At 46.7% G+C, this 144,179-nt stretch overlaps 1 pseudogene; it reads left to right on the forward strand.

Annotated features, from left to right (window-relative positions):
• The first annotated feature begins 610 nt into the window (after positions 1 to 610).
• Positions 611 to 87,883, forward strand: LOC123130379 (cellulose synthase-like protein E6; annotated as a pseudogene).
• The last annotated feature ends 56,296 nt before the right edge of the window (positions 87,884 to 144,179 follow it).

A 144,179-nucleotide genomic window follows, 5' to 3' on the forward strand; every position in this document is an offset into this window, starting at 1 on the left:
CGAATAAACATTAAATTCAGAATGAATAATAATAAAACTGATTTTTTAGACTTTCGTGTTAGTGTAGCAAGTGTGCTTGATAATTCTCATGCGAAATGGGATATCAATGCTTCATCACTGAAAAAAAAATCAAAACTATGTGCAAATTCAAAACTATGGGATATCAACGGTCAGATTTATACACACTCATCCCTATAAAGACATACATGCACATCCTATCCTTAGAGTATCTCTGAGAGATTAAACTGATAAATCTTAAAATTGACAAAGTCACCACAGGCATAACCTTCTAGTCGATGAGACCGTCGTCTCTCACTAATCAAAGACCACGGAGAAGTCTGAAACAAATTCAAAAAAAATGTGGACATCTATGTCAAGTATAGGACTTTGAACCCGGTGGGCTGACTCCGCCACAAAGAACTCTTGTATTGTTTTTGACATGTACACTAAGATTGAAAGATACGCCATGCTTGGCATTAACACAGTTACAATTGTCATTTGGATTTGGAGAAGGTACGGTGACAGGCTACCTGGTGTGGACATCTTTGTATGCACTGCAGACCCACTTTCAGAGCCACCAAATCTCGTCATCTCCACCATCCTATCGGTCATGGCATACAATTACCCAGCGAAAAAAAAATTAAGTGTGTACCTTTCTAATGACGGAGGCTCAGTCCCCACTTTCTACCTATGTGGGAAGCCTCCTTATTTGCAAAGCATTGGCTACCATTCTGCAAGAGATATAACATTGAGCCAAGGTCATCAGCTGCTTATTTCTCATAGTCAGATGGGCATCAAGATTTGTGCACCCCAAAAGAACGTGCTCCTCACCCCCCTCGTCCCCCTCGTGTCGCCCTCGCGGGCGATCCAGGGGGAACCCTAGCCGCCATCCTCTCGGCCCTCCTCCGCCTCCACCTCTCCATGCCGCCGTCCGCAGCGCCGCCGGGCAAAGCTTGGCCGGCTGGGCGGCGGCGGGGCATCTCTCCCCCTTGGAGCGTCTTGGCAGCACCGGACGACCAAATCACGAAGAGGTGTCGGGCTAGCGCGGGGTCTGGCGGCACGACGGGCGAGCATCTTGGCGGCGGCGTGTTGCGGCGCCGGCGCGCGGCGCGGCAACTGCGGTTTGGATGCGACTCCACGGCGAGGTGGTGGCTGCGTGGTCTTCAGATCAGGTGGTCGCGGGCGCCGCCATGTCCAAGCTGGATCCATCTGGATCTAGCGCTTGGATGTTGTCGGCCGGTGCAGGGTGGTGGTCTACGCCGCTGGCCTCGTCGGACCATTGGATCCGGCGCCTAGAGATCTAAGATGGCTGTCCTTCTTGATCCTCCTTCCTGGTGGGTTGAGCCCCATGGCACTTGCATCTCTGCTCGTCTCGGTTCATCTCGCTGTCAGATCCGGAATAGTCGGAGGTTTGGTGGTATAGGTTGGGGACCGGAGGAAACTTTGGCCGGCTGGTCCGGCCCAGCATCGGCGGCGTCCCTCGACGCCGTTACCCTTCCTGGAGGCGAAGCCGAGGTCCCTCCTATCCACATCCAAATCCCTCCCGGACGAAAGTCCAAAATTAAGTCTGGATTGGGCGGCGGCGGCGCCCTGCGCGTCATAACCTCCATGGAGGCGCCATCTTGGGAGGCTCAGATGGTCGGGCGAGAGATGCTATGGGTGGTGGGCGCCGCGTGGATCCAGCAGCGGCGAGGTGTGAGCTCCGGGGGAAACCCTAGATCTGGGTCTACCGGATCGGACGATGATGGCACCTCGATGCCGTTGTCCCTCCCGGGGCATCGTTTTGGAGCACGCGCTGGCTGGAGGGGACAAGAGGAGGAGCGGTGTTACATTTACCGTGAGGCCGACGGCGGATCCTGGCGGCATGGCACCGCGGAGGTTCGGCGACGGGCGTGTTTGGAGATGGACTCGCGCAGGAGGAAGAATCTGTCTGGCGTCATGGTGGCGTTGATGGTAGAGAGGCCTGGCAAGGTCGGTGCAACAATTTTTGTGACGCCCTCGATTTGACCGTACACTAATCATACACGCAAACGTGTACGATGAAGATCAGGGACCCACGGAAAGATATCACAACACAGCTCTAGACACAAATTAAAATAATACATGCTTTATATTACAAGCCAGGGGCCTCGAGGGCTCGAATACAAGAGCTCGAATACACAAGAGTCAGCGGAAGCAACAATATCTGAGTACAAACATAAGTTAAACAAGTTTGCCTTAAGAAGGCTAGGACAAACTGGGATATAGATCGAAAGAGGCGCGGGCCTCCTACCTGGGATCCTCCTAAACTACTCCTGGTCGTCGTCAACGGCCTACACGTAGTAGTAGGCACCTCCAGAGTAGTAGGAGTCGTCATCGACGGTGGCGTCTGGCTCTTGGACTCCAACGTCTGGTCACAACAACCGGGTATAGAAAGGGGAAAAAGGGGGAGCAAAGCAACCGTGAGTACTCATCCAAAGTACTCGCAAGCAAGGAGCTACAGTACATATGTATGCATTGGTATCAAATGGGAAAGGGGTAGCATATGTGGACTGAACTGCAGAATGCCGGAATAAGAGGGGGATAGCTAGTCCTATCGAAGACTACACTTCTGACAGCCTCCATCTTGAAGCAGTAGAAGAGAGTAGACGGTAAGTTAACCAAGTATCATCGCAGAGCATAATCCTACCCGGCAATCCTCTCCTTGTCTTCCTATTAGAGAGCGATCACCGGGTTGTATCTGGCACATGGAAGGGTGTGTTTTTATTAAGTATCTGGTTCTAGTTGTCATAAGGTCAAGGTACAACTCCGGATCGTCCTTTTACCGAGGGACACGACTATTCGAATAGATCAACTTCCCTGTAGGGGTGCACCACATTTACCAACACGCTCGATCCTCTTTGGTCGGACACACTTTCCTGGGTCATGCCCGACCTCGGAAGATTAACACATCGTAGCCCCATCTAGGCACAACAGAGAGGTCAGCACGCCGATCTAAATCCTATGGCGCAGGGGTCTGAGCCCATCGCCCATTGCACACCTGCACGTTGCGTACGCGGCCGGTGAGCAGACCTAGCAACCTCCATTACAAAGGAAGTTGCGTTACGCGGTCCAACCCGGCGCGCGCCGCTCAGTCGCTGACGCCACGAAGGCTTCGGCTGATACCACGACGTCGAGTGCCCATAACTGTTCCCGCGTAGTTGGTTGGTGCGTATAGGCAGATGGCCAGACTCAGATCAAATACCAAGATCTCGTTAAGCGTGTTATCTTGAAGTAACCGCGAACGCCGACCAGGGCCAGGCTCACCTCTCACTTGGGTGGTCTCAACCTGCCCTGTCGCTCCGCCACAAAGATCCACACAGAGGGCCATCGAGAAAGTATGTCCTTTCAGCCCCCAATTCATGAATCAACCATGGGTACTCAACGAGTCGACCCGACTTTAGTCAGAACATGTATCATGTGCAATATGTATAGTATATACCCATGATCAACACCCGACGTGATCACGGCACGATAGTATAGCATGGCAGACTGACAAGAATGTAGGGCCACTGATGATAAACTAGCATCCTATACTAAGCATTTAGGGTTGCAGGTAAGGTATCAACAGCTGTAGCAACAATGACAGGCTATGCATCAGAATAGGATTAACGGAAAGCAGTAACATGCTACACTACTCTAATGCAAGCAGTAGAGAGAGAAATAGGCAATATCTGGTGATCAAGGGGGGGGGCTTATCTGGTTGCTCTGGCAAGAAAGAGGGGTCGTCAACAACGTAGTCGATCGGGGCACCAGCAGCGGCGTCAGTCTCGTAGTCTACCGGAGAGAAGAGGGGGAAGAAACAATGAATACAATGCAAACAGATGCATAACGATGCATGACATGACAATGAGCGATGCTAGGTGTGCCCTAACGTAGTAGGAGGTGATACCGGCGAAGGGGGGAAATATCCGGAAAAATACCCCCGGTGTTTCGCGTTTTCGGACAGATGAATCGGAGGGGGAAAGTTGCTTGTTCGCTATTCTAGGGATATGTGACGGACGAACGGGCTGCGTATCCGGATTCGTCTCGTTGTTCTGAGTAATTTTCATGTACAAAGTTTTTCCATCCGAGCTATGATTTATTTTGTATGATTTTTCAAAGTTTTAAACATTTTTCTGAAATTTCTGAATTTATTTTAATTCAAAAATAAATAGTGCAATACTTTTTATACCCAGAGGCAGCCAGCCACAGTCCATGACATCTGGGGCCCCTGGGCTGGGTTGACCCAATCAATAATTGACTAGTCAACCAGTGAATAGTGCAAGCGGGCCCAACTGTCATACATAGAACGTGTTTAATTTGTTTTAACATTTATTTAAAAAGGAGGGCCCCACGTGTCACACAGCTAGCTAACTAATTAATTAAAAGGCCTAATCTAATCCTAAGCCTAATACTAATCGGGCCGGCCCCAAAATAAGGGAGCCAGCGAGCCGCGGCTTCGTCCAGGCACGGCAAACGACGCAAGGGGCGGCGAGCGGCCGGGACCAGCAGGTCGCGCGGGCGGCCGGGAGAGCGGGTGGCGCGGCCGATCGGAGGGGCCCTAGGCGGCGGGGAGCCAGTGGGGCAGCGCTCACGGCGACGGCCTACAGCGGCAGCAATAAGCAGGCAACAGCAGTAGCGAAAACAGGGAGCAGCAAAGCGGCAGCGCGCGAGAGGCTGAGCGTCAGTGGGCACGACCAGTGCGGGCTTGGCGCGCGAGCGCACGGCCGGGGCGCGAGGAAGGGAGGCGCGCTGGGGCCGAAAACGTCTGTGAGAGCTTACGCATCGGGGCGCCTCTATCCTAGCCGCTCCTTTCATCTGAATCACGATTGTCGTCATGTGGTCAAAAGCATTTCACAGAGCTGATGGACCATATCCCAACCCGTTTAACAGGCTATGCCTATGATATGACTACGGGAGACACCAGGGGGCTACAGGAACTCGTAGCTCACTGTTCTTCCCGTGAGCTGCATGCCCAAACACAAAGAGACAAGGGCACATGCTATATTATATGGCAATACGAACTGAGGTGCTCTGGGAATAAAACTCACTGCATCCCATATGTGAGAGAGATGTTGCGAGGGAGAGAGACGAGAAAGGTGAGGAGAGAGAGAGCTTTTTTTTTTCTTGAGATAGATAGTTCTATGTGAGAGAGAGGAGAAATGGCAGGGGAGAGATCTTTAAAAAAATAGGGAGTTGTGTGTGAGAGAGAAGAGACATGGCAGGGTAGTGAGAGAGAAGAGACATGGCAGGGTAGAGAGAGAGAGAGAGAGTTATTTTTTTCTTGAGATATAGAGTTGTGTGTGTGAGAGAGATGAGAAATGGCATGGGGAGAGACAGAGAGTCTGTTCGGCATGTTGTGTGCGAGAAGAGAGAGAAACGAACTGCATATTCCATGAGGCGGTGTTGAGAGTTTGGGGAGGAGAGAGAGCCTATCTTCCTCCTGGTGAGACAGTGAGAGAGATTTTGAGATAGAAGACGAACAAAAGAGCTGCTGTGTTCGACAAGAGAGAGAGCGCATGTGAGAGTTGAGAGGGAGAGAGAGAAAAGAAAAGGCAGGGAGAGAGAGCAGATTGGATTCCATCGGCGGAGGAAAGAAACAAAGTATACAGTACCCGAGTCCTATAATAACGCTGCAAAATTGCACAGAGTCATCGCACATCTCAAGAACAAGCCTCTGAACCAACGCCCACGATAACGCGACCGGGATGCCTAAGCTCAAAAAATCTGCGTCCGGGGCGTGGTGAGGGCGAGCTTACGGGGAACTCGGCCATGGCGGTGCGGCGTTGCGCGGCGGCATCTAAGGCGATGAATCAAATCGGGGAAACAGGGGAAACGGGAGAGGAGCTCACCGCGAGCCAGAAGAGGTGCTCGAGGAAGGCTGAGGTGGACCAGAGAGGCGCTGGTGACAGCGAGGTTGCGACGGCCGGACGAAGAAGAAGATGATGACGCCTTGTACGCAGCTCCCCTGCTTGCTCCAATGGCCGGAACGGACGCCGTTGACCGTGACGGACCTCCAGGACGTGCCCCCGCACGTCGGAGGGGCCGATGGACGCGTCAATCGACGGAGAGGCAGCGGTCACCGCGGATCTTCCGAGCTCGAAATCAAGCAGTAGAGGTAGGGGCGAAGGGGGTTGAGGGGGGAAAGGAAGGGGGTGCTCTAGGGTTTCGGTCGACATCTATATAGGTCGTGGAGAGGGCGACGTGGACGCCATCCATGGCCAAGGCGCCATGGATGCACGCCACGACCTCTCTGCCTCCTGTAGCTAGAGGCAGAAGGAGGCCTGCATGGGCTGGACCTGCTATGGTGCTAGATGGGCCAAATCTTCCAGTAGAGTAGGTCCTCCTCTTTTCTATTTTCCTTTAGCTAGTCTTTTCTGTTTTTCTTTATTTTTTTACTACTCTTCATTTTAATTGAGTGACTAAATGAATTTAGTCAAATGTGAAACTTCACACAAAAATCCAGGGCAATATTGTTGAGCTACACACAAGTCTGTAGAATATTTGGAAAAGGATAATTATTTTTAGAATTCGAAATGGCCGGGTTATGTGCTATTGCACCACTTATTAATTTGTTAAGGGAATTTTAATAATTCAAATGAGGTTGATTAATTCACCACAATTTCTTATTGAATATTTTCAACACAACGGACATTTTTGTTTTACCGTTTGAAGAAATAAAATTTTGTCTTGCAATTTAAATTTGAATTTGGGTTAGATTTGGAACAAAGTGATGATTAAAAAAATAATTGTGATGACTTGGCAGTCATTAGCAGGAGGTTACTGTAGCATGATTATCGGGGTGTTACAAATCTCCTCCACTACAAGAAATCTCGTCCCAAGATTTAAGAGGTAGAGTAAGGGGGAAAGGTCTGGTTACGAAATTCTAACGGATCTTCTCAATATTGGCTGCTCTTCTCGAAGAGATCGATCCAATACATTGATGTCTTCACTCCACTACTTCAGGTCATCATGATGAATTCGGCATCCTTTCTTCGGGAACTCCATCATACTTATGAAAGAATAAAGGGTGGTTATTCTGGAAGAACGGACCTTTGCAAGGTTGACTAGCTGGTAGCTAACATCGGGGAAGGTGGCGGAAAGTAACTCTCGAACTGAAACTTAAGAAAATTTCGAGAGCAAAGTAAGAAGGTATCATAAGAAGTTTCAAGCGGATAGACAGTCGTTGTGTGCCTAATCAGAAGGTGAAAGGGCTTCAGGGCAACGAGAATAAGTATTGCGTCTGATACCAGAATAGATCACTAGGAAGGTGGCTCACGAATTACATACAAAACCAAGCGCAAGGGATAACTTTGAAACAGGTATGTACAGGAGAGTCAGGTTTCGATCCTGTGGAACTGTGGGTTATGGGCCCATCATGTGGGTTAAAAGTAGGGAGGGCGCTGTCTTCTTGCACGATCATGATAGCAAGGCATGTCAGAGAAGAGACTGTCAGTTATGTCGGCAACAACATCGGTACCAAGGGCGAGGGACGAAGAGAACCATTTTTCTGCTTGTTGAACGAGGCGGACCAATAGGCAAAGTTCTCGTCCATCGGCGGATACCCAAATTCCATCAACAAAAGCAACAGGGTCTTACTGACACCGTTGTACACTAAGGTTTTTACATAAGCAGAAGCATGTTACTGCTTAGATCATATAGATCACAAGAAAGGTTAAACAAAACAAAGGAAAGGAAAGTGTGATCATCAGATTAAACAAACCAATGGAAAGGAAATTTTGTTTAAACACAAGTAATAGGAGTATATCATTCCCAAGGTTAAGCGGGGCATGATTTATGTGTCAGGAGATCAAAGACATGACCAATTAGATAAAGGGGTAAGAAGAATTATGATATGTAGCCATACAACGGTGTTTGGATAACTGAGCAAGAAACATTTAGCATTGGGCTTCAAATGTTCTTGTTGAAAATCGGAGTACCACAGACATGCTTCAAGATAGCATTGACATGGTCATGGGGTAAAGGTTAGACTTTGGATTCACAAAGGATCCATCAGTAACAACTTATAGAATAAGTCTTACAATTTCCTCATGGAAGAATGGATAACCTTGCTGAAAAGGAATCTATAACAACGGGGCCTCGGGCCAGGTGTGCTAGGCACGACATCACCTTACCGGGTCACATAAAGACCACGTGATAACTCTTGGAAGTATGTTCCAACCATCATATCTAACCGAGATTCAGATACGATTAGTGTCAGGATACCTCAGACTTAGGATGCTTGAGAAGAAAAGGTGCAACACAAATTGACGGGATGACATTGTAAGATCCTCAGGAAATGAATTATGGAAGTGAGTTCCAAAACAAGAGTTCATCACTAACCAAGGAGAAGATGAGGAGGTGGTTGATGGACTCGGCGACATTTCAATGAGATTAACAAAACATGGATTTCCACAATTATCTGAACAAGGAGGTAACACTTGTCAGACCAAATGATATAATGATGTATGCTTGAGGAAAACATACACAATTAAACATTGATTGAAAGGTGCACCCGAAATATGGGCTTAGGTAGCATGATCAATGTTAGAATGGTGATTCGATAACCAATGGTCTAAGATTGAAATATCGACCATTAACTTGAAAGCAATAGGGTTGCTAGAAGTTTTGAAGTCACACCTGATAGTTCAATTGTCGGTTTTTTGGTTAGAAACAACACGGGGACTGTCGGTGTCAAAACCGGCGGATCTCGGGTAGGGGGTCCCGAACTGTGCGTCTAAGGCGGATGGTAACAGGAGGCAGGGGACACGATGTTTTACCCAGGTTCGGGCCCTCTTTATGGAGGTAAAAGCCTATGTCCTGCTTGATTTATTCTTGATGATATGGGCATTACAAGAGTTGATCTACCACGAGACCGGAGAGGCTAAACCCTAGAAGCTAGCCTATGGTATGATCGTATGTTGTCCTACGGACTAAAACCCTCCGGTTTATATAGACACCGGAGAGGGTTAGGGTTACACAAGGTCGGTTACAAAGGAGGAGATATACATATCTGTATTAACTAGCTTGCCTTCCATGCCAAGTGGAGTCCTATCCGGACACAAGACGAAGTCTTCAATCTTGTATCTTCATAGTCCAACAGTCCGGCCAAAGGATATAGTCCGGCTGTCCGGAGACCCCCTAATCCAGGACTCCCTCAGTAGCCCCTGAACCAGGCTTCAATGACGATGAGTCCGGTGCGAAGTGTTGTCTTCGACATTGCAAGGCGGGTTCCTCCTCCGAATACACCACGGAAAAATTTGAATACAAGGATAGTGTCCGACCCTGCAAAATAAGTTCCACATACCACCGTAGAGAGAATAATATTTCCACAAATCTAATATGCTGACACGTTTTGGCAACATGACATTATGCCATGGCCCGGTGATCATTCGAACTGTTTTCCAGCCCCGCACATAACGCGATGCAGTTTCTTGACACGTCTTGTCAAAGCAGAGATCGTGTCCCCCTTATTACGGAATTCTCATCAATACGGGCATGGGTAACCCAACCGCGCCATCAATTATGGCGCTTGGGGGATAAACGAGTTTTACCAGGCTAGTGGGGGCGCATAGTTTCGGCCGCCCTTATAAGGGGATAAGGCTTAACCTTTATCTACCCACGCCTTCTTCCTCCTTGCTCATCCATTCTTGCGCACTGGAGCTCCAATGCCCAAGTCCACATCCTTCCCCTCAACCTTCTCCAAACATGTCCGGAGCGGGAGGCAAATGGATGGCTTCCGCCATTATGGAGGGACACATCAAGAAGCTGCACGGAGCCGGATACTTAGCTGCGAATATCGCGCATCGGCTGCCCATTGCGGGGCAGATCGTTCCTACCCCGAAACCTCACGAGAGGGTAGTTTTCCTCCACCACTTCCTCCGCGGACTGGGGTTTCCCCTCCATCCATTCATCTGCGGTCTCATGTTCTACTACGGGCCGGACTTCCATGATCTAGCCGCGAACTTCATCCTCAACATTTCGGCGTTCATCATCGTGTGTGAGGCTTTCCTCCGCATCCGGCCCCACTTCGGCCTGTGGTTAAAGACCTTCAATATCAAGCCGAAGGTGGTGGGAGGCCAACAAGCGGAATGCGGCGGAGCCATGGTGGGCAAGATGCCCAATGTTACATGGCTTGAAGGCTCCTTTGTGGAGACCATAAAGGGGTGGCAATCGGCGTGGTTCTACATCACCGAGCCGCGCGACACCAACTAGATGGTGGCCCCCGAGTTTCGATCCGGAATCCCCACGCGGCTCACCTCCTGGAAAGAGAAGGGCCTATCCTGGGTTCATCGGTGGAGCTGGACGGACTCCAGAAATGTATCCGGAATATGGCAAGCAAGAAGCTCAAGCTTATCAACATAGTCCAGGTCATGCTCTTCCGCTGGATCCTCCCGTGTCAACAATGTGATTTCAACTTGTGGGAGTTCGACCTGGCCCAACACCAGACTCTGAGCGAGCTCTTCGACATGATGCACAAGGACGTCTGGAGGGTGCTGTCCAAGGGTGCCGAGGTCCCTCCCCCTCTCACCGAGGACCGCGGGCTAAGCGCGAAGCGCCCTGCGAATCCGGTAAGTTTTGTACATCTGGTAGGATTTTTTACTTCCCATAGCTTAACCACGCGTGGGGTCTGAGCTCCCATGCCTTTGACAGGACTGGGCGGGGGCATCGGAGAAGATCGACTGTCCGACCCCTTTGCCTGAAGACACCGCGGACGCTCTCCTGATGGAGATGCTGACTCCGGCTCCATACAAGGTGTCGGAGAAGACCAAGAAGAAGGCCAAGGGAACCCGAAAGAGTTCCTGGCGCCAGGTGATATCGGGCTCATCGTCGAATGACTCCACGACGCACTCCTCCCCCGAAGACGAGGAGGAAGATGAAGATGCTCCCCCTTCAGCCGGGGGAGATAAGAAAAGAGGCTGCCCCAACCGGGGGGCCAAAAGGTCCAAGAAGGGAAGGACTCTCCTTCCGGACTGCTCCACCACCGCCGCCGAAGACGAGGACGAGTGGCTGCTCAGGGCCAAGCCCCTGGCGAAGTCATAAGGATTCGGATACCAGAGTAACTCATAGCATACCTTTGATGCACTGCTTCTCCTAATGTTGAATATGATTATGCAGACCGCCCCAAGCCCGTATCGATGTATCTTCGTCGGGCGGCTCCTTGGACACGTCGGATACGGATAGCGATCCACTTCCAACCGCCACCTCCCCTTGCCCTACGGATAATGACGAGGTGCTATCTTGAGAGGCACCGGGTCGAGGGGAGACAGTTCCGAAGGCGCCTCAAGGCGACCTTCCGGACTCCGGGAGCAGAGGGGGTAAGGCTCCCGAGGGCTCCGAGTTCGGCCTTCAGCCGAATACTGCGCCGGAACCCCAGTGGTTCCGGACTCGGGCAGGTGGCCTCCTTCCAAAAGGGGCAAGATGCCCGTTCCGGTGACCTCTGTCCATCCAGAGGCACCGGACAATCTGCTAGGAGCGCTTCACAACGCTTCCATCGACGAAGAGCACCGCACTATTAGTGCGGTGATCCAGAAGGTTCAGTCCGCCAAGAGCGGACTGACTGAAGCCTGTGCCAGCCTTCTAACAGGCTTTGAGGTAAGTATTTGAAATATAGGAAAAATATTACCGCATAGACAGTAGCCCCTGATGCTCTGTTCGGTGTTCACAAAGAAAAGCCGAATAGAGGATCAAACAATATCGCAGGAGTCTAATATAAATATGTCTATATGCGTATGCAGGCTTCGTTGCTGGCCTTTGCCGCACTGACTGCGGAGGTCGCTGCACTGAAGCAGGACCTCGAAGGGTCCAAGAAAGAGCTTGGCCTTTTCAAGAGGCAGCTCGAGGAGAACAAAGGTAAGTAGTACCTAGTCTATGGCTATATATAAAAAGAATGCGATTGCAAAATGACAGGATCATCGTAAATTTTCTAGGGGCCACGACCGAGGTGGCGACCCTGAAGCAAGCGCTATCCGAGGCCGAAATCAAAGCGGCCAAGAAGCGCACCGAGCGGGAAAGGCAGGAGGCTCGGGTGGGCGAGGTGCAGCAACAGCTCCACGCTCTCGTGACGAAGCACAACGCGTTGGAGCTTGACTTGAAGACGCGAGAGTCCGAGCTTGCCGCAGCCCTCGAGAGTGCAAAGAATGCCAAGGCTGAGGCCCAAAAGGCCCTCCAGGAGATTGATGCAATGAAGAAGATAGTGGCGGGTAAGGCATTCAATATGCAAAGCAGGCATGTGAAAGTAAATTACTTGTTACTTACCCGAGTCCGGCGCTCTCCAGGAGCATTCACAGATTTGCCCCGCAACGTGTCGGATGCCGCACAGTTTTACCAGGCCGAGGAGGGAAGCTCAACGGAGAAGCTATTCTGGTCTCAGTATACTGAGACCGAACACCCGATGCCTCTGAGCGACCAGCTGAAGCAACTGGTCGAGCTGCACAAGGCGGCCGAACAGGCCATGAAGGGCTTTATAGTCCGGATGTGGCCTGGTGACGCCCTTCCCAACAGCTACTTCGGCCTGGTGAGGCGGCTTGTGGATGCCTGCCCACGGCTGGAAGTCATCAAGCGGTCCGTCTGCATCGAAGGTGCGCACCGGGCTTTCGACCGTGCGAAGGTGCACTGGGCCAAGATGGACGCCGTGAAGCTGGTGAAGGAAGGGCCGCCACAGGGCAAGGAGCATCGCCACCCCGAGATGTACTATGAGGGTGTCCTGAAGGGTGCCTGTCTTGTAGCGGACGAGTGTGCGAAAGATGTAATATTTGAGTAAACTAGCTCGTGTAATCCTGTATTATGAAAACTTGTTCATATGCGCTATGCAACACTTGTTTGAATTTAAAATATTGCCTTCTGTTCGGCTGTTTATCAAATCTGAGAGATGGCTAGTCGTCGGCTTCTGCCCCCACGCCACGAGTGCTGGGGTGTTCGGGATAAACCTGAGCACTCTTGTTCCCATTGTTGGATCCTTCGAGGGAGGTGCTCAGCACAACGAACAAGACAATCGGACTATAATGCGATATCACTCTCACTTAGCCATAGAATTCTATAATTTTATATTTCGGTGAAGCCCCTTGTATTCGGAAGGCCAAATTCCGGGCGCGGTACATGCCTTAAGCCGGATAGGGCCGACTCGTCGCTCTAAGCGGCATAAGTCTATAGGGACTTGAAACCTCTCGAACAGCGACCAGTCTCTCTCCTTATCATGACAATCAGTTTTAGCTTTCTCTACTGAGGTGCTTAGCCCAGCAGAACCGAGGCATAATCGCAGTAGTTCTTACAGTGCTACCTTAGCCGATATAGCGGAACGTAAGGTACCAAAACATGGGAGCCGGGCAAACCCAACTATTGACCCAAGACATGATTTGGAGCTGATGCATATAATGCTATAAGTTCGGGGTGCCATACTGTCGAAAGTGTTCGGACTTCTCACGCCGCATTATGGGGTAGGCTTAAGCCCCTGGCGTATTGGCCGTACTAGAGTGTACGGGTGCTAGATGTCATGAATGAACATAATGCTATGCATTGTTTTATTAAAAAAGGTGCGTTAGGGCAGAATGATACAAGTAGTGCGATAAGCTAAAAAGTAGGACTATTTGACATGTCCCTTCCAAGGGCGAGCTGAGGAATAGTATTAAAACAAGTATTTCACTCGGTATCGTAATCCACCTGGGAGTTCTATGGTGTGACATAGCTCTCTGCCTCCTTGGTTGCTGCATCATGTGTCCGGCAATCATGCTGTCGGACAGGGTTTCCAGGGGTTGAAGTCCTGAAAGAGAAAAATAACAAAGCGGGAAGCCCCTAGTGCGGTTTAAGCCACGTCTTGGGGCGTGCCGTAGTCGTGCCCCCCTCCCCACCTGTGCCCATGGTATTTTTAAAGCGTAATTATGTACGCGTGGCACGGATTTTGCCGTTTGGCTGGGACCGGGGTGAGGGCCACATTGCTATGCGTGAAGGAAATATTCCCTAGAGGCAATAATAAAGTTATTATTTATTTCCTTATATATCATGATAAAAGTTTATTATTCATGCTAGAATTGTATTAACCGGAAACATAATACATGTGTGAATACATAGACAAACAGAGTGTCACTAGTATGCCTCTACTAGACTAGCTTGTTAATCAAAGATGGTTATGTTTCCTAACCATGGACAAAGGGTTGTCATTTGATTAACAGGATCACATCATTAGATGAATGATCTGATTGACATGACCCATTCCATTAGCTTAGCACCCGATCGTTTAGTATGTTGCTATTGCTTTCTTCATGACTTATACATGTTCCTATGACTATGAGATTATGCAACTCCCATTTGCCGGAGGAACACTTTGTGTGCTACCAAACGTCACAACGTAACTGGGTGATTATAAAGGAGCTCTACAGGTGTCTCCAAAGGTACATGTTGGGTTGGCGTATTTCGAGATTAGGATTTGTCACTCCGATTGTCGGAGAGGTATCTCTGGGCCCTCTCGGTAATGCACATCACATAAGCCTTGCAAGCATTGCGACTAATGAGTTAGTTGTGGGATGATGGATTACGGAACGAGTAAAGAGACTTGCCGGTAACGAGATTGAACTAGGTATTGGATACCGACGATCGAATCTCGGGCAAGTAACATACCGATGACAAAGGGAACAACGTATGTTGTTATGCGGTCTGACCGATAAAAGATCTTCATAGAATATGTAGGAGCCAATATGAGCATCCAGGTTCCGCTATTGGTTATTGACCGGAGACGTGTCTCGGTCATGTCTACATTGTTCTCGAACCCGTAGGGTCCGCACGCTTAAGGTTTCGATGACAGTTATATTATGAGTTTATGCATTTTGATGTACCGAAGTTTTTTCGGAGTCCCAGATGTGATCACGGATATGACGAGGAGTCTCGAAATGGTCGAGACATAAAGATTGATATATTGGAAGCCTGTATTTGGATATCGGAAGTGTTCCGGGTGAAATCGGGATTTTACCGGATTACCGGGAGGTTACCGGAACCCCCCGGGAGGTATATGGGCCTTAGTGGGCCTTAGTGGAAGAGAGGAGAGGTGGCCAGAGATGGGCCGCGCGCCCCTCCCCCCTTGGTCCGAATAGGACAAGGAGAGGGGGTCGGCCCCCCTTCCTCCTCTCTCTCCTCTTCCCCCCCCCTCCGCGAATCCTATTCCAATTAGGAAAGGGGGGGAGTCCTACTCTCGGAGGGAGTAGGACTCCTCCTGGCGCGCCTCCTCTTGGCCGGCCGCCCCCCCTTTTGAGCCTTTATATACGGAGGCAGGGAGCACCCGTGGAGACACTAGTTGATCCACGTGATCATATTCTTAGCCGTGTGCGGTGCCCCCTTCCACCATAGTCCTCGATAATATTGTAGCGGTGCTTAGGCGAAGCCCTGCGATGGTAGTACATCAAGATCGTCACCACGCCGTCGTGCTGACGGAACTCTTCCCCGACACTTTGCTGGATCATAGTCCGGGGATCGTCATCGAGCTGAACGTGTGCTAGAACTCGGAGGTGCCGTAGTTTCGGTGCTTGATCGGTCGGGCCGTGAAGACGTACGACTACATCAACCAAGTTAACGCTTCCGTTGTCGATCTACAAGGGTACGTAGATCATACTCTCCCCTCTCGTTGCTATGCATCACCATGATCTTGCGTGTGCGTAGGAATTTTTTTGAAATTACTACGTTCCCCAACAATGCGAGCTCGGAACGTGCCAGGCGGTCCAGTTGCCGATTACTTCGGGCACGCTTGAAGGTGTCCGGGTCCTTAATCGCCGAACTAGTGGACATCCTTAAGAGGCTGCTTTGCGCTTCTGCTGCGAGGGCCGCAGTGTGCTCCTCCATGCGGAGAGAGCGCTTTGTGTTTCCATTGATTGTTATGACCCCCCGAGGTCCTGGCATCTTGAGCTTGAGATATGCATAATGCGGTACCGCATTGAATCTCGCAAATGCGGTTCGCCCGAGCAGTGCATGGTAGCCACTGCAGAATGGGACTATGTCGAAGATTAACTCTTCGCTTTGGATGTTATCCAGAGATCCGATGACCACTTCCAGTGTTACTGAGCCTGTGCAATGGGCCTCTACACCTGGTATGACGCCTTTAAAGGTCGTTTTAGTGGGTTTGATCCTTGAGGGGTCTATACCCATTTTGCGCACTGTGTCCTGATAAAGCAGGTTCAGGCTGTTGCCGCCATCCATAAGGACTCGAGTAAGGTGAAATCCGTCAATGATTGGGTCTAAGACAAATGCGGTGAATCCGCAATGACGGATACTAGTGGGGTGGTCTTTGCGGTCGAAGGTGATCGGGCAGGAAGACCATGGGTTGAACTTTGGGGCGACTCGCTCCAACGCATATACGTCCCTGAGCGCACGCTTCCGCTCCCTCTTGGGGATGTGGGTTGCGTATATCATGTTTACCGTCCGCACTTGTGGGGGGAACCTCTTCTGTCCTCCGGTGTTCGGCTGCCGGGGCTCCTCCTCGTCATCTCTATGTGACCCCTTATTTTTGTTTTCGGCATTTATCTTGCCGTCCTGCTTGAACACCCAACAATCCCTGTTGGTGTGGTTGGCTGGCTTGTTGGGGGTGCCATGTATTTGGCACGAGCGATCGAGTATACGGTCCAAACTGGACGGGCCCGGAGTGCTTCTTTTGAATGGCTTTTTTCGCTGACCGGGTTTAGAGCCTTTGAATCCGGCATTAACTGTTGTATCCTCGGTATTGTCACTGTTAATGCGGCGCTTATGTTTGTTGCGACATGACCTGCCATTGCCATCCTTGGTATCCGAAGTACCATGGTTCTTTGATATGTTATTGCTGCGAGCCAGCCAGCTGTCTTCTCCTACACAAAAGCGGGTCATGAGTGTCGTGAGGGCTGCCATAGGTTTTGGCTTTTCCTGGCCAAGGTGTCGGGCGAGCCATTCGTCGCGGATGTTGTGCTTGAAAGCTGCTGGGGCCTCTGCATCCGGACAGTCAACAATTTGATTTTTCTTTGTTAGGAACCGTGTCCAGAATTGCCTGGCTGATTCCTCTGGCTGCTAAATTATGTGGCTCAAGTCATCGGCATCTGGTGGTCGCACATAAGTGCCCTGAAAGTTGTCGAGGAATGCGGCTTCCAGATCTTCCCAACAGCCAATGGACTCTGCTGGCAAGATGTTGAGCCAATGACGAGCTGGTCCTTTGAGTTTGAGTGGGAGGTATTTGATGGCGTGTAGGTCATCACCGCGGTCCATGTGGATATGCAGGAGGAAATCCTCGATCCATACCGCAGGATCTGTTGTGCCGTCGTATGATTCTATATTTACGGGGTTGAAACCCTCTGGGATTTGATGATCCATTACTTTGTCTGTTAAGCATAAGGGGTGTGCGACGCCTCTGTACTGGGCTATATCGCGACGCAGCTCAAATGAGTCCTGCCCGCTGTGTTCGGCCCGGCCGGACTTACTTTTACTGTATCCGGCGTGACGATTATCATCTCGCATAGTGGCGCGCCCTCGTGATCCGTAGATTGATCTTGCGTGTTTTGCTTTGTCCTCCAATACGTCTCGCAGGTCTGGCGTATTTCCCCATGCCTTTTTATTTGAATGGCGTCGGGGTGCGGGCTGAGCTTTTGGCTGGAATGCCTCTCTGTCGCGGCCACGAGGTGGACGATCAGCCACGTCATACACTGGGGATGGTGCTTCCTCCTCCAGTCGGGGTAGCAACCTGCACTTTGGGTAACTCTTGGAGGGGCGTTCGAGTTTATATTCCTCAGCCGCCAGGACTTCGGTCCATCTGTCGGCTAGAAAATCTTGATCAGCTTGAAGCTGTTGTTGCTTTTTCTTAAGGCTATTTGTCGTGGCTATAAGCCGGCGCTTGAAGCGCTCTTGTTCGATGGGATCCTCAGCCACGACGAATTCGTCATCGTCGAGGCTTGCCTCGTCTTCGGAGGGAAGCATGTAATTATCATCCTCCGCCTCTCCATCTGCCGCTCTCTCTGGAGGGCTGGCTTCTCCATCCTACTGCCCTAAATCTTGCTGGAGGGGATTGTTGCCATCTTCGGCACTGTCCGGAGTGCTATTATCTCCTGTGCTGATATCACCGCTTTTGTCTTGGTGGGACTTAGAGCGGCGCCGCTGACGCCGGCGCTTGGGTTGCTTCTTGGAGGGGTCATCCTCCGTTGTCTCGTCGCCATTGCCTTCTTTGGGTGTGTCCACCATGTATATATCGTATGATGAGGTGGTTGTCCAGTGCCCTGTGGGCAGTGGTTCCTCTTCGTCTCCCGCATCATCGTCCATACCGTCGATGTCTTCGGAGTCGAAGTCGAGCATGTCGGTTAAGTCGTCGACAGTGGCTACTAAGTGGGTGGTGGGTGGGCGGCGAATTTCTTCGTCATCCGCATTCCAATCCTGGCGGACATAGTTCGGCCAGGATCCTCCTGACAAGGAGAGAGACCTTAATGAGTTCAGTATGTCGCCAAAGGATGAGTGCTGAAAAATATCCGCGGAGGTAAACTCTATGATCGGCGCCCAATCGGATTCGACAGGAATGGGCGCAGGCGGTTCGGAGTCTGTGGCCGGAGAAGGATCCAGCAGTTTAGCAACACGGCTCTCATGAAGGGTAAGGTCGATATTCGGCTCGATCGCCGCAAAGGATACGGCCTCCGTGGCAGGGTCTATCCACCCGTCCATGGATGGCGCAACTGGCTCCGAATTGAGGGTCGGAGCGGCTGCCGGTGCGATTTCTTGAACACTGTCCGATGGTAGAGCTAGATCGTACTCATCGTGACCGCGTGGCGCACAAGGCAAGGGCTCGAATCCGTCGAAGATCAAGTCTCCGCAGATATTGGCTGTGTAGTTTAAGCTTCCAAACCTGACCTGGTGGCCAGGGACGTAACTTTCGATCTGCTCCAGATGGCCAAGCGAGTTGGCCCCCAGTGCGAAGCCGCCGAACACAAAGATCTGTCCGGGGAAAAAAGTCTCACCCTGGACTGCATCGCTATCGATGATCGTAGGAGCCATCAAGCCTAACGGCGACGGCACAGAGGAACTCTCAATGAAAGCACCAATATCGGTGTCAAAACCGGCGGATCTCGGGTAGGGGGTCACGAACTGTGTGTCTAAGGCGGATGGTAACAGGAGGCAGGGGACACGATGTTTTACCCATGTTCGGGCCCTCTTGATGGAGGTAAAACCCTACGTCCTGCTTGATTTATTCTAGATGATATGGGTATTACAAGAGTTGATCTACCATGAGATCGGAGAGGCTAAACCCTGGAAGCCAGCCTATGGTATGATTGTATGTTGTCCTACGGACTAAAACTCTCCGGTTTATATAGACACCGGAGAGGGCTAGGGTTACACAATGTCAATTACAAAGGAGGAGATATACATATCCGTATTGCCTAGCTTGCCTTCCACGCCAAGTAGAGTCCTATCTGGACACGAGACGAAGTCTTCAATCTTGTATCTTCATAGTCCAACAGTCCGGCCAAAGGATATAGTCCGGCTGTCCGGAGACCCCCTAATCGAGGACTCCCTCAGGGACCAAGGAGTGAACGGATATGGCAAGGAGTATCACCTGTATCAAGAATTCTTAAGAGGTGGTGAAATTCTCACGACATTCTTGACATAAAAGATGGTAATACTCCAAGGTAAAGAACAAATGCTGGGTAGCAAGGATCTCAAGGTATATCAGGAAACACGAACAAGTTTGTGTTGAACGGAAGGCAATAAGGTGGTCGATGATAACACAAATCATCGAGGGCAAGGATGGTACTTCTCATCAAGAATCCAATTGATATCCTGGAAGGAGTCAAAATGTTGACGATGATCACGACATACTTGTCGAGGGGTTTCATGAGGTTATAATCGATCATCGATGACATCAAGCAAAAGGAAGGGTGAAGCGAAAGTTATCAGGACCATGGGTATGAAACAAACTCGAAATCAAGTTTGCTATTCAAGGAGAAATGATATGACAAGGACGATCAACGTAAGATTAGCTCACTGTCAAAATTTGTGCTTCGTGAAGAAGGACCTGGTAGCCAGTTAAAAATTAGCCCAATAATGGTATAGCCGATCAGGCTAGGAATGACGTGATGGAGTATTAAACGTCTCAACAACAAAGTACTAGGAGTGTTGAATCACAGTGTTGATTCGATTCACTAATCCGTGTTCTCGGTTGATGACAACCCAGAACCCGTGGAGGGACTATTACGGGGAAAGCTACTACTTCATCAGAAATGCATAACATGTAGTGCAATGGGGTGAAATCCTCGAGATACCAGGGGTAATACTCGAAGGTAGATCAAAATAGAGGTTGGGCAGGCGTACTGATCTGAGAAGCCAAGTATTTTACTCGTCCGAGAAATGGGATCAAAGAAAGACAATATGGTTGAAACCACGATTGCAAAGGATCAATTCACAGACACCAGATGATATTATATCAAGGAAACAGTTATTGTTACAAGAAGCTTCCATGATAGGATCTACATCATGTCCATGGGCATGAAGATAAGTTCAAGGTCGACTTCCACTTCTTCAATGTATAACATTCCATTCACTTCTCGCTTTTCGAAAATGGCATTAGTTGTTGAAAGTCTTACCTGGTGCAGTACGAGATAAGTATGACCCGTGAAATCTTTCGGGTTTGCACAGATTAGGGAAGGCATTGGTTCAACCCATCGGGTATCTTAGGAACATATACTACAAACTTCAAGAGCAATTAACTCAAGCTCGGAAGTAGAGCATGGCTGACAAAGCAGAAGATACAGATTGTCAAAGACATTATGTATCATGGGAATAACTGTTGGGGAACGTAGTAATATCAAAAAATTTCTACGCACACACATGATCATGGTGATGCATAGCAACGAGAGGGGAGACTGTAGTCCATGTACCCTCGTAGACCAAAAGCGAAAGCGTTAGCACAACGCGGTTGATGTAGTCGTACGTCTTCACGATCCGACCGATCAAGTACCGAACGTACAACACCTTCGAGTTAAGCACATGTTCAGCTCGATGACGTCCCTCGAACTCCGATCTAGCCGAGCTTTGAGGGAGAGTTCCGTCAGCACGATGACGTGGTGACGATGATGATGTTCTATAGACGCAGGGCTTCGCCTAAACACCGCTATGATATTATCGAGGTGGACTATGGTGGAGGGGGCACCACACACGGCTAAGAGATACAAGAGATCAATTGTTGTGTCTAGAGGTGCCCCTGCCCCCGTATATAAAGGAGCAAGGGGGAGAGGCGGCCGGCTAGGAGGAGGCGCGCCACTCCCTCCTTTCCTAGTTGGAGTAGGAGAAGGGAGAAGGAGGAGGGAGAGAAGAAGGAAAGGGGGCGCCGCCCCCTCCTTGTCCAATTCGTACTAGAGGGGGAGGGGGCGTGCGGCCTTCCCTGGCCGCCCCTCCTCTACTCCACTAAGGCCCATCTTGGCCCATTAAACCCCTGGGGGGGGGGGGGTTCCGGTAACCCCCGGTACTCCAGTAAAATCCCGATTTCACCCGGAACACTTTCGATATCCAAATATAGGCTTCCAATATATCAATCTTTATGTCTCGACCATTTTGAGACTCCTCGTCATGTCCGTGATCACATCCGGGACTACGAACTACCTTTGGTACATCAAAACACATAAACTCATAATATAACCGTCGTCGAACTTTAAGCGTGCGAACCCTACATGTTCGAGAACTATGTACACATGACCGAGACACGTCTCCGGTCAATAACCAATAGCGGAACCTGGATGCTCATATTGCGTGACGCCCGGATAATTAAGCTACAGTAACCCTCTGGTGATGATGCCACCTCACCTCGGTTACTATGGTTAAACTCGCGTTAGTTCGGAACCTAGTTCGAATTTCAAATTCAGAATCGAGCAAACAATAAAAGTTTTCAAATATTAAAATTTAAATGTTCGGAGTGAACCAAATAATACATAGGTAATTATGGTGGGGAAACCAAACTTTGATAAAATGTTTAAAGGCCCTAAAACAATTAAAACAATAGTGAAAACAATTAAACAAATGCCTATTGAATTTATAAAATGCTAACACTATTTTATTGTGGGTTACGAATTAATCTCGTAGTAGTTTATTGGTAAATACAAATTAGGCACTAGTGGTAATTTTATAAAACTGAAAATAAAAGAAACTACCAATAAAAAGAGACAAGAAAATATAAAAAAAAGAAGAAAGGGGAAAACAGAAAACAGGACACACCCCCTCCGCTGGGCCAAGTGGCCCAGCTGGCCTCAGCCTCCCGAACGGGCTGGCCCACCCCCCGGCCCAGCCGGCCCCCCCACACACTCACCCATAACCCCCCTGGTCGACCAAACCCTAACCCCCCAACGCACCCACTCCCCCCCACGACGCCACTCCCTCTCCCCCATCCCGATCCAATCTGGATCGAGGCGATCCCCCCCCACTCCACCTCGCTCTCTTCTCCCTCCCGTCGATCTGGATCGGGATTCCGATCCCCTCGCCCCCCACCGCTCGTCACCGCCGAACGCCAGCGCCCCCGCGCCACCACGGCGCCTCACCGGCGCCGCACTTCCCGGCCTCCTCCTTCTCCTTCGTGCACCGGGTCGTCTCCCCCCGAGCTCCGCGCGCGCCCCATCCGTTGCCGCCCTGACCCCGTCACCGGAGGCCGCCTCGCTGGTCCGCCAGCGCCGTCGTCCTCCCCTGCGTCGCCGTCATCGCCACGTCGCCCATGCCGCCGCCCGACTCCGCAAGACACCGCCGCCACCCGAGGACCGCTCCGCCGCCTCAACAACGCCGCCTCGCCGGACCGCCTCCCCAACGTCGCCGCCGACCCCGACCTCCATCGAGCCCATGGCCCCGTCCCCTACACTCCCTCGGTGAGGCCCCGACCTCCTCTTCTCTCTCCCGACACCGTTCCGTCGCGCCGTTTGGATCGCCGAACGGCACCACGGCCACTGCACCGCCTCCCCCCTCCTCCCGCTCGCTCGTGCGCCCACGGTCGCGCGCTCGCGCCGACCGCAGCTGCGGCTGCCCTTCCCCGTGCCCCGGTGTGCCGCGCCCCCCTCGCTGCGGCTCCCCTCACTGCCGACCCGCGCCCACCCAGGCCATCCCAGGCCACCGCCCCCCCCCCCTCTTCTCCGATGCTCTGCCGTGGTCGCCGGCGCCCCGGGTGGGTTGCCCTTGCCGGTCGCGCCCGCAGCGCCCATACGGGCTGCGCCTGTGCCCGACGCCCGCTCGCCCGCCTGCCCGCTATGGCCCCTGTGCCTATGGCACGTGGGGCCCGACCCAGAACGTTTAAAAAAGGAAAAGAAAAAAAAGGAATTAAAAAAATAATTAAAAAAATAAAATAAAAATAAATATATTAAATAAATAAATAACAACTAAAATAATTAAAATATTAATTAATTAATTAATTAAGTAATTAATTAAGTTAATTAATCCTGATTAGATTAACCTAATCACTAATTAAATTAACTAATGTGTAATTAACCTAAACAGAGAATGACAGGTGGGTCCCACTGGACCCACATGTCAGGTTGACCAAGTCAACTCTGTTGACTGCTGACGTCAGCATGACATCATGCTGATGTCATAAATCCATTTTTCGAATTAATTAAATAATTAATTAAATTCCAGAAATTAATAAAATCTTTAGAAAATCATATCTTTTAATCCATAACCCGGATTAAAATATTTTCAACGTGAAAGTTGCTCAGAGCGACGAGACGAATCCGGATACGCGGTCCGCTCGTCCGCCACACACCCCTAACCTATCGAACCCGCAGCTTTCCCCCTCCGGCTCCTCTGCCCGAAAACACGAAACACCGAGAATACTTTCCCGGGGGTTTTCCCCCCTTCACCGGTATCACCTACTACCGCGTTAGGGCACACCGAACACCGCGTATTGCCTTGATATATTTTGTGGTGCTTTGTTTGCTCCGTATTCATTATTTCTTCCCCCTCTTCTCTCCGGTAGACTACGAGACCAACGCTGCTGCTGACCAGTTCGACTACGGAGTTGACGACCCCTCTCTCTTGCCAGAGCAACCAGGCAAGCCTCCCCCCCTTGATCACCAGATATCGCCTACTCTTCTCTATACTGCTTGCATTAGAGTAGCGTAGCATGTTACTGCTTTCCGTTAATCCTATTCTGATGCATAGCCTGTCATTGCTGCTACAGTCATTGATACATTACCCGCAATCCTAAATGCTTAGTATAGGATGCTAGTGTTCCATCAGTGGCCCTACACTCTTGTCTGTCTGCCATGCTATACTACTAGGCCGTGATCACTTCGGGAGGTGATCACGGGCATATACTATATACTTTACACTGTTACATTACCTGTGATACTGTTCGGAGTTGGGGGCTGAAAGGACAGGTGGCTCCATCCCGGTAGAGGTGGGCCTGGGTTCCCGACGGCCCCCGACTGTTACTTTGTGGCGGAGCGGCAGGGCAGGTTGAGACCACCTAGGAGACAGGTGGGCCTGGCCCTGTTCGGCGTTCGCGGATACTTAACACGCTTAACGAGATCTTGGTATTTGATCTGAGTCGGCTACGAGCCTATACGCACTAACCATCTACGCGGGAGTAGTTATGGGTATCCCGGCGTCGTGGTATCAGCCGAAGCCTTCTTGACGTCAGCGACTGAGTGGCGCGCGCCGGGTTGGACTGCGTTAACGTAACTTCCTTTGTAATGGAGGTTGCTAGGTCTGCTCACTGGCCGCGTACGCAACGTGCAGTTGTGCAATGGGCGATGGGCCCAGACCCCTGCGCGCATAGGATTTAGACCGGCGTGCTGACCTCTCTGTTGTGCCTAGGTGGGGCTGCGACGTGTTGATCTTCCGAGGCCGGGCATGACCCAGGAAAGTGTGTCCGGCCAAATGGGATCGAGCGTGTTGGGTTATGTGGTGCACCCCTGCAGGGAAGTTAATCTATTCGAATAGCCGTGATCTTCGGTAACAGGACGACTTGGAGTTGTACCTTGACCTTATGACAACTAGAACCGGATACTTAATAAAACACACCCTTCCAAGTTCCACAGACAACCCGGTGATCGCTTTTCCACAGGGCGACGAGGGGAGGATCGCCGGGTAGGATTATGCTACTGCGATGCTACTGGAGATGCTACTTGGAGATGCTACTTGGAGATGCTACTTGGAGATGCTACTTGGGGGACTTCAATCTACTCTCTTCTACATGCTGCAAGACGGAGGCTGCCAGAAGCGTAGTCTTCGACAGGATTAGCTATCCCCCTCTTATTCTGGCATTCTGCAGTTCAGTCCACCGATATGGCCCTTTACACATATACCCATGCATATGTAGTGTAGTTCCTTGCTTGCGAGTACTTTGGATGAGTACTCACGGTTGCTTTTCTCCCTCTTTTCCCCTTTCCCTTCTACCTGGTTGTCGCAACCAGATGCTGGAGCCCTGGAGCCAGACGCCACCGTCGACGACGACTACTACCCCGGAGGTGCCTACTACTACGTGCAGCCCGCTCACGACGACCAGGAGTAGTTTAGGAGGATCCCAGGCAGGAGGCCTGCGCCTCTTTCGATCTGTATCCCAGTTTGTGCTAGCCTTCTTAAGGCAAACTTGTTTAACTTATGTCTGTACTCAGATATTGTTGCTTCCGCTGACTCGTCTATGATCGAGCACTTGTATTCGAGCCCTCGAGGCCCCTGGCTTGTATTATGATGCTTGTATGACTTATTTATGTTTTAGAGTTGTGTTGTGATATCTTCCCGTGAGTCCCTGATCTTGATCATACACGTTTGTGTGCATGATTAGTGTATGATTGAATCGGGGGCGTCACAAGTTGGTATCAGAGCCGACTGCCTGTAGGAATCCCCATTCCCAACTCCTTGGCCGAAGTCGAGTCTAGACTTTACAAAACTTTTACTGACATGGCTGTGCGGCCCATGGGTCCACGTCGCCATTGGGTGGTATTAGGATCTTTTACTCCTTGTCTATACTCTGAGACTCTGATCTCTCTTCTATTCGGGTTAAATGGATTTTGCTAAATCTAACATTAGGATCTCGTTATCACTTTCACCCGGAGAGCCCCTTATTATTGATGATCGTCTGCTGCACGTGAAGACCCTGAAGATACTCTCCGCTGTAACCCGAGAATTTGTGTCCGTTGCTTTTGCAATTCCCTACCACCAAAATATCCCTATGGATAAATACATACATCTGTCGTTCTTACTTTTGTTCCTAGTTGATCTTATCATTGGAAGATACCCTGAAATTCTCTCTATTGATCCGAGAATACTTTGTGCCTACTGCCTTGCAGTTCCTTTCCACCTGAATACCCCTACGGATAATTTCTCGCCCTTATCGACTATCCACTCATCCCCAGTTGTTCATGTGTTTCACAATGGTCTTTGAAATACTATTCGATCCTCCAAAATTTCTCAGTAGCTTATTGCTCTGCAATACTTGTCTGCTTGCATTATGGATGCTTTCCATATGTCTGGCAATATTCGTTAGTATCCTTAGACACCGTCATTTTAATCCTATTGATTCAACATGTGTGCGAATGCACACAATCATCAATCGACCCTTCTAAATTATCTTTCCGGCTCAGACGTCATTCTGAACATGAGCTGGTTCTGGACCAAACTATTTGTCGTCAATTGTGCCTCTGGTCTATCCAACTTATCCATCCTTGATCAGAGTGTCTGCTTCTGATCCCTTGTTTTGGAAATCATAATTCCTTTGTTATCTAAGCATCGAATTATTCAGATGTACTATAATGTCACATCCCTAGCTTCTGGTAATGCTCTAGGCCAGCTTCATCTGTGCATCATGTTTAAATTTTCGAAACTTGAACTGAGGAATTTTGGAAGCCTCAAAACTTAAATAAAAGAGGGGCAAAAACCCTAGAAATTTCATTCATTGTTCCAAAATGTTCTTCTTAGATGTTTAATATTTTTGGCAAGGGTTTTGATCTAAACCAAAAATAATGAACATTTTAAAAGGAATTATTTTGGGACTTTGAATTTAAATCAATACTATCTTGAATTTGAATTTATATCCAAATATTACTGAATATATGTTCAAATAACTGAAACATTTTTATGTGCTTTGGTATAATTCCATTGTGCTAAATAAAATGTTCAGGGGAATTTTGTCACTGTTTTTGAATTTGTTTTATTTCAAAACAGTGGCAAAAGATTAAATAAAAACAAAACAGAAGAAAAAAATAAAAAGAACAGAGCCTACCCGGCCTCACCCGTGCAGCCCACCAGAGCCGGCCCAGCTCCTGTGCTGGTCCAGCACTGTGTGGCCCAGCCCACCTCCTCCTCCCTGTCGCCTTCCTCCTCGCGCCAGTAGGCAGAGGAGGGACACGGCGCGCGCGCCCGAGCTCGCCACGCCACCACCCTGCTCGTCTGCATCGCCTGGCCACCGCGACGCCGCGCGTCATCTCCTCGGCGCCGCCCCGACCCCCTGGACCCCCTCGCTCTCTCCCTCTCCCTTGTATCTCTCCTCTGCTTCCTCTCTCTCTCACTCGCCGAGCGCAGCCGCAGCCGCGCCACCGTAACGCCGCGGCCACCGTCTCCCCCTCGACCCCTCGCTGTGCTTGCGAGCTCCGCCTCGACCCTCTCTTCCTCCCCACCGATCCACGGCCCTCCGGAAGCCCTGCATCGCCGCCCACGTCGCCGTTCCCCTCCTCGGCCACCGGGGATCGTCGCCGTCGATTCGCTGCACTCCGGCCGCCCCCGAGCCCACTAACCCTCCCTACAGCTCCGCGGTGAGCCTCCGTGCAGAACCCCTCTCTCTCCCCTCGCGTTTGCGAGCTCTAGGCCATAGCTCCGCCGCGGCCGAACTCCGGCCGCCGCTGACCTCGTCACCGCCGTCACTACAGCTGCTTGAGCTCGTCTCGGAGCGTGTCACCGCACTCAGGAAGCCACCAGGAGCCTAACGCATATCCTAACTCGCCCTCCCGTGCACCACAGCGCCAACCCCGCACTCACCGAACTCCGGCGCCGCCGTGAGCTCCGTTCCGGCGAGCCCCGGCGTTCCCGTAGCCTCCCACCTACCCCATCAGATGCGGGAGAGCCCGGGCTACGCCCCGGTGCCCTCAGCCGCCGCCTCCGTCGCCTTTAGCGCAAGTCCGGTGTGCCCCCGCCGTGCTCTGTGGTCGTCGCCGGCTAATCTCCGGCCAGCTGACGTGGCTGGCTTAATTAGCCACTAACCACCGCATCGTGTCACAGACAGCCGGGCCCCACCGCCTAACTAACCGGCTAACTAAAATAGATTAGGTTTAATCTAATTGCAGTGGCCCCACGCGTCAGCTTTGACCGCGCTGACGTGGCCTTTGACCCGGCCCCACCTGTCATTGACACTAACTAGCCCTGTGCCACTGACGTGTGGCCCCCACACGTCAGGTTTGACCTGGACCCGCCCTGTTGACCTAATGACGTCAGGATAAGGTCATGCTGACGCAATAATTCCTTTCTGGAATTTAAATAAATCTTAAATGATTTAATAATTCTAGAATATTTTCTAAACTTCAATAAATCATAGAAAATTAACCGTAACTCCAAATGAAATAAATTATATATGAAAAATTATCAGAAAAATTCAAGGAATCCATCTGTACCATTTTCATGCATGTTTGAACAATGGTTGTCCTCTATTTTGGACAAAACCAATAAAGGGCATTTAAATAATCACATATGGAGTTTGAATTTGAATCTTGTATTCAAACAAACTCCATTTAACTTGTTGCTAGATGCATTAGCTCAAAACACCAGCATGTTGCCATGTCATAGCATGCATCATATTGTGCATTGCATTGATTGTGTTTCCTTCTGTTTGCCGGTGTTGTTCCCCCTCGATAGACGTTGTATCGATGATGTGATCGTTGACACTGATGGAGACTCAATGTTATCTTCAGAAGTGCCAGGCAAGCAAAACCCCCTTGTTCATTCCGATACAATCCTACTCTCTCGCTCCTGCTCTCTTTTACTGCATTAGGACAACATCGATTCATCTGTTACTTGCTGCGGTAGCTGAACCCCTTTATCCTTTGCATGACCTGTCATTGCCACAGTAAATAGATAAAACCCACTAGCATGAGTAGGAGTTGTTTGAGCCCTGTTGTGCCTACTCATTCATGTTTGTTTGTCATGCCTGCTACTGCTTAGAGTTGAGTCAGGTCTGATTCATCGGGGATGAATCAGAGGCGTGTGAACATGTCCTACTGTGTGTGAGCTAAGTGTGTGAATACGATTTGGTAAAGGTAGCGGTGAGAGGCCATGTAGGAGTACATGGTGGGTTGTCTCATTGCAGCCGTCCTCAGGAACTGAGTTCTGTGTTTGTGATCCATGATTCAGCTACTACCACGCATTGGGCCCGAAACCAATGGACCCTCTCGGCTTCTTGATCACCCTTGTCCTCTGTCCAGGAGTTGCAAGTAGTTTCTGGTGTTTGTAGTATGCTGGAGGCCGTGCGCAGCGCTGACCGTAGGGGTGGGCTGTGATGCGGTAGGCACGTGGCCGGTGTAACCGGGCGCCCGTTTGGTGTCACGGGAACCCTGTTCACATCGTTTGGGGCTGTGAGCGAAACTCCGGCCGGATCTCCTCATGGATGGAACCCGAATAGGCGATAAACCTGGACTAGAGACTTGAGTGTTTAGGTAGGCCGTGGCCGACACCCACGTTGGGCTTCCGCTTGAAGGTTGCCGAGTACATGTCGTGTAAACGGCGGTAAGTGGTGAGAGCGTGTGTGAAGAAGTACACCCCTGCAGGGTTAACATCATCTATTCGAATAGCCGTGTCCGCGGAAAAGGACTTCTGGGTTGCTTATATCAGTTCATAGACAAGTGAAAGTGGATACTCTAAAATACGCAAGATAAGCGTGAGTGCTATGGATGGCGTTCTCGTAGGGAGACGGGAGCGGATCCATAGTGGTGTATTGATATGGTGAATATGTGGACTCGTGTGCGCCACCTCAAAAGAGTTACTTGCAGTCGTAGTTTAGGATAGCCACCGAGTCAAAGCTGGCTTGCTGCAGTTAAACCCCACCATCCCCTTTGTTGATAATGATGCATATGTAGTTAGTTCTGATGTAAGTCTTGCTGGGTACATTTGTACTCACGTTTGCCTATTTTATGTTTTTGCAGAGAGACTTCGGTCTCACTAGTAGTTCCGCGTGGACTTCGACGTTTAGCTTGTTACCTCAGCTACGATCTTGTGCCCTCGGCAGGATCTGGTAGATAGTCAGGCTTCTCAGCCTTTTTCATTTATAGATGTCTGTACCCAGACATGATAGCTTCCGCTTGTGCTTTGACTTGTATGCTCTGAGTGTTGGGTCATGAGACCCATGTTTGTAATATCTCGCTCCTCGGAGCCTATTGAATAAATTACTTGAGTCGTAGAGTCATGTTGTGATGCCATGTTGTATTTGCACATATCGAGCATATTGTGTGTATGTTATTGAAATGCTTGGTATGTGTGGGATCTGACCATCTAGTTGTTTATCTTTAGTAGCCTCTCTTACCGGGAAATGTCTCCTAGTGTTTCCACCGAGCCATGGTAGCTTGCTACTGCTCCGGAACACTTAGGCTGGCCGGCATGTGTCCTTCTTCGTTCCTGTGTCTGTCCCTTCGGGGAAATGTCACGCGATGAATACCGGAGTCCTGTTAGCCCGCTACAGCCCGGTTCACCGGAGTCCTGCTAGCCCAGTGCTACAGCCTGGATTCACTCGCTGATGACCGACACGTTCGATGCTGGGTCATGGATGCCTGTCCCTGTAAGTCTGTGCCACTTTGGGTTTACGACTAGCCATGTCAGCCCGGGCTCCTTATCATATGGATGCTAGCGACACTGTCATATACGTGTGCCAAAAGGCGCAAACGGTCCCGGGCAAAGGTAAGGCGACACCCGTGGGAATACCGTGCGTGAGGCCGCAAAGTGATATGAGGTGTTACATGCTAGATCGATGTGGCATTGAGTCGGGGTCCTGACAGCGTTGGTATCAGAGCTTGACTGCCTGTAGGATTACCAAGCCAAACTGGTCGAAGTTGAGTCTAGAAATTCTTTAGTTATATAAGGGAATTGATTGTGGGATGGAACGTAAGGCTCTTTTTACTCCTTATACCTCATGCCCTTCTGATCTGAGTCATCTTATCTTTCCTACGGGGTTAAGAACTAGGCTATCTCTTCTTTCTATCAGGATCACGTGTTACTAATCAGTGGACTTATAAGATTGTTGGATTTAAGTCTCAGTTCAGTTCCTACTACTTCCGTATGTTAATTGTTGATCTCGAACCTTGATATTGTGCTTCTGAGTGGTTATGCCACCATTTTTGTGAATGTCTCAAATCTTTTCTGAGCATTTACAGCCGTTATGCTGTCCGAGTCATCCCAGGTTTCTAAAGAGTCTGATGCATTTGCAAAATCCTTTTCTCCGGTTTCAATGTCTGTTAGGCCAGGTTAATCACACAAATTGTTGAGCTGAGGTACTCTACTGCCTCAACCTTTATGTTGGAGTTATTATTATGACCCTAGGTGTCTCAGGGGATCATCTAGTGGTCTAGCCATGATTTGTGTCCTAGTGTGATGATTCTGGCCATCATTCTCGAAAGCATCCCGTGATGCCACATAGTTAATAGGTATTCTACTCCTGGGTTTTGAACCCGAGATTCACTCTACTTACATCATGTTGATAGTGTTGCTAGTTCCTTTAGGATATTAGTAACCTTTGCGATAGTCCTTAAAGTCCGTGGTATCTTCTTCTTCCAAATACCATGAACTACTTATGGCAGAAGTTCCTCGTTGAACTGAAATATCACAACAGGATTATTCTTGATGAGTTCTCCATTATATATTGTGGCTCTGCCAGTTCTACCTTTCTGCATGGGTTATCCGGAAGAAATATGTTGATCTCGCTCGACATACTAATCTATGCATCCTCAACTCAGAAAATCATATGTTCTTTTGAGTTGTCCCATCTTAGTTGTTTCCGACCCTCGCCTATCAATTGATAGTCAAGAGTATGCGTGCATTCGTTCGTCGATGCCTATTACCCTTGTGGTCCGCCAAGCCATTCTATTTCAGAATGAATAGGAGAAACAAACTCCAGTACCTCTTCCATATCTAGGATTGGGTCAAAGCAATTGTATTCTGCAGATCAAAATGCCAATCCAGCTTCTGGTCTGTTCTACCTTGAAGTATTACCGTCTTTATATCAGGAATATCATGGGAATTGCACACCATCTTATGAATTCTTGACGCAGTAATACTTCTGATCATCATTGATAATTTCTCGATCTCCGTGTTATTGTAACCGGAATGCCGACAAATGAATCCTGATGTGTGAAATCAATACTCCTAGCAACCTTGTTGCTTGGTAGTTAAAGGATAATAATTTTATTCTTAGTATGTTGGTTATTGAATCACCATTCTAAGATTGATCGTGCTACCTAGTCCTTATTTCCTGGTGCACTCTTTGATTGATGAGTTAGGATTTGTCAAGTCCTCGCTCATTTGATCATATCATCTTGCCCTGAAAAGCAAGATTGTTCTCGAGCTTAGTAACATATCGGTGGTTCGTGATTTTCCGAAGATCTTCTCGGAAGTACTACCAGGTTGTCACCTGACCGCTATGTTGAGCTCGTGATCAAGTTGGTTATTGTAAACCACCCTTTCTCCAAGAATCGGTGTTGGATACCCTGAGCTAGTTGGTTAAGCTAAACGACAACTTGGAGAGTTGTAAGATAAAAGCTTGCCTGACTTAGTTCGTTCCAAAGGGATATTCTTGTGTAGTGTGTGTTGAAAGAAGATGATATCTTCCTCGATTGGTCCCTGTGATCAGTTGCTGGACCTATTGCCTTATCAATCCCTTGATTTGAGTGTGGGCTATCGTCAAATCAAATCAGTACCAATGATGCTCGTAATGTTGTCCTACTCGTGGTTGATCCCTCGAGCATACACCATTACATCTTTGGTCTGACCAATGCTATCACCATGTTCACATGATGGTGGAAGTCCAGTGATATGGAAATTCCGATGAGTTGCTGTTGAGCCCATCAGTAGCATTTTGTCTCCCCCCCATGAATCATGTTGAACATCAACCTAGTGTTGGAAACTTGTGTAAGCATTTCTTCGTGTTTCGTTCATGAAGCATATGTTTGAATGAAAGTAGTGACTTTCCCTAATTCATGTGCATATGATGCAAGTTGCCGCCATGATTTTGAGGAAGATTGTTTTGTTTCCTTGGAATCATCCCAAATCAGTCATGCACACGTGCGAGGTATTCTGTGGTCTGGAGACTTGCAACCTTCATTCCATATGTGTCCCGAGCACACCAAGCCACTGATTGATTTGTTCAAGGAGAAGAAGTTCCTTCATAAGAGCTAATCATATGACTTATGCAAGGACTTCGTTATCCACGGTGATGGTTCCCACCTGAACTCGGTAGTGTTTTATTGTAAGACTACCATGTGATAATGTTTGTCTAGGACAGCGTGTTCACATGTTGTAGCAGACCCAGCTCATGTTTTGGAGCTTGCTATCATAGTTCATTTCCCGAGAATCTCACAACGTCATTTCATCGATTTGTGTTGCAAACTTTTATTTTTCTTCCTAGACTCGATGAGTCTGGAATATCCTGACACCAACCAGATCTGAATCGCGGGCAGATGTGATGGTTGGAACATTTCCCAAGAACTATAATATTGGTCCCTCGATAGCTGGTAAAGTGGATGTCGTGGCCAACACCATCCAGCCGAAAGACCTATTATTATAGTATCTTGATCAAAGAAGTTGGCCACCTCCCCATAAGGATTTCGTAGGATTACTCCCTAGTTGCCCCTATGGATTTTTGTGTTCCTGAAGTCCGACATTTTTATTTGATGCTTTAGATATCAAACCATATCTATGAATGGGTTACACTAGCATCAAGGAGAACATTAGAAGCGGAGTGCTAAATGTCTCTCGGTCGATCATCCAGATTTTATTTCCTTGGCCCCGCCAAGGGTGAAATCTGAGAAGGTGTTATCTTCCTTCGCAGCTGCATCGTCCATCGCTATTCATCATGGTAGTATGTTGTGTTGTCAGCACCCTTGACGCGGTTGTTGATAAAACCTTGATGATTGTGGAAATGCTCAAGTTCTTGAGAGCACGCACAAGCGCTACGTGTTATCATCGGCTCTAACTGGGATGCTCTCAGTTCCCTCGGCAATGCTATGACCTTCTCAAACAGTGAATTCACTCCCTATTGTTGGGTTCTTCCCCAGTTACCAGAATCATTCCCAGCATTTGCATTTTGTTCCCAGCTTGCACCGCCAATGTGTCATTCTACCATGGGTCTCCTCCATTTCCGGTGATAAGCAAATTCATCCATTACGTTGTCTTCAACAAGGTAATCCACATCATCCAAGTCCGAGTATGCCATTCTACCGACCCCCGCCAATCGATTGCTGTGATTTGCCTTAGGCTGATATAGAGAGTTTCAATGATCTCTATATCAAAGGTAATTCTTTTTGCCACTTAAGGGGATATTTCTACGAGTCACCTTCCCTAAGGTGCATCGTTATGGTATCATGGCAACTCAACTCCTCACTACATTGATAATCGTTTACCACCTTTTTAGGTGTGGAATCGTTGTCTACCTAGTGAACCTTCGTCATCTGTTCCACTCCATTCCTCTAAAGGTGTGCTTCGTCTCTCAGCTTGAGAGATATTTCCATGTCTCAAACCATGAGTTGATCCTAAGTTGTTCGATCTTCGAGGAGACCGATCCTTCTAGAGTTTTCCTTTCCTCTTCTTGTCATGATTAGCTGAAGTTCTCAGAGCAAGACGACAAGACAAAGATGGTGTTCAAATCAACGTTCATTTGAAGTGCAACCTGGATCGTGAAGATTGTACTAGTTTGTGTTTTCCCTTCATCCTACCCTACGCTTGAATCTCGAGACGAGATTCTTGTTTAGTGGGGGTGAGTTGTCACATCCCTAGCTTCTGGTAATGCTCTAGGCCAGCTTCATCTGTGCATCATGTTTAAATTTTCGAAACTTGAACTGAGGAATTTGGAAGCCTCAAAACTTAAATAAAAGAGGGCAAAAACCCTAAAATCTCATTCATTGTTCCAAAATGTTCTTCTTAGATGTTTATATTTTTGGCAAGGGTTTTGATCCAAACCAAAATAATGAACATTTTAAAGGATTTATTTTGGGACTTTGAATTTAAATCAATACTATTTTGAATTTGAACTTATATCCAAATATTACTGAATATATGTTCAAATAACTGAAACATTTTTATGTGCTTTGGTATAATTCCATTGTGCTAAATAAAATGTTCAGGGGAATTTTGTCACTGTTTTTGAATTTGTTTTATTTCAAAACAGTGGCAAAAGATTAAATAAAAACAAAACAGAAGAAAAAAATAAAAAGAACAGAGCCTACCCGGCCTCACCCGTGCAGCCCACCAGAGCCGGCCCAGCTCCTGTGCTGGTCCAGCACTGTGTGGCCCAGCCCACCTCCTCCTCCCTGTCGCCTTCCTCCTCGCGCCAGTAGGCAGAGGAGGGACACGGCGCGCGCGCCCGAGCTCGCCACGCCACCACCCTGCTCGTCTGCATCGCCTGGCCACCGCGACGCCGCGCGTCATCTCCTCGGCGCCGCCCCGACCCCCTGGACCCCCTCGCTCTCTCCCTCTCCCTTGTATCTCTCCTCTGCTTCCTCTCTCTCTCACTCGCCGAGCGCAGCCGCAGCCGCGCCACCGTAACGCCGCGGCCACCGTCTCCCCCTCGACCCCTCGCTGTGCTTGCGAGCTCCGCCTCGACCCCCTCTTCCTCCCCACCGATCCACGGCCCTCCGGAAGCCCTGCATCGCCGCCCACGTCGCCGTTCCCCTCCTCGGCCACCGGAGATCGTCGCCGTCGATTCGCTGCACTCCGGCCGCCCCCGAGCCCACTAACCCTCCCTACAGCTCCGCGGTGAGCCTCCGTGCAGAACCCCTCTCTCTCCCCTCGCGTTTGCGAGCTCTAGGCCATAGCTCCGCCGCGGCCGAACTCCGGCCGCCGCTGACCTCGTCACCGCCGTCACTACAGCCGCTTGAGCTCGTCTCGGAGCGTGTCACCGCACTCAGGAAGCCACCAGGAGCCTAACGCATATCCTAACTCGCCCTCCCGTGCACCACAGCGCCAACCCCGCACTCACCGAACTCCGGCGCCGCCGCGAGCTCCGTTCCGGCGAGCCCCGGCGTTCCCGTAGCCTCCCACCTACCCCATCAGATGCGGGAGAGCCCGGGCTACGCCCCGGTGCCCTCAGCCGCCGCCTCCGTCGCCTTTAGCGCAAGTCCGGCGTGCCCCCGCCGTGCTCTGTGGTCGTCGCCGGCTAATCTCCGGCCAGCTGACGTGGCTGGCTTAATTAGCCACTAACCACCGCATCGTGTCACAGACAGCCGGGCCCCACCGCCTAACTAACCGGCTAACTAAAATAGATTAGGTTTAATCTAATTGCAGTGGCCCCACGCGTCAGCTTTGACCGCGCTGACGTGGCCTTTGACCCGGCCCCACCTGTCATTGACACTAACTAGCCCTGTGCCACTGACGTGTGGCCCCCACACGTCAGGTTTGACCTGGACCCGCCCTGTTGACCTGATGACGTTAGGATAAGGTCATGCTGACGCAATAATTCCTTTCTGGAATTAAAATAAATTAGGAAATAATTTATAATTCCAGAAATTGTATAAACTTCTAAAATCATAGAAATTCAACCGTAACTCCAAATTAAATAAATTATATATGAAAAATTATCAGAAAAATTCAAGGAATCCATCTGTACCATTTTCATGCATGTTAGAACAACTTATAGCTGCTTTTTAGCACAAATCAATTAAAGGGCATTTAAATAATCACATATGGAGTTTGAATTTGAATCTTGTATTCAAACCAACTTCATTTAATCTGTTGCTAGTTGCATTAGCTCAAAACACATTCATTTTGCCATGTCATGATCATGCATCATATTGTGCATTGCATTGATTGTGTTTCCTTCTGTTTGCCGGTATTGTCCCCTCTCGATAGACGTGTACCGATGATGTGATCGTTGACACTGATGAAGACTCAATGTTATCTTCAGAAGTGCCAGGCAAGCAAAACCCCCTTGTTCATTCCGATAAAATCCCACTCTCTCGCTCCTGCTCTCTTTTACTGCATTAGGACAACATCGATTCATCTGTTACTTGCTGCGGTAGCTGAACCCCTTTATCCTCTGCATGACCTGTCATTGCCACAGTAAATAGATGAAACCCACTAGCATGAGTAGGAGTTGTTTGAGCCCTGTTGTGCCTACTCATTCATGTTTGTTTGTCATGCCTGCTACTGCTTAGAGTTGAGTCAGGTCTGATTCATCGGGGATGAATCAGAGGCGTGTGAACATGTCCTACTGTGTGTGAGCTAAGTGTGTGAACACGATTTGGTAAAGGTAGCGGTGAGAGGCCATGTAGGAGTACATGGTGGGTTGTCTCATTGCAGCCGTCCTCAGGAACTGAGTTCTGTGTTTGTGATCCATGATTCAGCTACTACCACGCATTGGGCCCGAAACCAATGGACCCTCTCGGCTTCTTGATCACCCTTGTCCTCTGTCCAGGAGTTGCAAGTAGTTTCTGGTGTTTGTAGTATGCTGGAGGCCGTGCGCAGCGCTGACCGTAGGGGTGGGCTGTGATGCGGTAGGCACGTGGCCGGGTAACCGGGCGCCCGTTTGGTGTCACGGAACCCTGTTCACATCGTTTGGGGCTGTGAGCGAAACTCCGGCCGGATCTCCTCATGGATGGAACCCGAATAGGCGATAAACCTGGACTAGAGACTTGAGTGTTTAGGCAGGCCGTGGCCGACACCCACGTTGGGCTTCCGCTTGAAGGTTGCCGAGTACATGTCGTGTAAACGGCGGTAAGTGGTGAGAGCGTGTGTGAAGAAGTACACCCCTGCAGGGTTAACATCATCTATTCGAATAGCCGTGTCCGCGGAAAAGGACTTCTGGGTTGCTTATATCAGTTCATAGACAAGTGAAAGTGGATACTCTAAAATACGCAAGATAAGCGTGAGTGCTATGGATGGCGTTCTCGTAGGGAGACGGGAGCGGATCCATAGTGGTGTATTGATATGGTGAATATGTGGACTCGTGTGCGCCACCTCAAAAGAGTTACTTGCAGTCGTAGTTCAGGATAGCCACCGAGTCAAAGCTGGCTTGCTGCAGTTAAACCCCACCATCCCCTTTGTTGATAATGATGCATTTGTAGTTAGTTCTGATGTAAGTCTTGCTGGGTACATTTGTACTCACGTTTGCCTATTTTATGTTTTTGCAGAGAGACTTCGGTCTCACTAGTAGTTCCGCGTGGACTTCGACGTTTAGCTTGTTACCTCAGCTACGATCTTGTGCCCTCGGCAGGATCTGGTAGATAGTCAGGCTTCTCAGCCTTTTTCATTTATAGATGTCTGTACTCAGACATGATAGCTTCCGCTTGTGCTTTGATTTGTATGCTCTGAGTGTTGGGTCATGAGACCCATGTTTGTAATATCTCGCTCCTCGGAGCCTATTGAATAAATTACTTGAGTCGTAGAGTCATGTTGTGATGCCATGTTGTATTTGCACATATCGAGCATATTGTGTGTATGTTATTGAAATGCTTGGTATGTGTGGGATCTGACCATCTAGTTGTTTATCTTTAGTAGCCTCTCTTACCGGGAAATGTCTCCTAGTGTTTCCACCGAGCCATGGTAGCTTGCTACTGCTCCGGAACACTTAGGCTGGCCGGCATGTGTCCTTCTTCGTTCCTGTGTCTGTCCCTTCGGGGAAATGTCACGCGATGAATACCGGAGTCCTGTTAGCCCGCTACAGCCCGGTTCACCGGAGTCCTGCTAGCCCAGTGCTACAGCCTGGATTCACTCGCTGATGACCGACACGTTCGATGCTGGGTCATGGATGCCTGTCCCTGTAAGTCTGTGCCACTTTGGGTTTACGACTAGCCATGTCAGCCCGGGCTCCTTATCATATGGATGCTAGCGACACTGTCATATACGTGTGCCAAAAGGCGCAAACGGTCCCGGGCAAAGGTAAGGCGACACCCGTGGGAATACCGTGCGTGAGGCCGCAAAGTGATATGAGGTGTTACATGCTAGACCTATGTGGCATTGAGTCGGGGTCCTGACATATAATCTGATGCCCGTGCAATCTTTCTTCCTCTGATTGAGTACAGATACTCACATCAGCTCCGTTGTGGATCGCCCGATCCATTGTTGGATTTCATCCGACATCGTCCTTCATATTCAATAACCTTCTGAGCCTTTCCACGAGTGTATATTGCCTTTGGTAAATTGTATCCTCTGCTTGGCCAACCATGCTCTGCTTTCGAGCTTGTGTATGTACTTTTGAAACTTGTGGTATATGTTCTAAGATGCCCCGATGGGTTGAACCTATGCCTTCCTTAATATGTGTGAACTCGAAAGTTTTCACGAGTCATACTCTTCTGGTATTTTGCCAGATAAAATTTCAACACTACAGCTTCATCGAACGTGAGAAGTGAATGAAAGATTATACATTGAAGAAGTGGGAATCGACCTTGAACCTTGTGTTCATGCCCATGGACACGATGTAGATCTTATCATTAAAAGCTTCTCTTAAATTAATTATTCCCTTGGTATAAGTTCAACTTATATCTGGGATCTGGCCTTTTGCAATCGTGGTTCCGGCCATGTTCTCCTTTTAAATACCATTTCTTGGACAAGTTGAAGTACCTGTCTTCTGCAGATCATTGCACCTGTCCAACCTTTACTTTGCTCTACCGTTGAGTATTAAACTCTGGTATCTCAAGATTATCACGGAACTGCATAACTTCTTATGAGTTCTTCATGAAGTGCTACATTCTCACTGATTCCAATTTTTTCATGGACTCTTAGTTATTAAACACTCAAAGACACCGATAATTGACTCGAGTCCGCACCGCGATTAAACAACTCTTGGTAACCTTCATTACTTACGAGTTTGTACTCGATCACGTCATTCCTAGCCTGATTGGCTATATCATTATCGTGCTAAATTTTAATTGTGCTACCGGGTCCTTCCCGGAGCATAAATTTCGACGCTGAGCTAAGCTTACGTTGATTTCCTTGTCTTATCATTCCACCTCAGAGAACAAGCTTGGTTCCGAGTTTGTGTCGTACCCATGGTTCCAATAACCTCTTGCTTGATCATTCTTTTGACTTGATGTGATCGCGGATCGATTACATCTTCAGGTAATCTCTCGACAAATGTGTCGTGATCATTATCAACTTTCTAAGCTATTCCAGAATAACAATCAAATTCATGATAAGAATTACCATCCTTGCCCCTCGATGAATTGTGTGTCATCGACTACTTCCTTGCCTCCTTTCCAACACAAGTTGTTCGTGTTTTGTGTTATACCTTGAGTTCCTTGCTACCCAGCATTGTTCTTCTTACCTTGTAATATTACCACCTTTTATGTCAAGAATGTCGTGGGAATTTCACCACCTCTTGAGAATTCTTGGTATGGTGATATTTCTCACCATCGCCATTCTTCTTGGGTCCTCGTGTTGATTCCAACCGGGGTACCAACAAGTAAACGGTGGTGTTTGAATCCTGCACTTCTAGCAACCCTATTGCTTTGAAGTAATGGTCGAGTTTCATTCAAATTCTTTTGTTCGTCAAGTCACCACTCTAACATTGATCGTGCGACCCAACCCATATTCGGGTGCACCTTTCAACCAATGTTTAATTGAGTATGTTTCCTCGAGCATACATCATTATACCATTTGATCTGACAAATGTTATCTCCTTGTTCACATAATTGTGGAAATCCATCTTGTCGGAAATCTCGATGGATTATCGCCGAGCCCATCAGCCACCTCCTCCTCTCCTTGGTTTAATGATGAACTATTGTTTCAGGAACCCACTCCCATAGTTCATTTCCTGAGAATCCTGAAATGTCATTTCGTCTATTTGTGTTGCACCTTTTATTCTCGGACATCCTGAGTCTGAGGTATCATTACACCAATCGAATCTGAATCTCGGTCAGATATGATGGTTGGGACAACTTTCCACGAGTTATGTTGTTTGTCCTTTGATGACCCGGTAACATGATGTCATGCCTAGCGCCCCCCCCCCCTGGCCGGAGGACCTATCATTATAGATTCCTTTTCAGCAAGGTTATCCGTTCATCCATGGGGAAATTGTAAGACTTATTCTACAAGTTATTCCTGATGGATCCTTCGTGTTTCCAAAGTTTGATCTTCACCTGAAGACCATGTCAATGCTATCTCGAAGCATGTCAATGGTACTCCGATTTGCAACAGGAACATTTGAAGCACGATGCTAGATTTATTTATCATTTATCCTAACACCGTTGTATGGGTAATATCATGAGATTCTTTCCCCCCTTAACTAAGTGGTTTTCTACTTTATATCCTGTCATGGATATCTTGCTCTGCTTGTCCTTGGGAAGGATATACCCTTGAATTATGTGTTTTAACACATTTTCCTTTCCATTGTTCTGTTTAATCTGATATTCATATTTTCCTTTCCATTGTTGTGTTTGTCATTCTTGTGATCTATATAATCTAAGCAGTAAAGATTCACTGCTTATGTAAACACCTCGATGTATAATTGGTCAGTAAGACCCTGTTACGATTGTTGATGATATTCCGGTAACCACCGATGGACGAGAACTTTGCCTATTGGCCCGCCTCGTTCAACGAGCAGGAAAATGGTTCTCTTCGTCCCTTGCCCTTGGTATCGACGTTGTTGCCGACTTAATCGACAGGCTCCCCTCTGACATGCCTTGCTTGCATGATCGCGCAAGATGTCACCGCCCTTCCTATTTTTAACCCACATGGTGGGCCCATAACCCACAGTTCCACAGGATCGAAACCTGACTCTCCTGTACACCCCCTGTTCCCAAAGTTATTCCTCACGCGTGGCCTCGTGTGTAATTCACGAGCCACCTTCCGATGAGATCATCAATCTGGTATCAGACGCAATACTTATTCCCATTGCTCTGAACCCCTTTCACACTTCGCTTCAGGCAACGAACGATTGCCTATGCGCTTGAAACTTCTATTTTGCACCTTCTTGCTTTGCTCTCGATATTGTCTTGAATTTCAATTCGAGAGTTACTTTCCGCCACCTTCCTCGTTGTTGTCTACCAAATAATCTACCCTGCAGAGATCCATTCTTTGGTATACCCCCTTTATCTTTTCGTAAGTACGATGGAGTTCCCGAAGAAATGATGACAAGTTTATCATGATGCATCGGAATAAAGGATTGAAGACATCAACGAAAGGAATTAACTTCCTCGAGAAGATCCGTTAGAATACCGTAACCAGAACTTTCCCCCTTACTCCCCTCTTAAATCTCGGGACGAGATTTCTTGTAGTGGAGGAGAATTGTGACGCCCGGATAATTAAGCTACAGTAACCCTCTGGTGATGATGCCACCTCACCTCGGTTACTATGGTTAAACTCGCGTTAGTTCGGAACCTAGTTCGAATTTCAAATTCAGAATCGAGCAAACAATAAAAGTTTTCAAATATTAAAATTTAAATGTTCGGAGTGAACCAAATAATACATAGGTCATTATGGTGGGGAAACCAAACTTTGATAAAATGTTTAAAGGCCCTAAAACAATTAAAACAATAGTGAAAACAATTAAACAAATGCCTATTGAATTTATAAAATGCTAACACTATTTTATTGTGGGTTACGAATTAATCTCGTAGTAGTTTATTGGTAAATACAAATTAGGCACTAGTGGTAATTTTATAAAACTGAAAATAAAAGAAACTACCAATAAAAAGAGACAAGAAAATATAAAAAAAGAAGAAAGGGGAAAACAGAAAACAGGACACACCCCCTCCGCTGGGCCAAGTGGCCCAGCTGGCCTCAGCCTCCCGAACGGGCTGGCCCATCCCACGGCCCAGCCGGCCCCCCCACACACTCACCCATAACCCCCCTGGTCGACCAAACCCTAACCCCCCAACGCACCCACTCCCCCCCCCACGACGCCACTCCCTCTCCCCCATCCCGATCCAATCTGGATCGAGGCGATCCCCCCCACTCCACCTCGCTCTCTTCTCCCTCCCGTCGATCTGGATCGGGATTCCGATCCCCTCGCCCCCCACCGCTCGTCGCCGCCGAACGCCAGCGCCCCCGCGCCACCACGGCGCCTCACCGGCGCCGCACTTCCCGGCCTCCTCCCTCTCCTTCGTGCACCGGGTCGTCTCCCCCCGAGCTCCGCGCGCGCCCCATCCGTGGCCGCCCCGACCCCGTCACCGGAGGCCGCCTCGCTGGTCCGCCAGCGCCGTCGTCCTCCCCTGCGTCGCCGTCATCGCCACGTCGCCCATGCCGCCGCCCGACGCCGCAAGAGACCGCCGCCACCCGAGGACCGCTCCGCCGCCTCAACAACGCCGCCTCGCCAGACCGCCTCCCCAACGTCGCCGCCGACCCCGACCTCCATCGAGCCCATGGCCCCGTCCCCTACACTCCCTCGGTGAGGCCCCGGCCTCCTCTTCTCTCTCCCGGCACCGTTCCGTCGTGCCGTTTGGATCGCCGAACGGCACCACGGCCACCGCACCGCCTCCCCCCTCCTCCCGCTCGCTCGCGCGCCCACGGTCGCGCGCTCGCGCCGACCGCAGCTGCGGCTGCCCTTCCCCGTGCCCCGGTGTGCCGCGCCCCCCTCGTTGCGGCTCCCCTCACTGCCGACCCGCGCCCACCTAGGCCATCCCAGGCCACCGCCCCCCCCCCTCTTCTCTGGCGCTCTGCCGTGGTCGCCGGCGCCCCGGGTGGGTTGCCCTTGCCGGTCGCGCCCGCAGCGCCCATACGGGCTGCGCCTGTGCCCGACGCCGGCTCGCCCGCCTGCCCGCTATGGCCCCTGTGCCTATGGCACGTGGGGCCCGACCCAGAACGTTTAAAAAAGGAAAAGAAAAAAAAGGAATTAAAAAAAATAATTAAAAAAAATAAAATAAAAATAAATATATTAAATAAATAAATAACCACTAAAATAATTAAAATATTAATTAAATAATTAATTAAGTTAATTAATCCTGATTAGATTAACCTAATCACTAATTAAATTAACTAATCTGTAATTAACCTAAACAGAGAATGACAGGTGGGTCCCACTGGACCCACATGTCAGGTTGACCAAGTCAACTCTGTTGACTGCTGACGTCAGCATGACATCATGCTGACGTCATAAATCCATTTTTCGAATTAATTAAATAATTAATTAAATTCCAGAAATTAATAAAATCTTTAGAAAATCATATCTTTTAATCCGTAACCCGGATTAAAATATTTTCAACATGAAAGTTGCTCAGAGCGACGAGACGAATCCGGATACGCGGTCCGTTCGTCCGCCACACACCCCTAACCTATCGAACCCGCAACTTTCCCCCTCCGGCTCCTCTGCCCGAAAACACGAAACACCGGGAATACTTTCCCGGGGGTTTTCCCCCCTTCACCGGTATCACCTACTACCGCGTTAGGGCACACCGAACACCGCGTATTGCCTTGATATATTTTGTGGTGCTTTGTTTGCTCCGTATTCATTATTTCTTCCCCCTCTTCTCTCCGGTAGACTACGAGACCGACGCTGCTGCTGACCAGTTCGACTACGGAGTTGACGACCCCTCTCTCTTGCCAGAGCAACCAGGCAAGCCCCCCCTTGATCACCAGATATCGCCTACTCTTCTCTATACTGCTTGCATTAGAGTAGCGTAGCATGTTACTGCTTTCCGTTAATCCTATTCTGATGCATAGCCTGTCATTGCTGCTACAGTCATTGATACCTTACCCGCAATCCTAAATGCTTAGTATAGGATGCTAGTGTTCCATCAGTGGCCCTACACTCTTGTCCGTCTGCCATGCTATACTACTGGGCTGTGATCACTTCGGGAGGTGATCACGGGCATATACTATACACTTTACACTGTTACATTACCTGTGATACTGTTCGGAGTTGGGGGCTGAAAGGACAGGTGGCTCCATCCCGGTAGAGGTGGGCCTGGGTTCCTGACGGCCCCCGACTATTACTTTGTGGCGGAGCGGCAGGGCAGGTTGAGACCACCTAGGAGACAGGTGGGCCTGGCCCTGTTCGGCGTTCGCTGATACTTAACACGCTTAACGAGATCTTGGTATTTGATCTGAGTCGGCTACGAGCCTATACGCACTAACCATCTACGCGGGAGTAGTTATGGGTATCCCGGCGTCGTGGTATCAGCCGAAGCCTTCTTGACGTCAGCGACTGAGTGGCGCGCGCCGGGTTGGACTGCGTTAACGTAACTTCCTTTGTAATGGAGGTTGCTAGGTCTACTCACCGGCCGCGTACGCAACGTGCAGGTTTGCAATGGGCGATGGGCCCAGACCCCTGCGCGCATAGGATTTAGACCGGCGTGCTGACCTCTCTGTTGTGCCTAGGTGGGGCTGCGACGTGTTGATCTTCTGAGGTGGGGCATGACCCAGGAAAGTGTGTCCGGCCAAATGGGATCGAGCGTGTTGGGTTATGTGGTGCACCCCTGCAGGGAAGTTAATCTATTCGAATAGCCGTGATCTTCGGTAACAGGACGACTTGGAGTTGTACCTTGACCTTATGACAACTAGAACCGGATACTTAATAAAACACACCCTTCCAAGTTCCACAGACAACCCGGTGATCGCTTTTCCACAGGGCGACGAGGGGAGGATCGCCGGGTAGGATTATGCTACTGCGATGCTACTGGAGATGCTACTTGGAGATGCTACTTGGAGATGCTACTTGGAGATGCTACTTGGGGGACTTCAATCTACTCTCTTCTACATGCTGCAAGACGGAGGCTGCCAGAAGCGTAGTCTTCGACAGGATTAGCTATCCCCCTCTTATTCTGGCATTCTGCAGTTCAGTCCACCGATATGGCCCTTTACACATATACCCATGCATATGTAGTGTAGCTCCTTGCTTGCGAGTACTTTGGATGAGTACTCACGGTTGCTTTTCTCCCTCTTTTCCCCTTTCCCTTCTACCTGGTTGTCGCAACCAGATGCTGGAGCCCTAGAGCCAGACGCCACCGTCGACGACGACTACTACCCCGGAGGTGCCTACCAGGAGTAGTTTAGGAGGATCCCAGGCAGGAGGCCTGCGCCTCTTTCGATCTGTATCCCAGTTTGTGCTAGCCTTCTTAAGGCAAACTTGTTTAACTTATGTCTGTACTCAGATATTGTTGCTTCCGCTGACTCGTCTATGATCGAGCACTTGTATTCGAGCCCTCGAGGCCCCTGGCTTGTATTATGATGCTTGTATGACTTATTTATGTTTTAGAGTTGTGTTGTGATATCTTCCCGTGAGTCCCTGATCTTGATCGTACACGTTTGCGTGCATGATTAGTGTACGATTGAATCGGGGGCGTCACATATTGGCTCCTACATATTCTACGAAGATCTTTATCGGTCAAACCGCATAACAACATACGTTGTTCCTTTGTCATCGGTATGTTACTTGCCCGAGATTCGATCGTCGGTATCTTCATACCTAGTTCAATCTCGTTACCGGAAAGTCTCTTTACTCGTTCTGTAATACATCATCCCGCAACTAACTCATTAGTTGCAATGCTTGCAAGGCTTATAGTGATGTGCATTACCGAGTGGGCCTAGAGATACCTCTCCGACAATCGGAGTGACGAATCCTAATCTCGAAATACGCCAACCCAACAAGTACCTTCGGAGACACCTGTAGAGCACCTTTATAATCACCCAGTTACGTTGTGACGTTTGGTAGCACACAAAGTGCTCCTCCGGTAAATGGGAGTTGCATAATCTCATAGTCATAGGAACATGTATAAGTCATGAGGAAAGCAATAGCAGAATACTAAACGATCGTGTGCTAAGCAAACGGAATGGGTCAAGTCAATCACATCATTCTCCTAATGATGTGATCCCGTTTAATCAAATGACAACTCATGTCTATGGTTAGGAAAATTAACCATCTTTGATTCAACGAGCTAGTGAAGTAGACGCATACTAGTGGCACTCTGTTTGGCTATGTATTCACACATGTACTAAGTTTCCGGTTAATACAATTCTAGCATGAATAAACATTTATCATGAAATAAGGAAATAAATAATAACTTTATTATTGCCTCTAGGGCATATTTCCTTCAGTCTCCCACTTGCACTAGAGTCAATAATCTAGTTCACATCGCCATGTGATTCAACACCAATAGTTCACATCACCATGTGATTAACACCCATAGTTCACATCGTCATGTGACCAACACCCAAAGGGTTTACTAGAGTCAATAATCTAGTTCACATCTCTATGTGATTAACACCCAAAAGAGTACTAAGGTGTGATCATGTTTTGCTTGTGAGAGAAGTTTAGTCAACGGGTCTGCCACATTCAGATCTGTATGTATTTTGCAAAAATCTAAGTCAACAATGCTCTGCACGGAGCTACTCTAGCTAATTGCTCCCACTTTCAATATGTATCCAGATTGAGACTTAGAGTCATATGGATCAGTGTCAAAACTTGCATCGGCGTAACCTGATAACCCACAAGTATAGGGGATCAATTGTAGCCTCTTTCGACAAGTAAGAGTGTCGAACCCAATGAGGAGCTAAAGGTAGAATAAATATTCCCTCAAGTTCTATCGACCACCGATACAACTCTACGCACACTTAACGTTCACTTTACCTAAAACAAGTATGAAACTAGAAGTACTTTGTAGGTGTTTTTGGATAGGTTTGCAAGAATATAAAGAGCACGTAAATAAAAGGTAGGGGCTGTTTAGGTAAAGACACAACTAAGTTAGTTTTAGTAAAGAGCTTTTTGTTATGACAAAGTTATTTGTCCCTAGGCAATCGATAACTAGACCGGTAATCACTATTGCAATTTTATATGAGGGAGAGGCATAAGCTAACATACTTTCTCTACTTGGATCATATGCACTTATGATTGGAAATCTAGCAAGCATCCGCAACTACTAAAGATCATTAAGGTAAAACCCAACCATAGCATTAAAGCATCAAGTCCTCTTTATCCCATACGCAACAACCCCCTTACTCGGGTTTGTGTTTCATTCACTCACGCAACCCACTATAAGCGAATCATGAACGTATTGCAACACCCTACAGCGGGGATCCCTCACGCTTGCGCGACGCGGAGAGCACCATAGGACAACCTCAAAAATAAAACATGCAACTCAAACCAATCTTGATCATCAAATAACCCATAGGACAAAATGGATCTACTCAAACATCATAGGATAGCCATACATCATTGGGAAATAATATATAGCATTGAGCACCATGTTTAAGTAGAGATTACAACAGGTAAGAGAGAGGTTACACCGCTGCATAGAGGGGGGAAGAGTTGGTGATGATGGCGGTGAAGTTGTTGGTGAAGATTGCGGTGATGATGATGGCCCCCGGTGGCACTTCGGTGCCACCGGAAGTGAGGGGGAGAGAGCCCCTCCTTCTTCTTCTTCCTTAACATCCTCCTTAGATGGGAGAAGGGTTTCCCCTCTTGTTCTTGGTCTCCATGGCATGGAGGGGCGAGAGCCCCTCCGAGATTGGATCTGTCTCTCTGTCTCTCTCTGTTTCCGCGTTCTCAGATTCTTCCCTTTCACCGTTTCTTATATTACCGGAGATCCATAACTCCGATTGGGCTGAAATTTGAACACGGTCTCTATCCGGATATTAGCTTTCTTGCGGTGAAACAAGGGCATCAACCGCCTTACGGGGTGGCCACGAGGGTCAGGGGCACGCCCCCCTGCCTCGTGGCCCCCTCGGGCATCGTCTCGCGTGGATTTTTCTTCCCAAAAATCATAAATATTCCAAAAAAAATCTCCATCAGTTTTTATCCCGTTTGGACTCCGTTTGATATGGATATTCTGTGAAACAAAAAACATGCAACAAACAGGAACTAGCACCGGGCACTAGATCAATATGTTAGTCCCAAAAATAGTATAAAAAGTTGCTAAAAGTATATGAAAGTTGTAGAATATTGGCATGGAACAATCAAAAATTATAGATACGACGGAGACGTATCGTAACCCTTTACGGCGAACCTTTTGTCACCTCCATAATCGAGAAACATATCCTTATTCTACTAAGGATAATTTTGACCATTGTTCAGTGATCTACTCCTAGATCACTATTGTACTCCCTTGCCAAACTCGGTGTAGGGTATACAATATATCTGGTACACAACATGGCATACTTTATAGAACCTATGGCTGAGGCGTAGGGAATGACTTTCATTCTCTTTCTATCTTCTGTCGTGGTCGGGCTTTGAGTCTTACTCAATTTCACACCTTGTAACACACACAAGAACTCTTTCTTTGACCGTTCCATTTTGAACTACTTCAAAATCTTGTTAAGGTATGTATTCATTGAAAAAACTTATCAAGCGTCTTGATCTATCTCTATAGATCTTGATGCTCAATATGTAAGCATCTTCACCGAGGTCTTTCTTTGAAAAACTCCTTTCAAATACTCCTTTATGCTTTCCAGAAAATTCTACATTATTTCCGATCAACAATATGTCATTCACATATATTTATCAGAAATGCTGTAGTGCTCCCACTCACTTTCTTGTAAATACAGACTTCACCGCAAGTCTGTATAAAACTATATGCTTTGATCAACTCATCAAAGCATATATTCCAACTCCGAGATGCTTGCACCAGTCCATAGATGGATCGCTGGAGCTTGTACTTTTTGTTAGCACCTTTAGGATCGACAAAACCTTCTGGTTGTATCATATACAACTCTTCTTTAAGAAATCCATTAAGGAATGTAGTTTTGACATCCATTTGCCAGATTTCAGAAAATGTGACAAATTGTTAACATGATTCGGACAGACTTAAGCATCGCTATGAGTGAGAAAATCTCATCGTAGTCAACACCTTGAACTTTGTCAAAACCTTTTTCGACAAGTCTAGCTTTGTAGATCGTAACACTACTATTAGCGTCCGTCTTCCTCTTGAAGATCCATTTATTTTCTATGGCTTGCCGATCATTGGGCAAGTCAACCAAAGTCCACACTTTGTTCTCATACATGGATCCCATCTCATATTTCATGGCCTCAAGCCATTTTGTGGAATCTGGGCTCATCATCGCTTCCTCATAGTTCGTAGGTTCGTCATGGTCAAGTAACATGACCTCCAGAACAATATTACCGTACCACTCTGGTGTGGATCTTACTCTGCTTGGCTTACAATGTTCGGTAGTAACTTGATCTGAAGTTACATGATCATCATCATTAGCTTCCTCACTAATTAGTGTAGGAGTCAGAGGAACAGATTTCTGTGATGAACTACTTTCCAATAAGGGAGCATGTACTGTTACCTCATCAAGCTCTACTTTCCTCCCACTCACTTCTTTCGAGAGAAACTCCTTCTCTAGAAAGGGTCCATTCTTAGCAATGAATGTCTTGCCTTCGGATCTGTGATAGAAGGTGTAACCAACTGTCTCCTTTGGGTATCCTATGAAGACACATTTCTCCGATTTGGGTTTGAGCTTATCAGGATGAAACTTTTTCACATAAGCATCGCAACCCCAAACTTTAAGAAACGACAACTTTGGTTTCTTGCCAAACCATAGTTCATATGGTGTCGTCTCAACGGATTTAGATAGTGCCCTATTTAACATGAATGCAGCTGTCTCTAATGCATAACCCCAAAACGATAGTGGTAAATCGGTAAGAGACATCATAGATTGCACCATATCTAATAAAGTACGGTTACGATGTTCAGACACACCATTATGCGGTGGTGTTCCAGGTGGCGTGAGTTGCGAAACTATTCCACATTGTTTCAAATGAAGACCAAACTCATAACTCAAATATTCTTCTCCACGATCAGATTGTAGAAACTTTATTTTCTTGTTACGATGATTTTCCACTTCACTCTGAAATTATATGAACTTTTCAAATGTTTCAGACTTATGTTTCATCAAGTAGATATACCCATATCTCCTCAAATCATCTGTGAAGGTCAGAAAATAACGATACCCGCCGTGAGCCTCAACACTCATCGGATCGGATACATCAGTATGTATTATTTCCAATAAGTCAGTTGTTCGCTCCATTGCTCCGGAGAACAGAGTCTTAGTCATCTTGCCCATAAGGCATGGTTAGCAAGCATCAAGTGATTCATAATCAAGTGATTCCAAAATCTCATCAGCATGGAGTTTCTTCATGCGCTTTACACCAATATGACCTAAATGCAGGTGCCACAATTAAGTTGCACTATCATTATTAACTTTGCATCTTTTGGCTTCAATTTTATGAATATGTGTATCACTACAATCGAGATTCAATAAACTATTTATATTGAGTGTATGACCATAGAAGGTTTTATTCATGTAAATAGAACAACAAGTAATAAGCTTGAAGATGATCCAAGTAATAAGCTTCAGGAGTGTGGTAGATTTTGAGTGGTTCTTCAACCATTGGTTCAGTAGGTACAACTAATTTTTTTGGTATTTTGCGTTTCCTACCCATAACTAAAGATAGAAAACAACTAAGAACAGCAAATAAAAATTACTTAGTGATAAAGCAAACAAGCACACACGAGAATATTCACCCCACGCTATTGCTCCCCGACAACGGCGCCAGAAAAAGGTCTTGATAACCCACAAGTATAGGGGATCAATTGTAGCCTCTTTCGATAGGTAAGAGTGTCGAATCCAACGAGGAGCTAAAGGTAGAACAAATATTCCCTCAAGTTCTATCGACCACCGATACAACTCTACGCACGCTTAACGTTCGCTTTACCTAAAACAAGTATGAAACTAGAAGTACTTTGTAGGTGTTTTTGGATAGGTTTGCAAGAATATAAAGAGCACGTAAATAAAAGGTAGGGGCTGTTTAGGTAAAGACACAACTAAGTTAGTTTTAGTAAAGAGCTTTTTCTTACGAGAAAGTTATTTGTCCCTAGGCAATCGATAACTAGACCGGTAATCACTATTGCAATTTTATATGAGGGAGAGGCATAAGCTAACATACTTTCTCTACTTGGATCATATGCACTTATGATTGGAACTCTAGCAAGCATCCGCAACTACTAAAGATCATTAAGGTAAAACCCAACCATACCATTAAAGCATCAAGTCCTCTTTATCCCATACACAACAACCCCCTTACTCGGGTTTGTGTTTCAGTCACTCACGCAACCCACTATAAGCGAATCATGAACATATTGCAACACCCTGCAGCGGGGATCCCTCACGCTTGCGCGACATGGAGAGCACCATAGGACAGCCCCAATAATAAAACATGCAACTAAAACCAATCTTGATCATCAAATAGCCCGTAGGACAAAACGGATCTACTCAAACATCATATGATAGCCATACATCATTGGGAAATAATATATAGCGTTGAGCACTATGTTTAAGTAGAGATTACAGCAGGTAAGAGAGAGGTTACACCGCTGCATAGAGGGGGGAAGACTTGGTGATGATGGCGGTGAAGTTGTTGGTGAAGATTGCGGTGATGATGATGGCCCCCGGTGGCACTCCGGTGCCACCAGAAGCGAGGGGGAGAGAGCCCCCCTCCTTCTTATTCTTCCTTGACCTCCTCCCTAGATGGGAGAAGGGTTTCCCCTCTGGTTCTTGGTCTCCATGGAATGGGAGGGGCGAGAGCCCCTTCGAGATTGGATCCGTCTCTCTGTCTCTCTCTGTTTCTGTGTTCTCAGATTCTTCCCTTTCACCGTTTCTTATATTCCGGGAGATCCGTAACTCCGATTGGGCTGAAATTTTAACACGGTCTCTATCCGGATATTAGCTTTCTTGCGGCAAAAGAAGGGCATCAACCGCCTTACGGGGTGGGAACGAGGGTCAGGGGCGCCCCCCTGCCTCGTGGCCCCTCGGGCATCGTCTCGCGTGGATTTTTCCTCCCAAAAATCATAAATATTCCAAAAAAATCTCCGCCAGTTTTTATCCCGTTTGGACTCCGTTTGATATGGATATTCTGCGAAACAAAAAACATGCAACAAACAGGAACTTGCACTGGGCACTGGATCAATATGTTAGTCCCAAAAATAGTATAAAAAGTTGCCAAAAGTATATGAAAGTTGTAGAATATTGGCATGGAACAATCAAAAATTATAGATACGACAGAGACGTATCAGCATCCCCAAGCTTAATTCCTGCTCGTCCTCGAGTTGGTAAATGATAAAAAAGATAATTTTTGATGTGGAATGCTACCTAGCATAATCTTGATCATATGTCTTATCATGGCATTAATATTAAGATACGAGTTATTCAAAGCAATAGTCTATCATTTGACATAAAAAAATAATACTTCAAGCCTACTAATAAAGCAATCATGTCTTTTCAAAATAACATGGCCAAAGAAAGTTATCCCTACAAAATCGTATAGTCTGGCTATGCTCAATCTTCACCACACAAAATATTCACATCATGCACAACCCCAATGACAAGCCAAGCAATTGTTTCATACTTTTGATGTTCTCAAACCTTTTCAACTTTCACGCAATACATGAGTGTGAGCCATGGACATAGCACTATAGGTGGAATAGAATGGTGGTTGTGGAGAAGACAAAAAGGAGAAGATAGTCTCACATCAACTAGGCGTATCAACGGGCTATGGAGATGCCCATTAATAGATATCAATGTGAGTGAGTAGGGATTGCCATGCAATGGATGCACTAAGAGCTATAAGTGTATGAAAGCTCAGACTGAAAACTAAGTGGGTGTGCATCCAACTTGCTTGCTCATGAAGACCTCGGGCGTTTGAGGAAGTCCATCATCAGAATATACAAGCCAAGTTCTATAATGAAAATTCCCACTAGTATATGAAAGTGATAACTCAAGAGAGTCTCTATATGAAGAACATGGTGCTACTTTGAAGCACAAGTGTGGTAAAAGGATAGTAACATTGCCCCCTCTCTCTTTTTCTCTCATTTTTTTTTATTTTTTTGGGCCTTCTCTTTTTTTGGCCTTTCTCTTTTTTCTCTTTTTTTTCATCCGGAGTCTCATCCCGACTTGTGGGGGAATCATAGTATCCATCATCCTTTCCTCACTGGGGCAATGGTCTAATAATGATGATCATCACACTTTTATTTACTTACAACTCAATATTACAACTCGATATCTAGAACAAAGATATGACTCTATATGAATGCCTCCGGCGGTGTACCGGGATGTGCAATGATCTAGCGTAGCAATGACATCAAAAACGGACAAGCCATGAAAACATCATGCTAGCTATCTTACGATCATGCAAAGCAATATGACAATAAATGCTCAAGTCATGTATATGATGATGATGGAAATTGCATGGCAATAATACTCGGAATGGCTATGGAAATGCCATGATAGGTAGGTATGGTGGCTGTTTTGAGGAAGATATAAGGAGGTTTATGTGTGACAGAGCGTATCATATCACGGGGTTTGGATGCACCGGCGAAGTTTGCACCAACTCTCAAGGTGAGAAAGGGCAATGCACGGTACCGAAGAGGCTAGCAATGATGGAAGCGTGAGAGTGTGTATAATCCATGGACTCAACATTAGTCATAAAGAACTCACATACTTATTGCAAAAATCTATTAGTCATCGAAACAAAGTACTACACGCATGCTCCTAGGGGGATAGATTGGTAGGAAAAGATCATCGCTCGTCCCCGACCGCCACTCATAAGGAAGACAATCAATAAACACCTCATGCTCCAACTTCGTTACATAACGGTTTACCATACGTGCATGCTACGGGAATCACAAACCTCAACACAAGTATTTCTACAATCCACAACTACCCACTAGCATGACTCTAATATCACCATATTTATATCGCAAAACTATTGCAAGGAATCAAACATATCATATTCAGTGATCTACAAGTTTTATGTAGGATTTTATGACTAACCATGTGAATGACCAATTCCTGTCATCTCTCTAAATAGATATAATTGAAGCAAGAGAGTTTAATTCTTTCTACAAAAGATATGACCACGCTCTAACAAATATAAGTGAAGCAAAAGAGCATTCTACAAATGGCAGTTTTCTATGTAAAGAGAAACAGGCAATCCAAACTTCAAATGATATAAGTGAAGCACATGAAGCATTCTATAAAGCCATACTCAAAAGATATAAGTGAAGTGCATAGAGCATTCTATAAATCAACCAAGTACTATCTCAAACTAGCATGGTGCATAAAATAAATATGAAAACTAAATGCAAAAGACGCTCCAAGATTGCACATATCGCATGAATGAAACGAATCCGAAAACATACCGATACTTGTTGAAGAAAGAGGGGATGCCTTCCGGGGGCATCCCCAAGCTTAGACGCTTGAGTCTCCTTGAATATTTACTTGGGGTGCCTCAGGCATCCCCAAGCTTGAGCTCTTGCCTCTCTTCCTTCTTCTCACATCGAGACCTTCTCGATCATCGAACACTTCATCCACACAAAACTTCAACAGAAAACTCGGTAAGATCCATTAGTATAATAAAGCAAATCACTACTCTAAGTACTGTTGCAAACCAATTCATATTTTGTTTTTTCATTGTTTCTACTGTAGGTATAACTTTTTCATTGCTTAATCCACTGATATGAATCTATAGTTTCATCAAAACAAGCAAACTATGCATCAAAAACAGAATCTGTCTAAAACAGAACAGTCTGTAATAATCAGAACATTCACCATACTTCTGATACTTAAAATTCTGCCAAAATTAGTAAAAATATAAAATTTGTATATAAATACAGTACAAAATGAATCAGAACCATTTGACGTTCCAGCTAAAAATGTAAAATCGCGCACTACAGACAAAGTTTCTGTCCTGCACCGTACAAACCAACAAGCAAAGCAAACATCCTAAAGGCAAACCTTGGCACATTATTTTTATAATACAATGGAATTATACAAGGGGATAATTATTTTTGTTGAAAAGTTTCTGTAATCAAGATTTACAAAGTTGTCGTGAGCATGAACAATGTTCAAGGAGCTCTCCCACTTCAACAATGCTTGCCTTTCTCACTTTCACTTTCCTTTTTGAAAAAGTTTTGGGTTCCCCTCTTTATTTTTGTTGTTTCTAAACTATAAGAAAGCACTCAACAGAAATAAATGACTCTCTAAAACTTCCGGGTTGTCTCCCTGGCAGCGCTTTCTTTAAAGCCATTAAGCTAGGCATATAGTGCTCAAGTAATGGATCCACCCGGATCCCAAGGTATATCAAAGCCAATTTTAATTAACAGTGATTTGTAATTTAGTAGTGAGCACAAAGTAACATATATCATGTAACAATGAAGTCTAACTCTCTTCCTATGCATTAGCATGTCATAAAAGAACAATTCATGCACGCATAGTAAAGGCCAATGCATCGTATAAACAATTTCTTGCAATTTTATCATGTGGGAAACATAGAGAGGTGGAGATATAGTTCCTATCTCATAATAATGGCAAGTAGGAGCAGCAAGCACATGCATATTATATTCATCAAAATCATCATGTGTAACGGTAAAACGCAACCCATCAATATAATTCTTAATAAGTGCAAACTTCTCCGATATAGTGTAGTCGGGAGAATTCAAAAAGATAATAGGACTATCATGTGTGGGTGCAATAGCAACAATTTCATGTTTAACATAAGGAACTATAGCAAGTTCATCTCCATAAGAATAATTCATATTGGCATCTTGGCCACAAGCATAGCAAGCATCATCAAAAAGGGATATTTCAAGAGAATCAACGGGATCATAACAATCATCATAGCAATCATCCTTCGGTAAGCACGAAAGGAAATTAAACAATGTATGAGTTGGAGGAGTTACTCTCATTAGAAGGTGGGCACGGGTGGCTAATCCGCTCTTCCTCCTTTTGTTCTTCGCTCTCCTCATCATCTTTTTCATCCAAGGAGCTCACAGTTTCATCAATTTCTTCTTCCATAGATTCCTGCAAAATATTAGTCTCTTCTGGGACAGCGGAGTAGTCCTCAATATATGGTTCAACATAGGCATTGGAAGCATAATTATCATAGCAATATTTAAGTATGGCAAAATTTTCAGATTTGTAAAGAGTAGCATCATACTTTTCAATCAAAGAAGCAATTTCATAAGCACCCTTAAAAGCAACAAATTCTTCAATTTGTTGAACATCATAGTAATTATAAACACCCTTAGCATACGAAGATACAATTTGTTTCTTAGGGTTTTCAGAACAACAAGTAAAATCATATATTTCACATAAATTCCAAGCATAGCATTGCAAATGATGAATTTGACCCAGTAAAAGTTTCCCTTTTTCAGATATACGGTGTCACACATAACAAGAATGCTCATCTAAATATTTTCCCTCAACTAAGCTAGTTAGGGTTTCAGCACGAGCACATAGGGATTGAAGATGATCCAAGTAATAAGCTTCAGGAGTGTGGTATATTTTGAGTGGTTCTTCAACCATTGGTTCAGTAGGTACAACAATTTTTTTTTGGTATTTTGCGTTTCCTACCCATAACTAAAGATAGAAAACAACTAAGAACAGCAAATAAAAATTACTTAGTGATAAAGCAAACAAGCACACACGAGAATATTCACCCCACGCTATTGCTCCCCGGCAACGGCGCCAGAAAAAGGTCTTGATAACCCACAAGTATAGGGGATCAATTGTAGCCTCTTTCTATAAGTAAGAGTGTCAAACCCAATGAGGAGCTAAAGGTAGAACAAATATTCCCTCAAGTTCTATCGACCACCGATACAACTCTACGCATGCTTTGAAGTAAATATGCCGTAGAGGCAATAATAAAGTTATTATTTATTTCCTTATAATCATGATAAATGTTTATTATTCATGCTAGAATTGTATTTACCGGAAACATAATACATGTGTGAATACATAGACAAACAAAGTGTCACTAGTATGCCTCTACTTGACTAGCTCGTTAATCAAAGATGGTTATGTTTCCTAACCATGAACAATGAGTTGTTATTTGATTAACGAGGTCACATCATTAGTAGAATGATCTGATTGACATGACCCATTCCATTAGCTTAGCACCCGATCGTTTAGTATGTTGCTATTGCTTTCTTCATGACTTATACATGTTCCTATGACTATGAGATTATGCAACTCCCGTTTACCGGAGGAACACTTTGGGTACTACCAAACGTCACAACGTAACTGGGTGATTATAAAGGAGTACTACAGGTGTCTCCAATGGTAGATGTTGGGTTGGTGTATTTCGAGATTAGGATTTGTCACTCCGATTGTCGGAGAGGTATCTCTGGGCCCTCTCGGTAATACACATCACATAAGCCTTGCAAGAATTACAACTAATATGTTAGTTGTGATATGATGTATTACGGAACGAGTAAAGAGACTTGCCAGTAACGAGATTGAACTAGGTATTGGATACCGACGATCGAATCTCGGGCAAGTAACATACCGATGACAAAGGGAACAACGTATGTTGTTATGCGGTCTGACCGATAAAGATCTTCGTAGAATATGTAGGAGCCAATATGGGCATCCAGGTCCCGCTATTGGTTATTGACCGGAGACGTGTCTCGGTCATGTCTACATTGTTCTCGAACCCGTAGGGTCCGCACGCTTAAGGTTACGATGACAGTTATATTATGAGTTTATGCATTTTGATGTACCGAAGGTTGTTCGAAGTCCCGGATGTGATCACGGACATGACGAGGAGTCTCGAAATGGTCGAGACGTAAAGATTGATATATTGGAAGCCTATATTTGGATATCGGAAGTGTTCCGGGTGAAATCGGGATTTTACCGGAATACCGGGAGGGTTACCGGAACCCCCCGAGAACCATATGGGCCATCATGGGCCTTAGTGGAAAGGAGAAAGGGGCAGCCCAAGGGGGCTGCGCGCCTCCCCTAGTCCTATTAGGACTAGGAGAGGTGGCCGACCACCCCTCTCCCTCTTTCCCCTTGGGAATCCTAGTTGGAATAGGATTGGGGGGGGGAGTCCTACTCCCGGTAGGAGTAGGACTCCTCCTGCGCCTCTCCCTCTTGGCCGGCGCCCCCTCCCCCCTTGGCTCCTTTATATACGGAGGCAGGGGCACCTCTAAACACACAAGTTGACACAAGTTGATCCACGTGATCGATTCCTTAGCCGTGTGCGGTGCCCCCTGCCACCATATTCCTCGATAATACTGTAGCGGAGTTTAGGCGAAGCCCTGCTGCTGTAGTTCATCAAGATCGTCACCACGCCGTCGTGCTGACGAAACTCTTCCCCGACACTTTGCTGGATCGGAGTCCGGGGATCGTCATCGAGCTGAACGTGTGCTCGAACTCGGAGGTGCCGTAGTTTCGGTGCTTGATCGGTTGGATCGAGAAGACGTACGACTACTTCCTCTACGTTGTGTCATCGCTTCCGCAGTCGGTCTGCGTTGGGTACGTAGACAATACTCTCCCCCTCGTTGCTATGCATCACATGATCTTGTGTGTGCGTAGGAAATTTTTTGAAATTACTACGAAACCCAACAGTGGTATCAGAGCTAGGTTATTGATGTTGATGTTATATGCACGAGTAGAACACAAGTGAGTTGTGGACGATACAAGTCATACTGCCTACCAGCATGTCATATTTTGGTTCGGCGGTATTGTTGGACGAGACGACCCAGACCAACCTTACGCGTACGCTTACGCGAGACCGGTTCCCTCGACGTGCTTTGCACAGAGATGGCTTGCGGGCGACTGTCTCTCCAACTTTAGTTGAACCAAGTATGGCTACGCCCGGTCCTTGCGAAGGTTAAAACGGAGTCTATTTGACAAACTATCGTTGTGGTTTTGATGCGTAGGTGAGATTGGTTCTTACTTAAGCCCGTAGCAGCCACGTAAAACAAGCAACAACAAAGTAGAGGACGTCTAACTTGTTTTTGCAGGGCATGTTGTGATGTGATATGGTCAAAGCATGATGCTGAATTTTATTGTATGAGATGATCATGTTTTGTAACCGAGTTATCGACAACTGGCAGGAGCCATATGGTTGTCGCTTTATTGTATGCAATGCAATCGCGATGTAATGCTTTACTTTATTACTAAATGGTAGTGATAGTCGTGGAAGCATAAGATTGGCGAGACGACAACGATGCTACGATGGAGATCAAGGTGTCGCGCCGGTGACGATGGTGATCATGACGGTGCTTCGGAGATGGAGATCACAAGCACAAGATGATGATGACCATATCATATCACTTATATTGATTGCATGTGATGTTTATCTTTTTATGCATCTTATCTTGCTTTGATTGACGGTAGCATTATAAGATGATCTCTCACTAATTATCAAGAAGTGTTCTCCCTGAGTATGCACCGTTGCCAAAGTTCGTCGTGCCCAGACACCACGTGATGATCGGGTGTGATAAGCTCTACGTCCATCTACAACGGGTGCAAGCCAGTTTTGCACACGCAGAATACTCAGGTTAAACTTGACGAGCCTAGCATATGCAGATATGGCCTCGGAACACGGAGACCGAAAGGTCGAGCGTGAATCATATAGTAGATATGATCAACATAACGATTTTCACCATTGAAAACTACTCCATCTCACGTGATGATCGGTCATGGTTTAGTTGATTTGGATCACGTAATCACTTAGAGGATTAGAGAGATGTCTATCTAAGTGGGAGTTCTTAAATAATATGATTAATTGAACTTAAATTTATCATGAACTTAGTACCTGATAGTATCTTGCTTGTTTATGTTGATTGTAGATAGATGGCTCGTGCTGTTGTTCCGTTGAATTTTAATGCGTTCCTTGAGAAAGCAAAGTTGAAAGATGATGGTAGCAATTACACGGACTGGGTCCGTAACTTGAGGATTATCCTCATTGCTGCACAGAAAAATTACGTCCTGGAAGCACCGCTGGGTGCCAGGCCTGCTGCTGGAGCAACACCAGATGTTATGAACGTCTGGCAGAGCAAAGCTGGTGACTACTCGATAGTTCAGTGTGCCATGCTTTACGGCTTAGAATCGGGACTTCAACGACGTTTTGAACGTCATGGAGCATATGAGATGTTCCAGGAGTTGAAGTTAATATTTCAAGCAAATGCCCGAATTGAGAGATATGAAGTCTCCAATAAGTTCTATAGCTGCAAGATGGAGGAGAACAGTTTTGTCAGTGAGCATATACTCAAAATGTCTGGGTATAATAAATCACTTGATTCAATTGGGACTTAATCTTCCGGATGATTGCGTCATTGACAGAATTCTCCAATCACTGCCACCAAGCTACAAGAGCTTCGTGATGAACTATAATATGCAAGGGATGAACAAGACTATTCCCGAGCTCTTTGCAATGCTGAAAGCTGCGGAGGTAGAAATCAAGAAGGAGCATCAAGTGTTGATGGTTAACAAGACCACTAGTTTCAAGAAAAAGGGCAAAGGGAAGAAAAAAGGGGAACTTCAAGAAGAACGGCAAGCAAGTTGCTGCTCAAGAGAAGAAACCCAAGTCTGGACCTAAGCCTGAAACTGAGTGCTTCTACTGCAAGCAGACTGGTCACTGGAAGCGGAACTGCCCCAAGTATTTGGCGGATAAGAAGGATGGCAAGGTGAACAAAGGTATATGTGATATACATGTTATTGATGTGTACCTTACTAGAGCTCGCAGTAGCACCTGGGTATTTGATACTGGTTCTGTTGCTAATATTTGCAACTCGAAACAGGGACTACGGAATAAGCGGGCACTGGCAAAGGACGAGGTGACGATGCGCGTGGGAAACGGTTCCAAAGTCGATGTGATCGCAGTCGGCACGCTACCTCTACATCTACCTTCGGGATTAATATTAGACCTAAATAATTGTTATTTGGTGCCAGCGTTGAGCATGAACATTATATCTGGATCTTGTTTAATGCGAGACGGTTATTCATTTAAATCAGAGAATAATGGTTGTTCTATTTATATGAGTAATATCTTTTATGGTCATGCACCCTTGAAGAGTGGTCTATTCTTATTGAATCTCGATAGTAGTAATACACATATTCATAATATTGAAGCCAAAAGATGCAGAGTTGATAATGAAAGTGCAACTTATTTGTGGCAGTGTCGTTTAGGTCATATCGGTATAAAGCGCATGAAAAAACTCCATACTGATGGACTTTTGGAACCACTTGATTATGAATCACTTGGTACTTGCGAACCGTGCCTCATGGGCAAGATGACTAAAACACCGTTCTCCGGTACTATGGAGAGAGCAAGAGATTTGTTGGAAATCATACATACCGATGTATGTGGCCCGATGAATATTGAGGCTTGTGGCGGATATCGTTATTTTCTCACCTTCACAGATGATTTAAGCAGATATGGGTATATCTACTTAATGAAACATAAGTCTGAAACATTTGAAAAGTTCAAAGAATTTCAGAGTGAAGTTGAAAATCATCGTAACAAGAAAATAAAGTTTCTACGATCTGATCGTGGAGGAGAATATTTGAGTTACGAGTTTGGTGTACATTTGAAAAACTGTGGAATAGTTTCGCAACTCACGCCACCCGGAACACCACAGCGTAATGGTGTGTCCGAACGTCGTAATCGTACTTTACTAGATATGGTGCGATCTATGATGTCTCTTACTGATTTACCGCTATCTTTTTGGGGATATGCTTTAGAGACGGCCGCATTCACGTTAAATAGGGCACCATCAAAATCCGTTGAGACGACGCCTTATGAACTGTGGTTTGGCAAGAAACCAAAGTTGTCGTTTCTTAAAGTTTGGGGCTGCGATGCTTATGTGAAAAAGCTTCACCCTGATAAGCTCGAACCCAAATCGGAGAAATGTGTCTTCATAGGATACCCAAAGGAAACTGTTGGGTACACCTTCTATCACAGATCCGAAGGCAAGACATTCGTTGCTAAGAATGGATCATTTCTAGAGAAGGAGTTTCTCTCGAAAGAAGTGAGTGGGAGGAAAGTATAACTTGACGAGGTAACTGTACCTGCTCCCTTACTGGAAAGTAGTTCATCACAGAAAACTGTTTCAGTGACACCTACACCAGTTAGTGAGGAAGCCAATGATAATGATCATGAAACTTCAGATCAAGATACTACTGAACCTCGTAGATCAACCAGAGTAAGATCCGCACCAGAGTGGTACGGTAATCCTGTTCTGGAGGTCATGCTACTAGATCATGATGAACCTACGAACTATGAAGAAGCGATGGTGAGCCCAGATTCCGCAAAGTGGCTTGAAGCCATGAAATCTGAGATGGGATCCATGTATGAGAACAAAGTGTGGACTTTGGTTGACTTGCCCGATGATCGGCAAGCAATTGAGAATAAATGGATCTTCAAGAAGAAGACTGACGCTGATGGTAATGTTACTGTCTACAAAGCTCGACTTGTCGCAAAAGGTTTTCGGCAAGTTCAAGGAATTGACTACGATGAGACCTTCTCACCCGTAGCGATGCTTAAGTCCGTCCGAATCATGTTAGCAATTGCCGCATTTTATGATTATGAAATTTGGCAAATGGATGTCAAAACTGCATTCCTGAATGGATTTCTGGAAGAAGAGTTGTATATGATGCAACCAGAAGGTTTTGTCGATCCAAATGGAGCTAACAAAGTGTGCAAGCTCCAGCGATCCATTTATGGACTGGTGCAAGCCTCTCGGAGTTGGAATAAACGTTTTGATAGTGTGATCAAAGCATTTGGTTTTATACAGACTTTCGGAGAAGCCTGTATTTACAAGAAAGTGAGTGGGAGCTCTGTAGCATTTCTGATATTATATGTGGATGACATATTACTGATTGGAAATGATATAGAATTTCTGGATAGCATAAAGGGATACTTGAATAAAAGTTTTTCAATGAAAGACCTCGGTGAAGCTGCTTACATATTAGGCATTAAGATCTATAGAGATAGATCAAAACGCTTAATTGGACTTTCACAAAGCACATACCTTGACAAAATTTTGAAGAAGTTCAAAATGGATCAAGCAAAGAAAGGGTTCTTGCCTGTGTTACAAGGTGTGAAATTGAGTAAGACTCAATGCCCGACCACTGCAGAAGATAGAGAGAATATGAAAGATGTTCCCTATGCATCAGCCATAGGCTCTATCATGTATGCAATGCTGTGTACCAGACCTGATGTGTGCCTTGCTATAAGTTTAGCAGGGAGGTACCAAAGTAATCCAGGAGTGGATCACTGGACAGCGGTCAAGAACATCCTGAAATACCTGAAAAGGACTAAGGATATGTTTCTCGTATATGGAGGTGACAAAGAGCTCATCGTAAAAGGTTACATTGATGCAAGCTTTGACACTGATCCGGACGATTCTAAATCGCAAACCGGATACGTGTTTACATTAAACGGTGGAGCTGTCAGTTGGTGCAGTTCTAAACAAAGCGTCGTAGCGGGATCTACATGTGAAGCGGAATACATAGCTGCTTCGGAAGCAGCAAATGAAGGAGTCTGGATGAAGGAGTTCATATCCGATCTAGGTGTCATACCTAGTGCATCGGGTCCAATGAAAATCTTTTGTGACAATACTGGTGCAATTGCCTTGGCAAAGGAATCCAGATTTCACAAAAGGACCAAACACATCAAGAGACGCTTCAACTCCATCAGGGATCTAGTCCAGGTGGGAGACATAGAGATTTGCAAGATACATACGGATCTGAATGTTGCAGACCCGTTGACTAAGCCTCTTCCACGAGCAAAACATGATCAGCACCAAAGCTCCATGGGTGTTAGAATCATTACAGTATAATCTAGATTATTGACTCTAGTGCAAGTGGGAGACTGAAGGAAATATGCCCTAGAGGCAATAATAAAGTTATTATTTATTTCCTTATAATCATGATAAATGTTTATTATTCATGCTAGAATTGTATTTACCGGAAACATAATACATGTGTGAATACATAGACAAACAAAGTGTCACTAGTATGCCTCTACTTGACTAGCTCGTTAATCAAAGATGGTTATGTTTCCTAACCATGAACAATGAGTTGTTATTTGATTAACGAGGTCACATCATTAGTAGAATGATCTGATTGACATGACCCATTCCATTAGCTTAGCACCCAATCGTTTAGTATGTTGCTATTGCTTTCTTCATGACTTATACATGTTCCTATGACTATGAGATTATGCAACTCCCGTTTACCGGAGGAACACTTTGGGTACTACCAAACGTCACAACGTAACTGGGTGATTATAAAGGAGTACTACAGGTGTCTCCAATGGTAGATGTTGGGTTGGCGTATTTCGAGATTAGGATTTGTCACTCCGATTGTCGGAGAGGTATCTCTGGGCCCTCTCGGTAATACACATCACATAAGCCTTGCAAGCATTACAACTAATATGTTAGTTGTGAGATGATGTATTACGGAACGAGTAAAGAGACTTGCCAGTAACGAGATTGAACTAGGTATTGGATACCGACGATTGAATCTCGGGCAAGTAACATACCGATGACAAAGGGAACAACGTATGTTGTTATGCGGTCTGACCGATAAAGATCTTCGTAGAATATGTAGGAGCCAATATGGGCATCCAGGTCCCGCTATTGGTTATTGACCGGAGACGTGTCTCGGTCATGTCTACATTGTTCTCGAACCCATAGGGTCCGCACGCTTAAGGTTACGATGACAGTTATATTATGAGTTTATGCATTTTGATGTACCGAAGGTTGTTCGGAGTCCCGGATGTGATCACGGACATGACGAGGAGTCTCGAAATGGTGGAGACGTAAAGATTGATATATTGGAAGCCTATATTTGGATATCGGAAGTGTTCCGGGTGAAATCGGGATTTTACCGGAATACCGGGAGGGTTACCGGAACCCCCCGGGAACCATATGGGCCATCATGGGCCTTAGTGGAAAGGAGAAAGGGGCAGCCCAAGGGGGCTGCGCGCCTCCCCTAGTCCTATTAGGACTAGGAGAGGTGGCCGACCACCCCTCTCCCTCTTTCCCCTTGGGAATCCTAGTTGGAATAGGATTGGGGGGGGGGGGAGTCCTACTCCCGGTAGGAGTAGGACTCCTCCTGCGCCTCTCCCTCTTGGCCGGCGCCCCCTCCCCCCTTGGCTCCTTTATATACGGAGGCAGGGGCACCTCTAAACACACAAGTTGACACAAGTTGATCCACGTGATCGATTCCTTAGCCGTGTGCGGTGCCCCCTGCCACCATATTCCTCGATAATACTGTAGCGGAGTTTAGGCGAAGCCCTGCTGCTGTAGTTCATCAAGATTGTCACCACGCCGTCGTGCTGACGAAACTCTTCCCCGACACTTTGCTGGATCGGAGTCCGGGGATCGTCATCGAGCTGAACGTGTGCTCGAACTCGGAGGTGCCGTAGTTTCGGTGCTTGATCGGTTGGATCGAGAAGACGTACGACTACTTCCTCTATGTTGTGTCATCGCTTCCGCAGTCGGTCTGCGTTGGGTACGTAGACAATACTCTCCCCCTCGTTGCTATGCATCACATGATCTTGCGTGTGCGTAGGAATTTTTTTGAAATTACTACGAAACCCAACATGCTTAACGTTCGCTTTACCTAAAACAAGTATGAAACTAGAAGTACTTTGTAGGTGTTTTTGGATAGGTTTGCAAGAATATAAAGAGCACGTAAATAAAAGGTAGGGGCTGTTTAGGTAAAGACACAACTAAGTTATTTTTAGTAAAGAGCTTTTTGTTACGAGAAAGTTATTTGTCCCTAGGCAATTGATAACTAGACCGGTAATCACTATTGCAATTTTATATGAGGGAGAGGCATAAGCTAACATACTTTCTCTACTTGGATAATATGCACTTATGATTGGAACTCTAGCAAGCATCCGCAACTACTAAAGATCATTAAGGTAAAACCCAACCATAGCATTAAAGCATCAAGTCCTCTTTATCCCATACGCAACAACCCCCCTACTCGGGTTTGTGTTTCAGTCACTCACGCAACCCACTATAAGCGAATCATGAACGTATTGCAACACCCTACAACGGGGATCCCTCACGCTTGCGCGACACGGAGAGCACCATAGGGCAGCCCCAATAATAAAACATGCAACTCAAACCAATCTTGATCATCAAATAGCCCATAGGACAGAACGGATCTACTCAAACATCATAGGATAGCCATACATCATTGGGAAATAATATATAGCGTTGAGCACCATGTTTAAGTAGAGATTACAGCGGGTAAGAGAGAGGTTACACCACTGCATAGACGGCGGAAGAGTTGGTGATGATGGCGGTGAAGTTGTTGGTGAAGATTGCGGTGATGATGATGGCCCCCGGTGGCACTCCGGTGCCACCGGAAGTGAGGAGGAAAGAGCCCCCTCCTTCTTGTTCTTCCTTAACCTCCTCCTTAGATGGGAGAAGGGTTTCCCCTCTTGTTCTTGGTCTTCATGGCATGGAGGGGCGAGAGCCCCTCCGAGATTGGATATGTCTCTCTGTCTCTCTCTGTTTCCGCATTCTCAGATTCTTCCCTTTCACCGTTTCTTATATTCCCGGCGATCCGTAACTCCGATTGGGCTGAAATTTTAACACGATCTCTATCCAGATATTATCTTTCTTGTGGTGAAACAAGGGCATCAACCGCCTTACGGGGTGGCCACGAGGGTCAGGGGCGCGCCCCCCTGCCTCGTGGCCCCCTCGGGCATCGTCTCGCGTGGATTTTTCTTCCCAAAAATCATAAATATTCCAAAAAAATTCTCTGTCAGTTTTTATCCCGTTTGGACTCCGTTTGATATGGATATTCTGTGAAACAAAAAACATGCAACAAACAGGAAGTGGCACCGGGCACTGGATCAATATGTTAGTCCCAAAAATAGTATAAAAAGTTGCTAAAAGTATATGAAAGTTGTGGAATATTGGCATGGAACAATCAAAAATTATAGATACGACGGAGACGTATCGTAACCCTTTACGGCGAACCTTTTGTCACCTCCATAATCGAGAAACATATCCTTATTCTACTAAGGATAATTTTGACCGTTGTTCAGTGATCTACTCCTAGATCACTATTATACTCCCTTGCCAAACTCGGTGTAGGGTATACAATATATCTGGTACACAACATGGCATACTTTATAGAACCTATGGCTGAGGCATAGGGAATGACTTTCATTCTCTTTCTATCTTCTGTCGTGGTCGGGCTTTGAGTCTTACTCAATTTCACACCTTGTAACACACGCAAGAACTCTTTCTTTGACTGTTCCATTTTGAACTACTTCAAAGTCTTGTTAAGGTATGTATTCATTGAAAAAACTTATCAAGCATCTTGATCTATCTCTATAGATCTTGATGCTCAATATGTAAGCATCTTCACCGAGGTCTTTCTTTGAAAAACTCCTTTCAAATACTCCTTTATGCTTTCCAGAAAATTCTACATTATTTCCGATCAACAATATGTCATTCACATATATTTATCAGAAATGTTGTAGTGCTCCCACTCACTTTCTTGTAAATACAGGCTTCACCGCAAGTCTGTATAAAACTATATGCTTTGATCAACTCATCAAAGCGTATATTCCAACTCCGAGATGCTTGCACCAGTCCATAGATGGATCGCTGGAGCTTGTACTTTTTGTTAGGACCTTTAGGATCGACAAAACCTTCTGGTTGTATCATATACAACTCTTCTTTAAGAAATCCATTAAGGAATGTAGTTTTGACATCCATTTGCCAGATTTCATAAACTGTGACAAATTGTTAACATGATTCGGACAGACTTAAGCATCGCTACGAGTGAGAAAATCTCATCGTAGTCAACACCTTGAACTTTGTCAAAACCTTTTTCGACAAGTCTAGCTTTGTAGATCGTAACACTACTATTAGCGTCCGTCTTCCTCTTGAAGATCCATTTATTTTCTATGACTTGCCGATCATTGGGCAAGTCAACCAAAGTCCACACTTTGTTCTCATACATGGATCCCATCTCATATTTCATGGCCTCAAGCCATTTTGCGGAATCTGGGCTCATCATCGCTTCCTCATAGTTCGTAGGTTCGTCATGGTCAAGTAACATGACCTCCAGAACAAGATTACCGTACCACTCTGGTGTGGATCTTACTCTGCTTGGCTTATGATGTTCGGTAGTAACTTGATCTGAAGTTACATGATCATCATCATTAGCTTCCTCACTAATTGGTGTAGGAGTCATAGGAACAGATTTTTGTGATGAACTACTTTCCAATAAGGGAGCAGGTACAGTTACCTCATCAAGCTCTACTTTGCTCCCACTCACTTCTTTCGAGAGAAACTCCTTCTCTAGAAAGGGTCCATTCTTAGCAATGAATGTCTTGCCTTCGGATCTGTGATAGAAGGTGTAACCAACTGTCTCCTTTGGGTATCCTATGAAGACACATTTCTCTGATTTGGGTTTGAGCTTATCAGGATGAAACTTTTTCACATAAGCATCGCAACCCCAAACTTTAAGAAACGACAACTTTGGTTTCTTGCCAAACCATAGTTCATATGGTGTCGTCTCAACGGATTTAGATGGTGCCCTATTTAACGTGAATGCAGCTGTCTCTAATGCATAACCCCAAAACGATAGTGGTAAATCGATAAGAGACATCATAGATTGCACCATATCTAATAAAGTATGGCTACGATGTTCGGACACACCATTATGCGGTGGTGTTCCAGGTGGCGTGAGTCGCGAAACTATTCCGCATTGTTTCAAATGTACACCAAACTCATAACTCAAATATTCTTCTCCACGACCAGATCGTAGAAACTTTATTTTCTTGTTACGATGATTTTCCACTTCACTCTGAAATTATATGAACTTTTCAAATGTTTCAGACTTATGTTTCATCAAGTAGATATACCCATATCTCCTCAAATCATCTGTGAAGGTGAGAAAATAACGATACCCGCCGCGAGCCTCAACACTCATCGGATCAGATACATCAGTATGTATTATTTCCAATAAGTCAGTTGTTCGCTCCATTGTTCCGGAGAACAGAGTCTTAGTCATCTTGCCCATAAGGCATGGTTCGCAAGCATCAAGTGATTCATAATCAAGTGATTCCAAAATCCCATCAGCATGGAGTTTCTTCATGCGCTTTACACCAATATGACCTAAACGGCGGTGCCACAATTAAGTTGCACTATCATTATTAACTTTGCATCTTTTGGCTTCAATTTTATGAATATGTGTATCACTACGATCGAGATTCAATAAACTATTTATATTGAGTGTATGACCATAGAAGGTTTTATTCATGTAAATAGAACAACAATTATTCTTTGATTTAAATGAATAACCGTATTGCAATAAACATGATCGAATCATATTCATGCTCAATGCAAACACCAAATAACATTTATTTAGGTTCAACACTAATCCCGAAAGTATAGGGAGTGTGCAATGATGATCATATCAATCTTGGAACCACTTCCAACACACATCGTCACTTCACCCTTAACTAGTCTCTATTCATTCTGCAACTTCCGTTTTGAGTTACTAATATTAGCAACTGAACTAGTATCAAATACTGAGGGGTTTCTATAAACACTAGTAAAGTACACATCAATAACATGTATATAAAATATACCTTTGTTCACTTTGCCATCCTTCTTATCCGCCAAATATTTGGAGCAGTTCTGCTTCCAGTGACCATTTCCTTTGCAGTAGAAGCACTCATTTTCAGGCTTGGGTCTAGCTTTGGGATTCTTCACGGGAGCAGCAACTTGCTTGTCGTTCTTTTTTAAGTTCCCCTTCTTCCCTTTGCCCTTTTCTTGAAACTAGAGGTCTTGTTAATCATCAACACTTGATTCTTTTTCTTTATTTCTACCTTCATCGATTTCATCATCATGAAAAGCTCATGAATCATTTTTATCATCCCTTGCATACTATAGTTCATCATGAAGTTCTACTAACTTGGTGATGGTGACTAGAGAATTCTGTCAATCACTATCTTATCTGGAAGATTAACTCCCACTTGATTCAAGCGATTGTAGTACCTAGACAATCTGAGCACATGCTCACTGCTTGAGCTATTCTCCTCCATCTTTTAGCTATCGAACTTGTTGGAGACTTCATATCTCTCAACTCGGGTATTTGCTTGAAATATTAACTTCAACTCCTGGAGCATCTCATATGGTCCATGATGTTCAAAACGTCTTTGAAGTCCCGATTCTAAGTCGTTAAGCATGGTGCACTAAACTACCAAGTAGTCATCATATTGAGCTAGCCAAACGTTCATAACGTCTGTATCTGCTCCTGCAATAGGTCTGTCACCTGGCAGTGCATCAAGGATATAATTCTCCTATGCAGCAGTGAGGATAAACCTCAGATCACGGATCCAATCCGCATCCTTGCTACTAACATCTTTCAACTTAGTTTTCTCTAGGAACGTATCAAAAATAAAACAGGGGAGGTAAACGCGAGCTATTGATCTACAACATAGATATGCTAATACTACCAGGACTAAGTTCATGATAAATTAAAGTTCAATTAATCATATTACTTAAGAACTCCCACTTAGATAGACATCCGTCTAATCCTCTAAGTGATCACGTGATCCAAATCAACTAAACCATGTCCGATCATCACGTGAGATAGAGTAGTTTTCAATGGTGAACATCACTATGTTGATCATATCTACTATATGATTCACGCTCGACCTTTCGGTCTCCAGTGTTCCGAGGCCATATCTGCATATGCTAGGCTCGTCAAGTTTAACCTGAGTATTCCGCGTGTGCAACTGTTTTGCACCCGTTGTATTTGAACGTAGAGCCTATCACACCCGATCATCATGTGGTGTCTCAACACGAAGAACTTTTGCAATGGTGCATACTTAGGGAGAATAGTTATACCTTGATAATTTAGTGAGAGATCATCTTATAATGCTACCGTCAATCAAAGCAAGATAAGATGCATAACAGATAAACATCACATGCAATCAATATAAGTGATATGATATGGCCATCATCATCTTGTGCTTGTGATCTTCATCTCCGAAGCACCGTTATGATCACCATTGTCACCGGCGCAACACTTTGATCTCCATCGTAGCATCGTTGTCGTCTCACCAACTTATGCTTCCACGACTATCGCTACTGCTTAGTGATAAAGTAAAGCATTACAGGACGATTGCATTGCATACAATAAAGCGACAACCATATGGCTCCTGCCAGTTGCCGATAACTCGGTTGCAAAACATGATCATCTCATACAATAAAATATAGCATCATGCCTTGACCATATCACATCATAACATGCCCTGCAAAAACAAGTTAGATGTCCTCTACTTTGTTGTTGCAAGTTTTACGTGGCTGCTATGGGCTGAGCAAGAACCGTTCTTACGTACGCATCAAAACCACAACGATAGTTTGTCAAGTTAGTGATGCTTTAACCTTCTCAAGGACCGGGCATAGCCACACTTGGTTCAACTAAAGTTGGAGAAACTGACACCCGCCAGCCACCTGTGTGCAAAGCACGTCGCTAGAACCAGCCTCGCGTAAGCGTACGCGTAATGTCGGTCTGGGCCGCTTCATCCAACAATACCGCCGAACCAAAGTATGACATGCTGGTAAGCAGTATGACTTATATCGCCCACAACTCACTTGTGTTCTACTCGTGCATATAACATCTACGCATAAAACCAGGATCAGATGCCACTGTTGGGGAACGTAGTAATTTCAAAAAAATTCTACGCACACACAGGATTATGGCGATGCATAGCAACGAGAGGGGAGAGTGTTGTCCACGTACCCTCGTAGACCGAAAGCGGAAGCATTAGCACAACGCGGTTGATGTAGTCGTACGTCTTCACGATCTGACCGATCAAGTACCGAACGTACGACACCTCCGAGTTAAGCACACGTTCAGCTCGATGGCTGATACGTCTCCAACGTATATATAATTTTTGATTGTTCCATGCTATTATATTATCAATCTTGAATGTTTTATATGCATTTATATGCTATTTTATATGATTTTAGGGACTAACCTATTAACCTAGAGCCCAGTGTCAGTTTCTGTTTTTTCCTTGTTTTAGAGTATCGCAGAAAAGGAAAATCAAACGGAGTCCAATTGACCTGAAACTTCACGGAACTTATTTTTGGAAGGAAAGCAACCCGGCAGACTTGGAGTCCACGTAAGGGAAGAAACAAGGAAGCCACGAGGCAGGGGGCACGCACACCCCCCTGGGCGCGCCCTCCACCCTCGTGGCCCCCCTGACGTACTTCTTCCACCTATATATCTCCATATACACTAAAACGATCGGGGAGCACAATAGATCGGGAGTTCTGCCGCCAGAAGCCTTCGTAGCCACCGAAAGCCAATCTAGACCCGTTCCGGCACCCTGCCGGAGGGGGAAACCCCTCTCTGGTGTCCATCTTCATCATCCCGGTGCTCTTCATGACGAGGAGGGAGTAGTTCTCCCTCGGGGCTGAGGGTATGTACCAGTAGCTATGTGTTTGATCTCTCTCTCGTGTTCTTGACGTGATACGATCTTGATGTATCGCGAGCTTTGCTATTATAGTTGGATCTTATGATGTTTTCTCCCCCCTCTACTCTCTTGTAATGGATTGAGTTTTCCCTTTGAAGTTATCTTATCGGATTGAGTCTTTAAAGATTTGAGAACACTTGATGTATGTCTTGCTGTGCGTATCTGTGGTGACAATGGGATACCGCGTGATTCACTTGATGTATGTTTTGGTGATCAACTTGCGGGTTCCACCCATGAACCTATGCATAGGGGTTGGCACACGTTTTTGTCGTGATTCTCCGGTAGAAACTTTGGGGCACTCTTTGAGGTTCTATGTGTTGGTTGAATAGATGAATCTGAGATTGTGTGATGCATATCGTATAATCATACCCACGGATACTTGAGGTGACATTGGAGTATCTAGGTGACATTAGGGTTTTGGTTGATTTGTGTCTTAAGGTGTTATTCTAGTACGAACTCTAGGGCTGTGTGTGACACTTATAGGAATAGCCCAACAGATTGATTGGAAAGAATAACTTTGAGGTGGTTTCGTACCCTACCATAATATCTTCGTTCGTTCTCCCCTATTAGTGAATTTGGAGTGACTCTTTGTTGCATGTTGAGGGATAGTTATGTGATCCAATTATGTTATTATTGTTGAGAGAACTTGCACTAGTGAAAGTATGAACCCTAGGCCTTGTTTCCTAGCATTGAAATACCGTTTACTCTCACTTTTATCATTAGTTACCTTGCTGTTTTTTTATTTTCAGATTACAAAAACTATTATCTACCATCCATATACCACTTGTATCACCATCTCTTCGCCGAACTAGTGCACCTATACAATTTACCATTGTATTGGTGTGTTGGGGACACAAGAGACTCTTTGTTATTTGGTTGCAGGGTTGCTTGAGAGAGACCATCTTCATCCTACGCCTCCTACGGATTGATAAACCTTAGGTCATCCACTTGAGGGAGATTTGCTACTGTCCTACAAATCTCTGCACTTGGAGGCCCAACAACGTCTACAAGAAGAAGGTTGTGTAGTAGACATCAAGCTCTTTTCTGGTGCCATTGCCAAGGAGGTGAGTGCTTGAAGGTATATCTTTAGATCTTGCAATCGAGTCTTTTAGTTTCTTGTTTTATCAGTAGTTTAGTTTATAAAAGAAAATTACAAAAAATGGGATTAAGTTTGCCTCATACGCATCATCTTTTTAATATCTTTCGTGAGTATGATGGAAAGGAAAATTGTGCCAAAGTGTTAGAAGAAGAATGCATTAAAATGGTTTGCACTAAATATTTGAATGATGAGCATGATTGCAATGTTGTTAGTATGAATTCCTTGAATATCCATGATGCTAATGATATGCAAAGCCACAAGCTTGGGGAAGTAATGTTTGATGAAGATGATATTTTTTGTCCCCCAAGTTTTGATGAGAAAATTCATTATGATGAAAGCATGCCTCCTATTTATGATGATTATATTTATGAAAGTGGATTTGGAGAGGTCATGACTTTATTTAGTGATGTATCCACTATTTCAGAAGAGGTTTCAATTGATTATGATGAGAACGAAGTTGCTACTTATGATGATTATTGTGATGAAACTGATGCTATAAAGAGTAGTGATGATTATATTTATAAAACTTGTCATGACTATGAGTACCCTTTCTCTGAACATAAATCTTTTAATGTGGAAATAATTTATAGTATTCAAGTCTCTTATGATACTCCCACTATTCCGAATGAGAAGAATTTTGCTTATGTGGAGAGCAATAAAATTTCTATGCTTGTAGATCCAGAAAAGAATGTTTTAGGTGTTGGTTATATTTTTGAATTCATTCATGATGCTACTGAAAATTATTATGAGGGAGGAACATATGCTTGTAGGAATTGCAATAATATCAAGTTTCCTCTCTATGTGCTTAAAGTTTTGAAGTTATGCTTGTTTTGCCTTCCTATGCTAGATGATTATTGTTCCCATAAGTTGTTTGCTCACAAAATACCTATGCATAGGAAGTGGGTTAGACTTAAATGTTGTAGTCATATTCTTCATGATGCTCTCTTTTTGTTTCAATTCTTATCCTTTATGTGAGCATCATTGAAATCATCATGCCTAGCTAGGGGCGTTAAACGATAGCGCTTGTTGGGAGGCAACCCAACTTTATTTTCGTTACTTGCTTTTTGCTCCTGTTTAGTAATAAATAATTTATCTAGCCTCTGTTATGATTGAGTTTTTATGTTTTAATTAGTGTTTGTGCCAAGTAAAACCGTTGGGAAGACTTGGGGAAAGTCTTGTTGATCTTGCTGTAAAAAACAGAAACTTTAGCGCTCACGAGAATTGCTGCCATTTTTATTTGGAGAGTGATAATTAGTTAATTATTCTTGAAGACGATTAATAGATAAATTCCTCACGTCCAGAAATTTATTTGGGAATTTTATGAGTTCCAGAAGTATACGTTTGATTCAGATTACTACAGACTGTTCTGTTTTTGACAGATTCTGTTTTCATCGTGTTGTTTGCTTATTTTGATGAATCTATGAGTAGTATCGGAGGGTATGAACCATAGAGAAGTTGGAATACAGTAGATATTACACCAATATGAATTTAGAATGAGTTCATTACAGTAACTTATGACGGTGATTTCTTTCTTATACTAACGGAGCTTACGAGTTTTCTGTTAAGTTTTCTGTTGTGAACTTTTCAAGTTTTGGGTAAAGATTCGATGGACTATGGAATAAGGAGTGGCAAGAGCCTAAGCTTGGGGATGTCCAAGGAACCCCAAGGTAATATTCAAGGACAACCAAGGGCCTAATCTTGGGGATGCCCTGGAAGGCATCCCCTCTTTCGACTTCGTTCATCGGTAACTTTAATTGGAGCTATATTTTTATTCGCCACATGATATGTGTTTTGATTGGAGCGTCATTTTATTTTATTTTGTTTTGCTTGCTGTTTCAATTAAATACCAAGATCTGAAATTCTTAAATGTTAGAGAGTCTTCATATAGTTGCATAATTATTCAACTACTCATTGATCTTCACTTATATCTTTCGGAGTAGTTTGTTGTTTGCTCTAGTACTTCAATTATATCTTTTAGAGCATGGTGGTAGTTTTATTTTGAAGAAATAGATGAACTCTCATGCTTCACTTAGATTATTTTGAGAGTCTTAAATAGCATGGTAATTTGCTTAAATAATCCTAATATGCTAGGTATTCAAGATTAATAAAAACTTTCATATAGAGTGCATTGAATACTAAGAGAAGTTTGATACTTGATGATTGTATTGAGATATGGAGGTTATAATATCAAAGTCGTGCTAGTTGAGTAGTTGTAAATTTGGGAAATGCTTGTGTTGAGGTTTGCAAGTCTCGTAGCATGCACGTATGGTAAACATTGTGTAAAATATTTGAAACATGAGGTGTTATTTGATTGTCTTCCTTATGAGTGGCGGTCGGGGACGAGCAATGGTCTTTTCCTACCAATCTATCCCCCTAGGAGCATGCGCGTAATGCTTGATTTTTGATGACTTGTAGAATTTTGCAATAAGGATGTGAGTTCTTTATGACTAATGTTGAGTCCATGGATTATACGCACTCTCACCCTTCCATCATTGCTAGCCTCTTCGGTATCGTGCATTGCCCTTTCTCACATTGAGAGTTGGTACAAACTTCGCCGGTGCATCCAAACCCCGTGATACGATACGCTCTGTCACACATAAACCTCCTTATATCTTCCTCAAAACAGTCACCATACCTACCTATTATGACATTTCCATAGCCATTCCGAGATATATTGCCATGCAACTTTCCACTGTTCCGTTCATTATGACACGCATCATCATTGTCATATTGCTTTGCATGATCATGTAGTTGACATCGTATTTGTGGCAAAGCCACCATTCATATTTTTTCATACATGTCACACTTGATTCATCGCAATCCCGGTACGCCACCGGAGGCATTCATATAGAGTCATACTTTGTTCTAGTATCGAGTTGTAAATAAATAGAAGTGTGATGATCATCATTAATAGAGCATTGTCCCCAAAAAAAGCCAAAAAAAGAGAAAGGCCAAATGAAAAAAAGAAAGGCCATATATATGTAAGGGACAATGCTACTATCCTTTTTCCACACTTGTGCTTTAAAGTAGCACCATGATCTTTATGATAGAGAGTCTCTTGCTTTGTTACTTTCATTTACTAGTGGGAATCTTTCATTATAGAACTTGGCTTCTATATTCCAACAATGGGCCTCCTCAAGTGCCCTAGGTCTTCGTGAGCAAGCAAGTTGGATGCACACCCACTTAGTTTCTTTTGTTGAGCTTTCATACATTTATAGCTCTAGTGCATCCATTGCATGGCAATCCCTACTCCTTGCATTGACATCAATTGATGGGCATCTCCCTAGCCCATTTATTAGCCTCGTTGATGTGAGACTTTCTCCTTTTTTGTCTTCTCCACATAACCCCCATCATCATATTCTATTCCACCCATAGTGCTATGTCCATGGCTCGTGCTCATGTATTGCGTGAAGGTTTATGAGTTTGAGATTACTAAAGTATGAAACAATTGCTTGGCTTGTCATAGGGGTTGTGCATGATGAGAGCATTCTTGTGTGACGAAAATGGAGCATGAACAAACTAAATGATTTTGTAGGGATGAACTTTCTTCGGTCATGTTATTTTGAGAAGATATGATTGCTTGGTTAGTATGCTTGAAGTATTATTGTTTCTATGTCAATATTAAACTTTTGTCTTGAATCTTATGGATCTGAACATTTATGCCAAAATGAAGAGAATTACTTAGAGAAATATGTTAGGTAGCATTCCACATCAAAAATTCAGTTTTTATCATTTAGCTACTCGAGGACGAGCAGGAATTAAGCTTGGGGATGCTGATACGTCTCCAACGTATATATAATTTTTGATTGTTCCATGCTATTATATTATCAACCTTGGATGTTTTATATGTATTTAGGTGCTATTTTATATGATTTTTGGGACTAACCTATTAACCTAGAGCCTAGTGACAGTTTCTGTTTTTTCCTTGTTTTAGAGTATCGCAGAAAAGGAAAATCAAACGGAGACCAATTGACCTGAAATTTCACAGAACTTATTTTTGGATCGGAAGCAACCCAGAAGACTTGGAGTGTATGAAAGGGAAGCAACAAGGAAGCCACGAGGTAGGGGGCACGCCCTCCACCCTCGTGGGCCCCTCGTGGCTCCCCTGACGTATCTCTTCCGCCTATATATATATATATATCCATATACCCTAAAACAATCGGAGAGCATAATAGATCGGGAGTTCCGCCGGCAGAAGCCTCCGGAGCCACCGAAACCCAATCTAGACCCGTTCTGGCACCCTACCGGAGGGGGCAATCCCACTCCGGTGGCCATCTTCATCATCCCGGTGCTCTCCATGACGAGGAGGGAGTAGTTCCCCCTCGGGGCTGAGGGTATGTACCAGTAGCTATGTGTTTGATCTCTCTCTCTCGTGTTCTTGACGTGATACGATCTTGATGTATCGCGAGCTTTGCTATTATAGTTGGATCTTATGATGTTTTCTCCCCCCTCTACTCTCTTGTAATGGATTGAGTTTTCCCTTTGAAGTTATCTTATCGGATTGAGTCTTTAAAGATTTGAGAACACTTGATGTATGTCTTGCTGTGCGTATCTGTGGTGACAATGGGATACCGCGTGATTCACTTGATGTATGTTTTGGTGATCAAGTTGCGGGTTCCACCCATGAACCTATGCATAGGGGTTGGCACACGTTTTTGTCGTGATTCTCCGGTAGAAACTTTGGGGCACTCTTTGAGGTTCTATGTGTTGGTTGAATAGATGAATCTGAGATTGTGTGATGCATATCATATAATCATACCCACGGATACTTGAGGTGACATTGGAGTATCTAGGTGACATTAGGGTTTTGGTTGATTTGTGTCTTAAGGTGTTATTCTAGTACGAACTCTAGGGCTGTGTGTGACACTTATAGGAATAGCCCAACAGATTGATTGGAAAGAATAAATTTGAGATGGTTTCGTACCCTACCATAATCTCTTCGTTCGTTCTCTGCTATTAGTGACTTTGGAGTGACTCTTTGTTGCATGTTGAGGGATACTTATGTGATCCAATTATGTTATTATTGTTGAGAGAACTTGCACTAGTGAAAGTATGAACCCTAGGTCTTGTCTCCTAGCATTGCAATACCGTTTATGCTCACTTTTATCATTAGCTACCTTACTGTTTTTATATTTTCAGATTACAAAAACTATTATCTACCATCCATATACCACTTGTATCACCATATCTTCGCTGAACTAGTGCACCTATACAATTTACCATTGTATTGGGTGTATTGGGGACACAAGATACTCTTTGTTATTTGGTTGCAGGGTTTCTTAAGAGAGACCATCTTCATCCTACGCCTCCTATGGATTGATAAACCTTAGGTCACCCACTTGAGGGAAATTTGCTACTGTCCTACAAACCTCTGCACTTGGAGGCCCAACAGAGGCCTGCATGGGCTGGGCCTGCTATGGTGCTAGATGGGCCAAATCTTCCAGTAGAGTAGGTCCTCCTCTTTTCTATTTTCCTTTAGCTAGTCTTTTCTGTTTTTCTTTATTTGTTTACTACTCTTCATTTTAATTGAGTGACCAAATGAATTTAGTCAAATGTGAAACTTCACACAAAAATCCAGGGCAATATTATTGAGCCACACACAAGTGTGTAGAATATTTGGAAAAGCATAATTATTTTTAGAATTCAAAATGGCCGGGTTATGTGCTGTTGCACCACTTATTAATTTGTTAAGGGCATTTTAATAATTCAAATGAGGTTGGTTAATTCACCATAATTTCTTATTGAATATTTTCAACACAACGAACATTTTTGTTTTACTGTTTGAAGAAATAAAATTTTGTCTTGCAATTTAAATTTGAATTTGGGTTTGATTTGGAACAAAGTGATGATTAACAAAATAATTGGGATGATTTGGCAGTCATTAGCAGGAGGCTACTGTAGCATGATTATCGGGGTGTTACAGTTTTGCTCTGAGGATGGGCTGAGGGATGATGGAGGTGACAGCCCTTGCAGCGTGCGGTGTTCAGTGGGAGTGTGCCTGACCGGTGTGGGACCCAATCTAGGTAGTGGCTTGGCGGGGAGACCCGGCTTTAGATGTTAGGCTTTAGTGCAATGTCTATTTGGTATTAGGCCCGAACATTCAACACGCCTTCATCAAGGAGATAGGAGTAGCAACGGTGTTGTCAAGATGGTGGCTTCAGCCTTATTGATGTATCACCTTGTATGGTCTTTGTGAATAATTAACAATATGGCTGCATGCATCGTCCAGATGCAGAGGCCAGGGGTACATCCTCCTTTTCTAAAAAAAGAAGTCATTTTTTTGGAACGTAGACGCACGGCGCATCCGGCTTTAAATTAATAAAGCCACAAGGCAGCATCCACATCAGTTCAACCTTACAACCAAACTAACATAAGTTCAGCGGGCTCGCAGTCCCGACAATGATAAAGCTAACAATTCACACGGGCGAAGATATAACATAGCTTAGTTTGCAACTAGATAAATAGAACGCAAAAGAGTTAAGCTTGCGGCGTTGGTGATCTTGATCTCGTCATGCACCACTTGATCTTCTCCAAAGTCTCGATCATGCATCCCTCGTCACGCTGCTTCCCCAATGGCCCACAAGCCTGTAAGAAAGTATGACATTTGAAAAGAATCTCAGCGGGGTGAGCAGGGAACATGTGTTCGATAGTAATTTTGTTCCGCACGGTCCACATTGACCAAAGCATCGCCCCTACACACCGCCACACCACCCGAGCATTCGTATCCCTCTGCGCGGTTAGTATGGTAAGAAGGTCGTTGCTGGTTTGCGGATTCCAGTTCTGGCTAAAAGCCTCTTTGGCTGCACTCCACGCAAATCTAGCGAGACAACATCTGAAGAAGACGTGATTAGCATCCTCCCCCAGCCCACAGATGGTGCATGTCTCATTCGCCGGTCCGTTGCGCTTGGCCACGTTATTCGATGTAGGGGGGTGATTACGGAACATTGGCCACATAAAGATCTTAATCTTGAGGGGAATGCCAGCCTTCCACAGCCCCTTAGCCATGTCCAACTCATTCCCCTCCGTGAGCTTCTCGTATAAGGATTTGACCGAGAATTTCTGAGAGGCCGTCAGCTTCCACGAGATCTCGTCATTATCCTCGTTGAGAGTCCTCCCCTTGAGCTCAGCAACTAATGCATTCTAGGCAGCCGCCTCTCCCATCTCCAACAGCCTGAAAAAGGAAATCACCGGAGGGTGCACTCTAAGTGCATCAGCGACCAAAATGTTTGTGTCTATGGCCAGCTGATACAGCTCCGGGTGAGATTGCCACAATGGGGATTGTCCCCTCTAGCTGTCCAGCCAATATCGTGCGGACGCTCTATTGTTGACAGAGAATTGGGCCCCAACCGTAAAGGCATGTCTCATTGCTTGAATGCCATTCAAAAAGGTCAATCCCTTGGCCTTGGCCTTAAACAGGTTGCCGTCCGGGAAGTATTTTGCCCGAAGAATGTCCGCCCAGAGACCCTTCTCGTTTTGGGCTAGCCGCCACCACCACTTGGTTAGCAGGGCAACGTTCATCAGTTTCGAATTCGTGATCCCCAAACCACCGAACTTCTTCGGCCTGCAGACCGCCGCCCACTTTAACAAGTGATATTTGCGTTTCGTCCCAGTTCCTTCCCAAAAGAACCGGGCGCGCGGCGTGTCAAGTTTAGCATGCACTCCATTGGCCAGGAGGAACATGCCCATTGTAGAGAGAGGAAGAGAGGATAAGCTAGAGTTGGTCAAAATTAACCTAGCGGTCGAGGACATAAACCTTCCTCTCCAAGGACTAACCCGATTCACCACTTTGCCATATAGTGGCGCCCATTCAGCTATAGTCAGGCTCTTGTGCGTTATCGGCAGTCCAAGATACTTGATCGAGAACTTGCCAATCTTGCAATTGAGCAAGTTTGCGACCCTCCTACTTTCGTGCTCCTCCATCCCTATGGTGATCATTTCGCTTTTGAGAAAATTAATCTGAAGGCCCGACAAAATTGCAAAAGCGATCAACAGTAACTTAACCGAGGCAATGGTATGGTCATCCGGCTCGAATAACAACATCGTGTCATATGCGTATTGTAGATGTGTCACACCGCCTGGAATGAGATGAGAGATTAGCCCTTTGATGTGCCCCGCATCTCTTGGCTTGCTAATCATCGCCGCAAGCACATCCGCAACAAAATTAAATATCAAAGGCGAGCTCGGGTCCCCCTGCCTGAGGCCACACTTGTTGCGGAAGAAATTGCCTATCTCACCGTTGATGGTCACCGCCGTGTGCCCACTGCTCACGAGGTGCATGATACGGTGAACAAAACCCCCCTCAAAACCCTTTTTGATGAGGACCTCTCGCACGAACTCCCAGTTCACGCGATCGTAGGCCTTTTCGAAATCTAACTTAAGAAGGACGCCACGCGACTTGGTATGTTTAAGCTCGTGAACGATTTCCAGAAGCGCTAAAGGTCCTTCTAGGATGTTACGGTGCTTCAGAAAACCTGTCTGACTAGGGCTAATCAGCCGTTGAGCTACGGGCGCCAGGCGAGAGGCGTAAGCTTTCGCACAGATCTTGAACGGGACATTTATCAGGGTGATTGGTCTAAAGAGTTTAATGTTGTCAGCCCCTTTAACTTTGGGGATCAAGCTGATGACCCCGTAGTTTAATCTAGCCGGGTCAACAGTACCTAACGCGAACCCATTCACTATACCATACAAAATGTGTTTAAGGTTAGGCCAGAACTTTTTGAAAAACTCTACCGGCCACCCGTCCGGACCAGGAGTCGTGTCCGTTTTCATATCGTGTAAAGCTCGATCAATTTCCTCCGGGAGGAATGAGAGAACGAGCCCGTCGTTCTCCTCCTGAGTGACACGTTCGGATGGGTCCCAAAGGTCATCACGGAGGCAAAGAGCCTTTTCCTCGGCCGTCCCCAAAAGACTGATGAAAAACTCATAAATGTGGGCGACAATGCGATCGTTGGTAACTAAGAGACCTTGATCAGATTGTAACCGAAGGATCGTACTTTTACGTTTCCTACCGTTAGCGTAGGCATGTAAATAACCAGTGTTAGCGTCTCCTTTGGTGACCCACTTGATACCGCCCCTACGGCGCCAATACTCCTCTTTAGCTCGGAGGATGGCTAATACTTTGCGTTCTAGGTCGTAACGAGCGGCCCATTCCCCCTCCGAGAAGGGCCGCTGATCAACCTCCCAGTCCATCGCGGCTATTGCCTCAACAATGTTAGCCCGCTCTTTCTTAGTCTCACTGCCATGGTTAGCCCCCCACCCACGAAGGAAAGCCTAGAGTTTGCTAGCCGCCGTGATCCAGAACTCAGCTGGTCCGCGTTGTGGCCCAAGCTGGGCGCAGATCGTAGACCAACGATCCGCAACCATCTGAGCAAACCCCTCGGACTCAAACCATGCCGTTTCGAAGTAGAACCATGGGCTACACCTAATGAATTCCTCCCCGGAGGAGAATATCAACGGGACATGGTCCGAGCCGATACGTGTTTCGGCAACTAGTGTGCATAAGGGAAATAGAACCTCCCATTCGGGAGTAAAGAAAACCCTATCTAACACACTCCAAACCGGCCGCGTTTGTTTGTTAGTCCACGTAAATATCGCACTGGTCCGAGCTGCCTCACGCAAAGCCATTGCCGCAATGGCACCATTGAACATGGACACCCCAGTCCAATCAATGTTGGTGTTGCTTTTGTCCGCCCCCGAACGGATTAGATTGAAGTCACCACCCACCACAAGTGACAAATTTATTGATCGTTTGCCCCCTACCAAGTTGGTTAAATCCATTAAAAAATCTGATGAATGTGAATGGTCTGCAGGTCCGTATACGCACACAACGACCCACGAGAGGCCCGTGACACGATGACGCACGGTAGCCGCAAGAAAAAAATACACCTACATCCCATTGCAATACATCACAAATATCAAGGTTACAACCCATAAGAATGCCACCCGAGTGCCCCAACGAGGGCACCCAGTGCCAAGAGAAACGTTGCAGCGGGTCGAAAGAAAGGAGCTCACGATACGAGAAGTCATATTTAATCGTTTCCTGAAGCGCAACTACATCGATCCTCTCCTTGGAAATATATTCCTTGAGCTGTGTACGTCTCCCACCGTGGCCACACCCACGGATGTTCCAAAATAGATAACGCATTTATACGATTCAATTACGCAGACGCACCCCCTGGATGTCACCGCCTTCGCCACTCGCTTCCGCGCCGGGATCCAGCTGGAAGAAGGTAGGTCAGAGGCATCCCTCGCCTCTGTCCCGTCATCGGGCCCTGCCTCACAGCCAGCCTCTACCGGCACGATGGCAAGTTGATTGAGTCAGCACAGCGTGCGACCCCAGCCGCGTGCATGGCCTGCGCTTCCTCCGGCGTGTGCACCAGTGAGATGATCTCACTACACGGAGCACTAATCGCAACTCCACTATCGTCTAAGATGTTCGCAAGATGTTCATCCGAAAAAGCGTTCAGAATGCGGTAAGATGGTAAGGAATTACCTGCAGCCTCCAAATTCTTGTCAGCAAGCCGAAGTTTGGCGCTCTCCAGCGAGGTCAGCTCCCCAAGCTTGGCCTTGGCTCGTGCGCTGGGCGCCCGCTGTGCAACAGGAGTCGCCTTGGAACGCCTGGCCTTGGTGCCCACTTCTGCCGCACCCAGCGCCGCCCCTAATTCGCCACCTATGGTTGCCGCCGCTCCCGTCTCCCCCGCCTCTACTGCCACCTGCTTATTGGCCGGCTTTCTGCCCACCGTCTTCTTTGCCTGACGCCCCGCACTGTTGGAGCCACGCTTGTTGGCGGGGGTCAGGTCACAATCCACGACACACCCAGAGTCCGCCCCTGTTGCCACAGCCAGAGATGGCACGAGGACAATAGTCATTTATCAAGGTAAGCCGATATTACAAACGTCTTCTTTCTTTTGTTTTTCTGAAACACATGCCAAATGACTATTTAATAGGGAATGAATTGACACACCCACAGACGTGACAAAATCAATATATTACTAATATTAGTGCTCAACATTTGTCGTGGCAACTAATGAAACTATTTCATTTATTTTGAGCAGGACACGTATGACGAAATGACTGAGCGCATAGATACGGCTGTCATACCATGCAAAATTCCTGGCGAGATCAGAGCAAATCATAAAGGGTTTTATGAATGAAATCCAGAAATCACCTCAAAAAATCACCAGTCAATTGTGCAGGTAGATTTCATACCCCAATTGGAGTAAAGGTTTCCAGCATTCTGGAGTAAATAACTTACAGGTATTGGGGGGTGTTTGAGGTTCTAAAGTTGTTTCTCTTGTTAGATTCTGATAGATGGCAAAGACCAAAAGGCAGTTGATAGTGATGGAAATGTGCTTCCAACCCTTGTTTACATGGCATGTGAGAAGAGGCCTCAACATCACCATACCTTCAAAGCTGGGCAATGAATGCTCTGGTACACTCACAAATCTTGACCCGTAACACTAAGTGACCGTTTATTGTGAACTTCATAGTTATAATTATTAAGCTCATTATCTTGTACTGACCATTCTTGACGAACATAATATTTGCACCATATTCTAATTCACAACCTTGAAGTCTTTGATAAACAGTATTGCTGGACAAGAGTAACCAAAATGTTATGGTGTACTTTCTTTCCTTTGAGAAAATTGTAGCATAAAGTTGACACCCTGATAATTCAATTTTCCAGCATTGTATCAACAGTCCACAATAGAATTTTCCCAAGTACTACCCCCTACCTAAATATAAGATGTTTTTGCAGTTTAAATTAAACTGCAAAAACGTCTTATATTTAGTTACGGAGGTAGTATTTGGGAGTATGAGAGTTGAGGAAATGTAAGAACCTCCACTTTTATGGACTTTTTGTGAAAAAGTGTGGTGAATATATGAGTATCTTGGTTTTACATATAGACAAAAACTCATTCATGAATGCTAGACACTAGTACTACCAAGTACTAACTACCAGTCTTGTCTGTATGGTATCCAGTCTTGTCCGTATGGTACAATGTTATCATCCAATTAGATGAGCAATTTATACCATGAATGGTTGTAATACCTTCGTCATAATGGACTTAACTAAAATGTGTTAATTTTTCCATCGAAACGCAGATAAGGGTATCATCAGTGATAAGCAACAACCCTGTCATCATGAATGTAGACTGTAATACGTATTCCAGCAACAGCAATACGGTCAGAGATGCATTGTGCTTTTTCCTTGACGAAGAAATGGGTCACAAGCTCGGATTTGTGCAGTATCCTCAGAACTATGACAACATGACCAAGAATAATATATATGGTAACTCTCTCCATGTCATCAATGAAGTCAGCATCATTAAACTATAACCTGAGTACCATTGTCATGTTCTCCATAATATTTCCACAAACATAGCTACTCGATTTAAAGGTGGAGATGGGTGGTATGGACAGTTTGGGTGGACCTCTGTATGTTGGCACTGGATGTTTCCATAGAAGGGAGATCCTTTGTGGCAGGAGGTTCACCAAAGAATATCAAGAAGACTGGAACAGAGGGATCAAGGGCAGAATACAAGATACTAGCATAGATGAGATTGAAGAGAAAGCAAAGTCTTTAGCAACCTGCACATCTGAACATGACACGCAATGGGGAGATGAGATTGGGTTGAAATATAATTGCCCCATGGAGGATGTAATCACTGGATTGGCGATACATTGCAGAGGATGGGAGTCAGTCTACAACAATCCTACAAGACCAGCGTTTACGGGTCTAGGTCCAACGACACTTGCTCAGACACTATTGCAACACAAGAGATGGAGTGAGGGTAGTTTCTCAATCTTTCTATCAAAATACTGCCCCTTCTTGTTTGGGCATGGAAAAACCAAGTTAAGACATCAAATGAGCTACTGCATCTATGGGCTATGGGCACCCAATTCACTCCCTACCCTGTATTATGTTATCATCCCTTCACTAGCCCTCCTCAAAGGCATCCCCCTTTTCCCCAAGGTAATGATTCATAATATGAGCAAAGCGTCACCTTGGTTGCATGTGTTTTCTATTAAAACTAATGCAGTATTTACGTGTCCTTCAGATTACGAGTCCATGGATCGCACCCTTCATATATGCCTTCTGTGTGAAGAACATGTACAGCCTATATGAGGCATTATCATGTGGAGGCACATTGAAAGGATGGTGGAACGGACAAAGGATGTGGTTGGTTAAGAGAATAACCTCGTTTCTCTTTGGAGCCATTGACATTGTTCGGAAGCTACTAGGGCTATCAAAGATGACATTTGCGGTTACACCAAAGGTAAGCAGTGAAGATGAATCCAAGAGGTATGAGCAAGAAATTATGGAATTCGGGTCATCGACTCCAGAATATGTGATCATCGCAACTATTGGCCTCTTTTGGCTTATACCATTCACAGTAACATTAGCTTCTTTTGGCTTTGTGATGTTGGACTTTCTGGTGCCAATAGTTTAAGTCCCCACATGAGGCATCAGTGTCTAATAAAGTACTCAAGTTGGTAGGCTTTATGGTTCTCTTGAAATATATTTCATCTAAGAAACTTCATGTGTACTTGTGTTTATATGTGGCACCGCCTTGGTGGGCGGACGCAATTTGTCCAAGCCCTTCGACTCGAGATTAGACCAAATTACCCTTGCAAAAATTAAAAATGCCCAAATGGAAAATGTTAAGAATACTAATACAATCAACAAGAGATCTAACTCTCTATTTATTGCAGGAAATATCTAAGTCAATACTACTCCTCTAGCAATAGTAAAATCCTGGTATGGGACTTGTATATAATCAAGGCTTTAGATGGACCTATGAATACAAAGGATCCAACCATTCGTATAACTGAATGAAGAATGAGTTTTCTAGATTTAGCAAGGTGGCTAGGGCATGGACTTTTTGTAAACCCCTCTATTTTTATCCACAATGCTTAATCAACAACTACACTCTAAGATGCCACAACACTCCCTCTCTTATATCCTGTCATTTCTTAGATCTTGCTAATGAGGGAATTCATTAATTTGAAACTCTTCACAACAGCTGAGTAAAATTGTAGCATTAGATTTGTGAAAATATTTTCAAAATATTTTTTCCATATTTTCCTAACCAGCATATTCGTATGAATATTAAATATGAAAGTAACTTGTTGAAGAGTATGCAATGTCAAAACCACCATCTATTTTGGTACGAATTAATTTTTAACATGTGCCCATGTGAGCGTAATATTAGTGCACTTTTACAATACATTTTACTTGGGAGTAACTTGTATAGGACCGGACTTTTAGAGTGAATACACAAGATCTAGCCATTTGGGCTGCTGAAAGGTGGAGACAAAGCAAGGAGTGACCAGAATGTACATATCACATATGAATCCCTTGGTTCTGTCGCAATAACGTTTAGGTCTTTCGCTTACTTAGTTTTGTTTAAAATATGAATGACTGTAAGGTGTCTGGTGTATATTGTAATGTGCCAGCCTTCACAAAAGAAGGTAAGATGGATGAAGCAGGTTTATCATAAGGTAAAGGAAGACGACTCCAACCTTCAACATGTATCTAAGAACATTAAAACTATTATCTGATTGCTCTTCTTTAATGCGCAGCACTGTCTTTCAGATAATTTAAACAGGAAATATAAAGAAAATGATTAGTAAGTGCAGTTTTATGTAGAAAACCATAGAGGGGCAAATCTTTAAAAAAACCATTCATCAAAATTTGTACACATATGGCTACACTAAGAAATTTGGGAGAAAGAGAAAAATTAAAGGATTACACGTGAATATTTAATTGCGACATGTAGAACTTCTTCACATTGGTTCTTGTTTTTACCTCAGCAAAAAACTCTTTACCCCTTGGGAAGATGACTAGAACATTCTTTCACAACAACTGAGTTCCATTCTCCCAAGTAACCAAGGAAGACAAGTCCAAACCCGCCCTTTCCATTCTCTTGGCTGGAGTTATTTGTAATATGCTTCAGTTCTTTGTAAGAGAACTCTCGGTTCTCAAGTAACGCCAATTCATCTTCATAACAAGTAACCTTTCGCTTAGCTGAATACATGCATAGAGTAATTAAAGGCAAGAACTTTTCCTTTCGTATAACAAACACTACTAGGAAAAGGCATGCTAGTGGCGCACCGGATTTGCCTTCTAATGGCGCACTACCGGTGCGCCACTGGCATCACGCCATTAGAATTAAATTCTAATGGCGCACCACCGGTGCGCCATTAGTATCTGGTGTTCTAATGGCGCACCACGTAGTGCACCATTAGTATAGCCTGCAGTGCGTCATTAGAATGCCTCTCAGGGGGGCATATGTACCCATGTGCTTTGGCATTCTAATGGCGCACCAGCAGTTAATGCGCCATTAGTGTGATGATCACAGTGCGCCATTAGTGTCTTGTGTGGTGCGCCATTAGTATGAATATTAGGTTTTTTTTTTGCTTTTTTGATTTTTGCACAGGTTACAAAATATATTATTGGACAGAATATAGACAGCAGCACACAACAACATCAGATTCATCGAATACAATAGAAGATTAGTCTCCGAATACAATTCATCATATTAGTCTCCGAATTCAAAAGACCAAACAAAGATAAAACATTACAAGTCTCAAGACCGCGAGTATCGAGTTTGCCTTCACATTACAAGTCGATATCGATCATCTAAACTACCATCACATAGAAGAGAGCTATGGTCATCACGATGAGCATCATCGCGATCAAACTGGTCTTCATCCGGTTCCTCCAACGCTCCCTCCTCTCTTCCTCTAGATAGCGGGCGTATCTACATTCGGCCTCCGCCGTAGTGGTGTATCCTTTGTAACTGTTACCGCTGAAACGGTGAACCTGTCTCCGACACTCCTCCCAGTCGTTGTAGACTCCGGAAACCTTACCCTTGTACACGACATACGGCGGCATCTCTATGCACAAGCCAAACAACAGACAATACATAAGCAATATGTAAGTATGCAACAAAAGGATCGGAAGAGAAAAGCAAGACATTAATAGCACGATTCATGGTCCTACTAATAAATAGCATCGATTACATCTAAGTTGAACGACTGTCCAAACCAAAGAGACATACGAATTCATTAAAGTATAATTACAACATGAGCCAATCAATGTTTCAGAACTACACATCACTACTTTCGACTCGACTCATCGGACAGGAACGTGGATGAAGCCGCCGTCTGTCGTGATGGTCATGAAATCGCGGTCGTTGTCACCCTGCATTTGTAGCATTTCATCTATCTCACTGTTGGACGGTTGATATCTGAGGAAGAACTGCCCCGAGGTATGAAGGACATCTTGATGGATGATGTCCGCAAACTCCGACTAGATGCGAAAGAATTCTTGTCTGAGGTCCGCGTCTTGGACTGCCGACAAGCTCGCGGCCCAATCTTTGAGATTATCTGGTAGCAGAAGTTGATGATGGTCCCTTATGATCGCCCGCATGTGATGGAGGGTGTAGTAGGCATCCTTCTGACCGCCAGGCGGCTGCTTGATGCAGCAGAACTTCGTATTGTGTGAGAACATGTGCTTGCCGTACTTACGAACTGCCCTGGTGAAGGTGCCTCCAGATTTGGCGTAGGTGGGGAGAACATCATCAAGAACTTTCTTGACATTTGTGTAGTCTATTTTGGAGTTACGGTTCGGGTCTAAATACGTGGCCATGAAATATTTCAGGCTTAAGAGGATGAGTGTGCAATGTGTGTCACTGCACAGAACACGGAATGTTAGAAAAAAAAGAACGATCGAAATCTAAGAAATCATATGTTACGGGGTGGTTAAGGGATGACTTACTCGAGAAAGTAAGCCACAAGGAAGTTATCCTTATCTGGGTTTGCCAGAATGACGCCTTCGAGGTGTAACTCGCAACTTGGCGGTCCCCACCGCTGCTCAAGTGCTTGGCACGCATGTAGAAGGGGTCGACTATCACGATGTCCGGGGTCTTGTCTCTAATGATCCGCATCTCCATACTTAGTGAAAACAGCCGAACGAAGGTGTACTGCAGCGGATGAAGGTTAAACATAGCAAAGATGTCATCAAACCGTAGGACGATCGTACCCCCGATGTCGCCATCCACAAAGCCCTTGCCCTCTGGCACCTTGGTCATGAAAACCGGGTATGCCACATCCTTCTCTCTGAGACGCCTTTTGCTTCTTTCCCGGCAGTGGGCAGTCTTTCCAATTTTTCAACAGCTCGTCTATTTCCTCGCCGCTCCTCGTACATGGGCGTTTTCGGGGTTCGGTTTCACCATCGAACAGATCCTTGCGTTTCCTCCACGGGTCATCGTCGCGAAGCCACCTTCGATGTCCCATGAACACGGTTTTCGAAGACCCGGGATCTCTATCTAGCTGGCGATATGTTGTGTCATCCATGCACCTTACGCGTCCAGAAAATCCGTGGACTACCTGCCCCGCGAGATATCCGTAACCGAGATAGTCATGCACCGTCGTGAGCAGTGCAGCTCTCATAGGGAAATATTCTTTCTCTGCGGCGTCCCACGTATTGGCTGGCGTTTTCCACAACGTGTCTAGCTCCTCCTTCAGCAGCCCCAGATACAGATTGATGTCGTTCCCTGGTTGTTTCGGCCCTTCAATTAGCATACTCATGTGAATGTACTTCCTCTTCATGCACAACCAGGGGGAAGGTTGTACATCCACACAAACACAGGCCAGGTGCTATGTGTGCTTCTCTGGCTGCCAAACGGATTGACTCCATCGGTGCTCGCGCCCAGCACGATGTTCCTTGGATCCTTCCCAAATTCTGGGTATTCGAAGTTCAACGCTTGCCACTGGCTCGCATCCTTAGGGTGACTCAGCATCTTGTCTTTTTTATTTATCTCCGGATCATTTCCGTCATCTTCCCGCTTCATCTCCTCCCTATCCGCGTGCCAACGCAGGAGCTTTGCTACCTTAGGGTCCGTGAAATACCGCTGCAGACGAGGAGTGATCGAAAAGTACCACACCAATTTTCGAGTAGCTTTCTTCCTCTTCTTGTATCGAGTGACGCCGCACACCGGACATATGGTAGACTCCGCGTGCTCGTCCCGATAAATGATACAATTGTTCATGCACACATGGTATTTCCCGTGCGGTAAATCCAGAGGGCACACGATTTTTTTCGCCTCCTCAAAATTGGTCGGGCACTTGTTCCCCTTGGGAAGACGTTCGTGCCAGAATGACATGTTCTCGTCAAAGCATGTGTCGGTCATTTTGTGTTTTACCTTCATCTCCAGAGCCATGAGCGTTACTTTCAGGCGGGTATCCTCGGGCCTGCATCCTTCATACAATGGAGTAACCGCGTCTATCTCCAGTTGATCCAGCTTGGCTTTCTCTCAGGCGGCAGCTCTTGTGTTATCCATCTGCTTGAGAAGCAGCTCTTGAATATGAGGGTCCTGCACCCAGCCTCCATCGTCGTCTGCTCCGGCATCTTCATCTTCATGATCATGCCCTTCGTCTTGATCTTCCTCATCATCATGTACGACATCTTCTACATGATGACTGTGTACAGCATCACCTCGTGATCATGTCCTGGAGATTCTTCGTCTTCTCGCCCGCCCTCGCCGCAGTGGTACTTGTCTTGTTGCCCTTCCTCATTTCTTGCCCGGCCCCCATGGACGACTTCATAGTCATCTTCATCATCTTGCCACCGATAGCCATCCATGAAACCATGCAAGAGCAGGTGGTCCCGCACCTGCCCGGAATCCGGGTCCGCAATAAGGCTCTTCAGCTTGCATCTTCGACACGGACATCTTATCTCCGTCTCGTTCTTTTGAAGCATCTCGGCCTTCGCGGAGCTCAAAAACCTATTCACGATGCCTTTAGTCATCGTGCGGACCATGGTCGCCTGCGGGTAGAGCAAAACGATATTTTAGAACCAAGAAAAAATTTGGCATGACCTTCCCTAAAAATAGGACCAAAAAGAATGCATAGTGCCAAAATTCTCGCCGAAACGGAAATGAATCAAAACATTCCGGCAAAATATTGGCAACTATCGCATTTCAAATACCGATACCTTCAAACACAAACATATATGCAACACCACAAACACATGCAACACCACAAACATACATAGATCTAGCTAGGCCACAAAAAGTGCATGTGCACGCGTTGTTGGAGGGAGCTAGGGAGAAAAAAAGTAGATCTACATCATGAAGATAGCTTTCCCCTTACTTACCTATCAAAAAAAGGTAATTTCACCACTTAATTTTGATGAATCTATGGTGGAAATGAGGTGAGGAGGAGGAGATGGCCGAAAGCTTGGAGAAGGAGGTGAAGGGAATGAAGTGGGGAAAATGAGTGGGTAGGTGTGGGGCTGTCCAAAATATCTTGTTGGGGTCCCAGGTTACTAATGGCGCAACCAGCAAATGCGCCATTAGTAACCCTGGTTACTAATGGCGCACCTGCAGGTGGTGCGCCATTAGTAGTTTTGTAAAAAAGTAATATATATATATATATATATATATACTAATGGCGCACCGGGTAATAGTGCACCATTACTAGTTTAAACTAGTAATGGCACTGTGAAACGATGCGCCATTAGTAGTTTTGCAAAAAAAAAAGAATATTTTTTTTACAGTAATGGCGCACTGTCTGCTTGGTGCGCCATTACTACTTAGAACTAGTAATGGCGCACTTCGACCTGATGCGCCATTACTATGTATGGAAAAATGGAAATAATAATAATTTAATACTAGTGGCGCACCCTGTTTTTGGTGCGTCATTAGTGTCTTCCACACTAATGGCGCATCACCAACCGGTGCGTCATTAGTACATAGTAGTGGCGCACTGTTTCCATGGTGCGCCATTAGTATCAATCCTATCTATAGCCCTTTTCCTAGTAGTGAAAAGCCAAAATAAAATTAAATATGAAAGTGTGGAAGGCACGAAAAAGAAACCATTGCCACAAAATATGACCAGTTTGAACACTTGGCACAACAAAAATAAGATAATAAATAGTGCAATGGCAGCAGCAATTGGTACAACTATTACAGCGAGAAGTGTTCCATTGTTTTTCTTTCGACCTGATCTGTAGGCAGTACCATTGCTACAAAGATTTGCATTATCACCAACCTTGGTAATTCAAAATATACAAGATTAATCGCAATATAATGTGATTCCATAGTGTTTTGAATAAAGAGGGATGTCTGACTATGAATGCTGGAAGGAATCAGTACTTCTCTATAAATATACTAATCAATAACCTAATAATAAACTAGTCAAATGTAATACTACCTCCATTACGGTTTAGAAGACGCACTTGGAAATTCTCTAAGATCTAGGTGGTTATCTATTGGTTATGAGACGGGCTAAAAAATAGCATTCACACTATGCATGCATATAGAAATAGTATATCGGAGTACTAATTAGCTACTAGAAATAAATGCAATGCGCCCTAAACCTTGTCTATTGTGGAAACGCACGCAAATTTAACTGTGCCTTCAAAACCGTGACGGAGGGAGTACTAACATTTTTAAAGGTCCTTTCATAAGAATGCTTCCCAATAAAATGAAACTAGTTAAATGCACAGGGACAAATAAAACTGATATATAAGATTCTTCCATGCCTTTCTAGAGAAATCCAACCATAAGCATATTACTTTCTTCACTAGAGTTACCGGTCCTTGTTGTAGTATCAATTACAGTTGATGACTGATGATGAGATAACTTATCTTTCCAATTAACCAGAAGTACTATACTTTATTGAATGAACAGTCAAATAAATTGAAAAACATTAGGCCCAAATAGCAAAGTGTAATTTTTCAGTTAGTATGATAAAATTTTCAGTTACTATGATATTGAAGCATCATTTACAATGATATTAATGACATCATCCGAAAACATTGCATAACTTATTTACATGTTAGTATGTATATTTTTCTTCAAAAATATATATTCAAATTTAGTTAACTTTCGAAAGCAAAACATACATTAGTGACAAGGACCCATTTTGGGACCATTGTAAAAGGTTGCAAGGAATTTCTCTACTCAGATCATTGCTGGACAAATCTTTATCTTTACCTAATATTAAAAGGAGGATTGTTTCTCCACTTTTTTGTCCATGGTGGGACCATTAAATTTTTCGTCCGTTTTGTTGCTGGCCTGGCTGCTACGAAAGAAAAAAGGAAAGAAAAAAGGAAAAATATTGAACCGGAAAAAACAAATGCCATGAGGGAGATTCGAACCGAGGAATACTAGGTTAATTCTTGTTGTGGCGACCAGCCCAACTGGGCTCGTGGGTGTGCCTAAAAAAAGCGCCTGCTTCCTTTTGATACGGAAGTGGGCGTGCGGAAATAAGGTGTAAGAATTGCGAGCAGTTTTTTTAATTATTATTTTTTTACTTACTATCATCCACTACAACGTGGTCCATGACTGCTCGAGGGTGGGTGGCATGTTGACATCCATGTTTATGTATGTTCTTCACAATCCGTAGCTGCCATATTTCCGTTTGTTCTTTATTATGCAAACTGTTACTTTCTTAGGTAGATCTATTCATTTTCTGATCGGTGTTTGACTCTTTCAAATGAAGTGCACTAAGTTGCTGTACTAGCTATGTGGTTCGTTTTTCCCTAATGTGTATTTGAATAATTGAATATGTTTAACTATAACAGTTGCGGTATGAGGAAGACCTGCATGAAAAAAGTGATTGATTAAATACATGGTATATGTTGTTTTTCTCACTAATTAGTTTTTCTTCTTTATTTACATTCTTCATTTTTAGAAGAGATTTAATCAGATGTTTCACATCATTTTATGTGTTATTGTTATTAGGCTAGGGCCATATGATATTTTCTGTAGTTTTCTTATAAAGAATACTTTTATATTTTTGGCTTCTTTCCGCCGCCATTATGAATATCTAGATGTACTGAATAATACATATTTCAATTCTAGAAAAATATCATAAAAAAATATATGTTTCAGTTCCAATCTTTCTGTCTCAGTGGTAACAACTAATCAAACTTTTGCTAGCTTTAAGAATAATTATATTATTATTTTTCAATTCAACCATAGCTGACATAATTTGCCTTCTTCACTGTAACAAAAAATGTAGGTACATATTGTTGGAAATATGCCCTAGAGGCAATAATAAAAGCATCATTATTATATTTCCTTGTTCATGATAATTGTCTTTATTCATGCTATAATTATGTTATCCGGAAATCGTAATACATGTGTGAATAATAGACACCAACATGTCCCTAGTAAGCCTCTAGTTGACTAGCTCGTTGATCAACAGATAGTCATGGTTTTCTGACTATGGACATTGGATGTCATTGATAAAGGTATCACATCATTAGGAGAATGATGTGATGGGCAAGACCCAATCCTAAACATAGCACAAGATCGTATAGTTCGTTTGCTAGAGTTTTCCAATGTCAAGTATCTTTTCCTTAGACCATGAGATCGTGTAACTCCCGGATACCGTAGGAGTGCTTTGGGTGTACCAAACGTCACAACGTAACTGGGTGACTATAAAGGTATACTACGGGTATCTCCGAAAGTGTCTGTTGGGTTGACACGGATCGAGACTGGGATTTGTCACTCCGTATGACGGAGAGGTATCACTGGGCCCACTCAGTAATGCATCATCATAATGAGCTCAAAGTGACCAAGTGTCTGGTCACGGGATCATGCACTATGGTACGAGTAAAGTGACTTGCCAGTAACGAGATTGAACGAGGTATTGGGATACCGACGATCGAATCTCGGGCAAGTAACATATCGATTGACAAAGGAATTGTATACGGGGTTGCTTGAATCCTCGACATCGTGGTTCATCCGATGAGATCATCATGGAGTATGTGGGAGCCAACATGGGTATCCAGATCCCGATGTTGGTTATTGACCGGAGAGTCGTCTCGGTCATGTCTACATATCTCCCGAACCCGTAGGGTCTACACACTTAAGGTTCGGTGACGCTAGGGTTGTAGGGATATGTATAGGCAGTAACCCGAATATTGTTCGGAGTCCCAGATGAGATCCCGGACGTCACGAGGAGTTCCGGAATGGTCCGGAGGTAAAGATTTATATATGGGAAGTCCTATTTCGGCCATCGGGACAAGTTTCGGGGTTATCGGTATTGTACCGGGACCACCGGAAGGGTCCTGGGGGCCCACCGGGTGGGGCCACCTGTCCCGGGGGGCCACATGGGCTGTAGGGGGTGCGCCTTGGCCTACATGGGCCAAGGGCACCAGCCCCAAGAGGCCCATGCGCCTAGGGTTTCCAAAGGGGAAGAGTCCCACTAGTGGAAGGCACCTCCTAGGTGCCTTGGGGGGGGGGGGAGGGAAACCTCCCCTTGGCCGCACCCCCCTAGGAGATTGGATCTCCTAGGGCCGCCCCCCCCCCCTTGGCCCTCCTATATATAGTGGGGAAGGAGGGCTTTTCATCCACGCCTTTGGTTGCCTCCTTCTCCCTCTCCAACACCTCCTCCTCCTCCATAGTGCTTGGCGAAGCACTGACGGAGTACTGCAGCTCCACCATCACCACGCCGTCATGCTGCTGCTGGTGCCATCTTCCTCAACCTCTTCTTCCCTCTTGCTGGATCAAGAAGAAGGAGACGTTACGCTGACCGTACGTGTGTTGAACGCGGAGGTGCCGTCCGTTCGGTGCTAGGATCTCCGGTGATTTGGATCATATCGTGTTCACTACCTCATCCCCGTTCTTTGAACGCTTCCGCTCGCGATCCACAAAGGTATGTAGATGCAGTAACCAGAATATTGTTCGGAGTCCCGGATGAGATCCCGGACGTCACGAGGAGTTCCGGAATGGTCTGGAGGTAAATATTTATATATAGGAAGTCCTATTTCGGCCATCGGGACAAGTTTCGGGGTTATCGGTATTGTACTGGGACCACCGGAAGGGTCCTGGGGGCCACCTGTCCCGGGGGACCACATGGGCTGCAGGGGGTGCGCCTTGGCCTACATGGGCCAAGGGCACCAGCCCCAAGAGGCCCATGCGCCTAGGGTTTCCAAAGGGGAAGAGTCCCACTAGTGGAAGGCACCTCCTAGGTGCCTTGGGGGGGGGGGGAGGGAAACCTCCCCTTGGCCGCACCCTCCTAGGAGATTGGATCTCCTAGGGCCGGCGCCCCCCCCCCCTTGGCCCTCCTATATATAGTGGGGAAGGGGAAGGAGGGCTTTTCATCCACGCCTTTGGTTGCCTCCTTCGCCCTCTCCAACACCTCCTCCTCCTCCATAGTGCTTGGCGAAGCACTGACGGAGTACTGCAGCTCCACCATCACCACGCCGTCGTGCTGCTGCTGGTGCCATCTTCCTCAACCTCTTCTTCCCTCTTGCTGGATCAACAAGAAGGAGACGTTACGCTGACCGTACGTGTGTTGAACGCGGAGGTGCCGTCCATTTGGTGCTAGGATCTCCGGTGATTTGGATCACGTCGTGTTCGACCACCTCATCCCCGTTCTTTGAACGCTTCCGCTCGCGATCCACAAAGGTATGTAGATGCATCCGATCACTCGTTGCTAGATGAACTCATAGATGGATCTTGGTGAAACCGTAGGAAATTTTTTGTTTTCTGCAACGTTCCCCAACAGTGGCATCATGAGCTAGGTCTATGTGTAGTTCTTCTTGCGCGAGTAGAACACAATTTGTTGTGGGCGTAGATGTTGTCAACTTTCTTGCCGCTACTAGTCTTATCTTGCTTCAGCGGTATTGTGGGATGAAGCGGCCCGGACCAACCTTACACGTACGCTTACGTGAGACCGGTTCCACCGACCAACATGCACTAGTTGCATAAGGTGGCTGGCGGGTGTCTGTCTCTCCCACTTTAGTTGGAGCGGATTCGATGAAAAGGGTCCTTATGAAGGGTAAATAGAAGTTGACAAATCACGTTGTGGCTTTCACGTAGGTAAGAAAACGTTCTTGCTAGAACCCTAATTTAGCCACGTAAAACTTGCAACAACAATTAGAGGACGTCTAACTTGTTTTTGCAGCAAGTGCTTTGTGATATGATATGGCCAAAGTTGTGATGAATGATGAATGATCTATATGTAATGTATGAGATGTTCATGCTATTGTAATAGGAATCACGACTTGCATGTCGATGAGTATGACAACCGGCAGGAGCCATAGGAGTTGTCTTTATTTTTTGTATGACCTGCGTGTCATTGAGAAATGCCATGTAAATTACTTTACTTTATTGCTAAACGCGTTAGCCATAGTAGTAGAAGTAATAGTTGGCGAGCAACTTCATGGAGACACGATGATGGAGATCATGGTGTCATGCCGGTGACAGGATGATCATGGACCCCGAAGATGGAGATCAAAGGAGCTATGTGATATTGGCCATATCATGTCACTATTATTATTTGATTGCATGTGATGTTTATCATGTTTTTGCATCTTGTTTGCTTAGAACGACGGTAGTAAATAAGATGATCCCTCATAATAATTTCAAGAAAGTGTTCCCCCTAACTGTGCACCATTGCGACAGTTCGTTGTTTCAATTCACCACGTGATGATCGGGTGTTTGATTCTTACGTTCACATACAATGGGTGTAAGACAGATTTACACATGCAAAACACTTAGGTTGACTTGACGAGCCTAGCATGTGTATAGACATGGCCTCGAAACACAGAAGACCGAAAGGTCGAGCATGAGTCGTATAGAAGATACGATCAACATGAAGATGTTCACCGACGTTGACTAGTCCGTCTCACGTGATGATCGGACACGGCCTAGTTGACTCGGATCATGTTATACTTAGATGACAGGAGGGATGTCTATCTAAGTGGGAGTTCATTGAATAATTTGATTAGATGAACTTTATTATCATGAACTTAGTCTAAAAATCTTTGCAATATGTCTTGTAGATCAAATGGCCAACGTAGTCCTCAACTTCAATGCGTTCCTAGAGAAAACCAAGCTGCAAGACGATGGTAGCAACTATACGGACTGGGTCTGGAACCTGAGGATCATCCTCATAGCTGCCAAGAAAGATTATGTCCTACAAGCACCGCTAGGTGAACCACCTGTCCCACAGAACCAAGACATTATGAACGCTTGGCAGACACGTGCTGATGACTACTCCCTCGTTCAGTGCGGCGTGCTTTACAGCTTAGAGCCGGGGCTCCAAAAGCGTTTTGAGAGACATGGAGCATATGAGATGTTCGAAGAGCTGAAAATGGTTTTTCAAGCTCATGCCCAGGTCGAGAGATATGAAGTCTCCGACAAATTCTTTAGCTGTAAGATGGAGGAAAATAGTTCTGTCAGTGAACACATACTCACTATGTTTGGGTTACATAACCGCTTGACTCAGCTGGGAGTTAATCTCCCGGATGATGCGGTCATTGACAGAATCCTCCAGTCGCTTCCACCGAGCTACAAGAGCTTTGTGATGAACTTCAATATGCAGGGGATGGAAAAGACCATTCCTGAAGTATTTGCTATGCTGAAATCAGCAGAGGTAGAAGTCAAGAAGGAACATCAAGTGTTGATGGTGAATAAAACCACTAAGTTCAAAAAGGGCAAGGGTAAAAAGAACTTCAAGAAGGACGGCAAAGGAGTTGCCGCGCCCGGCAAGCAAGCTGCTGGGAAGAAGCCAAAGAATGGACCCAAGCCCGAGACTGAGTGCTTTTATTGCAAGGGAAGTGGTCACTGGAAGCGGAACTGCCCCAAATACTTAGCGGACAAGAAGGCCGGCAAAACAAAAGGTATATATGATATACACGTAATTGATGTGTACCTTACTAGTACCCGTAGTAGCTCCTGGGTATTTGATACCGGTGCAGTTGCTCACATTTGTAACTCAAAGCAGGGGCTGCGGAATAAGCGGAGACTGGCAAAGGACGAGGTGACGATGCGCGTCGGGAATGGTTCCAAGGTCAATGTGATCGCCGTCGGCACGCTACCTCTATATTTACCTTCGGGATTAGTTTTAAACCTTAATAATTGTTATTTAGTGCCAGCTTTGAGCATGAACATTGTATCGGGATCTCGTTTAATTCGAGATGGCTACTCATTTAAATCCGAGAATAATGGTTGTCCCATTTATATGAGAGATATGTTTTATGGTCATGCTCCTATGGTGAATGATTTATTCTTAATGAATCTCGAGCGTAATGCTACACATATTCATAGTGTGAGTACCAAAAGATGTAAGGTTGATAATGATAGTCCCACATACTTGTGGCACTGCCGCCTTGGTCACATAGGTGTCAAACGCATGAAGAAGCTCCATGCAGATGGACTTTTAGAGTCTCTTGATTACGAATCATTTGACACGTGCGAACCATGCCTCATGGGTAAGATGACCAAGACTCCGTTCTCAGGAACAATGGAGCGAGCAACCAACTTATTGGAAATCATACATACTGATGTGTGCGGTCCAATGAGTGTTGAGGCTCGCAGTGGCTATCGTTATGTTCTCACCCTCACTGATGATTTGAGTAGATATGGGTACATCTACTTAATGAAACACAAGTCTGAAACCTTTGAAAAGTTCAAGGAATTTCAGAGTGAGGTTGAGAATCAACGTGACAGGAAAATCAAGTTTCTACGATCAGATCGTGGAGGAGAATACTTGAGTCACGAATTTGGCACACACTTAAGAAAATGTGGAATAGTTTCACAACTCACGCCGCCTGGAACACCTCAGCGTAATGGTGTGTCCGAACGTCGTAATCGCACTCTATTAGATATGGTACGATATATGATGTCTCTTACCGATTTACCGCTATCTTTTTGGGGCTATGCTTTAGAGACTTCCGCATTCACTTTAAATAGGGCTCCGTCGAAATCCGTTGAGACGACACCGTTTGAATTATGGTTTGGTAAGAAACCTAAGTTGTCGTTTCTAAAAGTTTGGGGATGCGATGCTTATGTCAAGAAACTTCAACCTGAAAAGCTCGAACCCAAGTCCGAAAAATGCGTCTTCATAGGATACCCTAAAGAAACTGTTGGGTATACCTTCTACATCAGATCCGAAGGCAAGATTTTTGTTGCCAAGAATGGATTCTTTCTAGAGAAAGAGTTTCTCTCGAAAGAAGTAAGTGGGAGGAAAGTAGAACTTGGTGAAGTGTTACCTCTTGAACCGGAAAATGGCACAACTCAAGAAAATGTTCCTGAGGTGCCTGCACCAACTAGAGAGGAAGTTATTGATGATGATCAAGACACTTCTGATCAAGCTCCTACTGAAATTCGAAGGTCCACAAGGGCACGTTCCGCACCAGAGTGGTACGGCAACCCTGTCTTGGAAATCATGTTGTTAGACAACGGTGAACCTTCGAACTATGAAGAAGCGATGGCGGCCCCGGATTCCGACAAATGGCTAGAAGCCATGAAATCCGAGATAGGATCCATGTATGAAAACAAAGTATGGACTTTGACTGACTTGCCCGTTGAACGGCGAGCCATAGAAAATAAATGGATCTTTAAGAAGAAGACAGACGCGGATGGTAATGTGACCATCTATAAAGCTCAGCTTGTCGCTAAGGGTTATCGACAAGTTCAAGGGGTTGACTACGATGAGACTTTCTCACCGGTAGCGAAGCTGAAGTCCGTCCGAATCATGTTAGCAATTGCCGCATTCTACGATTATGAAATATGGCAAATGGACGTCAAAACGGCATTCCTTAATGGTTTCCTTAAGGAAGAATTGTATATGATGCAGCCGGAAGGTTTTGTCGATCCTAAGTATGCTGACAAGGTGTGCAAGCTCCAACGCTCGATTTATGGGCTGGTGCAAGCATCTCGGAGTTGGAACATTCGCTTTGATGAGATGATCAAAGCGTTTGGGTTTACGCAGACTTACGGAGAAGCCTGCGTTTACAAGAAAGTGAGTGGGAGCTCTGTAGCATTTCTCATATTATATGTAGATGACATACTTTTGATGGGAAATGATATAGAACTCTTGGACAGCATCAAGGCCTACTTGAATAAGAGTTTTTCAATGAAGGACCTTGGAGAAGCTGCTTATATATTAGGCATCAAGATCTACAGAGATAGATCAAGACGCCTCATAGGTCTTTCACAAAGCACATACCTTGATAAGATATTGAAGAAATTCAATATGGATCAGTCTAAGAAGGGGTTCTTGCCTGTGTTGCAAGGTGTGAAATTGACTTCAGCTCAATGTCCGACCACGGTAGAAGATATAGGAGAGATGAGTGTCATCCCCTATGCCTCAGCCATAGGTTCTATTATGTATGCCATGCTGTGTACCAGACCTGATGTAAACCTTGCCGTAAGTTTGGTAGGAAGGTACCAAAGTAATCCCGGCAAGGAACACTGGACAACGGTCAAGAATATCCTGAAGTACCTGAAAAGGACAAAGGACATGTTTCTCGTTTATGGAGGTGACGAAGAGCTTGTCGTAAAGGGTTACGTCGATGCTAGCGTCGACACAGATCTGGATGACTCTAAGTCACAAACCGGATACATGTATATGTTGAATGGTGGAGCAGTGAGCTGGTGCAGCTGCAAGCAGAGCGTCGTGGCGGGATCTACATGTGAAGCGGAGTACATGGCAGCCTCGGAGGCAGCACATGAAGCAATATGGGTGAAGGAGTTCATCACCGACCTAGGATTCATACCCAATGCGTCGGGGCCAATCAAACTCTTTTGTGATAACACTGGAGCTATTGCACTTGCCAAGGAGCCCAGGTTTCACAAGAAGACAAGGCATATCAAGCGTCGCTTCAACTCCATTCGTGAAAATGTTCAAGATGGAGACATAGATATTTGTAAAGTGCACACGGACCTGAATGTAGCAGATCCGTTGACTAAACCTCTCCCTAGAGCAAAACATGATCAACACCAGAATTCCATGGGTGTTCGATTCATCACAATGTAACTAGATTATTGACTCTAGTGCAAGTGGGAGACTGTTGGAAATATGCCCTAGAGGCAATAATAAAAGCATTATTATTATATTTCCTTGTTCATGATAATTGTCTTTATTCATGCTATAATTATGTTATCTGGAAATCGTAATACATGTGTGAATAATAGACACCAACATGTCCCTAGTAAGCCTCTAGTTGACTAGCTCGTTGATCAACAGATAGTCATGGTTTCCTGACTATGGACATTGGATGTCATTGATAACGGGATCACATCATTAGGAGAATGATGTGATGGACAAGACCCAATCCTAAACATAGCACAAGATCGTATAGTTCGTTTGCTAGAGTTTTCCAATGTCAAGTATCTTTTCCTTAGACCATGAGATCGTGTAACTCCCGGATACCGTAGGAGTGCTTTGGGTGTACCAAACGTCACAACGTAACTGGGTGACTATAAAGGTATACTACGGGTATCTCCGAAAGTGTCTGTTGGGTTGACACGGATCGAGACTGGGATTTGTCACTCCGTATGACGGAGAGGTATCACTGGGCCCACTCGGTAATGCATCATCATAATGAGCTCAAAGTGACCAAGTGTCTGGTCACGGGATCATGCACTACGGTACGAGTAAAGTGACTTGCCGGTAACGAGATTGAACGAGGTATTGGGATACCGACGATCGAATCTCGGGCAAGTAACATATCGATTGACAAAGGGAATTGTATACGGGGTTGCTTGAATCCTCGACATCGTGGTTCATCCGATGAGATCATCATGGAGTATGTGGGAGCCAACATGGGTATCCAGATCCCGATGTTGGTTATTGACCGGAGAGTCGTCTCGGTCATGTCTACATATCTCCCGAACCCGTAGGGTCTACACACTTAAGGTTCGGTGACGCTAGGGTTGTAGGGATATGTATAGGCAGTAACCCGAATATTGTTCGGAGTCCCAGATGAGATCCCGGACGTCACGAGGAGTTCCGGAATGGTCCGGAGGTAAAGATTTATATATGGGAAGTCCTATTTCGGCCATCGGGACAAGTTTCGGGGTTATCGGTATTGTACCGGGACCACCGGAAGGGTCCTGGGGGCCCACCGGGTGGGGCCACCTGTCCCGGGGGGCCACATGGGCTGTAGGGGGTGCGCCTTGGCCTACATGGGCCAAGGGCACCAGCCCCAAGAGGCCCATGCGCCTCGGGTTTCCAAAGGGGAAGAGTCCCACTAGTGGAAGGCACCTCCTAGGTGCCTTGGGGGGGGGGGGGAGGGAAACCTCCCCTTGGCCGCACCCCCCTAGGAGATTGGATCTCCTAGGGCCGCCCCCCCCCCTTGGCCCTCCTATATATAGTGGGGAAGGAGGGCTTTTCATCCACGCCTTTGGTTGCCTCCTTCTCCCTCTCCAACACCTCCTCCTCCTCCATAGTGCTTGGCGAAGCACTGACGGAGTACTGCAGCTCCACCATCACCACGCCGTCGTGCTGCTGCTGGTGCCATCTTCCTCAACCTCTTTTTCCCTCTTGCTGGATCAAGAAGAAGGAGATGTTACGCTGACCGTACGTGTGTTGAACGCGGAGGTGCCGTCCGTTCGGTGCTAGGATCTCCGGTGATTTGGATCATGTCGTGTTCGACTACCTCATCCCCGTTCTTTGAACGCTTCCGCTCGCGATCCACAAAGGTATGTAGATGCATCCGATCACTCGTTGCTAGATGAACTAATAGATGGATCTTGGTGAAACCGTAGGAAAATTTTTGTTTTCTGCAACGTTCCCCAACAGTGGCATCATGAGCTAGGTCTATGTGTAGTTCTTCTTGCGCGAGTAGAACACAATTTGTTGTGGGCGTAGATGTTGTCAACTTTCTTGCCACTACTAGTCTTATCTTGCTTCAGCGGTATTGTGGGATGAAGCGGCCCGGACCAACCTTACACGTACGCTTACGTGAGACCGGTTCCACCGACCAACATGCACTAGTTGCATAAGGTGGCTGGCGGGTGTCTGTCTCTCCCACTTTAGTTGGAGCGGATTCGATGAAAAGGGTCCTTATGAAGGGTAAATAGAAGTTGACAAATCACGTTGTGGCTTTCACGTAGGTAAGAAAACGTTCTTGCTAGAACCCTAATTTAGCCATGTAAAACTTGCAACAACAATTATAGGACGTCTAACTTGTTTTTGCAGCAAGTGCTTTGTGATATGATATGGCCAAAGTTGTGATGAATGATGAATGATCTATATGTAATGTATGAGATGTTCATGCTATTGTAATAGGAATCACGACTTGCATGTCGATGAGTATGACAACCGGCATGAGCCATAGGAGTTGTCTTTATTTTTTGTATGACCTGCGTGTCATTGAGAAACGCCATGTAAATTACTTTACTTTATTGCTAAACGCGTTAGCCATAGTAGTAGAAGTAATAGTTGGCGAGCAACTTCATGGAGACACGATGATGGAGATCATGGTGTCATGCCGGTGACAGGATGATCATGGACCCCGAAGATGGAGATCAAAGGAGCTATGTGATATTGGCCATATCATGTCACTATTATTATTTGATTGCATGTGATGTTTATCATGTTTTTGCATCTTGTTTGCTTAGAACGACGGTAGTAAATAAGATGATCCCTCATAATAATTTCAAGAAAGTGTTCCCCCTAACTGTGCACCATTGCGACAGTTCGTTGTTTCAATGCACCATGTGATGATCGGGTGTTTGATTCTTATGTTCACATACAATGGGTGTAAGACAGATTTACACATGCAAAACACTTAGGTTGACTTGACGAGCCTAGCATGTGTATAGACATGGCCTCGAAACACAGAAGACCGAAAGGTCGAGCATGAGTCGTATAGAAGATACGATCAACATGAAGATGTTCACCGACGTTGACTAGTCCGTCTCACGTGATGATCGGACACGGCCTAGTTGACTCGGATCATGTTATACTTAGATGACAGGAGGGATGTCTATCTAAGTGGGAGTTCATTGAATAATTTGATTAGATGAACTTTATTATCATGAACTTAGTCTAAAAATCTTTGCAATATGTCTTGTAGATCAAATGGCCAACGTAGTCCTCAACTTCAACACGTTCCTAGAGAAAACCAAGCTGAAAGACGATGGCAGCAACTATACGGACTGGGTCCGGAACCTGAGGATCATCCTCATAGCTGCCAAGAAAGGTTATGTCCTACAAGCACCGCTAGGTGAACCACCTGTCCCACAGAACCAAGACGTTATGAACGCTTGGCAGACACGTGCTGATGACTACTCCCTCGTTCAGTGCGGCATGCTTTACAGCTTAGAGCCGGGGCTCCAAAAGCGTTTTGAGAGACATGGAGCATATGAGATGTTCGAAGAGCTGAAAATGGTTTTTCAAGCTCATGCCCAGGTCGAGAGATATGAAGTCTCCGACAAATTCTTTAGCTGTAAGATGGAGGAAAATAGTTCTGTCAGTGAACACATACTCACTATGTCTGGGTTACATAACCGCTTGACTCAGCTGGGAGTTAATCTCCCGTATGATGCGGTCATTGACAGAATCCTCCAGTCGCTTCCACCGAGCTACAAGAGCTTTGTGATGAACTTCAATATGCAGGGGATGGAAAAGACCATTCCTGAAGTACTTGCTATGCTGAAATCAGCAGAGGTAGAAGTCAAGAAGGAACATCAAGTGTTGATGGTGAATAAAACCACTAAGTTCAAAAAGGGCAAGGGTAAAAAGAACTTCAAGAAGGACGGCAAAGGAGTTGCCGCGCCCGGCAAGCAAGCTGCTGGGAAGAAGCCAAAGAATGGACCCAAGCCCGAGACTGAGTGCTTTTATTGCAAGGGAAGTGGTCACTGGAAGCGGAACTGCCCCAAATACTTAGCGGACAAGAAGGCCGGCAAAACAAAAGGTATATATGATATACACGTAATTGATGTGTACCTTACTAGTACCCGTAGTAGCTCCTGGGTATTTGATACCGGTGCAGTTGCTCACATTTGTAACTCAAAGCAGGGGCTGCGGAATAAGCGGAGACTGGCAAAGGACGAGGTGACGATGCGCGTCGGAAATGGTTCCAAGGTCAATGTGATTGCCGTCGGCACGCTACCTCTATATTTACCTTCGGGATTAGTTTTAAACCTTAATAATTGTTATTTAGTGCCAGCTTTGAGCATGAACATTGTATCGGGATCTCGTTTAATTCGAGATGGCTACTCATTTAAATCCGAGAATAATGGTTGTTCCATTTATATGAGAGATATGTTTTATGGTCATGCTCCTATGGTGAATGGTTTATTCTTAATGAATCTCGAGCGTAATGCTACACATATTCATAGTGTGAGTACCAAAAGATGTAAGGTTGATAATGATAGTCCCACATACTTGTGGCACTGCCGCCTTGGTCACATAGGTGTCAAACGCATGAAGAAGCTCCATGCAGATGGACTTTTAGAGTCTCTTGATTACGAATCATTTGACACGTGCGAACCATGCCTCATGGGTAAGATGACCAAGACTCCGTTCTCAGGAACAATGTAGCGAGAAACCAACTTATTGGAAATCATACATACTGATGTGTGCGGTCCAATGAGTGTTGAGGCTCGCGGTGGCTATCGTTATGTTCTCACCCTCACTGATGATTTGAGTAGATATGGGTACATCTACTTAATGAAACACAAGTATGAAACCTTTGAAAAGTTCAAGGAATTTCAGAGTGAGGTTGAGAATCAACGTGACAGGAAAATCAAGTTTCTACGATCAGATCGTGGAGGAGAATACTTGAGTCACGAATTTGGCACACACTTAAGAAAATGTGGAATAGTTTCACAACTCACGCCGCCTGGAACACCTCAGCGTAATGGTGTGTCCGAACGTCGTAATCGCACTCTATTAGATATGGTATGATATATGATGTCTCTTACCGATTTACCGCTATCTTTTTGGGGCTATGCTTTAGAGACTGCCGCATTCACTTTAAATAGGGCTCCGTCGAAATCCGTTGAGACGACACCATTTGAATTATGGTTTGGTAAGAAACCTAAGTTGTCGTTTCTAAAAGTTTGGGGATGCGATGCTTATGTCAAGAAACTTCAACCTGAAAAGCTCGAACCCAAGTCGGAAAAATGCGTCTTCATAGGATACCCTAAAGAAACTGTTGGGTATACCTTCTACCTCAGATCCGAAGGCAAGATTTTTGTTGCCAAGAATGGATTCTTTCTGGAGAAAGAGTTTCGCTCGAAAGAAGTAAGTGGGAGGAAAGTAGAACTTGATGAAGTGTTACCTCTTGAACCGGAAAATGGCACAACTCAAGAAAATGTTCCTAAGGTGCCTGCACCAACTAGAGAGGAAGTTATTGATGATGATCAAGACACTTCTGATCAAGCTCCTACTGAAATTCGAAGGTCCACAAGGACACGTTCCGCACCAGAGTGGTACGGCAACCCTGTCTTGGAAATCATGTTGTTAGACAAAGGTGAACCTTCGAACTATGAAGAAGCGATGGCGGGCCCGGATTCCGACAAATGGCTAGAAGCCATGAAATCCGAGATAGGATCCATGTATGAAAACGAAGTATGGACTTTGACTGACTTGCCCGTTGAACGGCGAGCCATAGAAAATAAATGGATCTTTAAGAAGAAGACAGACGCGGATGGTAATGTGACCATCTATAAAGCTCAGCTTGTCGCTAAGGGTTATCGACAAGTTCAAGGGGTTGACTACGATGAGACTTTCTCACCGGTAGCGAAGCTGAAGTCCGTCCGAATCATGTTAGCAATTGTCGCATTCTACGATTATGAAATATGGCAAATGGACGTCAAAACGGCATTCCTTAATGGTTTCCTTAAGGAAGAATTGTATATGATGCAGCCGGAAGGTTTTGTCGATCCTAAGTATGCTGACAAGGTGTGCAAGCTCCAACGCTCGATTTATGGGCTGGTGCAAGCATCTCGGAGTTGGAACATTCGCTTTGATGAGATGATCAAAGCGTTTGGGTTTATGCAGACTTATGGAGAAGTCTGCGTTTACAAGAAAGTGAGTGGGAGCTCTGTAGCATTTCTCATATTATATGTAGATGACATACTTTTGATGGGAAATGATATAGAACTCTTGGACAGCATCAAGGCCTACTTGAATAAGAGTTTTTCAATGAAGGACCTTGGAGAAGCTGCTTATATATTAGGCATCAAGATCTACAGAGATAGATCAAGACGCCTCATAGGTCTTTCACAAAGCACATACCTTGATAAGATATTGAAGAAGTTCAATATGGATCAGTCTAAGAAGGGGTTCTTGCATGTGTTGCAAGGTGTGAAATTGAGTTCAGCTCAATGTCCGACCACGGCAAAAGATATAGAAGAGATGAGTGTCATCCCCTATGCCTCAGCCATAGGTTCTATTATGTATGCCATGCTGTGTACCAGACCTGATGTAAACCTTGCCGTAAGTTTGGTAGGAAGGTACCAAAGTAATCCCGGCAAGGAACACTGGACAGCGGTCAAGAATATCCTGAAGTACCTGAAAAGGACAAAGGACATGTTTCTCGTTTATGGAGGTGACGAAGAGCTTGTCGTAAAGGGTTACGTCGATGCTAGCTTCGACACAGATCTGGATGACTCTAAGTCACAAACCGGATACATGTATATGTTGAATGGTGGAGCAGTGAGCTGGTGCAGCTGCAAGCAGAGCGTCGTGGCGGGATCTACATGTGAAGCGGAGTACATGGCAGCCTCGGAGGCAGCACATGAAGCAATATGGGTGAAGGAGTTCATCACCGACCTAGGAGTCATACCCAATGCGTCGGGGCCAATCAAACTCTTTTGTGATAACACTGGAGCTATTGCACTTGCCAAGGAGCCCAGGTTTCACAAGAAGACAAGGCATATCAAGCGTCGCTTCAACTCCATTCGTGAAAATGTTCAAGATGGAGACATAGATATTTGCAAAGTGCAGACGGACCTGAATGTAGCAGATCCGTTGACTAAACCTCTCCCTAGAGCAAAACATGATCAACACCAGAATTCCATGGGTGTTCGATTCATCACAATGTAACTAGATTATTGACTCTAGTGCAAGTGGGAGACTGTTGGAAATATGCCCTAGAGGCAATAATAAAAGCATTATTATTATATTTCCTTGTTCATGATAATTGTCTTTATTCATGCTATAATTGTGTTATCCGGAAATCGTAATACATGTGTGAATAATAGACACCAACATGTCCCTAGTAAGCCTCTAGTTGACTAGCTCGTTGATCAACAGATAGTCATGGTTTCCTGACTATGGACATTGGATGTCATTGGTAACGGGATCACATCATTAGGAGAATGATGTGATGGACAAGACCCAATCCTAAACATGGCACAAGATCGTATAGTTCGTTTGCTAGAGTTTTCCAATGTCAAGTATCTTTTCCTTAGACCATGAGATCGTGTAACTCCCGGATACCGTAGGAGTGCTTTGGGTGTACCAAACGTCACAACGTAACTGGGTGACTATAAAGGTATACTACGGGTATCTCCGAAAGTGTCTGTTGGGTTGACACGGATCGAGACTGGGATTTGTCACTCCGTATGACGGAGAGGTATCACTGGGCCCACTCGGTAATGCATCATCATAATGAGCTCAAAGTGACCAAGTGTTTGTTCACGGGATCATGCACTATGGTACGAGTAAAGTGACTTGCTGGTAACGAGATTGAACGAGGTATTGGGATACCGACGATCGAATCTCGGGCAAGTAACATATCGATTGACAAAGGGAATTGTATACGGGGTTGCTTGAATCCTCGACATCGTGGTTCATCCGATGAGATCATCGTGGAGTATGTGGGAGCCAACATGGGTATCCAGATCCCGCTGTTGGTTATTGACCGGAGAGTCGTCTCGGTCATGTCTACATATCTCCCAAACCCGTAGGGTCTACACACTTAAGGTTCGGTGACGCTAGGGTTGTAGGGATATGTATATGCAGTAACCCGAATATTGTTCGGAGTCCCGGATGAGATCCCGGACGTCACAAGGAGTTCCGGAATGGTCCGGAAGTAAAGATTTATATATGTGAAGTCCTATTTCGGCCATCGGGACAAGTTTCGGGGTTATCGGTATTGTACCGGGACCACCGGAAGGGTCCCGGGGGCCCACCGGGTGGGGCCACCTGTCCCGGGGGGCCACATGGGCTGTAGGGGGTGCGCCTTGGCCTACATGGGCCAAGGGCACCAGCCCCAAGAGGCCCATGCGCCTAGGGTTTCCAAAGGGGAAGAGTCCCACTAGTGGAAGGCACCTCCTAGGTGCCTTGTGGGGGAGGGAAACCTCCCCTTGGCCGCACCCCCCTAGGAGATTGGATCTCCTAGGGCCGGCGCCCCCCCCCCTTGGCCCTCCTATATATAGTGGGGAAGGAGGGCTTTTCATCCACGCCTTTGGTTGCCTCCTTCTCCCTCTCCAACACCTCCTCCTCCTTCATAGTGCTTGGCGAAGCCCTGACGGAGTACTGCAGCTCCACCATCACCACGCCGTCGTGCTGCTGCTGGTGCCATCTTCCTCAACCTCTTCTTCCCTCTTGCTGGATCAAGAAGAAGGAGACGTTACGCTGACCGTACGTGTGTTGAACGCGGAGGTGCCGTCCGTTCGGTGCTAGGATCTCCGGTGATTTGGATCACGTCGTGTTCGACTACCTCATCCCCGTTCTTTGAACGCTTCCGCTCGCGATCCACAAAGGTATGTAGATGCATCCGATCACTCGTTGCTACATGAACTCATAGATGGATCTTGGTGAAACCGTAGGAAAATTTTTGTTTTCTGCAACGTTCCCCAACACATATTTATCAGTTTATATGTATTCTATGCTTTAGGACGGAGATTATGTATGGGGATAACTTTTTTCATAGTGACACACCGTAAGGTCTTTCAAAAGTAGCGTGCTAGAGTGTGATGATCAAGCTCATTGCCCTTGAGATTGTCATGTTCGTCGTGAGGTGGACAATGTGACCATGATGAAGAGAATGCTAACATAGATGGGTCACTGGAGTGTGCGAGTATTTTTTACTCCCGTTGCAACACACGGACATATGTGATATCTATATCTATATCTATACCTATATCTATATACCTACTAATAAAGCAAGGTGATATTCTTGGTTTCGTCCTGCATATGTGATTTTGTATATACGCAAGGTGGTACTAATTCAACTCACGAAAATAATTTTTGGGCCAAGTAGCCGCACAACTGGGCTTTTCTAGAGTTCAAAGAATAACTGGACCATGTAGATGCGTTGTTGGGTCTTCTCTTATGGCCCGTGAGAGGCTGCAAAAACAAGTTAAGACCGGGACTCGAACCGAGGACCTCTTCTAACGTGCTTGGAGGCAACAACCAACTAGGGTAAGCTTGCTTGATGTTTAATAGTCCCACCCCGCGTGTAAACATACTGAGACCGGTTAATATACCAACCAACTCAAAAACCAACATAATGGTGGTGAAACAGAGGCGAGCTAATTAAGCGGATGAAATTAAAGAAAAGATTCTAGGCTCAAAGGAAGGATTGAGGGGATTGTCAAAAAAGGAAAGGAAGGATTGAGAGGGCTATACGGAATAGAATATTTAACCAGATATCTTTAATGTAAAGAAAGGATTGTGTGAAACGGGTGGATCCTTATATGGAAGACTTAATCATGGTAATTAAAGGACGTGTGTTTTGCTTTGGACTAAGTGTGGCAAAGAAAATATGGACGTGGCCAAACACTACTATTTTTTAGTGTTCAGTATTTGTATATTAATGCGTGCATTCTTTTAAGATTTGCGTGTTTAAGAGCTTAGATTTATTTTATTTTTTATGAGAAAAGAGCTTATATTTATGATTGTACTTGCCCGTTTGAACATCCTATTAATACTTACAAGTCCGTGAGAATTATAAGTTGGTGGGGGGAGAGAGACATGTGAAGCGATGTGCTAGAGTATGTTGTCAACTCATTGTTGTGTGATTAATCACCATTGACAATGGTGATGAAAAGGAGAATTAACAACAACGATAGGTCTCTAGGAATGTACAAGAATTAGCTTCTCCCATTGCAATGCACGGACCGGCAACAACTGCCGGTCACCAGCCACCTAGCACATGCCAGCACGAACTATGCAACCATCAAGTAATATGTTTCAAACAGAGATCAAAGATAACCAATTACATTTTACTTGAATATGATAAGGAATTACACACTTTAAGTGCATTTGGAATTAGTATATAACTTGCTATTGTATGGGTCCATGGATTTTGGTAAGCACTAAATATCAAATGAACTATGATTGTTTTTTCTCATATTATTCCAACTATTTTAAAAAAAATCAATTATGTCTTCCGTTGCAACGCACGAGCATTTGTGCTAGTCCCTATAAAAAAAAGACATTGTATATGTACCATTGCAAGAAAAATGTTCACAAGCATTACATAGGTTCTCGAAGCCCAAGGGTCAGGCTATGGGTAGGGAGTTGGCTGAGTGACTCACAGTCAACTTCATCCGAGAAGTCAAACATCCGGACTAGTTGTCAAAACTTGTCAAGGTGCCCAAAAGGGATAAATCTGGGCACCTCTACGTCGATTTAAAATATGTGCAGAAGATGAAGTAGCAGGCATACGATCAGGAGGCAACTCCCTTCATCACTCCTTACACTCCTTCCTGTCAAGTCACCATGCCCTTCAGGCTGAAGAGTACAGGGGCCATGTGCCCACGTACCAGCGGATAATCTAGGCATGTCTACAGATGTAGATTGGCACAACTGCGTGTAGGCGTATATTGATGACATGGTCATCGGGACCAAAAGAATTGACACGCTCAGCGATGACTTGCACGAGATGTTTACAAATCTTCGCGCACTCAACATCAGGCTTAGTACTCCCTCCGATTCTTTTTACTCTACATATTAGAATTCTCTGAAGTCAAACTTCATAAAGTTTGACCGTATTTATATGAAAAAATATCAACATCTGTCATGCTAAAGTTATACAATATGAAACTTTAAGTCATGACACATCTATTGATATTGATTTCAGATTGTAAATGTTGGTACTTTTTTTCTATAAAGTTGGTCAAACTTTACAAGGCTTGACTTCAGTCAAATCTTATATGCGAACTAAAAAGAACCGGAGGGAGTACGGACAAGTGTGTTCTCGGCTTACCGGTTGGGAAGCTCTGCGGATTCATCAACTCCCGTTGTGGAATCAGAGCGAACCCCTGCAGTATTTGGGCGTTAGCAAGGCTCACACCTACCGAGAAGCTCAAGGAAATCGTGTTCAAAAAAAAAGAAGCTCAAGGAAATCCGAGAGCCAGCCGCCAAGACTAGGGATTCCGGCCCCGGTCAGGCGGTGTCCATGGATATAGGGCCAGACGACGAAATCACCGGGGGCTGGAGGCCACAGATCATCTCCCCGGTTGCGAGATCCTGACGGTCATCACCTTGTGGATCGGGCCCATCCTTAGACTAGTCACAATAGGGAGTAACTTAGACTAGTAACATCACATTTTACTAGGCTATGTTACTACCTCCACAGTGGGTAGTAACATATGTATTGTCATGTTTTGATTCATTTATTAGCTTATAGACTCATATTGCCTTGATATGTGTGATGTTACAGTAACTAGCTAAGTTACCATCATCACCTCTCCCATCATTAAATATGTGCCACATAAGCAAAATTATCGTGAAAAGTGTGATGTTACTAGTGATATTACTTCCATTATGGCCAGCCTTAGGCACAAGGTTACTAGAGTTGTCCAATGTGGCACTTCTCCTGAGGAGGACCAACACCTATTTGCATGAGATCCACGCTGGCACCTGCAGTTGCCTCGTGGCCCCTCAGACAATGGTAAGCGAGCCTTCTCGCTATTTTTGGCATCAAAAACTTTTTAGAATTAGTTATAGCTGCCCAAAATCGTTTTTTATGTTTGTAAGAGAGCTGTCAAATTCATTGATTATAAGAGGAATTTACGAAGAGAGTAAAACACTCTCGCGAGTGTGGGCGACCGGCTGTCGTGGTTCTAAGCCTGACAGTAGAGTGGGGGGTAGGTATGGAGAGGCAAGGTCCTAGCTATGGAGAGGTTGTAAGCACAAAGGATGTACGAGTTCAGGCCCTTCTCGGAAGAAGTAACAGCCCTACGTCTCGGAGCCCGGAGGCGGTCGAGTGGATTATGAATGTATGAATTACAAGGTGCCGAACCCCTCTGCCTGTGGAGGAGGGTGGCTTATATAGAGTGCGCCAGGACCCTAGCCAGCCCACGCAGGAGAGGGTTTAAGGTGAGTTAAGTCTGGGGCGTTACTGGTAACGCCCCACATAAAGTGCCTTTACTATCATAAAGTCTACTTGATTACAGGCCGTTGCAGTGCAGAGTGCCTCTTGACCTCCTGGTGGTCGAGTGAGTCTTCGTGGTCGAGTCCTTCAGGCCAGTCGAGTGAGTCCTCATTGGTCGACTGGAAGGCGACCTCTTCTAAGGATGTCTTGGGGTAAGTTACTTGGAACAGGTCCATGACCCTACCCTAGGTACATAACCCCATCATTAGCCCCCGAATGGATTGAGGCTTCGAGTGAAGAAGGAGTTGATGTCGTTTCCGATTGACCTTTGCGCTCTAGTTGTGCGCTGTCCTGGACCAAAGAATCTCTTCGTTGACAGGGAGCAATTTGCCTTCAGTCGACTCGATCCATTCTGTTTTTGCGTCGAGTGATCTTTCGGGCTTCGACGATCTCCGAGCGACGGATCGCCGGAAACACCGCGTCTGACAGACTGATTTGTTGCTCGCGGATTCCGCGGGATGCGAAATTTGGGGGCGCGCGCGAAGCGGGGCGGACCGCGGCGTTCGGATGGGACGGGGCATAGACGCCTCGATCTCCGCGCCGCCTTTTTCGCCACGTATCCAGCCTGCATAACTGCTCTTAGATATGATTAGATCGACCGGGCCCACATGTCAGCCACTCGGAAGGGACCTTATAAATGCGCCCGGCGAGGATTTCTGTGCTGCGCCCCAGCATTCTCCCTCTCTCTCTACTTCCTTCTTCCCAGCTCAGCGTGCTCGCTCTCGCCCCCGCACCACTTCCCTTCGCGCATCTCTCCGGCGACCATGGCCAAGGAGAAGACGGCGGCGCTGGAGCGCGCCAAGAAGGCGTCGGCATCGGAGAAGGCGAAGGGGAGATCCACCAGCCGCGGAGGGTCCTCGTCCAGATCCCGCCTGCCGAAGGGCTGGGTCCAAGGAGACTGGATCCAGTCGACCATCACAGAGAAGGACCTCCTCGACATGGCCAACGAGGGCTTGATCCCTCACGGAGCTGCGAGGTTGCCGGGGAAGGAGTGGCAGCCACAGCCAGAAGAGGGTGAGTGTGTGCTTTTGGCCACTCATGTTGATCGTGGATTTTCCTTGCCGCCAAGTATTTTCTTCCGTGGCTTCTTGAATTTCTTTGGAGCGCAGCTTCACCACTTTACCCCAAACTCCATTGCATATCTTGCTGCATTCGTGTCCATGTGTGAGGGTTTCTTGGGCTGTCGACCGCACTGGGGTTTGTTCAAACATATATTCACGTGTCGCTCTCAGACCGTGAAGAAGGCGAGCCCAGGTGATGAGAGAACCCGAGTCGTCCAAATGTGTGGGGGCCTGGGGATCCAGGTGAGGAATAAGAGCACCTTCCCGCCCATGACCTTTCCCGAGTCCGTCAGAGGCTGGCAGTCGACTTGGTTCTACTGCCAGGTCCAGTCGACGCCAGGGCAGTCGAGTGGACTCCCTTCGTTTACCATGGACCGAGTGAACAAGCCCTCCCCTCTGAAGCTGATTCCGGAGGAGAAAGCCGACATGAAGATGTTGATGGAGCGCGTGGTGCAGTTGGTTCGGGAGGGGGTGACGGGCATGGATCTTCTGGAGGTCTTCCTCAGGCGTCGCATCCAACCCCTTCAATTCCGGAGCCACTGCATGTGGTTGTACTGTGGGACCGAAGACGAGACTAGAGTCCATCCAGAAGCAGTCGACGACGTCACTCTAGAAAGATGGATGGTAGCCGTTACCGGAAACAAGGACAACCCGCGCGGAGCCAGAAGGATTCCTCCACTCGACCACAACAGCGACCCAAACAAGGTACACTTGCTCTGCTCTCCACTGCGCCCTTGTCGTATTCATTTCTGTTAACCCTACCGACTGGTCGACTGATCCTTGTTTGGGCATCTGCTAGGCCCTCACCGAGCTGTACTCGATGCCCAATGGGGCACAAGCTTCGACTGAGGAAGGCGAGGCGAGCGGGGGCGAGAGCCAGGAAGAGGAGGAATGGGACTCGGATGTTGCAGAGGATGATGACGACGATGATGATGATGACGGCGATGAAGACGACGTCGAGGACGAGGAAGAAGAGGAGGAGGAGGTCGTACCACCGCGCTCAGAAAGGCGGTCGAAGCTTGTCCACGACCCTTCGACCGAACGTGGTAAGGGGGTTGCGACCGCCACTCAGTCGACCAAGCGCCCTCGGACCACCTCTCCGGTGCCGACTGAAAAGGCGCCGAAGCAGCCCAGGGCGGCCCCGTCGAAGCCGATCAAGCTCTTGCCGAAGATGAAGGTGTCCATCCCTACCATATCAGGGTAACCGTGCTGCTCATATTTTCTTATTCTGTGCGAACTTTATCTCTGGTCGACACTGAAGTTAGTCGACTGATCCTTTGGAGTTGCAGTGCTGCTACTTCTGAAACCTCGGCCCGGGCTGATGACCACGAGATGGAGGATGCAGCAACTTCGAATCCAGGTACTGTGTTCTTAACACCGTTCTTAGTCGGCTGACTCGCGATCTCTGATCCTGATCCTTCTCCGCAGCTCCACCCAACACTGTTATCAATCTCCCTGACGACGACGAGGATGAAGAACCACTGACACGCAGGAGGAGTCGGAAAGCGTCCGCCAGTAAGGTACCTCAGGATGTGACGGCGCCTGAGATTCTGACTGTGGAGGAAGGGAACACCACTCGACACACGGTGTCCTTCGCAAATCCACTGACGAATGCTCAGCAGCCCTCCCTCTTTACGACGCACCACGTCCCAGAGGACCAAGCTGGCGCAGCGAAGGAGGCAATACGCCAGGCGGGACTCATGATGGAGCAGCTGAAGACCATCCGGGACGCGAGCCAGGCAGCTTATGACGCCAGCTCTGCCCTCCAAAGCAATGTCCAGGTCAGTCGACCGCTGTTTGTTCTGTTGGATATGCTACCAAAAACTTTTCTTTTCCGGAATTTATAGTAATCACCCACTGGGTGTGTCGAATAAACTCCGTGTTAGCGAGGGCACGCTGAGTGCACCCGCTGGGTGTAGTCCCCAAGGCTAAGGTCGACTGCTGGCAGTCGGCCTTAGGCTTTATGATGTCAATCTTTCTGTCAGTCGACTGGTCGACTGGATTTCACAAACCGGTGGGGGCACACTGAGTGCACCCACTGGGTGTAGTCCCCAAGGCTAAGGTCGACTGCTGGCAGTCGGCCTTAGGCTTTATAATGTCAATCTTTCTGTCAGTCGACTGGTCGACTGGATTTCACAAACCGGTGGGGGCATGCTGAGTGCACCCACTGGGTGTAGTCCCCGAGACTGTGGTCGACTACTTGCAGTTGATCACAGTCTTAGAGAATGCATCTCTCTTTTTTTTTTGAGGTCGACTGGTCGACTTTGTCTTCAACAGGATTAGTGGGGGCATGCTGAGTGCACCCACTGGGTGTAGTCCCCGAGACTACGGTCGAATGCTTGTATTTGGCTGTAGTCTTAGAAACGTGTGTTTATCCCTTTTTCACTCGGAAGTGAATTATATTTGACATTTAGTCGATTGGTTCTTCACAGAACTCCTGTGATCTTGTGGCTCGCTACTCAGAGCTGGAACAAAAACATACTCAAGTCGAGCTGAGCTTGAAGCTGGTTCAGGAGAAGCTGACAAAGGCAAAGGAGGAGACCGAAGGTATGTTTGGTGAGACCCTGACGACTGCTTTTCCCCTTGCTTGTTTCAGCATCTGATCTTGCTGTAACTTGCAGGTAAGGTAAGGGAGGCCCATCAGAAGAAAGACCTTGAGCTAGCTGAGAAGATCAAGCTTGCTGACGAGAAGTTAGCTTCAGTCACCAAGCTCGAACAAGACAATACCAATCTGAAAGCTGCTCTTGGGATTGCCAACAAGGAGGTCAGTCGACTGAAAACTGACAAAGCTGCCCTGACCGACCAAGTCAGCAAATTGACTGAGAAGAAAACTGAACTGGAGGCCTTCGTGAGTGGCCTTGCCAAGAAGTTGTTCCTTATGCTTGAAGGTAGACCTCCATGTTTGGCAAATATTTCCAATTATGGCTTTTTCCATTCGACTATCTCCTTGACTTAGTGATCACCCTTGCAGAATTTTGTCAAAACTTTGAAGAAGAAACCAGCCGACTGGAGCCAAACCTTGACCCCGTCAATTCTCCGGTGAACGACGAAGTTGCCATGGATGTTTTCCGACTGGAGTCTCGTGTTGCAGCTGTCGTGGACTATCTCGCAAGGCTGAAGGCCGCCACATCTCGCATCGACTCGACGCTCTGGCCTGAGGAGACACTTCAGAATGACCTTGAGTCGCTGATGGCCCGCTTGAACACGATCCCTGGTCGAGTGCAGGAGTGGAAGAAGTCCTCGGCTCGGTGTGGTGCAGATGTCGCTCTGTGTCTGTCCCGAGTCCACTGCAAAGATGCGCGAGAAGAGAAGCTGGCGGCCCTTCGGGTGGCCAATACCAAGAAGCACGACTTCAGATCCTTTATGGAAACTTTCCTTGCAGCTGCCACTCGGATCGCCGACGGGATTGACCTTGATGAATTTGTTGCACCTTCCAGCCCTCCACAGGAGGGGTAAAAAACTTCTTCTGGCTCGACGCTTTAAATTTGCCTCGGTATGCCGAGTGAAATTGTAACCGACAAACCTTAACAGGCTTGACGCCTGAGCACTTTCGGTTCCTTTAGATGTCGATTCAAACTTGGATTTGGTGCTTGAATACGATTGCCTTCGGCTCGGAATGTCTTTTGCAGGTTCAAAGCAAGGTGCCTGTGCTGCAATCGACTTATTCTTTAGTCCACTTAGACGAGCACTGGGCTGCAGCTAAGTCCTCCGAATGGGAGGGTTGCTCTCCACTTGGCAGGGTTTTTATACCTTAGGCGAGCGCTTGGACTGCAGCTAAGCCTCCGAGTGAGAGGGTTGCTCTTCACTCGGTAGGATTTTTGTAACTTAGGCGAGCACAGGGCTGCAGCTAAGCCCCCGAGTGAGAGGGTTGCTCTTCACTCGGTAGGATTTTCACAACTTAGGCGAGTGCTTGGACTGCAGCTAAGCCCCCGAGTGAGAGGGTTGCTCTTCACTCGGTAGGATTTTCACAACTTAGGCGAGTGCTTGGACTGCAGCTAAGCCCCCGAGTGAGAGGGTTGCTCTTCACTCGGTAGGATTTTTATAACTTAGGCGAGCACGAGGCTGCAGCTAAGCCTCCGAGTGGAAGGCTGGCTTACCACTCGGTAGGATTTTGATAACTTAGGCGAGCACGAGGCTGCAGCTAAGCCTCCGAGTGAGAGGATTGCTCTTCACTCGGTAGGATTTTCACAACTTAGGCGAGCACGAGGCTGCAGCTAAGCCTCCGAGTGGAAGGCTGGCTTACCACTCGGTAGGATTTTGATAACTTAGGCGAGCACAAGGCTGCAGCTAAGCCTCCGAGTGGAAGGCCGGCTTACCACTCGGTAGGATTTTGATAACTTAGGCGAAACGGATTCGCAGCTAAGCCTCTGAGTGGGAGTCTGGCTCACCACTCGGTAGGATTTTTACAAACTTAGGCGAAACGGATTCGCAACTAAGTCACCCACTGAGGGGAATTTTATTGGAAAATAAAAATAAAAAGTGACAGATATTGTGGAGGAACTATGACACTATTATTTTGAGGTCCATGAACTACAAAAGTACTTTATTGCAACTCATTTGAGTGATAAAACTTAAGTGTAAAATGGGCGGAGTAGCTCCGCGTTCCAAGCTCGGGGCTCGTCGATATTATGCTCGACGTTGTAGAGACGGTACGCCCCGTTGTGGAGAACCTTGGTGACGATGAAGGGGCCTTCCCAAGAAGGAGCAAGCTTGTGTGGTTTGTGCTGATCCACTCGGAGAACCAAATCCCCTTCCTGGAAGGCTCGACCTCTCACATTTCGGGCGTGGAAACGGCGCAGAACTTGTTGGTAGATGGTCGATCGGATCAGAGCCATCTCCCTTTCTTCCTCTAAAAGGTCGACTGCGTCCTGCCGCGCTTGTTCAGCTTCTGCTTCGTTGTAGATTTCAACTCGAGGAGCATTGTGGAGAAGATCACTCGGCAAGACTGCTTCAGCTCCATAGACCAAGAAGAATGGAGTTCTTCCGGTCGACCGATTAGGCGTGGTCCGCAGTCCCCAGAGTACAGATGGAAGTTCGTCGACCCAAGCTCCAGCCACGTGTTTGAGATCACGCATCAGTCGAGGCTTCAGTCCCTTGAGAATCAGTCCATTAGCTCGCTCTGCTTGTCCATTCGACTGCGGATGGGCGACTGATGCGTAGTCGACCCGTGTGCCCTGGGAGTCGCAGAAAGCTCTGAATTCCTCTGAGTCAAAGTTCGACCCATTATCCGTAATGATGCTGTGCGGGACTCCATATCTGAATATTAGTTCCCTGATGAAGCTAACAGCAGTACCGGTGTCAAGGCTCTTGATTGGTTTAGCCTCGATCCACTTGGTGAACTTGTCGACTGCCACCAGTACATGCGTGAAGCCACTTCGTCCTGTTCTCAAAGGACCGATCATGTCCAGCCCCCAAACTGCAAAAGGCCAGACGAGTGGGATGGTCTTCAAAGCTGACGCAGGCTTGTGCGACATATTCGAGTAGAACTGACATCCCTCGCACTTATCTACTATCTCTTTTGCCATCTCATTCACCTTGGGCCAGTAAAATCCGGCTCGGTATGCTTTGGCCACGATGGTCCGAGAGGACGCATGATGACCACAGGTCCCCGAGTGAATATCATTGAGGATGAGTCGACCTTCTTCTGGTGTTATGCACTTCTGACCGACTCCAGTCGCGCTTTCTCTGTATAATTGTCCTTTGATTACGGTAAAGGCCTTAGATCGACGGACGATCTGTCGAGCCTCTTCCTCATCCTCCGGAAGCTCTTTCCTCAAGATATATGCGACATACGGAATCGTCCAGTCGGGAATGACCACCAAAACCTCCATGATCAAGTCGACCACCGCTGGGACTTCAACTTCAGTCGGATCTGTGGCGCTCTTGGGCTGCGGAGTTTCTTCGGTGAAAGGATCTTCTTTGACTGACGGAGTGTGTATATGCTCCAAGAACACACCACTCGGAATGGCTTCTCTCTTGGAACCTATCTTTGCTAGATCATCAGCTACTTGATTTTTCAGTCGGGGTATATGATGGAGCTCCAACCCCTCGAACTTCTTCTCTAGCTTCCTCACCGCACTGTAGTATCCAGTCATGGCTGGGCTTCTCACGTCCCACTCTTTCATCACCTGATTGACCACTAAATCCGAGTCGCCATAGACCATTAGGCGACGGACGCCGAGTGAAATGGCCATGCGCAACCCATATAGGAGGGCCTCATATTCTGCCTCATTGTTGGAGGAATCAAAGTGAATCTGGAGCACATATCTGAGCTTATCTCCTCTGGGGGAAACCAGGACAACCCCAGCACCGGAACCATTCAACATCTTAGAGCCATCGAAAAACATGGTCCAATGCTCCGAGTGAACTTCAGTCGGCTGCTGTTGTTCAATCCACTCGGCGAGGAAATCTGCTATCGCCTGGGACTTAATGGATTTCTTTGCCTCAAACTTGATATCAAGGGGAAGAAGTTCAATCGCCCATTTGGCCACTCGACCAGTTGCATCTCTGTTGTGCAAAATCTCTGATAGTGGAGCGTCGCTGACGACTGTGATGGAATGGTCAGAGAAATAATGAGCAACCTTCTTTGTGGTCATGTATATTCCATACACAAGCTTCTGATAATGAGGATATCTCTGCTTGGATGGAGTCAAGACTTCAGACAAATAATACACTGGGCGCTGAACTTTGAGAGCTTTTCCTTCTTCTTCCCGCTCGACCGTTAGCACAGTACTGACGACTTGTCCTGTGGTTGCGATGTAGAGCAACAGAGGCTCTTTGCTGATTGGAGCAGCAAGCACCGGCTGGGTGGAGAGCAGAGCTTTTAGCTCGGCAAACGCTGCATCAGCTTCTGGAGTCCACTCGAACTTGTCAGCCTTCTTCATCAGTCGGTAAAGAGGCAGTGCCTTTTCACCGAGTCGTGAGATGAATCGACTTAATGCGGCCAAGCATCCGGTAAGCTTCTGGACATCGTGCACTCGCACAGGGCGTTTCATTCGGAGAATAGTGCCAATCTTCTCTGGGTTAGCGTCGATTCCCCGTTCGGAAACGAGAAAACCGAGTAACTTGCCACCAGGAACTCCAAATGTGCACTTTGATGGATTGAGCTTGATATCATACCTTCTGAGGTTGGCAAATGTTTCGGCGAGGTCAGCGAGCAGGTCGGAACCTTTTCGTGACTTGACAACAATATCATCCATATAAGCTTCCACATTCCGACTGATTTGGGTGAGTAGACACTTCTGAATCATTCGCATAAATGTGGCTCCGGCATTCTTGAGGCCGAATGGCATGGTGATATAGCAGAAGCACCCGAATGGAGTGATGAAAGCTGTTTTTACCTCATCGGGCCCGTACAGACGGATCTGGTGGTACCCGGAGTAAGCATCTAAAAAAGACAACCTCTCGCATCCCGCGGTCGAGTCAACAATTTGATCTATGCGAGGGAGAGGAAAGTGATCTTTCGGGCAGGCACGGTTGATGTGCTTGAAATCAATGCACATTCGGAGCGACTTGTCCTTCTTAGGAACCATGACGACATTAGCGAGCCACTCGGAGTGGTATATCTCTCGGATAAATCCTGCCGCCAACAGTCGAGCCACTTCTTCACCGATGGCCTTTCTCTTCTGGACGGCGGACCGCCGAAGATGCTCTTTGACTGGTTTTGCAGACGAGTCGACTCTTAGGCGATGCTCAGCCAGTCCCCTGGGAACACCTGGCATGTCAGCGGGCTTCCATGCAAAAATGTCCCAGTTCTCACGGAGGAACTGGATGAGCGCTTCTTCCTATTTTGGGTCGAGTGTTGTGGAGATGCGGGTCGGAGCTGCTTCGGGGTCGGTCGGGTGAATGTGAACAGGCTTCGTCTCACCGGACGACTGGAATGCAGACTCTGTGGCGGGCTTCTTGGATCGCAGCAAGTCACTCGGATCTGCGTTTTGCTTGTATTCTTCAAACTCGACCGCTGTCACTTGGGAATCGGCAATCTTGGAGCCCTTCTGAAAGCACTCCTCTGCCTTTTTCCTATCACCGGTGACAGTGATCACACCTTTGGGACCGGGCATCTTCAATTTGAGGTACACGTAACATGGTCGAGCCATGAACCGTGCATAGGCTGGCCTCCCCAAAATGGCATGATATGCACTTTGAAAATCCACGACCTCAAACGTCAACTTTTCTTTGCGAAAATGCTTCGAATCACCAAACACTACGTCCAAAGCTATCTGGCCGAGTGACTCGGCCTTCTTCCCTGGTATGACTCCATGGAAGCTCATGTTACTAGTGCTCAGTCGGGACATCGGAATGCCCATACCTTTCAATGTGTCTGCATACAATAAGTTTAGCCCACTTCCACCATCCATCAGCACCTTTGTCAGTCGAGTGCCTTCGACAACTGGATCGACCACCAAGGCTTGCCTCCCGGGGGTGGCAATATGAGTCGGGTGATCAGATTGGTCGAATGTGATGGGTGTCCGAGACCACTTCAGATAATTTGCCTTTGCTGGGGCAACCATGTTCACCTCTCGGTTAATCACTTTCAGTCGACTTCTGCTTTCCACATCTGCAAAGATCATCAGAGTGGAGTTGATATGCGGATATCCTCCCTCACTGTCCTCTTTGTCTTCGGCCTTGTCCGACTCCTTCTCCTTGTCCTTAGACTGTTTTCCCTGAAACTGCTGGATCAGGAGTCGACATTGGCGAGTGGTGTGCTTTGGGTAAATGATATTCCCCTCTTCATCTTTCTTCGTGTGAATGTGACACGGCATATCCATCACGTCGTTCCCTTCTTTATCCTTTACCTTCTTGGGGTTCCAGGATCCTTTTGGTTTCCCCTTAAACTTTCCTTGAGTCACGGCCAGAGCCTCTCCAGGAGCTGTCGGTTCAGCCTTTCGCTTCTGTTTCCGACTGGTGTTTCCTTTTTCCGACTGACTCGGCTTGTGCTTGCCGCTTCGGAGTCGGTCTTCTTCTTCGCCGTTGGCGTACTTGGTAGCAATCTCCATCATCCGACTCAAGGTCATGTCACCGGTTCGACCAAATTTCAAACTCAGTTCTTTGTTCTTGACGCCGTCTTTGAAGGCGCATACTGCCTGATGATCAGAGACATTTTCCACAGTGTGGTGCAAAGTGATCCACCTCTGAATATACTCTCTGAGAGTCTCATTAGTTTTTTGCACGCAGACTTGCAACTCTGTCAATCCCGCTGGTCGCTTGCAAGTCCCTTCAAACGTTCTGACGAACACTCGGGACAGATCTTCCCAAGTGTAAATGCTGCTAGGAGGTAATTGAGTCAACCATGCCCTGGCAGAACCTTCCAACATGAGGGGCAAATGCTTCATGGCCACCTCGTCGTTCCCACCACCGATCTGAACTGCCACTCGGTAGTCTTCAAGCCAAGTTTCAGGCTTAGACTCACCAGTGAACTTGCTGACTCCTGTTGCCAACCTGAAATTGGGGGGGATAACTGCGGCTCTGATAGCTCTGCTGAAACATTCAGGACCAGAAACATGTACTCGACTGCTCGTGGGTACATCTCTGTCGAGTGCGCCTCGATGGGCTCTGTTCCGGTCGACCAACCCTTGCACGATAATGGATCGCGCGTCGAAGCCTGGCTCTCTGGGGTCAACTGGAACCCTACGCCCTGTACTGTACTGACGCCTATCATCTGGCTACCGAGGAGCGTAAGACCCACCCCTCGGAGGGGAATAGGGCACTCGATGCCTATCATCTCGGTCGAGTCTGTCGCCATATTGATCTCGCCGATTCTCACGCCCTTCGCGCCGCGGAGGCGATCTGGGGCTGTGAGCCGACTGAACCGTATTCACAGTGACAGATCGACTGTGAATTCTGTTGCGCGACTGAGACACGGCTGAATTCTGATCTCCTGCTGCCCGGAGCAGATCCCTGATCTGCAGCAAACCTCTGCCAGCTTCCGACTGCGAAGGCTGAATGGACTCTGCTATACGGGTCGCAGCTGCTAAATTCTGAATTGGGGTTCGATATACCTGAGTCGGCGGGAAGAGTTGACGTCGACTGATGTCGGGAACTCGTTGCCGCGCGCGCTCGTCGAGTGCTCGCTGAAGGTTCTCCAGTCGAGTGCGCTCGGCCAAATTGGCCAGACGCGCCTCCTCCAAGGCACGAGCCTCGGGGGTTTCTCCTGCGATGGGAATACGCAGGGGATCCTCGTTCCTGCGGCGAAGCTCTTCTCTTTGCAGAGAGTCGAGTGGCTCGGGCTGGTACTCTTCGTAGTCTCATGCAGGGTCGCCGCCGTCACCTGCTCCACCACCTCGGGCGAAGCCAGGAGGGCTGTGGGGCCCGTCGACCATCAAGATTTCCGCCGCTGGATCACTGCTTCCGCACTCGGATGCGGTCTCTCCGGAGCCAGTCGACTGATCGAACAAGCCGTAGAGAGATTCGTTGGGCTCGATTGCCGCAACTTGTGTAGTGGCCGATTGGCGAGCCACCGCGTGACTCACCCATCGCTGAAGCCTCGACCGGCCTGAGCGCTTGCGCTGGCGGGAGACCGGGAGGGTGGACGATGGAGGAGCCGACCGATACTGGGTCGACGGTTGCCGCAGCAGAACGCCGCGGACACATGCGCGAAAATGCGTCGCACCGCGGACGGGGAGCGCGTCTACGTCGAGTGGAGCCTCCTGGAGCCATGCGGAGTCGTCGGCGATGAAGGTGAAAGTGCCGAGACGGATCTCTTGACCCTTGACCAAAACTCCAGCAGACACCATGATGAGAGTACTCGGAAGAATCGCAACTTCTCCACAAAATCGCTAAAACACCTGCCCCACGGTGGGCGCCAACTGTCGTGGTTCTAAGCCTGATAGTAGAGTGGGGGTAGGTATGGAGAGGCAAGGTCCTAGCTATGGAGAGGTTGTAAGCACAAAGGATGTACGAGTTCAGGCCCTTCTCGGAAGAAGTAACAGCCCTACGTCTCGGAGCCCGGAGGCGGTCGAGTGGATTATGAATGTATGAATTACAAGGTGCCGAACCCCTCTGCCTGTGGAGGAGGGTGGCTTATATAGAGTGCGCCAGGACCCTAGCCAGCCCACGCAGGAGAGGGTTTAAGGTGAGTTAAGTCTGGGGCGTTACTGGTAACGCCCCACATAAAGTGCCTTTACTATCATAAAGTCTACTTGATTACAGGCCGTTGCAGTGCAGAGTGCCTCTTGACCTCCTGGTGGTCGAGTGAGTCTTCGTGGTCGAGTCCTTCAGGCCAGTCGAGTGAGTCCTCATTGGTCGACTGGAAGGCGACCTCTTCTAAGGATGTCTTGGGGTAAGTTACTTGGAACAGGTCCATGACCCTACCCTAGGTACATAACCCCATCACCGGCCGCGTCCCCGGCACCTCCCTCCTCGAGCCCTCCCCCATTCCTCCCTTCCCGCCACCGTCGCCGGCGTTCGGCCCTAGCCCTGGCCCAGGTGGCGCAGGCGGCAGCTGTCCCTGGCCTTTGCCCTCTCGGGGACGCGCCGATGCGGGGTGGAGTGGAGTCATAGGGCGCACCGGGGCGGCAGTCGTCCGGTGCGTCGACGGGGTGGCCTATCGCGATCGCCAGTGATCTGCTGGGCGGCGGTGCTGCTATTGGTGGCGGGGTGCCACGATCTGGCGGCTCCCGCTCAACCCAAATCCGGGCCTTTTGGGCCCCATCTGGGTCTGGGCGGGCCAACGGCAGGGCCTGTCATTGGCGTGGCTTCCAGGAGTCGGAGGAGCGGCGTTGGGCTGGTGGGTGGTGGCAGCACTGGCGCCGGCCTGCTGCAACATGGTGGTGTGGGCTTTGCGGGCCTGGGATGGCCTGGTATATATGCTCTTCTTGTTGCGTCCAAACGGTGACCGCAAGGTGCTAGAGGCATGTGCCTCCCGCACATCGGCGGTGAAGGTGGTACCCTCCGTGCGGCTCCGGTGCTACCGCTCCCGATTCCAGGCGCCCCCTCTCCCCGTCCTCTAGGCCTTGTGGTGGTGATCTCGGTGAGGCAGCGTGGGTGACATCAAGACCGCGGTGGCGCATTCTGGTGGGTGGTATGTTGGCTGGTTGGCTCTAGATCGGTTGGGCAGTGGAGTTTGGGATCCCTGTCGGTTCATCCAGCACCGACGCGATGGCGCCTGTGGGTGCCGCCATTCCTTCCTGAAGGGTGTCGGTGGTGTCCATCCCCCACTCCCCTCCGTGTGTCGAGGAAAACCCTAGAACACGTTCGGGCAGCAGTGTTATCGACGACACATTCCTTCTTGGAGGTGTTGCTTGGTACGCGGTGGTTCGGAGCCTTGGACTGTGGTGGGACGATTCCGGAGAGCGCAGCGGTGGTGGGTCATCCGCGCTTTGTCGAGTTGTTGTTGTTGTCATTTGTTTCTTCATTCGCTCTGTTTTCTTTTGAGTTTGATGTGCTGGTCGCCCAAACAGTTGCTATGTGATCGGTGTTGGTTGCTTTATAATATAAAGTGGGGAAAACCTTTTTTGGATAACAGGACCAAAAACAGGTTCCTAAACAAGTACACTAAGGAGGCACTTGCCAAAATAAGAAAGTGCAAAATAAAATAAAAGAAAAGCCCTTAGCCAGGATCAAATCGAATAGAAGCACCCACTAAAGTCGACATGACTACTTCGTCATGGATTAAGTTTACAAAAATTTCGACATTGAGTACTCATTTATGAAAGCGGATTGAAATTCAGACAACCAGGGAGGGCACGCAGACACCATATCAGAATCGAACAAAATGTGTAGTGTGAGAGACTCACGAGGGTGAATATTCAGTGATACCATGCTCCCATGATACCATTCAAAAAATTAATTTTAAATGTTTCAAAAAATACTGAAAAAAATCATGAATATTCACAAGGAATGTGTATACAACCACTACTTCAAATTCGAAATGCACACTGACAAACAAAAAAGACTAATCCAGATATGAATAGTACCTTTTTTTTTGCGAGAAAATTTCTGATCTATTCACCTTCAATTATGGCAGTACAACAAACACCAGAATAATAAAAATTACATCCAGATTCGTAGACCACCTAACTACGATTACAAGCATTGAAGCGAGCCGAAGACGCGCCGCCGTCATCACCCCTCCCTCGTCGGAGTCAGGCAAAACTTCTTGTAGTAGACAGTCGGGAAGTCGTCCTGCTAAGGCTTCATAGGACCAGCGCACCAGAACAACAACCGCCGCTGAACAAAAAAGACTAATCCAGATGTGAATAGTATCTTGCTTTTGTCCTTTTGTGACACCATTCATACTAATTTTGTCATTTTTGTTTCTCAATGTGTTTCAAATTTGGATATGACTTTTAAGGGTTGTAGTCACATAGGTTGTGTACATTCACAAAAAAGAATTAGAATTTTTTGAAACATCTAAAATTGATGTTTTAAAGTTGGTATCATGGGAGCATTCAAGGTGTTGTATCACCAGATACTCTCCCAGATTCACACAACTGCAGCTGCTCAGAGGTCAGAACATGAACCATGTCCAGAGCTAAACACGAAACATCACACCTTCGATCACAGTTCATGGGCATTTTGTCCCCGGGAAGTCAAGTCAATGTGTGATTCAATGGCACAAGTTTCTATCACAAATTAGGTCTAGATATATCCATTTCAGTGGCAAGTATTTCCGGACGAAGGTAATACTATATACTATATAGTATGAAATAAAGGTGAATTACAAGTTTCGGATAGAACACCATGGACACATGTAACATACGTAGGATTCTCTTCTTTTTACCGAAAAAGGCTTTCATCCCATTTTATAAATAAAGCAAACCGTCAAAAGCACACATACAAGGACTAGTTCAGAACACACACACTCAAATCTTACAAGAGAAAGTACAAAGGTTCTGCTGAGGGCATAGCTCAACAAGCCCTAACAAAAAAGAAAACAAGAGGAGCCTGGTGGACATTGTGTATATTAAAATAAGCAAAGAAGCCTTTTTTTTTCTGGACCACAAGTCACAATTAAAACAAAATCTGTCTATCTGCTATTGAGGAAATGCGGCTCATACAATTCATCCTTTATCATTGACATAGACATCATTGAAGAATTTGCCAGTATCCTTGCTGCACGCATGACATTTCTGTAAAGTTACAAGGAACACAAAATGAATCAAGATGGCAATAATTAATTGCTGGAATAAATATCGACAGAACTAAGTACAATGGTAAACTAATAGTATGTTGCACTCAGAAGTCTAATTATATAAGTGTTCTAGAAAAAATATTAAATTCTTTCATATAAAAGAAAACAAGTTTCTGTACTATAAGTCTATAACTTGTATATTCTACTAAAGCAAGCATCTGGCTACATGCCAACCAAGTACAAAGCCAATGATAAAGCCCAAAAGCTCACTGGTATTTTGTGTGTGTGTGTGTGTGTTGTCAGATTAATTTGATAACAATAATGCTAGACGACTTACGGATAATTTCTTACTGATTAAACTTACGGCTGACATTGAGGCAGGCCGTGTAATCATGGGAGGATTTTTCGGAGAAGTTAGTTTTGAGGGGAATAAAGAAATAGGACGGAGTAGGGTCCATAAGTTTAATGTGTAAGTCTAGCATTATTGCATGGATAATGAACTTGATATATTGGAGGAAATATTAATTATGATGTAAGTAGATGATTAGTAATTAACACAATGCCACTATTAAAATTATGAAATTTTGAGAACCATGAATAGCTAAGATAGGTCCACAGTGAGAGGCCCGCAATAGACCGGACTCATGATGTTTGGAATCATATAATGCGGTCCCAAAAGCTCACTGATTTTTTTGTGTGTGTCTCTTGAGATTAATTTGGATAACAATAATGCTCAACGATTTACGGATAATTTCTTACTAATTAAACTTACGGGCTGACATTGAGGCAGGCCGTGTAATCATGGGAGAATTTTTTGGTGAAGTTAATTTGAGGGGAATAAAGAAATAGCAAGCGTAGGGTCCATAAGTTTAATATGTAAGTCTAGCATTATTGTATGGATAATGAATTTGATACATTGGTGGAAATCTTAATTATGATGTAAGTAGATGACTAGTAATTAACACAATGCCACTATTAAAATTATGAAATTTTAACAATGAATAGCTAAGAGAGGTCCGCAGTAGACCGAACTCATGATGTTTGGAATCATATAATGCGGTTAAACATAGGTGTGGGGATAACAACATAGTGAGATAAAAGTACAAAAGAAATAACATGTGCTAATTGAACCATGTAAACTAGAATTCCCACTTACAATAACAAGTTAGCAAACATTGAACAACTTTCTTTTGGAAAAGCATCGAACTAGATGTGTGATAATTACAAAGGAAGGTGACAGTATAACTAGGATGTGATAAAAATATTTACCACTTCATATTTTTGACGATGATAACAACGATGGTGGATAATTAGTATATATGTGTGTCCTTGATATACCAGACTTGGTGTGTTTCTTGGCGCACATCCTGTCAACCTGGAATGTCTTGACATCTAGTGCGAAACATTCATAGCCTGGGCACTCCAACGACGAGCTGTCATAGAATTTGTTTTCTTTCCCTACCAGTATGACATACCTCTCTGATGCACCTGTGATATTATGTTTGTACCTTGAATCCAGTGAGATCGTATTCCCTATCAGCCACCGGTTTGGCGTGTAATTACTTTGTCTAATGCTATAATAGCAGTCGGATCTGTTCTCTCCTATATGGAACGCCCCAAGCCTGCCTTCCCCCGCCTCCACAATGTTGCACGTAACCGTAAAGAGTCCGAGTGGAAGGCCAACAGTGGAGAACTGCATACCTTGGGAGTTAAGCACGAGCAAGACACTCGAAAGGTCTATCTTCCAGTAGAAGCATCCATAAGCACACCGGCGCTGGGATAACACATGGCGTGCTGCATTCCCAAAGTGATAATATTTAGAGTCTGGCAAATCATTCCAATTGTGGTATCCAGCAGTTCGCCATCGTCTGGTGTTTGAAGAGAACACAAAGGCGACTGGTTTAGTCAGGCAACTTGCTACCCAGATCACTTGAAATGAAATCTCTTCATCTACCACTCCTACTACCTCCTCGCTGCCATGGGGAGCGAGGAAGGGTTCGCTTAGTTCACAAAGTGGATCCTCCACCGACGCCACTAAGTCACCAGGAATTGGAGGAAGCAAGAGGTATCTCGGTGCAAGGGGTCGCACACCACTAGCTCGCCGAATGCAGGGCGGCGTTGCTCACCAGTGCGGCGGCGATTGAGGAGGACACGGCCATCACGGATGTCCTGGACGGTCCAGCGGGCGGGAGGAGGGAGAAAGGAGAAGGAGAAGTCGGCAGTGAAGAAGGTGGCGAGGGCAGCAGACGCGGAGGGGTGAGGTGGGGTGGCAGGATGGAATCCCGCCGTATCTAGAAACCCTAGGATGGGCGGGGTGTGGAGCTTGCGGAAGCGCCGTAGGAAAGAACGGTCGGCGGTGAGTCGGTGGAACGACGTGCAAGTAGCGGATGTGCGGATAAGATCGGCTGGGGTTGGTAGTCGGAGGAAGATCTCCGGCAGGATGTCGGCCAGGCGGTCGTCGGTGATCATTGTCGGTGTGGAGACCACCATCTTGGGAGAAAAAGGGTTTTGGCGATCATCCATCAAGAACCACTTAATGTGGAGGGAATTAACGGTGTTGGATGATCTCGATCGAAGCTGCAGGGAGCTGCCGTTTCCTTGATTGAAGCAGTTTTATTTGTTACAAACACATATATAGGCAGCAGTAGCCAGTAGGTGGTTGTTCCACATCGAAATGCGGTCAGCCCAGCTGCCGTTTAAAATGGAAGTTTTCTGGTCAGCGTGCGCTTGTATTTCGATATAACTAAAAAGTGCAAAATCAAGTGGCAACCTCCGCCTTGTCCGGCCGGCCGGCACAATAGTGACGTGTTTACTGCTCCGTGGTCCGAGCAGCTCACGTCCGGCGTCAATCGGCGCCGCCTGCTCCTCTAGTGGAAGTGGAACCATTAATTTTGTGTTGCATGCAGTGAAGAGTCGTTCTTAGTTCAGTCCTGTGTAATTATTCAATGAAAGCTTCCTCGGCTACATCGATCATTAGGAGATCGGTTATTTGATGACGCTCCCAACGGCTCCTGTACGGACAGGCGTTGCGAGCGTCTCTGGCGATGGTGGCGACGGTGGCGGCGTTTCTGCGCAGGGCCTGGCCGCCGACGACCACGGAGGCGCTGCTCAGGCTCCGGCGGTGGACTCGGAGGCGGGCTGGATGACGGCTCGCGCCCCAGCCACCAGGCGGGCGGCTGCGCCCTCCTTGGGCGTCGTTGGGTGGTCGGGAAGCCGCTTTTGGGCGCTGGCGGAGGATGAGTCGGACTGCGACGAGGAGGCGGAGTTAGGCGACGCGGTGGCGTCGGGGGCAGGTGGCCGTGCGGCCTGCTCCATTGGCGACTTCGTGTCGCGGACCGAGGAGCTCGGGGGCTCTCTCAAGGCCGGGCGCCGGCGTGCTTTTGCGCCCGGGGGCCGTGGCTCGCGGCGGGCCGATGCGGCCGCGCACAGGGCGGCTGGCTCTGTGTGGCGACGCGAGGGCCGCGGCAACCTTGCTGCTCCTGATGCGGGGATGCTCCTGCAGCACGCGGCAGACCTGTCGTGTCCGGCGTCGGCGTCCCTCATGGCAGCGGCGGCGCGGACGGAGCTGGGCGTGGTCAGCCCTAGGGTTGGGGCGGACCAGCCAGCGGTCCAGACGGGCCAGCCCACTCGGGTGGTGGATGGCCCAACTGCGGAGGTGGCGCGGGCTGGGGCCCAGTCCCCTGACGCGCTTGTGGTGCAGGGAAGTGTTCCTGTCCCCAGGACCCAGCCCGGCCCACAGGGGGGGATCCAGCCCAAACAGCCCAGCCCCGAGCGGCCACATAAATGGCTCTGGATCCCCCGCGGAACCCTAAATCCCTCACTAGGTTTTCCAGCCACCGCTGCGGAGGTGCGGCGCTTCGGTCGTTTCGCCCGTTTCCTCTCACCCACTCCACTCCCCCCCCACTGCGGCGCTCCTTTGCAGAAGTAGTGGCGATGGGCTCCAAGCACGATCGCCGGGGGAAAAAACCTCCCATGGAGCCGCCGCGGGACCGCAACCGTGGCCGCGCCGACGACGAGGGGGGTTGGGGGCCGCCGCCTGCGTGGAGGCTCAAGGAACAGGAAAGGAAGAAAAAGAAGAAGGCGGAGTACAAGCAATGCGGCCTCGAGCTCAAGCGCAAGGGGATGCAACCAGCGCCAGGCGGCGACTGGGGCGGCGACTCCCACGCGAAGAAGAAATCCAAGCCTGCGGGGGCGACAGCCTCCAAGCTGCCTCTCCCGCCCAGATCTGAGGCGCCGGGCTCATCCAAGGGTACGGAGGCGGAGCCAATCCCTATCGAGGACGCCGACGGACCTGAGTGCTGTCACGACCGGTTTTCCAATAAAAATATTTATTGAGAAACCAATCTTTTGAGTCCAGTATGAGAGAAATCCTCCTCACTGGTAGACAAATTCTTGATACAATAAGCCAGTAGCATAGGATATATTACAGGGTTGAGCTAGGGCTGCTCAACAAATTATTACAAGCGCGCCAATAATTATACATAATGGCGGATATAACACAATGGTGTGGTGGCATACTACTGACTCGAGAATAAAGTGATGGTGGAATAACACAGTGGGGAGTGTGATAACACGACTCTCAAACTGGCATCTGATCGAGCGTCGAGGTGAGGCTCTATAAATTTATTCGGGTTGCGGAAGTGGATATAATACAGTGACCAAATCCAGGGTCGCACGAGACTGACTGGGATTCCTCTAGGCGTCGGACTCGCTATCGAACTCTTCATCCATGAGATCGCCTTCGTCAGCATCTGGCCAAATCAACAAGCCAGTGAGTACTTTGAAAGTACTCGCAAGACAGTTCGGACGTAAGATATAACAAATGCATGCATGAATGCGTCATGATTAATTCACCAATGTACATTCAAAAATTAGCATAACGAGGTAAGTAAAAGGGAAGCGGCGGTAGTCCGCCTGAAATCCCACAAAACATAAATGAAGACCGATCGGGTGTCTGAAGCGACGCCTCGAAAGGTGAACAAATAAATATAAGGAAATGATGCCACAGTCGGGCGTCTTAGCGACACCACATAAAGGGCTTTAAAAGAAATGCCACAGTCGGACGTCGGTGCGACATCACAGAAAGGGCTTTAAAAGAAATACCACAGTCGGGCGTCTTAGTGACACCACATAAAGGGCTTAAAAGAAATGCCACAGTCGGACGTCGGGGCGACATCACAGAAAGGGCTTTAAAAGAAATACCACAGTCGGGCATCTTAGCGACACCACATAAAGGGCTTTTAAAAGAAATGCCACAGTCGGACATCGGGGCGACATCACAGAAAGGGCTTTAAAAGAAATGCCACAGTCGGACGTCGGGGCGACATCATAGAAAGGGCTTGAAAAGAAAGTAAGGTACAACAATGCCACAGTCGAACATCTGAGCGACATCGCAAAAAGGGCTTTTATTCACAAGTAAATAATACTCATAATAAACATTCAATTTATGAGAATAAATGGGTTAGTCCATTCACAGGAATAATCATTTAACCGGACTTAGCACTCATGCGATTCACCGGAGTCTCTGTCATCAAAACTGACATTTGATCAGGATAAGATAATATCGATCTTAGACATGGAATAGACGATTTGGAGGAATATATGACTCTGCAGAGTTTGTACAAAATTTTTCCCACAGCCAACGGATTTCCGTAGTCCCGAAGGACTAGTTCCGTTTACGGTTTTTCGGGAGAAAACACAGCTAACCAGTACACACCCATTCTACCTCTCGATGCTAGGAATCACCCTAGACATCGTCCAAGAAAAACTTTTGAGACGGGGAGATCACAATCTCGAATAGCATGGGATCAAATTTATATACGCGCGCTCTAAGGGGTGCCCCCCTCTCGGTCCCAACCGGAAACACCCATGCCCCCTGACCGGATGACTAGCTTTAATCCAGGGCCATGGAACCATCATCACGGCCTCTCCTTTTTGGTGTGTACCAGGAAAGCGGTTTACAACTTACTAAGCCATATTCCTTACGGAAAACCTGTGGTAGTACAAGGAAGGAAGAATGGAAGGGACTAGAATGATACGAGTTGACATTAAAGTCACATAGTCTGGCATAAGCCTGGCATGCTACAACACTGCCATCTTACTCATCCTCATGCCAACACATGGCCATGCATACTCACATCCATCCACTCATGGAACTCACTTGTCTCATCGTCTCAGGTAACAGGACATTCATCGGTATGTTCATCAACATGCCATAAACTACTTAATGCAAACATGCCAAAACAATCATCATATCAAAAGTTCAAACATGCTTGCCTGGTTCAGAGTAGTCGGAGCCTAGCTCGGTGAAGTTCGCGGCTCCGTCACCTCCTTCGGTATCTACGGTATAAAGAAAATATACGCGCTATCGTAAATACCAAGGGGTGCACAAAAAGTATTCCAAATATTTTTCAAATAAATCTGATAAAAAACTAGAATTTTTTTTAAAGAGAACAGAAAAAGAATCAATCAAAAATACCTTTCTGTTTAAAAGTTATAAAGGTTTTTGCCCAGGGACTCATCTGTAATGAAACAGAAAGTTCCCAGGGGCTAGCTTATAAAAACAGAAAACGCTTCGGCAGAAACTACGCCAGCCCAAAGGGAAAGCGCATTTGGCAGAAGGCGTTTTCAGAAAACGCTTCGTTTAGAAAGGACAGAGAGGCTGACAGCGGGTCCCGCCTGTCAGGTTTGAATATACGAACGGGGCGGCAGATTTCGCCGGTGCCCGAGAGACGCGGTGGTCGCCGGCGGCGATCCACGGCAAGGCAGGGGGATCGGAGGGTACCTCCGTGATCAAGGCACCTTCCCGCATCGGTTGGTGGTGGTGGTGGTCGCCAGCGAGTACCACGTCGACGGCGAGCTTTGCTCCGGCGGACGGCGGCTCGGGTGGTCGAGGGACTCGTCGGAGAGAGCTGCGAAGGACAAATTGATGTTGGCGTTAGCTTACTGGGTGCTAGAGGGAGTAACTGACGGGGTTTGGGCGCCGGAGACGGCCGCACCGGAGCGAATTGTGGTGGAGGCCGAGGCGGATCGGGGCGGCCGGAGTTGGGGGAGGAGACCTCCTCGAGGTCCTCCGGGTAGCTTGGCAGAGCTTTGGTGAGGTGTAGAGGTGGTGCGTGCTCGAGAGTGAGCTCAGGGGCCCTTTTTATAGGCGGCCCGAGGCGGTGGCCGTGAACGGGGGTCTCCGGTGAAGGTTACGGCGGCGCAGGGCTTGGTCGGGAGTAATTAGGACGTTGGGCGTCATCGTGGAGGTCCACGGTTCCGTATAGGTGCTAATCAAGCTGGGATTTGGTGCTATGGGCGAATTCGACAGAACGGGGCGGCGCGGGCCCGTCGGCGGCAGTGAGCACGTTCCGTGCTTGCCGGGCCACGGCGACGGTGCCACGGGCGTGCGCTGGCATGCATGAGGCCACGCGAAGAGCAGAGGGGCGTTGGGCGGCGCCGAACGGCTTTGAGCCGCCGTTCCGTCCCCTGTCGGCTGCCACGGGGGTTCGGCCGCTGCAAGACACGCCGGCGCGGGCGGCCAGGGGCGCCACCGACGCTGGGAAGACGCCAAGCGCGCGTGCGGGGGTGCTGGCCAGGGAGAAGAAGCCGCGTGCAACGCGCCAAGCGCACTGTCAACGCGTGAGTCAAGCTGACGGACGAAAAACGACACTGAAGTCTGAATTTTCTGAATTTGCAAAGGAACAGTGCAGCTCAGGTGTTCGACAGAATGTTTTTGGCCTCTGGAGATTTTTCCTTGAGTTGATTTTTGGTGGAGTGGCTTCTCATTGCTCCAGTAGGCTGCCTGATTTTTGGTGAAATTTTTGGAGAAGTGTAGGTATGAATTTCACCAAATTTGGCAAATCTGGTCCAAACTTGCAGAGACTGAATTTTGAAAAATTTGAAAAGAGGAGGAGTGGATCAAGATGGTTCTGGGTTGTGGGTACAAAGGACTATCCAGGAGAGTTGGTTTGAGGTCAAAATTTAAATGAAAAAGGGTACTTGCTTTGAAAAACTCTCAGGCTCCAAATAATTTGCAGAATTGATTTGAGGGAAAAAATAATTAGAATAAAATCCCAAAACTTGCTTGGATTAGTTGGGACAGAGAACTTAGGTTGATTACAAGGAGGAGGGGAGGTTTTGGAGGGGTTTTACCACATGGGCAAAATACAAAGTCATGGGTGGTTTTCAAGATACGAAAATCCCAAGTTTTTCATAGAGTTTTTTTTAAAAGAAAAAGATTAAACTCCTAAAATAAATTTGAGAGGGAACCAACAGAGAAGAAGTTTCAAAAGATCAAACACCATAGCTTGAATAAAAATAAAAACCTTGCCAAAGAAAAGGAAGTTTTTAAGAGGAAGGTTTTCTGGAAAAAATTTAAATGGCCTCTTTTCAAAAACCACAAAGTTTTTGCTGAAAACCAAATAAAAATTTTGGAGTGTCACAACACCTACCCCCTTAGGAAAAATCTCGTCCCCGAGATTTCAACTGTTCCTCAAATAAGTGTGGATGCTCTGTGATGGGGTTATGTACCTAGGGTAGGGTCACGGACCTGTCCCAAGTAACTTACCCTAGGACATCCCTAGAAGAGGTCGCCTTCCAGTCGACCAACGAGGACTCACTCGACCAACGAGGACACACTCGACTGGCCTGAAGGACTCGACCACGAAGACGCACTCGACCACCAGGAGGTCAAGAGGCACTCTGCACCGCAACGGTCTGTAATTAAGTAGACTTTATGATAGTAAAGGCACTTTATGTGGGGCGTTACCAGTAACGCCCCAGACTTAACTCACCTTAAACCTTCTCCTACGTGGGCTGGCTGGGGTCCTGGCGCACTCTATATAAGCCACCCCCCTCCACAGGCAGAAGGGTTCGGCACCTTGTAATCCATACATTCATAATCCACTCGACCGCCTCTGGGCTCCGAGACGTAGGGCTGTTACTTCCTCCGAGAAGGGCCTGAACTCGTACATCCTTTGTGCTTACAACCTCTCCATAGCTAGGACCTTGCCTCTCCATACCTACCCCCCACTCTACTGTCAGGCTTAGAACCACGACAGTTGGCGCCCACCGTGGGGCAGGTGTTTTAGCGATCTTGTGGAGAAGTTGCGATTCTTCCGAGTATTTTCATCATGGTGTCTGCTGGAGTTTTGATCAAGGGGCAAGAGATCCGTCTCGGCACTCTCACCTTCATCGCCGACGACTCCGCATGGCTCCAGGAGGCTCCACTCGACGTGGATGCGCTCCCCGTCCGCGGTGCGACGCATTTTCGCGCATGTGTCCGCGGCGTTCTGCTGCGGCAACCATCGACCTAGTATCGGTCGGATCTTCCATCTTCCACCCTCCCGGTCTCCCGCCAGCGCAAGCGCTCAGGCCGGTCGAGACTTCAGCGATGGGTGAGCCACGCGATGGCTCGCCAGTCGGCCACTATACAAGTTGCGGCAATCGAGCCCAACAAGTCTCTCTACGGCTTGTTCGATCAGTCGACTGGCTCCGGAGAGACTCCGTCTGAGTGCGGAAGCAGTGATCCAGCGGCGGAAATCTTGATGGTAGACGGGCCCCATAGCCCTCCTGGCTTCGCCCGCGGTGGTGGAGCAGGTGACGGCGGCGACCCTGCTCGAGGTTACGAAGAGTACCAGCCCGAGCCACTCGACTCTCTGCAAAGAGAAGAGCTTCGCCGCAGGAACGAGGATCCCCTGCGTATTCCCATCGCAGGAGAAACCCCCGAGGCTCGTGCCTTGGAGGAGGCGCGTCTAGCCAATTTGGCCGAGCGCACTCGACTGGAGAACCTTCAGCGAGCACTCGACGAGCGCGCGCGGCAACGAGTTCCCGACACCAGTCGACGTCAACTCTTCCCGCCAACTCAGGTATATCGAACACCAATTCAGAATTTAGCAGCTGTGACCCGTATAGCAGAGTCCATTCAGCCTTCGCAGTCAGAGGCTGGCAGAGGTTTGCTGCAGATCAGGGATCTGCTCCGGGCAGCAGGAGACCAGAATTCAGCCGTGTCTCAGTCGCGCAACAGAATTCACAGTAGATCTGTCACTGTGAATACGGTTCAATCGGCTCACAGCCCCAGGTCGCCTCCGCGGCGCGAAGGGCGTGAGTATCGGCGAGATCAATATGGCGACAGACTCGACCGAGATGATAGGCGTCGAGTGCCCTATTCCCCTCCGAGGGGTGGGTCTTACGCTCCTCGGCAGCCAGATGATAGGCGTCAGTACAGTACAGGGCGTAGGGTTCCAGTTGACCCCAGGGAGCCAGGCTTCGACGCGCGATCCATTATCGTGCAAGGGTTGGTCGACCGGAACAGAGCCCATCGTGGTGCACTCGACAGAGAAGTGCCCACGAGCAGTCGAGTACATGTTTCTGGTCCTGAATGTTTCAGCAGAGCTATCAGAGCCGCTGTTATTCCCCCCAATTTCAGGTTGGCAACAGGAGTCAGCAAGTTCACTGGTGAGTCTAAGCCTGAAACTTGGCTTGAAGACTACCGAGTGGCAGTTCAGATCGGTGGTGGGAACGACGAGGTGGCCATGAAGCATTTGCCCCTCATGTTGGAAGGTTCTGCCAGGGCATGGTTGACCCAATTACCTCCTAGCAGTATTTACACTTGGGAAGATCTGTCCCGAGTGTTCGTCAGAACGTTTGAAGGGACTTGCAAGCGACCAGCGGGATTGACAGAGTTGCAAGTCTGCGTGCAGAAAACCAATGAGACTCTCAGAGAGTATATTCAGAGGTGGATCACTTTGCATCACACAGTGGAAAATGTCTCTGACCATCAGGCAGTATGCGCCTTCAAAGATGGTGTCAAGAACAGAGAACTCAGCTTGAAATTTGGTCGAACCGGTGACATGACCTTGAGTCGGATGATGGAGATTGCTACCAAGTACGCCAACGGCGAAGAAGAAGACCGACTCCGAAGCGGCAAGCACAAGCCGAGTCAGTCGGAAAAAGGAAATTCCAGTCGGAAACAGAAGCGGAAGGCTGAACCAGCAGCTCCTGGAGAGGCTCTGGCCGTTACTCAAGGAAAGTCTAAGGGGAAACCAAAAGGATCCTGGAACCCCAAGAAGGTGAAGGATAAAGAAGGGAACGACGTGATGGATATGCCGTGTCATATTCACACGAAGAAAGATGAAGAGGGGAATATCATTTACCCAAAGCACACCACTCGCCAATGTCGACTCCTGATCCAGCAGTTTCAGGGAAAACAGTCTAAGGACAAGGAGAAGGAGTCAGACAAAGCCGAAGACAAAGAGGACAGTGAGGGAGGATACCCGCATATCAACTCCTCTCTGATGATCTTCGCAGATGTGGAAAGCAGAAGTCGACTGAAAGTAATTAACCGAGAGGTTAACATGGTTGCTCCTGCGAAGGCAAATTATCTGAAGTGGTCTCAAACACCCATCACATTCGACCAATCTGATCACCCAACTCATATTGCCACCCCTGGGAGGCAAGCTTTGGTGGTCGATCCAGTTGTCGAAGGCACTCGACTGACAAAGGTGCTGATGGACGGTGGAAGTGGGCTGAATCTGTTATATGCAGACACGCTGAAAGGTATGGGCATTCCGATGTCCCGATTGAGCACTAGTAACATGAGCTTCCATGGAGTTATACCAGGGAAGAAGGCTGAGTCTCTCGGCCAGATAGCTTTGGATGTAGTATTTGGCGATTCAAAGCATTTCCGCAAAGAAAAGTTGACGTTTGAGGTCGTGGATTTTCAAAGTGCATATGATGCCATTTTGGGGAGGCCAGCCTATGCACGGTTCATGGCTCGACCATGTTACGTGTACCTCAAATTGAAGATGCCCGGTCCCAAAGGTGTGATCACTGTCACCGGTGATAGGAAAAAGGCAGAAGAGTGCTTTCAGAAAGGCTCCAAAATTGCCGATTCCCAAGTGACAGCGGTCGAGTTCGAAGAATACAAGCAAAACGCAGATCCGAGTGACTTGCTGCGATCCAAGAAGCCCGCCATAGAATCTGCATTCCAGTCGTCCGGTGAGACGAAGCCTGTTCACATTCACCCGACCGACCCCGAAGCGGCTCCGACCCGCATCTCCACAACACTCGACCCAAAATAGGAAGAAGCGCTCATCCAGTTCCTCCGTGAGAACTGGGACATTTTTGCATGGAAGCCCGCTGACATGCCAGGTGTTCCCAGGGGACTGGCTGAGCATCGCCTAAGAGTCGACAAGTCTGCAAAGCCAGTCAAAGAACATCTTCGGCGGTCCGCCGTCCAGAAGAGAAAGGCCATTGGTGAAGAAGTGGCTCGACTGTTGGCGGCAGGATTTATCCGAGAGATATTCCACTCCGAGTGGCTCGCTAATGTCGTCATGGTTCCTAAGAAGGACAAGACGCTCCGAATGTGCATTGATTTCAAGCACATCAACCGGGCCTGCCCGAAAGATCACTTTCCTCTCCCTCGCATAGATCAAATTGTTGACTCGACCGCGGGATGCGAGAGGTTGTCTTTTTTAGATGCTTACTCCGGGTACCACCAGATCCGTCTGTATGGGCCCGATGAAGTAAAA

Source organism: Triticum aestivum, chromosome 6A (assembly GCF_018294505.1).
Source record: "Triticum aestivum cultivar Chinese Spring chromosome 6A, IWGSC CS RefSeq v2.1, whole genome shotgun sequence".
Lineage (NCBI taxonomy): Eukaryota > Viridiplantae > Streptophyta > Magnoliopsida > Poales > Poaceae > Triticum > Triticum aestivum.